Raw genomic sequence first — 144179 nt, forward strand, 5'->3', positions numbered from 1 at the left:
CATAACTTGCTCAAAGGTCCATTCCTTCCTCTTATGATTCATAGTCACTTTAAATGCATTCTAAGAGGAAGGTAATTTTTCAATCAAGGAACTGGTAACAAAAGCATCGGGCAAAAGTATGTTCTCTTTGATCAATCTTCCAACAAGTACTTGAAATCTGTCAACCTGTGGAGTTATTTCTTCTCCCCATCATTCATCTCAAAGTTAAGAAAATTTGCTATCACATATTTGCTGCTTCCCACACCTTCAAGAGTATACTTCTTGGTGAGCGCTTCCCAAATCATATGCGTAAACTCAAGAGAACTGCAAACATGGTACAATTCAATTGAGAGTGCATTCAAAATATGATTTTTGCACTGGAAGTCTGCCTCTATCCATGCGAGCCTTTTTGTATCAAGTGCAGGATCATCACTTTGGTTCGACTGGGGTTCCGTTAAAGCAAATTCTACCCCAATTTGAGCCAAAGCGAACACATCATTTGTTTCCAACGTTTGAAATTTTGAATTGGTCAATTTTGTCAAACTCTGAAACTATCCTCATTTTCTCCATCGACAATTGAAGAGTGCTCATCGAGGGCACAACATTATTCAGATGAGAAAACAGCATAGGCAATGCAGGATTGGCAACAACAGTTGGGTCTGGCCCATTGTTAGGATTAGCATTAAGTGCATCTGAATCAGAATCAATAGCCATGTCTTATACCTATTTCAACACCTTAAGATTGTTAGAATTAGGATTGTATATAAATATGTGTGTGTGTGTACAAAGTAAGACCGAATGAAATATCAAATAAACAAAAGAAACAACAAATTTACAGTATCACGATGATTGTCTTCTTGTTTCTTCCAAAGCAGCAAACAACAACATAAGTGGAGTCGTACAAATAGTACTTTCCTTAAGGTGTTGAATGCCCCCTATTTATGCAGATCCAGGTTGACCTTAGCATTCTACGTCCAAGATAAAACCACTTCAATCACTATTGGCAGCATCCAAAAGTGATTACGATATGGAGTATCTGAAGGTATTTACTCAGTAGCCCAAAGGAAGGAAAAGAAAGCAAAAATAGAATATGGAAAACACTATTTTCAAGAGAGAGCAGAGAGAAGAAACACTAGCACGATTTTGTGTTATGGAAGCCTTTATAGGCCCACAAGTGCCTGTACATATAGATGTGTCTCTACATACTACTATACAAGTACAGATATGTATGACCCCTCATACAGGACCCCTACGAATAGGTATATGTATATAGCATGTCCCTACGTATGGGTACAAATATATACATGTGCCTATACATACAATAATTCATATCCATGATGCCTATACGGATAAGGGTGCATGTATGTGGGTGAATGTATTTTAACAAAAAGAATACATAAACCCACACCCACACCCATACCCGACCTGACCTCGACCACGGCCCGGCCCAGCCCAACCCAGCTCAGCGCACGCGTGTGAAAAGCACCCCAGACCCCAACATCACACATGGGACAAGGGAGACTTCCCTTGGAACCCTATGCCCCTTGTAAGTTACTTGAGCTCATATTAGCCCACCGTTCCACATGTCCCTAACCAATGTGGGACTAAACTTGAAGAGATTCTTACGCCTTTCCAAGTTTCCTTATAAGTTTACATAAGAGGTCCATGGTTCAAATCACCATACACACACACACACACACAAGTGTTTCCGACAAAAACAAAACATAGTGGAGGGAAGGGATTTTTCATATTTTGAAACTCAACTTTTCAAAAAGGAACTTTTTGAAAACATAAAATCCAACAAACCAAGTGCAGATCAGTGATGAGGTAGTTCACAGGCTACAGGGATGGTTGTGCATGTGTTCGGAGGTGTTCAATAGTTCTGGCAGTGTTCAGGGGCATTTGGTTCATCTATAGTGCTCAGGGGCAGTCTAGTAATTTGGCACAGGTGATAGTCCAGTGGCAGTATTGGTTGAGCTGGCAGTGGTTCAATGGCAAGGTCATTTAAGCATTCCATAATTATTGGAGAGAGATTGAAGAGAAAGAAAATGGGTGGTGGGCCCCACAATGCCACCTGGCATGGCTGAGGGTGCAGCCAAGTGGCATGGCAGCAAGCGTTTTGGCCTGATGTGGCTTGGTTGTGGGGTGGGTTGCCCATGGGTTGGGGCCACACCCGCACATGATGTGGCCATGGCTGTAGGCCATGTGGGCACGATTGCAACAGGGGCCAGCCCGTACATGTGCATGTCACTAGGCAGCATGGCCTAGGCGATGCCCCATGGCACTTCTTTTTGGGACAATTTGCAACCCATAGTAAATATGTACTCCGAACTTAGCCGATTTTTGGAGGTCTTTTCCATCGTGAGCTTTAAATGCAATTATGAGGAGTTCTTGATTTGATGAACCAAATAAAATGAGTTGTTCTTTTTCCCTCTATTTTTTTTTAATGATTTTTTTACTAAAATAGTAATTCAACAAGGGAAGATCACCAGAAGAAGAGCCATCACATCCTCTTAATAAAGTCTAAGCAGCCGACGTAGAGAAGAAGATCTAAACTAGCTGGCAGAAGCCTTCTTGGTTCATGAATCATGATCGTGAACCAAATCGAGAATAAAAATACATTTTTAAAATCAAACTTGAACAAATTTGATTTGGTTTAGTTTCAGTTTTTATTTTTTTTCTTATTTGGTTTAGGTTCCTTATAACCCACAACAACATTTTTACCAGTAAATATTATAGAATTGAGTCTCCAATTACTAATATAGATTGAATTGAATACAATATAATGCACCATCTATAGAAAAAATATAGAAGGTTCTAATATTAGGGAAGTAGTTTTCTGACCGGGAGTGTGGCCTACACCAGCACTCCAACATGTCTATCTCTCTCCTCCTCAAAACAACGGGCATGAGGTGTCTTTTCATATGGGGAGGAGAGAAACTCAGAGGACTGTTGGCATAGGGCACACTCCTAGACAGATTTCTTTTTCCCTTTTTTGTTATAGGAAGAATAAAAAACGTTTTAGTTTAAATTAACAGTGCATATTTAATCATTTAGATTCATAAGAAAAAATATTTTTAACAAATGTCCCAAATTTGCTTGCCTCTTAATGATACTTTATGTCATTATCTTTGAAAACTAATCTCATTATCAGATTCGAGCAAGTTATAAATAGGGGTATAAGTTTGGCCCTATCAGCCCGCCCTGGACCGCCTTCAGCCCGAACAAGGCTTAAGCTGGATTTTTCAACCCTGAGAGTGGGTTAGGGTTGGAATTTTCAGGCCCGGGGTTAGGGTTGGGCTGGGCCAGGGTTGAGGCCTCGGGCTGAGCCCGTTCCGTCCCATCCCTGTGTTTGGTTATGCTTTACAATTTAGAGTTTACATATTACAATTTTTGTTTAGTATCAATTACCTATTCGTTTACCAAAAAAGTCTAATTATCTATTGAATGAAAGTATTTAAAATTTTAAGATTGGAATAAGTTTTTTAACCCACAGAAAAATCTAATAGTCCATTGAGTATAAAATAAACCAATACCCGATAACATGTTTCTCATTTTTTTAATGCATAGGACGACACAAATGGAAAAAAAGAAAGGTCAGTTAGGGTTACAAAAGTAGGGTCAATCAAGGCCAACTCGGCATAGCCCGACCCAATCAGGGTCAATCAGGACAGGGCTGGGTCGGGCTGTTATGCCCGTGACCCAATTGTACTTATGATACTTGTGTACTTGTGGTAGTGTAGCTTGGTCAGTCCTTCGGAGTTATGGAGAAAGATTTTGACTAGGTAAGCCTTAGACTTAGACCATGTAACTAAATCTTGCATGACTGGTTCTTGACCATTGTCTTAGTTTCTATGTGCATTAATTACACTCTTGAATGCCCCCTCCTTTCATGTACAAACTACCCCTATTAAAACCCCTCTCAAAACCACTCTCAACCTACCTAAATATCCTTGAAGTAGGTGAGATCATCCGAATCAATTCAATTCTTGTTTGCTGTCAATGCACTACAACCACCTTTGAGCTCAATTTCGAAGACCTTCCCTTCTAATTTGGTCAAAGGTTTCTTCATGAAAAATGTATCCCTTTAAGTTTAGTTTATAACGTATTTTGAATGGTGTCATTTTGTTATTCAACCGAGTTATAGCCAAAATAGTGTACAGAAGTCTGCTATATTTTGACCCGGAGGCGCATGCCTAGGAAACCAGTGGACGATGCACATAGTCCGCCATTGCATCATCCGTCCAGTGTAAAAAAGATGTCATTTCGGTTTGGTTTCATCTTGTCTTGACCCAACGCTTAATCCTTGGTTATTTTAGACTATTTGTGGTCCATATGCCCTAACTAAACCTTAAGCCCATGAGGTAAAGTGCTACTGCAACATCCCTTAGGTTGTATCCCCATGAGTCAATATGGTGACAATCCAGCAATACAACCCAAGTTGCATTTGGAAACCTGTGAGACCCGACCCCCTCACCAGGTTGTCCGCAAGCACCCAAGATAACCCCATCTCTCACCCAAATACGGTGGTTTGTTGAGAATGGCACCCTAGTCCATCGAAAGTCACCACCGATTACCCAACACCTTTCCCCTTGTTGGTAAGGGGTGTAGCACCGGAGAAAATGTAATCCTAACCATGCATCTAAAAAGAAGGGTGCACACTCACGTATAAGCCAGAGGTCGATTCCATAGTTCCAAAATAACGGTCGGCTCAGCTATTCTCTCACCTCCTCTAGCTTACACATGCACATGCGGGAATACGGCGGATGTGATACCAAATAACGGTCGGCCCCGGTCACATACCTGTACAACTCATCACATAAACATCGCATATCCAACACATAACTATTATTCACATCTGCATCTCATCGCATAATCATCATAAAACCATATCACATATTCATGTCTCAACACAAATCCATTATTCACATTTATGATAACAGTTCAAGCATAATTGTAAATCCCTAAGCATCTAGCATTCAACATGATAATCTTAAACCATTATTATCATAATCCATCATTAGTAACAGGCATTGAATTAGCATAGATCACCATATCATTTACCACATATATGCATGAATGGCATTCAATGCAGGTCATCATAAAAACATTTCATAAATTAAGTCCAAGTATCTAATCCACTTACAATTGTCGAATTGGAGGTAAACTCAGTTTTTGTGCAAGGAACGCTTCTCCCATATATGTACGCTAGCCTAACATGTCGTCATACAAGTGTACAAGAGGTAAGAGAGTGTTAGGGTTCACGGTCCAAAGTCAAACTCTAATTCAGTACCAAAATGGCCTTGGCGGACGATGTACTGGTGGATCATGTTGCATCATCCGCTAGTGAGGCAGACTGTGCAGGCAGTGGCCTCAAAGAAAATGGCGGACGATGGCATCATCCGCCAGAGCCTGTAAATGCAGGAAATGGTTTGGTTTGTCTCCAAACCTTAGCCAAAGGTCAAGGGGTCAGTAGGGGCCTATGGGGAATGTCAATGGCTTTAATGGAAGCTATTAGACATATAGGTTTGGTCCAATTAGGTTCCACAAGACAAGGATTTGGTTTTCAAAGCCAAAATCTCCAAGAATGGAAGTCCACCAAGGGGGTTTCATGGCATCTAAGCCAAAGGTTGGGGAGTAGAGTATTCCAGTGCTTCAATTGATGCTCTAAGCACTCAATTAGGTAAACCAATCAATTAGAATAAAAAGCCCTGAGGCTAGGTTAAGTATTGGATAGGATTTCAATCAAATCAAGTAGAGGTAATGGCTTGCAATGGGGTTTCATGGTGGTTTGGCCATAGGGTTGGGAATTAACCAATTGGGGCCACTAATTAACATCATTAATACTAAATAGAAGGTTTAAATGCATTAGAACAAGAAGCTCTATGATCTAAACTAATATTGATCATCAACTCACCTAAACCTAAGAGAAAGCAATAGAAATAGAGAGGGAAAGGGTTGCTTACAATGGGGAGTCAATGGAACAGCAGAAGAGAGGTGTTCTTGAGTTTGGAGTAGCTCAATCTTCTTCTCCTCCATGAGCTCCTAGGTTGGAATGGGTTTCAATGGTGTTGGAAAGAAGGTGGAGCTCACAAATGGTGCAAAGATGGATTTGGGACAGCAAGGAAGTGATCTTCTTCCTTCTTCTTTCTCTTTCTTCTTCTTCCTTCTCTCTTTCCTTCTTGCTTCCCAGATTCTCTCTCTCTTCTCTCAGGTGTTGGAGATGCGAAAAATGAGAGGGGCTAAGGTTTCCACCTATTTTGATAAGGATTCAAAAGTGTGTTTGGTTGGGGGTTAACTTGGGGCTTGAAATGGGTTTTAAGACACAATAGAATCCAAATAGGTCTTAGGGTTTAGTTAGGCCATATGGACCACAAATAGTCTAAAATAACCAAGAGTTAAGCCTTAGGCCAAGGCAAGATGAAACCAAACTGAAATGACATCCTTTTTACATTGGACGGATGATGCAGTGGCAGACTATGTGCATCATTCGCCGGTTTCCCAGGCATGAGCCGCCAGGTCAAAATACAGCAGACCTCTGCCACTATTTTGGCCATAACTCGATCGATACATGGGGAAATTACGCGATTCAAAATGCATTATAAACTATATTTAAAGGGATAAATTTTTCATGAAGACATCTTTGATCAAATCAGAAGGGAAGGTCTTCAAAATTGATCTCAAAGGTGGTTGTAGTGCATTGACAGCAAACAAGAATTGATCCGATGATCTCGCCTACTTCAAGCATATTTAGGTAGGGATTGAGAGGGGTTTTAATAGGGGTTCTTTGTACATGAAAGGAGGGCATGCAAGAGTATAATTAATGCACATAGAAACTAAGATAATGGTCAAGAACCAATCGTGCAAGATTTAGTTACAAGGTCTAAGTCTAAGGTTTACCTAGTCAAAATCTTCCTCTAGAACTCCGAAGGGCTGACCAAGCTACACTACCACACGTACACAAGTATCATAAGTACAATTGGGTCACGGGTATAACATTCCCCACATCTTATAAGAATTTCTTCCTCGAAATTGACATATCAGTTGGATTGAAGAATTGTGGAAACGTCGCCCTGCAATTCAACCTCAAACTCCCGAGATGCCTCCTTATCGGAAAGACTGTGCTAATGCACCTTCACCTAGGTAAAGGGGTGGTTGTGAAGGTGGAGTTTCCTTTGGTTAAAGATCTCGGCTGGTTGTTTCTCATGAGTTCAATTGGCAGCAAGTTCGGGCTGCTCCTGAGTCAAGACACGAGTCGGGTTTGGGAGATACTTCCACAACATCGATACGTGGAAGACATCGCGGACACCTGCCAATGTTGGGGCAGTGCCAAACTACATGCTACCTACTCGTTGCGTGCCAAAACCTTATATGGTCCAAAGAATCTTGTGCTCAACTTTCCTTTCTTCCCAAACCCCATTACCCGTTTGGTGGGTGATACACGAAGAAAAAATACAAGGTCTCCAAAAACAAACTCTAGGTTCTTCCATCTAACATTGGCGTAGCTCTTTTGCCTCAACTGAGCCGCCTTGAAATGACCCCTTATCAAATCTACCTTTATCACATGTAGCCTGAATCATCTCAGGCTCCAATATACATCGCTAGCCAGTCTCATTCCAATTTATTTCTTTAGGAGGATGGGAGACAGGTTGACCCATCCATGACACACCTGAGGAGGGTCCTCAAGTATTAAAGTTATGATACTCAAGCACTCACTTCAACTCCAAATGACCCGAGATTTTCACCAATACACTTCACATGCAACTCACGTGCAGCTACATACCATAACACACACCCGAAAGGGCTTTGGGTATTTCCTACGATCTTCTTCACACCTCGGCACTTACATGAGTTGTCATTATTTCCAATTGTCCTCATGACTGTAACATCTCATGAATCACTGCTGTCAACAATCATCGGGCAAACACCCACTATGAAAGTTCAAATTAGCCTGGAGTTTTGGGTACGGGTGTAACATTCCCTACACCTTATAAGAAATTTTGCCCCCAAAATTTGATGTATGCAAGGTTTCGAACAGATGGGGATTCTTACACCAAAACCAACTTAGCTACCTTGTTTGGGTTGGACAGTCCTGATCCCTTTATGCATGTGGCCTGTACAAAATTCAAGCTCAATTGGTTTGGATTTCAATGTGATAGAAAAGTTCATTAACATCGAACCCCTAACTTGTACTTCTAAAATTTAAAGGTCCAAACCCAGTATACTTCCTCTAGTACAACAAACCTTCAGTATTGGGCCATACAACACGAATTCACATCACCTTTAATCTACATGGCATTTCTATAATAACTTCCACATTCGATTTTGCATTACTCGACTCAACTTTAGAATGAATTAGAATATTGATGGAATCCATGTAGTTTACTCCCAAATACAAAGGGAACATTCGGTGACCCACTACTCCACTCATGCTTATTGTTGAGCAAAGTTTTGTCAAATCCTTCAGTTCAGTTACCGTAATCCCGACTAAACTTGACCACAACAACACCCGATAAAGCTTTACTTAAATGAAACCTATTACTCATCTCCAAATAACCAATGAGAAGCGGGTGTATGGCCACACCGAGATTCAAAACCAAGCCTAAAGTCTTTCACTAACTCCTCGGAATTCAGGTACAAAAAATAATTGGGGATACAACCTAAGGGATGTTGCGGTCTCACAGGTTTCCAATTGTAACTTGGGTTGTATTGCCAAATTATCACTATATTGACTCATGGGGAATATAATCTAAGGGATGTTGCAGTTGCACTTTATCTTATGGACTTAGGCATTCTGATTGTTAGATGGATGCATACTAAAAACTGAAATTCATTCATGTGCATGACTATAAACTTTACAAATTTTCCTAATGGTATGAGACGTTGTGGGATTCGTTTATCAGCTTTGGTTTGCGTCCGGTGGATTATGCATTCATGATTGTTTGTGTATGCTTGTATGATCTAATTGCTCACTGGGCTTAGTTGGAAGCTCATTTCTCAAAGGACCTCTCCTTTTAGATATGGTTGTAGGTATGATGGGACCGGCTAATGGTGATTTGGCATATTTATGCGTTGTTGGCTACGACGCTTGGGATGTTCCTGACGAGGAGGAGTATGGACCGAAATGCGCTTGTGAGACCTGTACTCATGGTGTGGCTTAGTGCAGGCCTGAGGCCCATATGAGTTATAGAACGTTTATGGAAGGTTGATGTATTTAGATATGATTTAACTTTTGGAACTTATTTACTTATATTTGAATATATGGCTAGTCAATGTTACAAACTTTGAAATGTTAGAATAAAATGCCACTTACTATATGATATCATCTATGTAGCTTCCGCACTCTGATAATTATAAATATTATACAGCTTTCGCACACACTATGATTTAATTTGTTTTGTGGGATCAGTGCTCTTGGTACTGCAAAGTGTAGATCCTTGGGGTTAGTTTGGAATATCGGGGGTATTCTAGTCACACATCCCTAGGTGTAAGGAGCGAGGTGTGACATGGACTAAGCTCGACAGTGTTGGGCCTGGGTTGAGATATCTCAATCTCAACCCGACCTAGGGCCAGATTGGGCTTGGACTGAACTAAGAGGACTTAGAGTTGGACTGGGGTTTTAAAAAACCCAGCCCAACCCGGCCCTGTTTCACCCCTAGTTATAAATAAGATTGTTTGTTCGACATAGAGTTTTCCTTTGTGTATCATTAGCTTTTGGAGTGCTTTTAGTAGTAACCCACAAATCCTAACTCTAAATTACTAATACAATTTAAAGTAAATTTGGTCTAGTCCTAACTGAATGGTTTTACTGTTGAAATAAAAAAGGCTGAACCAAGAAAATAGTTCTTTGTTTTAAAACAAAAACTGACACCAATTCTTTTCGATTCGACTTGACCTGATTTCAAATAATAGATCTTGATTTTGATAATTGATTTTTATTCCAAATTGACATCATTAAATTTATAATTCCTCCCTCATTTGCTTTCATTTGATGATGGCTTTTATCACTAATCCAAACCAATGTGCCCTCCCATTTCTCTCAATCCAACTCTCTTTTGATTAAATCATGAAAAGAGTGGTGTTCCTAATTTTCAGGGTTGATGAAGCCAGCCAATTTTTTATTTTCCAAACAAAATCCTATCTATTAGTTATAATATCATAATAGATTAAAAATTGATGTTCCTCGCTTACTTCCACATGGTTCCCCTAATCAATAAACCATGGTCATGGTCTCCTCTCGATACATCGTAAACCGCACCCAATAGGGTTCTGACACGTGTAGCCCCATGTGGGCGACGATGATACGTGCCCGTGATCAGGTCGTCCCATTGAGGATGACGCGAGGAAGAATCGACCTAAAGTAAGTGAGTAACCCAATCCTGAGAGGAGACCGACCATGCCCCAACGCCAAATCTGAATAAGGTGGTGGAATCATGCCCTGGAAATAACGCAAAATGGCCCTAGCGGCCCTAAAAAGGCTCCCAATCGCCTAAATTCACACCGGGGGGGATTCCCTTTCCTATTAAGTCACGTCATTGCTTGCAGGACTCTCTCAATCACCTATAAATAACTGGGTAACCTCCTTCTATGATCATCTGATTTCAATTACTATTATCCATTGCTAGAGAGTTCTGACTTAGGCATCAGAGCGACCAAACCAGATTGGCTCAGTCCTCTATTACTGTTTTCTTCTTTGTAAGAATAGCACGCATGGCACACTCCCCCCTAGTTCTTGACGTAATAGATTAGCGCTGTCTGTGGGAACGACACTTGCAAACCTACGAAAGCTGTCATGGCAGGAAATCGAGAAGTCGTCATCACTAATCCTGATGTACCCTAATAGGAGGGGAACCAAGCAAACTGGCAAGCGGCGAAAAATGCTCGTGGTGGAGCACATGGAGTACAGTTGACTACGTGGCAGGCAACAACCACTGTAATGGGAGTGCAACCAACCGCCGCGGCTACCACGGTAGGACCCAGCACAACCCAAGGAGAGGCACAAGTTAATGAGGGATCACTTCCCCCGCCACCGCCTCTTCGAGAGGGAATCTCGGTGGACTTGGATCCAAATGCGCCTGCAACCATCGGTCAAATCAACGACCTACAACAGTAGGTGCTCCAACAGAATGCCCTTTTTAGGGACATGCTTAGAGAAGTGTAGGTGGGAAGAGCACTCAACTTCGCGTCGGCCGCCACGCTTGCTCCTGCCCTTTCACCACCTCCCTCGGGTCTGCCGACTCAGGTCTAGGAAATAGCAAGAACCCCCAGGGTTGAAGGTACCCAGAGAAGTCAAAGCCAGGCCGGGTCGTCCTAGCCCACTCGAAGAAGCGTCCCCTCTGGGAGTAGTTTGGACCGGAGACCTGCCAACTAGGACCCATGAGAACTTGGTGCAGACCATAGAGCCATCAATCGTGATGTGTCGAGAAGTACAGAGCCATACCCAGTAATCTCACCAATGCACATCACGGGAAGGAAACTCCGAACTAGTGGACCAAAGAAATGGGCATAGAGAAGATGGCCGTGACAAAAGAATGGCTGAATTGCAAATACAGGAGTAAACCAGCTTACAGGGGATGAGCTTGACCGTAAGCTCAAAGAGATCAACAATAAATTGAAGGCCCTGGAGAAAGGGACCGACCCCGAGGAGTATTTTAGGCCGGACCAACACCTGTTCTCGACCTAAATAATGAAGGCAAAACTCCCTCGAGGGTTCAAGCCGCCCAGCTTCAAGGCCTACAATAGGAAGACCGACCCCAATGACCACATAAGCTACTTCAATGCGATGTTGACAGTCTATGGGGGAACCAACGTCATGTCGGGCCGGTCATTCCCAACATCCCTGAATGGACCAGCAGCCCTTTGGTTCTCCAAGTTGAAGCCGAACTCTATACAAAACTTCACGGAGCTGGCTCAAGCATTCATGAGCAGTTTTCAAAGCAGTGTGAAGCAAAAGAAGTCGGCAGCAAATCTGCTAGCAGTGAAACAATGACCCAATGAATCCATACGGGATTACATCACTCGCTTCAATGGAGAGTCCCTGAAGATAAAAGACCTAGATGATGGCATGGCTTTCAACGCCCTGCACAACGGGGTCACCAACCACGACCTGGTTCAATCCCTAGTCCTGGAGCCGGTCTGTAATATGACCAAGCTACTCGATCGGTGTTATTAGTATGCCAACATATTTGACATCATGAAGGCCTAGAAGATGGCTGACGCTAAGGGACTAGAGAAGAGAGACGAATGAGAAAGAAGAGAAGAAGGATGATAATAGGCAGAGGCCAGATTGGTACCAGGACCAAGATCGAAGCCCAAATTACACCCCGTCGACCACCTCTAGGACGAACATACTTATGGAAGTCAATGACCAGGGTCTCTTGCAATGGCCAAGGTCGATGTTCTCAAAACCAGAGGATCGAAACCAAAAGAAGTACTATAAGTTCCACAAAGATGTCGGGCACGATACTGAGGACTGCCGACAGTTGAAGAAAGAAATAGAAGATGTAATCCAAAGAGGCCCCCTCCGATGTTACGTAAAAGGAGAAGAATGAAGGGAGGGCTCTCGCGTGGTCGAAGGGGCACGAGCACGGAGCCGAGGACAGATGATCAAGCTCGGGAAAAAAATGAATGAGACCGACGTGATGATCAGTAAGGAGAATGGCCAAATGATCGTAGGCCTGGGGTCGAGGCCATCACATCAACGGCACCAGCCATCCTCACAATCATTGGAGGGCCCGAACCAAAATCCATTAGGAAAGCCAAGGCAAAGGCACGATTCGTCAGACTGGCAGAGAAAACAGAGAAAAAAGCAAAAATTACTCTGGCTATGTCTTTCTCAGACAACGATCTAGAAGGGCTAAGCTGGACACATGACGATGCAGTCGTGGTTCAGGTATTTATAGAAAATAGGTCCGTGCACCGTATCCTTTTAGATACCTGGGCCTCAGTGGACCTGCTGTCTTACGATGCGTACTTACAGTTTTGGTCCTAGCCAGGAACCCGGAAACAAGAAAGTTCGCGCCCTAATTGAGGGGTCAATAGAATTGTTGATGACAGCAGGCACGACACCACACTAAAAAACTGTGAAAGTCAATTTTATGGTGGTCCGGGTCACGACGGCTTACAACGTCATCTTGGGGAGGCCCAGTCTGAATGAGATAGGGGCAATAGTCTCCACTAAACACCTCAAGATGAAATTCATCACAGAGAATGGTGTGGGAGAATGCCATGCCGCATTCTTAAAGCAGACCAAGGGCAACTGCAGAGGGACGACCTATGCACTTGAAGTCAGCGACAACTGGGATGAATGAAAGCACCCATGGGGAGAACCAATGGAAGAGCTGATAGAGGTTTCAATCGATGATAACGATCCGACCAAGAAGGTCAAGATCGGGGTGGTGCTAAAAGAAGAGGAGGCGAAGAAACTGGAGGCCTTCCTTAAAAGTCACACCGACGTGTTTGCTTGGTCGGTTGTTGACATGCCAGGCATCCCACGGCACATCGTCGAGCACGCCCTACACTTGGACCCTACAAGAAATTGGTCTAGCAGAAGAGGAGAAGCTTCACCCCAGAGAGGCAAACAGCAATGAAGGAGGAGGCAGAGAAGTTGAAAATGCCGGGCTTTATCTGGGAAGAACAATTCCTAACTTAGCTAGCTAACATAGTCATGGTACCAAAGGCCAATGGAAAGTGGAGGATGTGTGTTGACTACACCGACCTGAATAAGGCATGCCCAAAGGATGAGTACATGCTCCCTCGGATAGATCTACTGATTCATGCTACTGCTTGGTATGAGGGGTTGAGCTTCTTAAATGCATACTCGGGTTACAACCAAATTTTGATGAAAGAAGAAGATGAGAAATATACGGCATTCTGAACATATCAAGAAAACTTCTGCTATCGTGTCATGTCGTTCGGCCTGAAGAATGCAGGGACCACGTACCAAAGGATGGTGAACTCGATGTTCAAAAAATAGATCGGCCATAACATCGAAGTATGCATGGACAACATGCTCATGAAGAGTATTCAAGCCCAGGACCATATAGCTAACCTGAGAAAAGTGTTCCAAATACTTAAAGAAAATCAAATGAAGTTAAACCCTATAAAACGCACCTTTGGGGTCAACTCGGGAAAATTCCTCGGGTACATGGTATCTTAGAGAGGCATCGACGCCAACCTGAGCAAAATAAAAGCAATTCAATAAATGACCCCACCAAGGATGGTCCGAGAAGTTCAAAGGTTGAATGGAAGGGTAGCAGCCTTGGCCAGATTCATGTCTTAAGGACAAATGCTTACCATTCTTCAAGACTCTAAAAAATCTCAGAGAAGCGAAGGACTTCGCCTAGACCAATGCCTTCTAGAAAGCGTTCAAAGGCCTAAAGGAGTATCTGATGAGACCGCGCCTATTGGCTCGACCCGAGCCTAAAGGGGAGCTGTTGGTCTATCTGGCAACTTCACCCGTGGCAGTAAGCGCGGTACTCATAAAGAAAGAGACCGGGCTACAAAAGCTGGTCTATTACATGAGCATGTCCTCCTGGATGCAGAGAGTAGGTACCCTAAGATCGAGAAGCTCGCATTTGCATTGGTGATGGCAGTAAGAAAGCTCAAACCCTACTTCCAGGCCTATCCCATAATTGTGATGACTGATCAACCCTTGAAGAAGGTAATATGCAAACCTGATGTATTGGGCCGCCTGATCGCATAGGTAGTAGAGCTAAACGAGTATCAAATCGATTTCAGACCCAGGATGACCATAAAGGGTCAGGCCCTCGTAGATTTTATGGTCGAAAGCACACTTGCAGAGGACGAGCAAGAGAAAAAAGAAGAAGTTGAAAAGGAAAATAAACCAAACGCACCTTGGCCGATGTTCGTGGACGGCTCGAGTAATTCCGGGGGGAGTGGAGCTGGTTTCATACTAACCAGTCCAGAAGGCTTCAAAATACAGTACGTGCTACGCTTTGACTTTCTGACATCAAACAATAAGGCTGAGTATGAGGCCTTGCTTGCAGGTTTAAAGGTGGCCCGAACCGTCTAGATCGAAGGGCTAAACGTGAATAGCGACTCCCAGTTATTAGTTAATCAGGTGAATGGGGAATATGAGGCCAAGGACGAACAGATGACCTCTTACTTGGGAAAAGCCTGAGATCTGATCGCGGCATTTGGAATGTTTACTATACAGAGAGTGCCCGACTAGAAAATGCAGCAGCGGACGCATTGTTAAGGTTATCTAACGACAACTTATCCCAGATGAGCAGAGCTGTCTACTTGGAAAGCCTGAACAGGCCGACCTATGAAGAGAAAGAGAATGAGGTCACCTAAATTGATACTGAGCCAAGTTGGATGGACCCGATAGCGAGCTACCTCTAAGACGATGTACTTCCTGACGATCATGAGGAAGCTAGAAAAATCAAGGGGAGAGCAGCCAGGTACACAATGATATAAAGGACAACAATACATAAGGTCGGTTATCGTGCCCCTAATAAATTTCCTGGCACCAAGTCAAGCTCAATACACACTGGCTGAGGTGCACGAAGGAATATGTGGAAGTCATATAGGAGAACATGCCCTAGCATACAAGGTACTTCGGCTAGGCTTCTATTGGCCAAAGATGCAACATGATGCGATCCAGTATGCAAACGATAACCGTGCAACCTGCGGGTCCTCGAAGGCCGAGTCGCCCTTGTAAATCTCCCACCTAGGGACCCGGCAGGGCCTCTTCCAGGGAGGGGCCTTCCCTTCACCCCTGATCTTGCCACCCAAGGGGATCACCTCCCCACTCATGCCGACAGTGTAGGCGCCCTTCTTGGGAAGTTGCTGGTCTGGAGGGGTGACCCCCTTCCTCTTACGGCTCTCCTCTGCCAAAGCCAGAGGAGCGTAGGGAGGGGCACGCCCTTGGTCTTTGGCGGGGCCTACGGGGGCACGTCCATGGTGGTCACACCCGCGGCGGCCTTCTCGCGGTTGGCCCACTCCTTTGCCATCTTCTTCTTTCGAGCAGCGACATCAGATCTGACGCCTTCCAGTCCAATTGAATGTCCACTGAAAATCAAATAAATAAAGGTTAGAAACTAAACAAAACACAACAAGGAAGGAGCGTCAACCCGGACCGGGAACACTCACCCTGGGCCGAGCTCAAGCCATAGTGGGTTAACAGGTCTTCCCTTTTCAACTGACGAACGTTGAAAGGTTCATCGCCCAGGCACACACTAAGGGATGCCTAGTTATAAGGGTTTAGCTCGGGCAGGAGGTTCACGACCCTGAGGCAGATCACCCTCCACTCTATCCGAAAGGGATCCCCTGGGATCCTAGCGAAGAAGAAGAGATCCTTCAACTTCTTAGCCGATCAGGGCATATGGCTGATTAGCTGGACCAACTTCAGTGACCCCTTCAGGGGCGAAGAGAAAGGTAGTACCACCCCCCAGCCATCGTCTTCAGCATGAAAAAGTGAGCAAAGAGTGTGGCAGTCGCCTCCCGACCGAGCTGGGAGAAACACAGAAAGAACCCAAAGATCTGCCTCCATGAGTTCGCGACCAACTGTCTCGGGAAGAGCGTGAAGTAGTTAAGGAGGTCCACCACGAAGTTCTGGGCTGGGAGGCAAAGGCCGCAGGTGAACACGACCACGTAGAGGCACACTTCTCCCATGTGGAAGTAGCACGCCTTATTGTCTGAGGTCGGGAAGCGCATCCGGATCTCAATGGGGATGCAATACCGGCTCCATAGCGCCGCCAGAGCCCTATCGTTTAGGACGCTTTCATAAGAATTTTATCCCCTAACAGGCTCGCCATTGTCACCGATGCCATAATTGGACTCATCGGCGTCATCCACCTTGACGTCGGCCCCTTCTATCCCTTAGGCCTCATCCTCCTCCTCATCATGAGCGGGGCCGCCCTCAGCGGTCCATTCTTCAAGGGCCTGGGTAGATCTACGGTTGCTTCTCCTTGGCGGCTTGCCAGAGGAACTGGCCAGATGGCGGTATTGAGCCACGAATTTCTTAGACCCAAACAAGACAAACTGGTCATCATGTGTCCTCTCGAAACTCACTTTAGGGTTAGAATCCCCACTCATCCCAGCAATATTAGGAGAGTTGGGGATGGGCTCATGAGAAGAAGAACTAGAATACATTGGAGAGGGTAAAAGAAAAAACTTACTGGCTCGAGAGGGAGACTGGAGACCCGTAAAGAGAATACGACTAGGCACGCAAAGAATGAGCAGAATGAGCGAAGGAATGAGCCGAGAACGAGAAGGCAAAGAAGCAGGAAACAACAAGAAAATCAGAGAAATAGGAGAAGAAATGGAAAGAAGGGATTGTGAATTTATAGGAGCTAGGAGAAGGAGGATCGTCAGGATCCAACGGCCAAGCACGAAAGGCATCAACGATGGAGAGCGAGCGATGATAGCCCTGCCCGATGCGCCATGATGACTCAAAGAGAAGGGTAGTTTTAGAAAAAAGAAGGGTGCACGCTCACGTAAAAACAACAAGAGTCACGCGTCGCTCGAGATACAAACCATCACATAACGATCAACCGTCATGTCTTAGTGACAACCTCGAAGTAAGGGACCTGACAGAGGGGTAGCCCGTGCGAGGGTGATTCAACTTCCTTCGAGTGGGGGGCTCGTGATACATCGTAAAACTGACACCCAATAGGGTTCTGACACGTGTAGCCCCATGTGGGTGAGGACGGTACGTGCCTGCGATCAGGTCATCTCATTGAGGATGAGGCGAGGAAGAACCAACCTAAAGTAAGTGAGCGACCCGATCCTGAGAGGAGACCGACCACGCCCCAATGCCAAATCTGGATAAGGCGATGGAATCACACCCCAAAAATAACACAAAATGGCCCTAACGGCCTTAAATTAGCGCACTAATCTAGCCTGACGTGGCGTAATGGGCTGGATAGCTTATCCCTAGCCGTAAAAAGGCTCCCAATCGCCTAAACTCACACCGGGGAGATTCCCTTTCCTATTATGTCACGTCATTGCCTGCAGGACTCTCTTAATCACCTATAAATAACTGGGTAACCTCCTTCTGATTTCAATCACTATTATCTGTTGCTAGAGAGTTCTAACTTAGGCATTGGAGAGACCAAACCGGATAGGCCCGGTCCTCTATTACTGTTTTCTTCTTTGCAGGAATGGCACCCTCCCCCCCCCCCAAGTTCTTGACGCAACACCTTCATTATTTTTTAATAGGTATGGTCTCCCTTACTATTTTCTTTAAGGGGAAAAAAATCTCTATCCAGGAGTGTGGCCTACGACAGCACCCCTATGAGTCTATCTCTCTCCTCCCCATATGAAAAGGCATCTCTACCCCTTATTTTGAGGAGGAAAGAGACAGGCACATGGGAGTGCTAGCTTAGGCCACACTTCAGGACAAAAAACTACTTCCCTTTCTTTATAGGTATGGTCTCCCTTATTACTATTATATTATCATCATTGTCAAGGGGTGGAAATATATGGTTACGGTCAACTCAGTTACAACTTGCCAGATTCAGCCATACCACTTACAAATACTAGTAAATTTAATTAGATTACCTAATTTGAAAATATTATAATTAAGCATTTATATTTTTTTAGACAAGCTGCAAGATTAGATGGTTTGAAAGAATAATTTAAGCTGCTACCATCCCAAAAAAAAAAAATAAAAATCTAACTGACTAAGAAATGTTATCTATGGTCATTTTATTTTGGTAAAATATCTATGGCCATGATTAAACAGTTTTGGCAAAGTCAGCCACGGCACCTAAGAATGTGAATATTTATAGATTAATTAGGTTATCTATAATCTTGATAAGGAAAATTTTACAATAAAACTTAATTAACTCAATCTAATCCCAACTAAATATGGTCAGTTAGATGGACTTTTTTCTTCTAATCAACTCTGCGTAATGCCATACTTGATTTTAGTCCTAAACTATGCATGTTTTCTTCACTACTTCTTCTAGAATCATTTAGGACAATCCTTGGGGTTTTTAAATCATTAAATCTGAATCAAATCACCCTCCATACCAAAGCATTCAAATGTCATACGTCCATGTCACTCAACCATTCTCTCGTAATTTATCATGTATTATAGCTATTAAATTAACTATAATTTGGTTTCTTCTTTATTTTATCTTTTCTAGTTTTTACCATATATCTATTTCAATATGCTCATTTTAACTACACTAAGTTTATCTATATGTTGTTACTTCACTATATAACATTCAGGTATGTAGAGGTAGTCTTCTTCCTTCTCTATTGAACATGGATCTAAGAAATGTGAAGGTTGCCGATTTTATGCTAAATTCTAGATGGAATACCGATTTTATAAATGCTGCTATTCCTATGCATGTGTCTTCTCATGTTTACAGGATCTCCCTAACTGCTGATGAGGACAAATGGTGGTGCACGCTTGCCAGGAATGGATTATTTAGCACGAAACTAGCTGCTAAATCATTAAATTCAACTGATTTTGCTAATAATCCTGTTAGATCCACTTGGTGGAAATTTCTTTGGGAATTAAAAATCCATCCTAAATTCCAAATATTTTTCTGCCGACTTTTAAATGCAGGTCTCCCAATCAAGGTGGTCATCTCGAAATGGACTCAAATTGATACAACTTGTGCTTTCTGTGGCCGTGGTGCTAAATCATACTGGCACCTTTTCCTATCATGTGATTGGACCAAACGAATCTGGGCGGCGGGGCCATTGGGGCTGAGATTGAATTGAATGTCTAACGAATTCTTCATTGGAAAATTACTGCATTTCCACTTTGTTTAATCGATCTCTAGATAAGAAATCATTACACTGGTTTTTCAAGGTGTTCATTATAATGTGCTATTTCATTTGGGACATGCGGAATAAGGTGGTAATAGGAAGGGAAAAACCTAATCCAAATTGGATTATAGAGCAAACGAACCTTTGGTTGCAGTTTCTGAAAATCCCCCCCCCCCACCCCCAAAACCTCAACCCCTAATGTAAAGACTGATAGATTAGATCTTTTAGTGTTGCAATCTTTTTCCATTCCTTATATTAGTTACCCCTATCTTAATCTGTGCAGGATACCAGAAACCTGAAGTAAACTATGCAGGTTGGTCGTGCATTATTATGCTTAACGGGAATCTCAACTTTTTTGTAGCCGGTTTCACTAAGTATAATTGTGAATATGCATATGAAGTTATTACTATTAAAAATGGGCTTGAGATGGGAAGGAGCTTGGGTTTGCAGATTAAAGAAGTTTGGTGCTCTTCTCAAGAGATAGCTGATCTCCTTCCATTTCCACCAACCAAGCCTTGGCCATGACGTTACTTAAGGAGCTGTTGTGTATATATAGATTAGGCCTAGATATCAAATATAGGACTTCTCCACACCCTTTTTGTCAATTATTAGCTAGTAATCTGGCCAAATCAGCTGGACTATCCAAATCAGTGTATACGTTATCTCGGTAATCTCTCTAATATATTTTTATTTTCATCAAAAAAAAAAAAAACATTCAGGTATGTACATCATTGTAGGGTGTACAATAAAATCCAAATATTTGACAACTATTTGGAGGGAGAGGATCACTCCCCAACTGTTTGGCCACTATGCCAGAATAGAGGCCAATGGGAGTGCACGAATGGGCATCCAAATAGGGGCAGGGTGGTCATTCACAACATCCTATGTCCTTGGATAGGGGGCATATCATTGGCGGGTAATGTTCTTTTTTGGGGCAATTACTATCACTATCCTACACTTACCCTATATTTACTAAAACTGCCCTTCCTTAAATTTCTTTTCTGATACTACCCTGCTTTTAAACTTTTACATCTCCTTCTACCCTCATGTTTTTAAATACCCAGATTGCCCTTCCTTTTCACCTAGTAACCTGCTAATCTATTTAACCTACCATTTTTCTTCTATTTTTTACTATTTTTGTTATTAAAATAGTAAAAAATCAAAGCACCCACCCGCTTCTTTTCTCTCCCGTTTATTACTCCATTCATTTTTTTTTTGTTTTTTTTTCAATTTTTTTCTTCATTAATTTTTTATTCAACATTTCATCCTCATCGTTTTTCTTCAAACAGATCGACCTGCTTCAGTTCTTCTCCTTCTTTTGTAGGATGCAACCCAACGATGGACGTTGTGATCCGATTCTTCTCCTTCGTCTCCGTTACAGGTGTGTTCCCTTCTCTTAAACCGATCCATCTGTTATGGATTCTCAATTGAAATTGCCCAAAGGCAGAGAAAATTCAAAGCAGGTCGATCAGTTCGTCGGTAACCTCTTCACGACGTCCATCATTGGGTTGCATCCTACAAAAGAAGGAGAAGAACTGAAGCAGGTTGATCTGTTCGAAGAAAAACAGTGAGGATGAAATGTTGAATAAAAAATTAATTAAATAGAAAAATTGAAGAAAAAAAAATCGAATGGAATAAAAAATGGGAGAGAGAAGAAGTGGGTGCTTTGATTTTTTACTATTTTAATGACAAAAATAGTAAAAAAATAGAAAAAGAATGGTAGGTTAAATAGATTAGCAGGTTACTAGTGAAAAAGAAGGGCAATCTGGGTATTTAAAAATATGAGGATAGAAGGAGATGTAAAAGTTTAAAAATAGGGTAGTATCAGAAAAGAAGTTTAAGGAAGGGTAGTTTTAGTAAATATAGGTTAAGTGTAGGGTAGTGATGAGTAATTTTAGTAAATATAGGTTAAGTGTAGGGTAGTGATAGTAATTGCCCCTTCTTTTTTCCTTATTTAGATTGCCTTTCTGTAATCATGATTTCAAATATCTATATTGGATTGAGGCTGACACTAATACTTTAACTGATACCTTATTGGCATAATGGTCTATGGTTTGATCAAATAAGTGAGGTAAGTTTAAGCAAAAGATAACTGGTTCACAGAACTCATTAGATTTCTAGAGCCTAGGGCTGAATCTCACAGTAACACTAACGTGTTTATTAAGCGTCGAGCTCCTCTCCAATGAGGCATCCGCCCAATGAGTTTCTAATGAGGCATTCGACGGTTGGGCTGGTTGGATGCACGCCGGGCTTGTGTAGGCACACATCCTGATGTGTGCCCAGTCAACTCAGCCATTGGATGCTCATTGGTAAGGGTGTCAATCTGTATGGTATTCGGTATTTGGTACGGTATCGGTATGATACCGAAGCCAAACACCCCATATCGATACCGTAATGTACCACATATGGTACCATTTTCCAATATCGGTACCGCATCGTACGGTATCAATATGATATACGGTTTTATTCGATACGTATATAATATGGTATATGGTATTTGTTATATGGTTTCTTATATTATATATATATATATATATATATATAAAACTTAGTATATATGGTATGAAATATATTATATTTAGTATGTTATATTCTTATATATATATAAAATATTCTATACATTTAATATTGTTGCACAAAGAAAGGTGTTCTTGAATTTGTGAGGTTTCCCTCTTTGCAACAAGAAATTGTAACGGACACAAAGAACACTACTAAATCTCTATTGATTGATTAAGTAATTGATCTCCCCCTTTCTTATGGCGCTAAAGTCAAAGACCTCTTTTTATACATGTTTCTCCTAAGATTTCCTTTCCAAAGACGTGTGAGATTGCCTTCCTTTTTCTCCAGATGATTGAGTCATTCTAGGCTTTGGATACTCCCTGGAGGAGTGATCCCCTCCTAACTTCCTGCCTTAGGAGTCTTCTCATACATGGAGTGTGGTTACCATTCTTAACGCCATCGGGATTCTTTCCAACTAACTTTGCTAACGTGTCTATCCACGTTTTATCTTACCACATATGATATATGAATCTTCAACGGAATATGCTTCTAGGGCCCCACTCTTCAACGTGTCACCTAGTAACTGGTTGGATATAATTTGGTATATCATTTGCCCCCTACTCCCTTTGTCTGTAGCAAGGCATAGGGAGGACTTCACACTTCTTCTGGGTATCACTGTACCGACCATCATGCTTGGTTATCTGGTATTCATGACCCTGGTGAACCATAGGATTTATGTTGATGATCGGTTAATTGGGATGGTCGGTATCACCGAACAACTCTTGGATAGAGAAGTTGTTTCATTTCTGAAATATGTTGTTGCCGTTAGCAGTTATAGCTCTGGATACGAAGCATTGGTTCTCAAAAGTGTGCCGCCATTTGTAGTTTCTAGCACGTGAGCCCAAAATATCTTCTGGATTTTACGCCTCTCGAGGGGACTTGAAAAGACATTATACAGTTGAATTTGAAACACCTAGTATCCCGATTTTACCTTGTCGAAGAAGCTTCCTTTGATGGTACGACACATGTCCTCCCATGTTCAGATTTTGAATTTTTGGTTAAATCTTGACCATCCATTGGAACATGTTGGACTGATCTGAAGCGTCCAAACTTTTCTTCAAGGTATTTAAGGCTCTAACTCCTTAAACCTTTCTTCTTCTTTACCATTTCCAAGTTCTGAAGCTCTGGAGTTCTGATTTTCTGCCTCTGTAACCTTCCTTGAAGTTTTTGCTCTGTGCTTTCTCTTCAACTACATTCTTCTCATTCCAGTAAGTTTTCCTCTCCTTACCTCTGCATTTTATTTCTTTTCTTTTTATCAAAGAAATGTCAAGTTCTAAAAATACCTCGGTTCCTAAAACCATGATGGACATTGAGTCCCTATTTAAGGAGTCAGACAAGTTGTTCCATGCTCCAGCAACTGGGGATGCTGCCGTGATTCCCTTAGGGATTTCCCAGTGGTACATCGCAGTCGGTCCAGTGCTACCGCCAGTACCTCCTCCAGTAAGCCTTCAAAGAAAACTTTTGCCCCCTTCTGGCGGGAGGGTCATTCACACTCGCCAACCCTAGATCGATCCCACCATAGGAAAGAAGGTAGAGGACATTCCTTCCGTGTTAGATGTGTATGATGTCGTTGAGATTCGAGAAATCTACTCGATTCCTGAATCCATTGATCTTAGGGCTGCCACTCCCGAAAATAGGGCAAATACCGACCATCCCGGTGAGATTTGTCTTATTTTTTTATGCTTTCGAAGCTGGTTTTTGCCTTCTTATCCTTTGGTTCATCTCCCTCCTTGAACACTTCGGAGTAGCTCCTAGTCAGTTACTCCCAAATTCTTGGAGATGCGTTGGTGCCTTCATCCTCAGGTGTGCCTGGTTATATAGACGTGTCATGCTTCCCATGCATTGTTCATAAGATGCTTCCTGCTCACCTCACTTAGCTCCCATCCTGGTTGGTATTATCTCCACCAATGAGATTCCAACATTTCGATCATGGGCAAAATTTCATCCTCCATCCATGCTTGGAAGCAGAGGTTCTTTTGGGCTTCATGCATGAGATACAGGTTTCCCCGTGTATGGTGTTCGCCCAACACTTCTGTTCGGCATAGGATCCAACCCCTTGATGATGAGGATTTGAAAACCCTCTGACTAATAATAGATACCTAGAGTCCCGTGGAACTGGTCAACATTGATGCCCTAGATATGTCTTGCCTGGAGAGGAGTGAGGTTTCGAATATGTCTGTGTACTTGTTCTGTATTTCTTCAGTGTACAAACCTTGCTTCCTTGTTTGATGTAGTGGATATTGACTTAAGTTCAGCGATGGATTTCCACGATCAGGAGAATATCAGGATTATCGGGGACGAGTTAACCTCTCCCATGCGGTTGGATAGGAGGAAGAGGAAGCTGGCTCCCACAGAGCTAGAGGGGGTTCCTCCGAAGGAGACCAGAAAGAAGGGTGGCCTACATACTAAGATCCCCGAGAGCTAGAGCCACCGTGACGACAGGAAAGATAAGGCACTCTCGGTGAAGATTCTCAAAACCACCAAACATAGTGCTCAGGATCATGTCCCTCCAAAGTCCTAGAAAAGCAGCAAGGTTATAGTGCTACTAACCACCAGCTTGTCCGGTGACACATTGAATAAACCCTCCAAGGGTAAGGGAAAAATGTCTCCGGACACATTTATTTCCATGTGGTCAGTACGAGTCGACCAAAAAGTTTTGGGTGATGCCATTGCTTCAGAGCAAATGGCGTTGAACTGCATTCCTCCTGCTGATCGGGAGGCGTTCTTCGATATGGAAGATGATTCCTTGGAGAGCATAGCCTGTGCTCAGGCTTATGAGGTAACCTCTCTTCCTTTCTGTTCCTTTACTTTTAATGAGTCTTTTCATTCTCCTGACCCATTTAGCTTTTCAAGCGTTGGCTTATGCCTCCGGGGTTGTGCTACAGAAGAGGAAGTACACTTCCATGTACAGTAAGCTCGATAAGGAATATAAGGATCTGCAGCTGGTTTGTCAAGATCATGATCAACACATCCATATGTTCCAGCAGGAGGTTACTGAGCTGAAGCTGGCAAAGAGGACTGTAGAGACTGCCCGGGAGGCAACCGACCTGGCTCGGGAGGCCGCCGAGAAGTGCTCCAACGATTCTTTTCGGGCTCAAAAGAAGGTCAAGGAGGAATCGAAGAAGAGAAGCAGTCTGGTGGAGAATCATAAAGTAGAGATCTCCAACTTGAAGACCAGGATGAGGAATGCTAAGGATTCAACGAAGGAAATTGGGAGTCAGGCAGTGGCAACCTACATAGCCTCCAAGGAAAATAAGGTGGAACAGCTGAAGACCTCTGCGAAGACCTTGATGAAGTTCACTTACACCTTCTGGAGGCAAGTGATAGAGTCGGATCCCACCTTCAACTTCTCCGGTATGAAGGAGGTGGAGAGATGTTGTCCATGCCAGGGAATGGCACTTTTGCTCCCCTCCCATCAAAGGGGGAGGTGAGGATTCCTATGCTAAAGGTTTTCAAAAGCAGTGCAAAGTCTTTGGGAGCTAAGGTGGGGAGCTCGGGTGCCAGGGAGCAGATTCTTGTAATTGAAGCTAAACAGGTTGCCGCATAGGAAGCTGAGCATGCCAAGTTGGCCGCACAAGAAGCTGAGTGTGCCAAGTTTGTGGTAGCAAAAGCTGAGCAGCTTTCTGTTGAGTCGGAGCAATCCCCTTCCATCCCTACACATGACACTGAGAAGCCCTCTGCTTTCGATGCTGAGAATCTGAGCATAGATACTCTAGCCCTAGTTTAGTCTTGCCCCATGTCTTGTTCTTTTTTTGTTTGTTTTTTTTTTTACTTGTATCCATGACTTGTTGCCATGTCTTTTCTTCTTATATGCAAAGTCTACTTTTAATGAGAAAGTTTTCTCGCCTTTGACTAAAATCTATTTCTTGTGCTTATCTTTACACTTTCATATTCCAATGTAGGGGCATCCCATAATGTACAGTGTGCATTCTGATGGAACAAGTAGAGAGGAGGAACTGCATGCACGATTGAGGATGTATGAATCTTCAAACACTGCTTTGTGGAGGTTCAAGACTCGTCTTGAAAAGGACCTTGACTACTACAAGTCGCTTGAGAGCTGGGAGAATGATCTGATTATGAGGCTGGATTTTGCCATGGATATTGTTGACGATGTTGCCGACTATCTTTGGATTAAGAGGCATGTCGCTCGAACTTGGCCATTAATCATCTCTTAAATTCAATGCTTCCAACGTTTTTGCGAGGGCAAGGCCCTAGAGGGTGCTCAATGTTTATACAATAAAGTGAGGAAGGCTCCCCCTACTTTAAGTGGGGAAAGATTAATTTAGGTTTTAATCCCAAGCTCCCAGTATGGGACGTGAAGCTGGAGCCTTCTTCTATTTCTTTGCCTCTCTTTCCTCCTCCTCAGAATCTTCCTGGGCCACTGCCTCCTGATGCTCGGCGTCCCAACATGACATTTATGTATCTGTGACCTTCTTATGTATCATGTACATTGTAAATGTCATTTTTTGTACTTTTGCTAATGAAATCTTCAGTTTTTATTATTTGTATATTTTTTGTTCGCCTCTTGCATTTTGCTTTTAATGTTTCTACCTCCATTATGGACGGTAGAACTAACTTTATTATAGTGCAACTCACCACTATAGTGCAATTCACCATTATGGTCGATAGACCATTAGTTTCATTGTGGTGCAACTCACCACTATGGTCGGTAGACCATTAACTTGATTGTGGGGCAACTCATCATTATGGTCGATTAGACCATTAATTTTCATGTGCTGCAACTCACCACTATGGTCGGTAGACCATTATCTTTATTGTGGTGCAACTCACTATTATGGTTGGTAGACCATTAATTTTTATTGCGGTGCAACTCACCATTATGGTTGGTAGACCATTAATACAGACACTAATGATTTGCACATTAGAATGGTTTGATGAAAATGTCTTTATTAAATATAGACGATTTGGAATTTTTCCAAAAAATTTCAAGAAACTTGGAATAACTACACAAGTGAATAATTACTTCAGTAATTTTGGAATACATGAGGACTAACCTCTACTGATAGAATTTTCTCAAGTTTTCAAAGTTCCATGATCGCGATATGGGGCTCCAAACTCTCCAAATGATAAGCTCCTGAAGCTACTTGTTTGGAGATTCTGTATGGCCCTTCCCAGTTGGGTTCTAGTTTTCGCATGGTTCTTGGATAAGAAGGTTTTACCTTGCAGAGCACAAGGTCCCCTTGGTGAAAGGCTCTAGGCTTCACCTTGGCATTGTAGTGATGTGCTATCTGTTGTTGATGAGCGGTGTTCTTCATTCACGTTGTTTCTTTAATTTCCTCCAATAGGTCTAGATTTGTTCTTAATTCTTCACTGTTGGCTTCTAAGTTATAGAGTTGTACTCTCACTGAGGTTTCTCCGATCTCCACAGGGTTACCGCCTCTGTACCATATGTCAACATGAATGACGTTTCACCCGTTGCTAGTCTTGTGGTTGTTTGGTATACCCATAAGATGTTCGGTAGTTCCTCTGCTCATAACCCCTTGGTTTTCTCTAGTTTCTTTTTTATTCCATCCAGTAAGATTTTATTCATGGCTTTCGCTAGACCGTTGGACTGTGGATGTGCCACTAAAGTCTTATGCAACTGAATCTCATATCGATCACTGAATTCTTTAAATTTCTTCTTGAACTGCTTCCCGTTATCTGTGATGAGGGTCCTCGGAATTCCATATCTGTACATGACAGACTGGAGAAAAAACCTCCTTACGTTGGCTACTGTGACTGTTGCTAATGCTTCTGCTTCCACCCACGTAGTGAAGTAGTCAACTACTACCACCACGAATTGCCTTCCTCCGATTGCCTTTCGGAACGATTCCAGAATATCCATCCCCCATTGCCCAAAAGGTAATGGGCTTGAGATGGTGAAGAGCTCGATTGCCGGCTGGCGCGTAATTGGTACGAATATTTGACATTTAACGCATTTGCATACAAAATTCATTGCATCTTTTCACAAGTAAGGCAAAAATTACCCTTGTTTGATCACCTTGTGAACTAATGCTATGCCCCCCCAAATGTTGTTTGCAAATGCCAATGTGTACCTCTCTGAGGACATAATCAGCTTCTGACGGTCTGAGGCACTTTAAATATGGCATAGCATATGCTTTTTTGTAGAGTACTCCTCCAATCATGATGAACCGTGTTGCTCTCATCCTTATCTTCTTAGCCTCTTCTTTGTTGATCGAGAGTATGTCCCTTTGGAGATATACGATGCGTGGGTCCATCCAACAGGGTTCTTCTTCAATTAGCATCATATTCTCCGTTTCTTCAATGCTCGACGCTTAGAGAATGTCTATGTACACTGTCCAACTTAAATAGTGCATCTGCAGATGCATTCTGCGCACGGGGTACTTGTAATATTTGAAAGTAAGCAAATTCAGCCATTAGTTTGCGTGCCTTCTCAAGATATTGTGCAATGCACTGCTCCTTTGCTTCGTACTCTCCGTTCACTTGATTGACCACTAGCTGTGAATCACTATGTATGGCGATGCTTTTTACCATTAGGCTCCTTGCAAGGCCCAAACCAACTATCAGTGCCTCATACTCCACCCCATTATTTATAGTTTAGAAATCGAATCTCAGCACATATTGAACTATGAATCCTTCTAGGCTTGTCCAAAACAGCCCTACCCTGCATCTGGTGCTATTGGAGGAGCCATCCACATACAACGTCCAAGGTTCTGTCTGTTCTTCATGATCGGCGTTTGCTACTAAGTTGTCTTCTAGTATGGTGCATTTGATGACAAAATTTGCCAGTGCTTGCGCTTTTATAGTCGTACGTGGTTTGTACTGCACCTCGAATTCTCCAAGCTCAACTGACCATGCGACTTATCACCTTGAGCGGTCGGGTTTTGCCAATATCTTCTTCAAAGGTTGACTCGTCACCACCACTATCATGTGAGCCTAAAACTAGGGCCTTGACTTTCGTGCAACCACTAGTAGCGCATAGGCGTGCTTTTTTATGTTGCTATATCTTGTTTCTGCATCTAAGAGCACCTTGCTGACATAGTATACTGGCTTTTGCACTCACCCATCACCTTTTACCAATACTACGCTGACGGCTACCGTGGTAACAGCTAGGTAAAGCTAAAGCTCGTCTCCAGGGTCAGGTTTTGTTAGCAATGGTGGATTTTCCAAGCATTTCTTCAAATCTATGAACGCCTTTTGACACTCCTCTATCCATTCAAAAGTAAGCTTTACCCCCTTTGGTCTGCCTTTCAGCTGCTCGGTTTTTCAGTGCTTTGAAGAATGGAAGACACCGATCACCGAAAGAAGAAACAAACCTCCCCAGCACAACTACTCTTCCCATTAGCTCTTGCACTTCTTTGATTCTTCCAGGTGGCACCATATCTAAGATGGCCTTGATTTTGGCCGGATTCACTTCTATCCCCCTTCGCGACATGAAACCAAGCAATTTACCTGAAGTTACCCCGAACGCACACTTGACAGGATTGAGCTTCATTTTATTTTTCGTTAAAACTTGGAATGTTTCTTCGAGTTCGGTTATGTGGTCGGATGCCTTCAAACTTTTCACGAGCATGTCATCTACATAAACTTCCACGTTGCGCCCTATCTGCTTTTGAAAATTTTATTCACTAGTCGTTAAATCAATGTCGCCTGCATTCTTTAGCCCAAAAGGCGTGACTTTATAGCAGAATGTATCTCTGCCTACTATGAAGGAGGTCTTTAATATGTCAAGCTCATGCATTTTGATTTGATTATACTCGAAATAGGCATCCATGAAACTCAACAATTCATGGTCTACTGTGGCATCTATCGATAAATCAATATGAGGCAAAGGGTAGTAGTCTTTAGGGCATATTTTATTTAAATCAGTAAAATCAATATACATACGCCACTTGCCATTAGGCTTGGGCACCATAACTACATTAGAGAGCCACTTAGGACAAATGGCCTCCTCAATGAATCCTGCCTTCAGCAATTTGACTACTTCCTCCACCACTTTTCCCTGGCGCTCGAGTGCAAAGGTCCTCTTCTTCTGGAAGACTGACTGTGACGCTAGATAGATGTTCAACCTGTGCTCAGCTAACTCCCGGTCGATTCCGGGCATATCGGAAGCTGACCATGCAAAGACATCTACATTAGCCCTTAAGAACTCCACCATGCGTTTCTTCCACTCACCCGTTAGGCCTGCGCCGATTTACACAGTACGACGATCATCCCCTTTAACAATCTCTATAAAGACTAGGTCCTCGGCCATCGCAAGCATCTTTGAGTATAACTTGGAGCATCTGCGGCTCCTTCCCTTTTCCTCTTAGATATACCTTATAGCATTTTCTTGAGGTTATCTAGCTTCCATGGCACTCTCCTACGTCTCCTTCAGTGGGGAACTTCATTACGAGGTGGGGAGTGGAGACTATGGCATGCAGGGCATTGAGGCCTGGTCGGCCAAGTATTCCATTGAAGGTGGAATTGACCTTCACCACTAGAAAGTTCATCATCACTGTGGACAACAAAGGCTCAGTCCCCACAGTCACCAATAGCTCAATAGAGCCCTCCATGTGCACAAGTGCTCTAAAAAATCCATACAGTGGAGAATCCATTCTCCTCAGCATCTCAGGCTTCAATTGCATTTTCTCAAATGCTTTATAATAGAGCACGTCAACAGAGCTTCCGTTATCAACCAGTATCCTGGCCACTGAGCAATTGGTGATAGTCATCTTGATCATCAAGGCACCATCGTGAGGCGACTGGATATCCGAAAGATCTTCATCCGAGAAGGTTATCTACTGCTCGGTTCTTCTTCTCTTGTCTGGAATTTCGGCTTGCAACATACATTGAGCATGACGTTTTCTAGAATTTTAAGATTCTCCCCCCAATCCTGGGCTTTCAAAGATAGTGACTATCTCTCTGAGGGGTGCATTGTCGGTATGACGCCTACGCCTAGCCGGATCTATCTTGTCCTCATTATCCCCCAACCGAGCAGGGGATTTGGCTCTCTCCTCAGGTTCCCGTGGTCGGTTCTCCTGCCTTTGGTTGTCGCCACCCTATTTTACGAATCTGCTCAGGTGGCCTCTTTGGATTAGGGTTTCTATCTCTTCCTTTAGCAGCTTGCAATCCTCTATATCATGGCCATGATCTTGGTGGAATCTGCAGTACTTGTTCATGTTGCACAGGCTTAATCATCTTCCCTGGCCAGCGCAAGGTCACCTGATCCTTAATTTCATTAAGGATGTATGCTCGGTTGTGGGTGAGGCTGGTGTAGGTGGGCTCTGGCTTCGAATCGCCCCTCGAGACCCATGCCCGATCATCTCTCTTTCTCTTCCCATCATTTTGGTCTTTGCCATCTTTATGGCTATTTCCTCCAAGATGGGAATCTTTCTATTCCTGACTTTTTTTTTCTGGCTTTGTTTCCTTCTCTTGCTCGACCATAAGAACCTTTGCAAGATTGATGTGCTTTTCACAGTGCGAGAAAAGATCGTACATATCTGCAGGCTCCTCCATGTTCAAGGATTTCTTCAATTCTACATCCCTGATGCCACTGTGCAGGGCCTGGAATTTCACAATAGGGTCTAAATCCCATACCTCTGACGCCTCGTTGTTGACCCTTGTGAGAAAGGCTCTTAGCATCTCATTAGAATGTTGTCTGATGGCCAATAGATTGGTTGCTGTCTTCCTGTAGACTCTGCTGCTCATGAAGTTGGCTATGAAGGCCCGTCCAAGTTCCATGAAACTGGTGACTAATAGCGGCCTCAGGCACGCGAACCACTGCCTTACCGAGCCCTTCAAGGTAGAGGGGAATGCCCGGCACATGATGGCGTCTGATGCTCCCTGGAAGAGCATTACAGACTTGAAACTTTCCAGATGGTCCTCTGGATCTGTCATACCTCCATACTGCTCAATGGTGGGCATCTTGAAGCCTTTGGGCAAGCGTTCTGCCTTGATCTCCTCCGTGAAGGCAAAATTGGTGGTGAAGTTGAAGTCGTGGTTTGGAGCGCGACCCTTTCCCTTCAGAACTTCCTAGATCTGTTCTTATAATTCCATCACCTAGTTGTTCAAGGCCTGCTCAACCTTGGTCATCTGAGATCCCTGCCTTCTGTTGTCCCCTAGAGCCTCTGTATCGTTCCCCCGAACAATATTGGCATCGCTACGATTTTCATTGTGTTCGGGAGAATGTGTTCTTTCCTTCACCTAGGATGGGTGTAGAGGTGGTGGTGGAACTCCTTGTATAATGTTTTGCTGCATCTCCATCTTTTGTCCTATTTGATCCCGCAACTGAGTTTGCATCGCCTCGAACTGCTCCACTGTTACGTATTGTGGGGGATCGACAAGGAGCCTAGGTTGAGAATCTTCCTCCTGGGAATCATTCCCTTCTCTGATAACATCGCCTCGTCCGGCGTGAGGACCTGTGGATATTTTTGGTGCCTAATCTTGAGCAGTGGCCTGAGTGGCGGCAACAGCAGCAGCAACAACTTTTGAGACTTTCGATTGATTGCGGGTGTTGGTCATCATGGTATCTTCGCAGGTTTTTGCTCTTCGTTCCCACAGACGGTGCCAAAAATGTTGCACAAAAAAATGTGTTCTTGAATTTGCGAGGTTTCCCTCTCTGCAACAAGAAATTGTAATGGACACGAAGAACACTATTAAATCTCTATTGATTGATTAAACAATTGATCTCCCCCTTTCTTATGGCACTAAGGCCTCTTTTTATACATGTTTCTCCTATGATTTTCTTTCCAAAGATGTGTGAGATTGCCTTCCTTTTTCCTCGGATGATTGAGTCATTCTAGGCTTTGGATACTCCCTGGAGGAGTGATCCCCTCCTAACTTCCTGACTTTAGGAGTCTTCCCATATATGGAGTGCGATTACCATTCTTAACGCCATAGGGAGTCTTTCCAACTAACTTTGCTGACGTGTCTATCCACGTTTTATCTTGCCACATATGATATATGAATCTTCGACGGAATATGCTTCTAAGGCCCCACTCTTCCACGTGTCACCCAGTAACAGGTTGGATACAATTTGGTGTATCAAATACATATATACTTATATGTATTATTCATTATATATAAATTAGTATATATATAAGTATATATTATGATAATATAGTACGGTATCGGAATTCAGTAATTTGGTACGGTATCGATATGTACCGTTAGTATCGACCTCCATATCAATACCATACCGTACTGAGTACGGTATTATTTTCCCATACCGTTACTGTACCGAATATAATTCGGTATGGTACTCGGTACGGTTCCAATTCGGTAAACGGTTTCAGTATCGAATTGGCAACCTTAAATTATTGATCATCATGTTTTTTGGTTTAATGAGGACTCTAAAAATTCTATTTTTTTGCCTTAGTAATATATTTTTTTTTTCTAAAAAAAAAAAAAAAGGGTAAATTTCACGGACACCACTCTAAGTATTCAATATGTCACGGACTTACCAAACTTTGAAAAATCATCACAGACACCCCTTACTTTGTGATTTTATTTCAACTTAGTCCACTCCTTTTAGGTCTGGGCATTTAAGTTGCTGTTACCTCTTTTATAATGGCGAAATTACCCTTACCTCAGGGTGAATTTTCCATAATACCCTTAAGAATAAAACCCCAATCTAAATCATTCTCTTCATCTTCTTCAATCTGACGGTGGGGCTTCTTCTTCTTCTTTCCCTCCAACTCTAACTTTCTCTCTCTACTGCAACTCTCAGAGACGGCAAACGGCTGGCGACCCAACCCTCCTCTCCTCTTTCAATCACTCGATGCCGGAGAACCCATTGAAGAGGTTTAAGGATTCTTACCCAAAGTTAGAGTGAGTTCAGTCAGTCATTTCTTCTTCTGTAATTCAGTTATGTGATCGTCACTTTAACGACATTTCAAAGTCGTTGCCGTAGCAGTCCCCCCAACTCACTCTTTACTCCACTGTCTCCAACTTTAGTATTTTCTTGTATTATTATCACCGACAATCTCAAGTACTATGCCTCAGCAGCAGATTCAGTGGTGGAACAGTCTCTGATTCATTAGTTGAATCTTGATCTTTATCTCTCTTCATGTTTCCTGCTCTTCCGCTCTGTTTCTTGAGAAGAGAAGCTTTCTCCAAAGAACATGAATGATGGAACCATCGATTCAGAATCTCATAAAGGAGAGGAAATACCCCTTTCTTTTCGCTTTCTTTGTCCTTCTCCTTTGCGTCTCTCTTCTTCTTCTCTCCATCAACAACCGTTTCTCTTACCTATCCGTCATCTCCAGAAATCTAGTCCGATTTCTTCCTTCTCTGATGATGCCTCGAATGCATCTCCTCCACCTCGTCGTCTTCCTTCTCCTCCTCCTCGTCCTCTTACTCGCACCTCAAGCTCTGACAAGAAAGAGAAAGCACGAGACGGGCCAGCAGTTCCTTCTCCGCCTGATCGGACTTCCAACGGCGATAGAGGATTGGGTTTAATGACGTGGGAGCTATGTAAGATTAAGGGATCGAGTAAACAAGACATTCAATGTATCCAGAGATGGCTGCCACAAGAAGCCAAGAGAACATGCCAACAGTACCATCACCAAGTCCTTTCTTTTTCCGGGCAACCGCAAAGGCTTCGGCCTTGTTCTTGAAGATTTGATAGAAATAGTAATAGACGCCCTCCGAAGTCTTCAAAATTCTCATATTCTGTTTCCAACGATTTCTTGTGCGATTTTTCAGGTTTCTGCTTCTCTTCTGAATAAGGTAGGCTTTCGATCCCTTCCTTCCTTCTGGTCAGCGAAGGTTGTTGTTTTTCAGAATTTTTTAGAATTTCATTAATTGTTTCGATTTTGATTTTGATCTCCTGTCGAATCGACTTAAGGGTTTGAGACGAATGAGAATAGAGGATACCGGTATCGCTAGGGTTTATGTCGAGAATTGATCAAAATTTCTTTTAGACTTCTGTGATCTTCAGTTCCTGCAATATCATCGAATTCATTGTGTTGAGACGCAGCAGTGCCAAATAGAGAGGGTTTGAGACCACTGTACAATCCACCCAAACCTTCGGTTCTATAATTTTGACAATTTGCATTGGAGTGCCACCGCCATGAGAGGGAGGATGGGATGGGAACCCTTAACCTCTCCGATGGGTTCTCCGGCAGGCTCTCATCCCTTACGCAGGTTGCAGAGGAGAGAGAGTAGAGAGAACAAAGAGGAGCGAGAAGAAAAGTGATTTTTTTTTTAAATGGAATGACAAGAAATAACAGGCCTAAGATGACTATTGGTGAAATGGTAAGAAATAATATGCATGTGGTAAGGCTCGACCTTAGTATGATTGCGGATAGAGTTGTTTGGAGGACAAAGATCCGTATAGTCGATCCTTTGTAGGGGAATGTTCTTAGGATGCTGTTTTCACCATTGTTTCGACGCCTACTTTTACTTATTTTCTTTTTTTTACTTTTTATCTCTCTTGCATCCTTTATTGGCTTAGCATCTATTGGATCCATGTAGCCGATCCCATTTAGTTGGGATAAGGCTATGGTTGTTGTTGTTGTTGAACTAAGTGGGTAAATAGACATTTCAAGTTTGATTGCTAATGTTGCTTAACGTCAGGGGGAAGATTGCTATTTTGACCAAGTTTGGCAAGTCCATGATATATCTAACACTTAGAAGGGGTGTCCGTGAAATTTATCCAAAAAAATAAAAATAAATAACATGATTAATCACTTTTGGTTTCCTTTTACAAAATTAGCCACCTTTAGTTTCTTAACAAAAATAGATAAAATCAGGTTTGAATTTACCAAACTACACAAAATAGTATTTCTCCTTCCCTCATCTACATTTTTAGGCATTTTTACCCCTGAACTGACCTCTTTATTCCGCCCAACCCCACCTCTGCGGCCTTGGCCTTGCCGCCCCGCCATTTTATGCTGCCCCATCTTTGGAAGCTCTATCTTTCACTCTCGCTTGAATTTGCAAGTCCTTGTTGCAGATTTAATGGTGGCGAATCATAAGATGCACCAGCACTGCGATACTAATATTGCTACACTCTTTATAAACCCAACTACATTAATGTATCTCTGGATTACATACTTTCATTCTCATGTGTCAAGATCCGGGACTTTTATACGCAGTTGAAATCAGCAAGTCTGTATGTCCTGATTATCCAAAGATTGATAGAGAAATGATGTTAAATTATATTGGATTTCTTTGGTCGTTATCGAGTCATTCACCATAGCTTTAAATAGGGGAGTGATCCGCGTGTGGCGTATCACACTTCAAAATTTTAACCCCTCTTACTAACGATTCTATTTCTCGCAAGATCTATTTTCTGATTCATTATCCCTATTTCCATATGCGTTGGATCTCTCTCGCTGCCAGAATATCTGCAAATCTGAAAATAAACTACTTCTCCACATTTCAACCCGAGCCCAAAGAAATGACTGTCAGCCATGGCAATCCTTCCGACTCCAAATTGATGTTAGGTTAATGGAGAACGACATATCAAATTTCGTGCACAAGGAGAAAGTGGGATCAAGTAAGTGAAGGGCGACAGCTGAGAGGGTGATCGCACGGAAGGGAGGGGCGGGGGTAGTGTCGCAGGGAATGGCAGGCAGGGTGGGGTTGCAGACTTGTAGGGAACTTAGAACACCTGGGCGGGAAGGCAAGGGTAGGAGCAGGGTTTGAAATGTCAAAAAATGTAGGTGAGGGAGGCGAGATACTATTTTGTGTAGTTTTGTAAACTCAAATCTGATTTTATCTATTTTTGTTAACTAAAACGTTGGGTGGCTAATTTTGTAACAGGCAATCCAAAAATAGATAATCATGTAATTTTCTCAAAAAAAAATGAAAGCAAATGAACTTTTTCTTTTCTTCGTCAACACAAAAGAACTTATTGGGACATATTCACTACTTAAAGGGGGTGTCCGTGAAATTTATCTGAAAAAAAAAAAATCAGAGCAAATGAACTGGTAAGAGAGCTGCTATAAAGTCTATCGTTAATTTTTTTTTGGTAAATAAGTCTATCGTTAATTATATCTTCGTTTTTCTGTGTCTTTTTTTAATTTTTTAGGTAAAGTTTCGTTTTTTTTTTGTCAGTGGTTGGGTTATGTGGACAAAGAGTAAGCTTACAGTGTAGAAGATCATCAGTAACTTGTAAGATCACTTCTACTATAGGTCTTCTTCTCTTAGATCTACTAAACAAACTAAAACAATCTCTCTTCTGTGATATATTGCAGGGAGAGTGCAGCCATTCTGTTCAGTGTTCAATTCTTTGTGTCTCTGGCACTCTTTAGGGTTCTTTCCGTTCCTCTTCTCGTTCTTAGTTGATTCACCTTTTTCCTCGTTTTTTAATAGGTCCCAGGTTGTTTACAGGAGTTGAAAAGGTTTTTAAAATCTGTTTTGAATCAATGAAGAGTAGTAATTGCTCCAACAAAAAGGGTTGAGGGTAGACACTTGTTCGAAGAAGCCCAAGGTTGATGATACACGACAACTGTGTGAGAGAGAGAGGTGGTTTCTAAATCTGATTTAGGAGTTCTCAATGTGACTGTTTGGGTCATGCGAGAGATAGGCTCCAAATGCATATTTAGAATCCAATATGACTATCGGTGTTCTGTAAACAAAGAGAGAGATTTTACGTCTCATGCTTTAGGGAACTGAATTAATTTTAGCCATTTCAGTGTAACTTATGTGTCTATTTTTCCTCTCTGCTAATAATTTGCATTTCTATCATAACTTGCAATAGCCTCTGTTTTATTGCTAGTAGCAGAAGCTTTCATTGGTCTGATGTTGTCTTTTATAATATCAGATATCAGAAATCGGGTTTCAATTACAAAGTATTTATCAAACTATTGACCATTGCAGGATGGAAATGGCTCTGTGTTCAACTCAAGACATGTTGAGTAATCTTCCAGACAGTCTACTGGAAAACATCTTTTCAAGTTTGTCAATTAGAGACGTGGTGAGGACCAGTGTTCTATCAACTAAGTGGAGATACAAATGGATCTCAATTCCACATCTCATATTCAATGATGAATGTATACCAGGTTCAGATGGTTTACTTGGTCATGATAAACTTGTGGAAATTATCAATCATGTTCTCGTAATTCATAGAGGCCCAATCCTGACATTTAAGATCTATAGTTCCCATTTGCAAACCTGTTCAGGGATAAACAGCTGGATTTTTTTCCCTCTCATTAGATTCTTTGAAAGAATTTAAACTTCAGATTTCTAAATCCTGCCGTCATAGTGTTCTTCCATGTTTATTCTCCTTTAAACAATTGATTCATCTAACACTGGTTCGCTGCATAATCGTACCTCCTTTGATGTTCAAAGGCTTTAGCTGTCTCACAAATCTGTTTTTTCAAGAAGTTACAGTCTCCGATGCAACATTGAAATGTTGGGTTTCTTCTTGCCCTGAACTAGAAAGGTTGACATTGATTGATATTGATGGTCCTACTCATATTGAACTTAACAATCCAAAACTCAGGCCCTTGCATTTCTCTGGGAAATTCATTCTTATATGCCTCATTGATTTAAAGCTTTTAGTTTTTGCAAATTTTAATTCAACAACTGAGCCTCATCCTGACCAACGGAAAACCTGCAATTTTAGAAATATTCTTGGCTCTCTACTTGGTATTCAAAAGCTTTGCATTGGATGCTATTTTCTAAAGGTAATAGAACTTTGTGATTTTCATATTTACTCAGCAATTGCACAAAATCTGTTATGTTCACTTATGCTGCTTGCATTCTATTACAGTCCTTAGCTGCTAGTGATGTGGCAAGGAGGCTTCCTCATACTTATGATCATTTGAAGAGCATCACCATCACATTTAATGCAGAGAATATGAAAGAGATTTTAGTTGTTATATGTTTACTTAATAGCTCCCCTATTTTGCAAAAACTTATAATCATGGTAACTTACTTGTATCTCCATCATTTTCTCTTTCTGCCTTCCTATGGTTCTTTCCTCTCATTAACTTATTCAATCCTCCAGCTCTGGCATCATAGGGAATCTGCGATTTTTCCTGTCACGGATCTGCAAGAAGCAAAAAATCAGTTGGAGTCTACATTCAATAAACTCCAGGTCGTAGATTTTACTTCTGCCCGGGGCATGGAAATTGAATTGGTAATCATTAAATTTTTCCTTGCCAATTCTCCAGTGCTTGAGACAATAAAAATCAGTCATGCAATAATAGACGCCAACAAAGTCAATACTTTGTCGAAAGAGTTGCTTCGATTCAGAAGGGCTTCACCAGTAGCGGAAATTTTTTACTTGGGACCCTTTTGATAGAGGTGATCCAAGTTGATGACCACTTGAGTTCCTTTAAAGTCCCCCCCCCCCCCCCCCCCCCTCTCTTTTGTAAGTATCTTAGTATTTGGTGTCGGAGGTGGTCATCTATGTAGATGACCCCATTTAGGTAGGATTTTCCTGAGTTTCTGCCATGTTGTTATGCCCTTTTCTATACAATTTTTTTTTTTTTTTTTAAATTTATTATCTTTACAAGGATCCATGCGAGGTCATGCGAGGTCACATTTGCATTCATGTTGCCTGGAAACAAGTGACCAAGGCTTGATTTCATTGTTTTGTGGGATCCTAATGATTTGGCAGTGACAAACAAAGGGTGTCAATCGGTACGGTACCGAAGCCAAACACCTCATACCGATACCTTAATGTACCGCACACGGTACCATTTTCTCATACCGATATCGTACCATACTATGCGGTATTGATATGATATACGGTTTTATTCGGTATATATATGATACGATATACGGTATTTGTTATATGGTTTCTTATATTATATATATATATATATATATATGTAGAGTATAAAATACATTATACTTAGGATATTATATTCTTATATGGATAAACTATTATATATATTTAATACATATATACTTATATATATTATTTATTATATAAATTAGTATATAAGTATTTATTATTATAATATGTTATGGTACCAGTATTCGATAATTCGATATGTACCGACGGTATCAACCTCCATACTGATACTGTACCATACTGTACCGAGTATGGTACCATTTTTCCATTCTGGTACCAATAATATGGCACGGTTCCGGTTTTGGTATACGATATCGGTACAGAATTAACACCCTTACTCATTCGGCGTGCAACACTCACTGAAGAGGAGCCGGATCCGTTTATTCAGCTAGTTGTGGACAAGTTGTACAGGTTAGACAGGTCAAATCTCTCTCTCGCTCTCTCTCTCTCTCTCTCTCGCCCATTTCACCGTTCTATTTAAAGGAAGCAGTTTTCTGTTTGGGAGTGTGGTCTACGCCAACACTCCCATGAGTCTATCTCTCTCCTCTCCATATGAAAAGACACTTTTGTTCTTTTGTTTTGAGGAGGAGAGAGATAGACACATGCACCAGACTCCCAGACAAAAAACTGCTTCCCTATTTATGGGAAAAAGATCTCTATCCGAGAGTGTGGCCTATGCCAGCACTCCCATGAGTCTATCTCTCTCCTCCCCATGTGAAAAGACACCTCTGTCCCTTTTTTTTAAGGAGGAGAGAGATATACACATGGGAGTGTTGGCGTAGGCCACACTCCTGGATAGAAAACTGCTTCCCTTTATTTAATTACCAAGTTTTCCTTCACCTAGTATAGCAATTCCCTCTTTACTAATTATGTGACCATGTTGCCAAACCAATGGTGATTGGTGGAGGGATTCCTCATACACAATGTGTGAAGGAAAAATCAATACTTTTTCTAATGTCTATTTGTATCTTTTTTTTTTTTTTTTTTTGCATTCTTATTTCTCACATCTGAAATTGATTATTTTCTAACAAATAATTTTCTTCGAATGTCAAATTTGTCAAAAAAATCATAATCCCTAAAGAGAGTATTTTACAATACAACAAGAGATTGCTGCTTGGTCATGTAGTCAATGCACCAATGTGAGGATGTCTGCGAATGCTGTCAAAATTGCTCTGACTGCAAATATTTTTTTGGACATCAAAACAAATGAATATTTTACCGCACTTTTGATTTTTAGTAATGTTTTACCATATTAAGATTTATGAAATTTTTAGATTTGCGAAAAACTCCAGCATTGAAAAGTTGAAAATTGCATCTATCGTCGAAAATGTAATTTTTGTTCTTGAATTGGGGGGTTTGATTTTTTTTTCTTTTGGAAATTGATTTTTTAACTATTTTTATTGGATTCAAATAGAGGGATATTTGTTTATTTATGAATAATATCTTAAGTGAATGAAATACAAATGATATTAGACATAATTAAGTGTCTATCCTGGTTTATGGTAGTTACTGACATCAATACCTTTTTGTCTTAGTTTTGAGCCAAGTTTCCCCTAGTTTCGATGGACATATGTATCGAAAACATCGAAATATGGTCGAAACCAGTCGAAACCATCTGGTCGAATCCAAGGTTTTTATGAAATCCCCTTTCAAATCCATATAGAATTTGCTAAGTGGCAAAATAAAGCTTTAAAAATCTAAAGATTACAAGTGAGTGCAGGATCAGACAAACAACTAAAAAATAGAAAGATGCATGTCAATACAAAGGTAGGTGTATGATTAAATTCGATCTAGAAATTTGATATGTGACTAATCTAATCCTAAACCAATCTATCCAATGGTCACAATTATAATTACCATAGAATATCCAACATGACAAACAATTACCACAGAATATCCAACATTCCAACATGACAAATTGATGGTCATCCTTATAAGCTTATCAATCACGTCTAATGTAAGTTTTTTTTTGGGTGAATTCGTCTAACGTAAGTTAGTTCCATGGTTTTAGGTCTTGATATCAGATTCATTGTATTGGCTGATTCGTATCGGTATCGATCATATCGGTTGATACTGTAATCCAAATGATTCAATAGCGATATATAAAATTGGATTACTAAAAAACAATAGTGTTTTTGGAAATTTTCATCCCATTTGGACTGTTACGATACCGATACCGATACCATGAACCAAAAATCCTGAATACTTTAGACCTGACTTGATAAGCATAGGTTCAGCCTCCTTCTTCTTCTCTCCCCCCCTCCCTCCCCACCCACCAAAAACTAAATATGACATCTATGTTCATACATTTGTGTGTTGTCTGGTTGGCTCATTTGCTTGCCCTTATTATTATTAGGGAAAGAGAACGTCACCGGGTGTGCGTCTGTCGCAACCGGTGACGTTCCTTCTCCCTTATTATTATTTGTGTAAACATCCCACAAGGAACCATACAAAGAACCCATCGAGAAGTTAGGAAGGGACCCATACAGGGGTCAGAAAAGGGGCACGAAAGGTGGTTACATTTCACCTCTCATTGCTAAAAGTGCTATCAACAGATGGGATAGGAGAGTCAAAAAGTTGATCTTCCAGACAATCAATCAGATATCATGCGAAACCCAATGGTTTTCAGCTCCAACACGCCTTCATAGTTACTAGAAGGAGAATCTGTAAGAACATCGGAAAGTACGTGTTCCATTATAAATAAGCAAATTCATAAATAAATACTACCGGTACCATAGTTGTGAAAGCTCAACAAACTGAACAAAGACATCAAATGGGGAAAAGGAGCCCAATTCTGGATTTCACCAGTTGTATATAAAGAAGAACTTGGCAAACTCGTTTCCCTCTTCTACATGCTTATCTAGCTTTCCAAACTTGGAATTTAAATTTATTTTTCCAGAACTACACCCTTCTAGATGTTTGAATTCCTAGGAGATTCTTATTAATAACAAAATTGTTTGAAAGTGATTTTTAGATTTTGGACAAGTTAAAAGAACCAGAATTCTGTTAACAATGAACACCTGGGAACTTTCCATTGACTTATTGTTAAGCAAGATTACCAGGGACTGGATCTCTTTTTTGGTTTTTTATTCAGAAATCTGCCTTTTAAGTTCTACATATATAGGGAATTCCAGCGATACCTGTCCTGCATTTGAGTTCATAGAGCAAACCCATTTCAGTCTTGCTCTGTTTCTGGTGGGTTTTAGTGGGTTTTGCAGTATTGGGTCTTTCAATGGATCCTTCTGCTGAACTTTACAGAATTGATAGTGTACGTAGTAGTCTCCATGGTGGTGGAAGTTTCAGGAGTGGTAGTTTTCATGGCAGTTTTCATGCTAACAGTTCTTCAGTATGGAGGAACAGTGGAATGGATGCCTTCTCGAGATCTTCTATATCTATAGGCGAAAATGTAGACGATGAAGAAGCTTTGAAATGGGCTGCTATAGAGAGATTACCCACTTACAATCGTATAAGAAAAGGTATATTATCTTTAGCAGAAGGAGACACAAAGGAAATTGAAATTGATAATCTTGGGTTCACAGAGAAGAAGATTTTGTTAGACAGATTGGTTAAAGTTGCAGAGGACGACAATGATAAGTTCTTATTGAAGTTCAGAGAACGACTCGATCTGTGAGAAATTCTCTTCTTCTCCCTTTCTTCTTTTGAATATATGAACAACAACATGCTCTGTTTTTATGCTGTAATCTAGATTTGTCTCCTTACATACTCTCTCTGTTTCTTAGAGTTGGAATTGAACTTCCCACAATTGATGTCCGCTTCGAGCATGTAAATGTAGAAGCAGAAGCTTATGTGGGAAGTAGAGCTTTACCTACTATGATTAACTTCTCTACTAATATAATAGAGGTATTCAACTTTGAAATCATTCTGTGCAGAGTTTCATTTTGGAAAATATTGTTTATTTCTTAAAACAATTGTCACTTACCAATTAAATTGTTGTCTGGTTTAAAGGGTCTCTTGGTTAATCTTGGTATTCTTCGAAGTAAAAAGAGAGAACTAAAAATCCTTCATGATGTTAGTGGAATCATCAAGCCAGGCAGGTGAGAACACTCAGAAACAAACTCTGTTATTCATAAATTGAACCAATAACTGAAAGTTTAGATTAAATCAATTTGATTTTTGCGCAGAATGACATTGCTTCTAGGCCCTCCAGGCTCTGGAAAGACCACATTGCTGTTGGCTTTATCAGGAAAGCTTGATAAAGATTTAAAAGTAAGGAAATCAAACATCTTTTAGTATTCTTTCGAAACTCTAATCGTTCTTCCTTAGCTATTTTCGTAAATCATCTTTTGTTCTAAAAACTAAAACCTGTTCTCTTGAATTTTCGACAGTTATCTGGAAGAATAACTTACAATGGCCATGGAATGAATGAGTTTGTCCCACAAAGAACTGCGGCATATATCAGTCAACGTGATCTCCATATAGGGGAGATGACAGTAAGAGAAACCTTAGCCTTTTCAGCTAGATGTCAAGGGGTGGGAACTCGTTATGGTATGTTTGAACATGATAACTTTAAAGTTTAAGTTGGCAAGCTTGAGCCAGATGAATGATATCGAGTTTGAATCAATTATTTTCAAATATGGAAATTCTGCAGATATGTTGCAAGAGCTGGTAAGAAGAGAAAAGGAGGCAAAAATTAAGCCCGATCCCGACATGGATCTTTTCCTGAAGGTAAGGTCTCCTTTGCATTCAGATAACATGGGGTCTGATCAAGTTTATCTTCTTGTATTTCAAGATGAAGTAGGTTTGTCCTCTAGAATAAAAAGTTATGTAATTCATGGCCCAAATGGGTTTTTATTGATCTTGAGATTCATAAGTTTAAGTTCATAATTAAATTAGTATTTCGCCAATAGTAATAGAAAATAGGATACATCAATTTAAAATAAACATAATTTGCTTATTTTCAATCTAATTCTAAATTTAAAGTACTAGTATTTTGCACTCCTACATGAAAAAAATAAAATCAAATTCAAACTTATTTTTAAATATTTAACTAAGTAAATTTTTTTTTTTATTCTCAAGTTCATAAAATATGTTATAAGAAAAGAAATGAAGAACTAACAAATTCATGTTAATTATGATTATATATGTTGGTGTCAAGAGATGAAAATTATGGTTTCCACATTTGCAGGCCGCATCAATAGAAGGACAGGAGGTCAGTGTAGTGACTGATTATATTCTAAAGGTATTAGCACTAAAACCCCACCTATGGATATGGAGATTTGAAAACTGCTAGCCTACTAGATAGAACACTGATCATTTTTCATGGTGCTCCACATTGAACTGAAATGTAGATATTGGGACTTGACATTTGTGCCGATACCATGGTGGGAGATGAAATGCTTAGAGGTATCTCCGGCGGACAAAGAAAGAGAGTCACAACAGGGGAGATGCTGGTTGGAGCAGCAAGGGCACTTTTCATGGATGAGATATCAACTGGTTTGGACAGTTCAACAACATTTCAGATTGTGAATTCACTTAGGCAATCCATCCACATTCTAAATGGAACTGCTCTCATCTCTCTCCTCCAACCAGCACCAGAGACTTATGAACTGTTTGATGACATTCTTCTCCTATCAGATGGACAGATTGTGTACCAGGGGCCACGTGAACATGTGCTTGAATTTTTCGAATTTGTGGGTTTCAAATGTGCTGAAAGGAAGGGAGTAGCCGACTTCTTGCAAGAGGTTAGTCTGCCAGCCACCCTTCAAGGCCTTTTCTTTATTTATTTTTATTGTTTAGAGAAGCAGCTGGGAGGCTAGGACTCTATTAATTTAATGGATTTGAATGATAGGTGACATCAAGGAAAGATCAACAACAGTACTGGACACGTAAAGACGAACCTTATAGATTTATTACCGTAGACGCTTTTGTGGAGGCATTCCGGTCATTCCATGTTGGTCACAGGCTAGGAGATGAACTTGCCACCCCATTTGATAAGAACAAGAGTCACCCTGCTGCCCTAAGTACTAAAAAATATGGTATTAGCAAGAAGGAACTGTTGAAAGCCTGCACAGCAAGAGAGCTATTGCTGATGAAGAGAAACTCATTTGTCTATATTTTCAAGATGGTGCAGGTTGGTAATGGTGGTTTTCATTAGAATTTTTTTTTTCTAGTGATGTCAGTAATTCTGAGGGTTCTTTTTATTTTTTGGCAGCTAGTTCTTGTGGCATTCATATCCATGACAGTCTTCCTGCGTACTGAGATGGACAAAACTTCAGTAACTGGAGGGGGAATTTATATGGGTGCTTTATTCTATTCTCTCTCCATCATTATGTTTAATGCAATGTCAGAGCTTGCCATGACAGTCATGAAGCTTCCTGTATTCTATAAGCAAAGAGACCTCCTTTTCTATCCTCCATGGGCATACTCACTGCCCACATGGATCCTAAAGATCCCTGTCACATTTCTTGAAGTTGCTACTTGGGTGTTCATAACTTACTATGTCATTGGCTTTGAATCAAACGCCGGAAGGTAAAAGCTAAGTTATATAGAATCTCTAGTACTAGAAACCAATTCTAGTTGTAATTTTCTTTTGGCAATTATTGATTCTATAGATAGCTAGTAACCAACAGAATGTTTTCATTGCAGGCTTTTCAAACAGTACCTTGTATTTGTATGTATTAACCAAATGGCATCTGGATTATTCCGATTGATCGCTTCATTGGGGAGGAGCATGGTTGTCTCACAAGTATTCGGGGCCTTTGGATTACTTATACTCATGGTTCTGAGTGGATTTATCTTGTCACGAGGTATGCCTTTGGAATTATAAACAGAGATTTCATTTGTTGTTTTCAGTCACATACTGTATTTTAGGTAAATTTTGTAAGAGCTTCTTTCTTTTCTGTCACAGAAAATATAAAAAAGTGGTGGATATGGGGCTATTGGATCTCTCCCATAATGTATGGGCAAACTGCATTAGTAGTGAACGAATTCCTTGGGAAAAGCTGGGGAAAAGTAATGCTCCTTACCTTTTCTCATCTAATGAAGACCTAAAGAAGATTAAAAAGAAATTGAAAGAAATGTCTTTGTTAAAGGTCAAATAAGGTTTGAATTTTCTTTCCTTGTTACAGATAGCCAATGGAACGACTGTTGGAGTGGCCGTCCTGAAATCTCATGGGGTCTTCACTGAAGCTTATTGGTATTGGATTGGAGTAGGGGCATTGATTGGTTATGTTTTCCTTTTCAATGGTTTATTCACATTGGCTCTCGCTTATCTCAATCGTAAGTTTAATTTAGTATGTTATAAGATTTCATAAGTGAATCATGATGTCTAATAATTGGATAAACTTATTGCAGCATTAGGGAAGCCTCAGGCAGTTCTATCTGAAGAGAATCCGAATGATAAAAGTGCATGCGAAAATGGGGAAATGATTGAGCTATCATCCAGAGGAAAGAGATCCATGGGTAGGATTCATCCAGATGTGGTTAAGCTGAGAGCATTTCCTCTGTTTCCTTACTATTTTTACCTTATCGGGCATTGTTGTAATAAAAATGATGCATAAACAGGAGATGAAATTAAAAGGAGTACATCTGGAACTTCATCTTCTAGAATGGCTGCAGTCAATGCCAATCAGAACAAGAAGCGGGGAATGGTTCTTCCGTTTGAGCCTCTTTCCATCACCTTTGATGAAATCAGATACTCCGTGGACATGCCACAGGTATGTTTAGGTTTCAATTTGGAAACTATGAGTACCACAGTAGGACTTCTTTCTTCAGAGTCCCATTGGTGATGTAATGATTGCTGATTAAATTAAACGTGTAGGAAATGAAAGCACGAGGTGTTACAGAGGATCGGCTGTTGCTTCTTAGGGTAGTGAGTGGAGCTTTCAGGCCAGGAGTTCTTACAGCTCTAATGGGTGTTAGTGGTGCTGGCAAGACCACTTTGATGGATGTGTTGGCTGGAAGAAAATCTGGAGGATACATTGAGGGAAGCATCAAGATATCTGGCTACCCAAAGAAACAGGAAACATTTGCTCGTATATCAGGATATTGTGAACAGAATGATATCCACTCTCCTCATGTTACGGTCTATGAATCCTTGCTTTACTCTGCTTGGCTGCGGTTGGCTCCTGAAATCAAATCTTCCACTAGAAAGGTATATGAGACTGATACTTTGGTCCTTTGGTTGTGCTATTTTTGGAACTTTTGGGTGTTTTCTAATGGTATACCAATTAATGATTGCAGATGTTCATTGAAGAGGTCATGGATCTTGTAGAGCTGGACTCATTGAGGGATGCACTGGTTGGGCTTCCAGGTGTAAATGGTCTCTCAACAGAGCAACGCAAGAGGCTAACCATCGCAGTTGAACTCGTTGCCAACCCTTCAATTATATTCATGGATGAGCCAACCTCTGGCCTGGATGCAAGGGCAGCTGCAATAGTGATGAGAACAGTGAGAAACATCGTGGACACTGGACGAACTGTGGTGTGTACCATCCACCAGCCCAGCATTGACATATTCGATGCTTTTGATGAGGTTAGAAATTCTTGAGATTGATGTACTAGCATTCTGTTATGGCTTTGATAATACTAACCAAATAATTTAAACTTCTAAACACTGTGGAACAGCTATTCTTGCTGAAGCAAGGAGGAGAAGAAATATATGTAGGCCCCTTGGGGAAACACGGTTGTCGATTGATCGAGTACTTTGAGGTGAGGCAAACAATGTAAACTACAAATAAGTTAATATAAACCTTGTAGACTTTCCAACTTTAGTACAGTGATTGATGAAAATACGGTTTGTGCTCCATCAAGGCAATCAAAGGAGTCAGTAAGATAAAAGACGGTTATAATCCAGCAACATGGATGTTGGAGGTGACAAGCTCAGCCCAAGAAGCAGCTTTAGGGGCCAACTTTGCTTATATATATAAGAACTCAGAACTATATAGGTAGATTCGCTTGTAAATTTCCTCTTCAATGTGCCATAAATAACAATTAGTTTGTTTGTAGCTATTAATACTCTCTATAAATGAATCATTCAGGAGGAACAGAGCAATGATCGAGGAACTAAGTAAACCTGCCCCTGATTCCAAAGAGCTCTATTTCCCTACTCAGTATTCTCAGTCTTTCTTCAACCAATTTGAAGCTTGTCTATGGAAACAGCATTGGTCATACTGGCGAAACCCACCATATACTTTTGTTAGGCTTTTCTTCACTACTGTCATTGCTTTGATGCTCGGGTCAATGTTTTGGAATCTCGGATCTAAAATGTAAGTCATCTTATGATGGTGTCCAAACATTTTTTACTTTCTCCTCCAATTTAAATGTTCAATTTTAATTTGATTTGAAAATGTTGGAAAATGCAGTGAGAAGCAACAAGATCTCTTTAATGCAATGGGTTCTATGTATGGTGCTGTTCTCTTTCTTGGGGTACAAAATGCCGGTGGAGTACAACCAGTTATAGATATCGAACGGACGGTATTTTACAGAGAGAGGGCTGCTGGAATGTATTCAGCTATGGCATATGCCTTTGCTCAGGTAATCACTTTTTTTCTTAATAAGCTCAACACTATGGAGCTTAATTGTCTACATGTTTCTTATCAGAGTCTTCCTTCTGGCACAGGTTATGATTGAGATTCCACATATCTTTCTCCAGTCTATAATATATGGAGTCATTGTGTATTCAATGATTGGATTCCAATGGACAGTTGCAAAATTCTTTTGGTATCTATTTTTCACCTACTTCACATTGTTATACTTCACCTTTTATGGTATGATGGCAGTGGGTATGACACCCAACCAACAGATCTCTAATATTGTTTCTGGGGCATTCTATTCACTATGGAACCTTTTCTCAGGATTCATTATTCCAAGAACCGTAAGTTCCGATGACTTCCCCCCCCCCCCCCTCCCATTTTAGAGGGTAGAAGTAATGTACTTTATGTTTTAGTTATTTACTTATTTTATATTATTGTTCATTGTAGAAAATTCCTGTGTGGTGGAGGTGGTACTACTGGATTTGCCCTGTTGCTTGGACATTGTATGGATTGGTTGTGTCACAGTTTGGAGATATGAAGGATGATTACCTTGATTCAGGCGTGACAGTTGAAGCTTTTGTGAAGGATTATTTTGGATTCAGACATGATTTTTTAGGAGTCGTGGCAGTTGTGATTGTTGGGTTTGCTGTGCTTTTTGCATTCATCTTTGCTTTTTCAATCAGGGTATTTAACTTCCAGAAAAGATAAAGAGATTCTGCAATATGCAGAGGGTTAATCAAGTGATCAGCAGCCTATGAAGCTATGTATACGAAATTACTGAGGTTCTGACTTAGCATGAGGAGACAAAGTTAAAAATAATAATTCAGTTCAATGTGTGATGCTTATTTCATTTTATCATGTTGCAAGTTTGAAGATTAGATTTTTCCTTCAATTCTGTACTTTATAGAACTTTATAATTACAAGAATATTTGAATTTTTTTTTAGAGGAATCACAACTAGTAAGAGGATAGATAGATCTTTTTGAGGGAGATATTTCTTATATTTTGTTGTTGAAGTTGATTGTTGGGCCTGTTGTTAGTATTGATTGCTATGTTAGATTTCGACTGTTGTCTTCTATCATTTCATCGAATTTGTGTCTTACAAAAAAATGCAATGTTATGTATATACAATGCAATGCAGAGACCCAAGTGTTGCATATAGGTTGTCATTGTTGGCAACCAAGTGCAGATCAGTGATGAGGTGGCCAGTTCTAAGGTGATGAAACAGTTCACAGGCTATAGGGATGGGTGTGCATGTGTGCAGAGGTGTTCAGCAGTTCTGGCACTGTTCAGAGGCATTTTGGTCCATCTACAATGCTCAGGGGCAGTTTAGTAATTTGGCACAGGTGATAGTCCAGTGGTAGTATTGGTTGAGGTGGCAGTGGTTCAGTGGCAAGGTCATTTGAGCATTCCATAATTATTAGAGGAGAGAGAATGAAGAGAGAAAATGGGTGGTGGGCCCCAAAATGCCACCTGGCATGGCTGAGGGTACAACCAAGTGGCACGAAAGCAAGTGTTTTTGCCTGATGTGGCCTGGTTGCAGGGTGCGCTGCCCATGTGTTGGGGCCACGCCCGCACATAGTGTGGCCATGGCTACAAGCCATGCGGGCACGGCCGCAACAAGGGCCAGCCTGCATGTGCATGGTGTTGGTCCGCATGGCCTAGGCGATGTCCCATGGCACTTCTTTTTACCACAATTTACAATCCATTGTAAATGAGTCCTTCATACTTCTTTTCCATCATGAGCTTTAAATGCAATTATGAGAAGTTCTTGATTTGACGGACCAGATAAAATGAGCTTTTCTGTTTTGCACAAAATTCCATTTTCTGGAATGTGATTGGCCGAAAAATCCGTCACTCCATATGTGGCTCTCTCCCATTGTTCCTTGGTTGTTGAAGTCTGACACAGTGAGATTGTTCCTTTGACGCTGATTCTACTATATTAAAGTTGCCATGTTCTTCAATACTAATCCAACAATTCTGAATTGAATTGAAGTGCCAATGCTACGCCAGAGTTGTCACAAAAAATGTCAAAGGAATTTAAGAATCCCTATCAGACGTGATAGTCTTTGATACACCATGTAACTTGACAACTTCTTTACAGAACGAGTAAGCTATACATGGAAGCATCCATGGTTTTCCTACAAGGAATCAAATGAGATATCTTGGAAAATCGATCAATGACGACAAAGACAAAGTCGATCCATGCCTCTTTGGATATGTGGCAGTCAAAGAACAAAGTCCAGGGAAATATCTTCCCAAGGAACTTTTGGAATATGCAAAGGCAAATATAAACCAGCATCAATATTGATAACTTGTCCCTTGGATGTTTGGCACACTCTATATCGCATCACAACGTGTTCAACATTTCTTTTCATATGGAACAAAAATAATGAGCCGTCACTAACTGAAGAGTCTTGTCACGATGAAAGTATCCCTTATAATGAGTGAGCCCTTAAAGAGAAATCCATCACAAAGGTGAATTCAACATTGGTCTTGTAATGCACTTCCTATAAGATATGTGAAAAATATGGATCCTTCTTCAGAGAGTTCTTGAAAGGACTCAAAACCAAGTACTGTGGCTAATAGCATCTATTACATGGTTTTGAATACCAGCTTTCTGTTTAATATTGGTGAAATCTTGAAGAAATTCAGTCTACTTCGCATGTCGAAAATTACCCCTTAAAGCTTCATGGTCAATGTACAAAATAAATTTCCTAAGAATAAAATATTACCTCCAATGTTCATGACTACAAAAAAGAGTATAACATTTCAAGTCATAGGTGCTATAACGAAGCTTTGCACCACAAAGCTTCTCACTAAGAGAGAGTGTATCGATAGTGAAGAAAATGAATTTCAACAATGGACGGATTGAATGATTAAGATATAGAAAGGAAATCCAATGATCAATAAAATGCCAGATATAATAGATTTCATTTCACAATGCTAGCGTATAGATCCCTCTCTATTTTATTCTCGTGGGTTTTTAGAGCTTTATTTTACCCAATAGGTTTAAACTGAATTAGGCTAGATTCTGGAAACATGTTAGATTGGAACATACTCTTTTTCTGCTCAGTCTAGAGTCTCTAAACACGGAATTGCCTACAACAGAAACTAGAATCAGACTGTCTTACTTGTAAGACAATGATTAGTTTAGTTCAATGATTTCTCTAGGTAAAATAAAAATTTTAAACTACACTTAAGGAGATTCAAAGCAACAACCTTCCATTTTTTATTTTTTATTTTTGGGTAAAAAATATGGCTTTATTCTTTTTCTTTTTTTTTTTTTTTCTTTTTTGTCAGGGAAACAAAACATGCTTTATTCATGATAAACATGAATCACACATGGACAGAAGATAAACACATCTCCCTAATCCGTGGATCAGAATTTGACCAAAGGGAGTCAGCAAGCTGTTAATCTCCTTGGAATAAAAGTAAAATTACAAGTGACAAAATAGGAAGATAAAAATTGGATATCCTATGTAGATAGGAGATCAAACTCTGATTATCCAACTCTAACATAACTTTCTCATAGCTTTCAGAAATCATCTTGCGTACGTAGTGCCATAGGGATAATCAAAGCCTCACCTTCAATGAGATCCATGAAAGTGGCTGGAAATAATTTGGAATTCCATGAATGCAATACTGGACATACATATAACCTCCTTAGACTTCCAGATGTGACATCCAAATATGTAATCATGTCATGCTAACCAAAGAGACCAACAAATTAACCGCCAACTAGTTTTCTTACCATGCACCGAGAAGGATTTTCATCCCAAAATCTATGAAGGAAGACATGATTCTTCTTGAGCAGGGAAAACATATCCCAATACACACTCCCAAACCAAAGGGCGAAGGGACACCCTAAGATAATGTGAAATATTGATTCTCGATCATCACAACAACCATAGTGAGGCTCAACGTTAATATTATGATGTCGAAGAGCCATTGAAGTTGCAACTCTCGAAGCACACACACGCCAAAGAACGTTGGATCTTTGGTAGTGTAGGGTTAGACCATATGAGCTTTCAAACAAAATCAGGAATTGTACTCCACAAATGTAATCTTAAAGTTGAAGCGGCAGACAATTCCTTCTTTGATATTTGGTTAGAAAGTAGTTGATAACCACTCTTAACCGAATAAATTAAATTTTTACTAGTATTCCATTCAACCTTATCCTTTTAAGGAAACAAGGATAATTTGATCTTAAGGATTTCTTCGGCATTATAAGGATTGAAGAGTCCTTCCAATACATCTTGGTTCCAAGTCCGACTTTCTTGATTGATAAGCCGTATGACTTGAGATATTTCCAAGAACTATGTGTTAGGGCCGTTTTTGGATGGGTCCCACACCATCGGTGTGGTCATGCGCCATTAAGGAGGCCGTTGGGTGATAAACCACGTCAGCAGTTTTGAAGGGAGAAGGGTGGACTCCGTCAAAGTTGGTTGAGAAGGTCACTCCCACAAAGGAGGCGTCTCCTGCTTCTAAGGAGGGAGAGAAGGGGGTCACTACCACCACAACGGTGGGCCCAGGAGAGCATAACGGAATCGGCCGCAGGAAGGGGCCACGTGGAGATAGGAAATAGGGTTTGAAGCCAAGAGATGCAACCGCCACCATCCAAATAGGGATTGCTATAAAAGGGGCAAGGGCTGTCACAGAAAAAGAAACTCACACACAATCCAGCTCTTGGCATTATCTTTATTGTTCTTTCATTTGTTTACTAGTTCCTTGCTTTAGTGTACTTCTTCTTGAGAGGGTGTACTTACAGGTTTGGTTTCGATTGTAATTGATTAGTGTACTTTTCTTAGCATTAATTTAGTCATTTCATTTCGCACAAGAGTCAATCACTTTCATTGGCCAGTTTTATAAACTTTTGGTAGATCCTATTGAGACCGTTGCCTATACAGTCTAACCCAAAGGTCCTTGGAGGTAACTCAGGCACGAGGGAACCCTACATTCCCTGGTTGGTACTCAGATAGACCACAATCCCAGTCTGTTTGAACCTACGTCAAAGGTTCAGGCACGCCCCGCATCCACCACAACCCGCGTCATCTTGTGAGTGTTGGATATTTTCCCCCGCACTGCACATTTTCTGGCTGTTCCTCTTTACTAACTAGGGGAACGATTTCAATGTCCATTACACCGGACGTTATATCTTCCAAGATGTCACCTTCCAATTGGTTATCCTGGCCTGGCTGGTATTCAAATATTCGTGAAAACTTGTACCTGCGTTTCCACCGACCCAAACATTATACTTACGAGGTCAGCAAAGTCAGCCTCCTCCTCCGCGTCTCAACCTGTGTGGCCGGTTGGTTAACTCTCCCCAGCTCTGCCCATTCGGCTATTACGGCCACCTGGCTGTCTTCTCGGTTCAGGGATGGTTTCAGCAAGACTTCGAAGTCGCTTTCCTCGATCTTGTAATCAGACACCTCAGATTCAAGGGTGTGCCCCTTATCCTCAAGACTTCCGCCTGGCTGTTGTCGCTGTAGTATCTTTGGCTGCTCCATGGTTAATTGTACGTCCTCTATCCTTACTGCCCTCCGGGAGCGGTTCATGGCGTCCTGCTTCCGTTGCCACCTCCGTCTCTGAGTTCTGGTCATCTCCATTCCCCTTGGTTCAGTAGGGAATTTGGGATGACGGGCTATGGTCCAATCGTCAGTCCTCAGAGGTTTGGGTATGACCATCCTCTGCCTGGTGGTAGCCCTCAGCCGATATTGGTCATTGGTCGTTGGCGTTGGTGGGGCTCACTGGGTCATACGCCAAGCATCGTTTGATCGGTGTCCTGCCTAGGCGGTCTCTGACGGATGGCCACAAGGTAGACCTTCCTTCATCAAAGCTGTGGTGAGTTCTGATCGATCCCGCCGTCTGTGGCCAACTGTTAGCTTTGCCCCAGGGAATTCCTGGCTGCTGATGGGACGTCTCCCGGTTGGATGATCATCTACCCCTAATAGGTGACCGGTCTTCAATTAGTCATCGGTAGTGGGTGCAGACCCCCCACTAGAAGGCGTGGGCCTCCTCTGGAGGTGGCCGAGCGGGGCTGCTGTTCCATTCTTTGAACAAACTGAATGGCTTTGGCTGTGGGGCCCCGTTGTCTCCACCTGTTGACAGAACTTCTTTTTCGTACTCGGTTGGCCATCGGCCTTGCTTGGTCCGCTTGTCAGCTATCCAGAGTACCCCCATCGTCGGCCTATGCCCCTTGGTTGCTTTTGCGGCCTCTTCTGGAACTATTGTGGCTGGGGTAGGAGGTGTGTTGAAAGGGAAAGGCATAGCTTGTGGGTTGAGGCTGCTTCCCTGGACTGCTCTTACTTGCGTCGTGGATCCTGACCCCTTCGGCCTAGTGGGGCTGGCCGTTACTTCGCTTTTGGACTTGGCCATTTTGGACAGATTGACGCTTAACATATTAACAGAAAAAGGGTTTTCTTCAACCAGCATCACCCCTTTTTTCTCTCGGGGAACTTGATTCGCCCTTTTGTAATAGCCTTCTGCAAAGCATTACGCAAAACAACACAATTAATCATCATATGCGTATGAGTATTATACCACTTACAATATCTTTGATCTTTCAAATCCACACTAGCGGGGATCTGGTATCCCGATGGCAGTTTGATTTGTTTATCCTTTAGAAGCTGATCAAAGATGAGCTCGGCCTTTGAAATGTCAAAAGAATACTTTACCCCAGCGTCGAAAGTCCCTTGGGGGGCGAATTTGGTCTGCTCGATCTAACGGTCGTTTCTGGCCTGCTTTGCCAAGGCCTTGCAGACATAGGGTTTCCCTTCGGCTATTTCTACCGCGTCAACCTCACAGTCCAAGAAGCTAACCGCTTTGGGCTCCCTTGCCCCTAGTAGCGGGTAGTTACCTGAGGCTGCTTCCTTATAGTAAGTTCCGATGGAGGACGATTTGCGTTGCTCCTCCTCCTTTAGTAGTGCCTCGTAAGGTGCTGCTTGGATTACTAACTGGCCAAGATCCATGAAGTTCTGGCCGGCAAACCATTTCCTGAGCTCAAGGTTTACCCCGCCAAGGGCCATTATTACGTATTCACCCTCATACAAGAGGGTCAGGTATTTATACTTGGCCAGTTTGAAACGGTTGATGAATTTGTCCACCGTCTCTCCTTGTTCCTGGCGCATTCGGGCCAAGTCCCCAATAGTGGTCTCAGGCTCGGTCTTATAGAATTGCGTATGGAATAGCTCCTCCATTTCCTGCCAATTCTGCACCGAATTGGCTGGTAAGTGAAAATACCAAGTAAAGGCTGAGCCAGTCAATGAGTTGGGGAAGAGCCTAAGTTTCACGGCATCATTCACCCCTAAGTTCCCACACTGTACGGTGAACCGGGCAATATGCTCGATGGTGGACATGTTATCCTCCCCCGAGAACTTGGTAAACTCAGGTATCTTCCAAATTCTCCCTAGGTTGTTATTGTCCACGTAGTTCAGGTATGGTTTCCGATAAACCGGCCGGATGGCTGACCTGTAAGCAGGGTCTATGTTGTTTTGTATCAGGTGTGCCAACTCCTCATAATCGAGTATTGGCCTATTCCCCATGATCAATTCTGGGTTCAAGGCCGGTCCGGGTCTTGCAGCCCATGGGCCTGTCGTAGGCCATGCCGCGACGTATCCTGCCCCTCTCCTATTCGGGGCTCCTATCGAGGCTTGGCCTCGGTATCCTCCGACAGGGATGGCATTGGCCCCTGTCCCCACAGGGGATGGTCACGTGCTTGCCCCTGACTGGTCGGCCTTGGTTCTGAGGCCTTGTTGTGCCGCCGTCATCCCTAATGAAGCTACGGCTGCCTCTGGCAGGGCCATATAGGCTGATTCGGCCTGAGTCCCGTTTGTCCCTGCGTCGTTAGCGAACGACAGGGCGGGTTTGCCCGCCTTTGTTCTCAAAAAAATAGCATGGGAGGGGGACAGACTGCCGCAAGCCGAATTGGCGAGAGCAACACTGGGGGTTGTATACTTCGACCCCGCACAGCCGCCGCTCTTCTTCTGCCAACTCTTGCATAAAGTAAAGACCGATGGTGTGGTACTCAAGAATGGGAGACGGAGTGTAGAAGGAAGGAAAGTAGGCGCGCAACCAAATTTGGAGCATCCAGAAGGGGCCACCACTAGAATCAAAGTTCGAACTGACTATGGTACTGTAGCCCCTATAAAGGGAAGCCAGGATGAAAGAAGCAAGGCCGATAGGATGCCCTTGGGATAGGGCATTGGCCAAACATAGGTAGGTCTTGGCAATTTTGTTGGATTTAACACAGGCCAAGTAGCGACAAATCCAAAAGAGGAGAAAGGCCACGAATTCGGCCTCGGAGACAGGACCCTTAGTCCGACGGACAGAAGACAAGTACATACTGTAATTGGCTTTTTTGGTGAAGTCTAGGCCATGCTACTCCTCAATGTTTTGGGGGCCAGGGTTCCAAGGGATGCCCCATGAAACTCAGGGCCTATGGCCTTGAGGCTGGTCAAGGCCCCAACATCGAGAAGGGTAGGGCTCATGGGACCACAGGGGAAGAGGAAGACATTACTGGAGCTAGACCAAAAGTGCAGGGCAGCTTGTAGGAGGGGAACATCAGGAGGGACGGCGGTGCTGGACACTTCTAGGGCATCCAGGATTCCTAGAGTCAAAAGGCGCTCGCGATATGCCTCCACGACGTGGTCTACCCACACCTTCCAATCTGGGAGAAAAGATGGCCAGAGACGGCTAAAAGGCTTGGGCTTGATGCTAAACGGGGTAGAAGAACAGATGAGAATAGCCTCCTCCTTGTGTTTAGGAAAGTTGGGGATTGGAGCCGGTATGTAGGGCTGAGTAGGACCTAACGAGAACAAGGGGGGTAAGGGGAAGAAATGAGTACCTCAAAGCGGGAGGAAGGTGGAAGCTGAGCTTGTTACGCCTTCAGGGTCTTCTCCAGCTCTCGTTCCCTTTAAGAAATTAGAGGGTAAGGAGGAAGGTTGTCCATGGCGCAGGCTGAAGAGGTAGGTGATTGAAAAACGAAGAGTGGAAGACCAGAGAGGTTGGTGCTTTTAAAAGGGCAAAAACGGAGGGAGTTTGTGGCACCAGCCTATAGAAATTCAAATTTAAAATAGGCGTAAGTATTTCGGTCGCTGATACAAAGGCTGACGGCGCTGATGCACTGGTTGAAGGAACGTTTACCCAGGACGAGGGGAAACGGCGTCATGATTGAAGCATTGGAAATCTGGAAGGGCGGCACAAAGAGCGCACAACCTCCTAAGGCTAGGTGGGCCACGTGGCACCGCCTCAAGAAGTTGTGAGGGGCAATTGTTAGGGTCATTTTTGGATGGGTCCCACACCATCGGTGGGGTCATGTGCCATTAAGGAGGCCGTTGGGTGATAAGCCATGTCAGCAGTTTTGAAGGGAGAAGGGTGGACCCCGTCAAAGTTGGTTGAGAAGGTCACTCCCACAAAGGAGGCGCCTCCTGCTTCTAAGGAGGGAGAGAAGGGGGTCACTACCACCACAACGGTGGGCCCAGGAGAGCATAATGGAATCGGCTGTAGGAAGGGGCCACGTGGAGATAGGAAATAGGGTTTGAAGCCAAGAGATGCAGCCGCCACCATCCAGATAGGGATTGCTATAAAAGGGGCAGGGGCTGTCACAGAAAAAGAAACACACACACAATCTAGCTCTTGGCATTATCTTTATTGTTCTTTCATTTGTTTACTAGTTCCTTGCTTTAGTGTACTTCTTCTTGAGAGGGTGTACTTACAATCCCAACGGGCCAATCATTGGGAGGGAGAATCAGGAAGAGCGTTCATCCCTACAGGTTTGGTTTCGATTGTAATTGGTTAGTGTACTTTTCTCAGCAATAATTTAGTCATTTCATTTCACACAAGAGTCAATCTCTTTCCCTGGCCAGTTTTATAAACTTTTAGTAGATCCCATTGAGACCGTTGCCTTTACAGTCTAACCCAAAGGTCCTTGGAGGTAACTCAGGCACGAGGGAACCCTACATTCCCTGGTTGGCAGTCAGATAGGCCGCAATCCCAGTCTATTTGAACCTGCGTCAAAGGTTCTGGCACGGCTTGCATCCACCACAACCCGCGTCATCTTGTGAGTGTTGGATATTTTTCCACCAACACTATGGCCATGGGATTGTGATTTTAAACCCCTTAATACTAGGAACCCATTGATCACGTCTATTGACACCTACTTTAGTCACCCTGGAGTGGCCCAAATGATGGGGAGTTCAAAATTCTCCTGAAAATGTGAAGTGATCCTTTAGTTATTTTTGAGAGTGTTTCCCCTTGCCTTGGGTAGTGTTCTTAGTTCTCGTGATGGTATAAGTGGTTAAAATTTGACAAATTAATTTTTCAAAATTATGGTAAAGGTTTTAACATGTTTAGATTAGACCAAAACCATAGTTGGCTTAGGCTTAGGCCCTAGCCAGAACCTTCCCTTTATGTTATTTTGAGCCAAATTTGTACCGGCCAGAAATGACACCAGCAGCTCAAAGAATGATGCCACGTTTGAATGTTGACGATATCATTTGCCTACAAGTTGCACTGTTTTTCCTCACTCTATATCGTTCAAAGCTCATCCCATGTTGTTTTAGCGACATCGTAGGGATTAACAAATTTACAACACAAGATTCGATTGGGCTTTGTATTTTACGACCTTAGCTCTCCCATAGACATGTTTTATTAACCAAGAAACATTCAAGAAGACCCTAAAAACTTTCCTTTGGCGTGCAGAAGCGATCTCCTTTCATCAATGGCCAAGATTGACCCCTCATTTTAAAGAAAGAAGATCCTTGAAGAATGGAAATTGAGAACACCTGCCTTGCACAACTTTGGGACACTAAGGCTATAAATAGGGACCTCTTGCACGTTTTGGAGGATACGTACAACATGAAAGAGAGACATATTATTGCGCTTTGAAGCACTTTTAGAGCTTGAGTTACTGGTCTATTGCGCTAAGTCCAATTTGAGCTCACCATAAATTGAGTCCAGGCCACTCCAACCATTTCATCTTCTTTACAAAAGTTGTAGACATGCAAGTCTACTTCTATTTAGTTTTTATTTTGTTGCTTCTGTGATTTTTAATCGATTTTCTACTAAGCATACGTCAGTGGTGTCGTGCACAATCATATGAATCTGTAGTAGGGTTTAATGAGAGGCCCTTCACACCATATTTTCCTTTGTGTCATATTTTTTATCTTAATTTTTCCAGGATTTTAGCCGTCATTTTTTTTCCCTCTTTGATTAGGATAGATTTTATTTCTTTTTTTTTTTTTGGTAGAAAGAAATTTTATTGATGAGAAGAGTCATTACACGCAGTAGCATCTGCATTACAGAGTTGCAAAAGCCACTGAGAGGTACTTGGCCACAGAATCGGAGACTCAACCGATAGGGCCGCCCTGGCCAAGGAATCTGCCACAGTATTGGAGGATCTTGGAACAAAAGAAAAACTACAAGAAACAAAAGTCTTTTGCAAACAAAATATATCATGACAGATGTTATAAATTTCAGTCTCCAATTGTGATCCTGCGCATAACTGATTAATCAGTTTTTGACAATCCGATTCAACCATCATGCGGGTAAAGCCAAGTGTAGCCGCATGTAGAAGTCCAGATCGGATAGCATATGCTTCTCCAATAAGTGCTGAATCACATTGAATACCGCAAGAGTAGGCTGAAATAGGAAAGCCAGACTCATCTCTAAGAATAATACCTATGCCTCCATGTTTTGTCTTACTATTCCATGCAGCATCACAATTGATTTTAGTAACATCAGGTGGAGGAGGAGTCCAACGAGAGCTTGATGAAATCTGCTGAGTTGAATAGCAATCCTTAGATTGATGATGAGTCTGACTAACTGAAGAAGTAGCTTCCCAAAATTCTTTATATGTCTTCTCTGCAATGGTAATAACTTCAGCAGGAGACCAATGATGCTTTTTGAAAATAAGATAATTTCGAGCTTTCCAAATATACCAAAAAATGAAAGATGCAAGAGAAAATTTATTTTAAGCTAGCTTTTTGTCTTCCTGATAAATTATGTCCCAACATTTAAGCCAATCTTTTAAACAAGGATTTTCAACTTATGGAGTTAAATGGGCCAACAAAGAGCCAACCACACAACCCTAGAGAAAGGGCATGAAAGAAAAATATGATCCACCGATTCTGTATGACCACAACGTAAACAAGACGGATCTATAGAGATTTTTCTCTTGAGAAGGCCTTCACCTGTTGCAATGCCATTAGCACAACTCTTCCAAAGGAACATTTTTATCTTGGGAAGAGTCTGAGCATTCCAAATTCTTTTCCAATAGTAGTCTTCCATCAATTGATTATTTTTTGTAGCTGTGGAAGAGGATGGCTTATTTTGATATGTTGTATCCTTGTGATTTGTAAGTATATGATTCATCGATCGCACAGAAAAAATACCTGATTTGGTGCCTCCCCAGACCAATTTATCTTCTTGTGGGTAAAGACTTGGATGGATTTTAAGAATCTCTTTTGTATCTGCAGGTATAAAGAAGGCATTCAAAAGATCAATTTTTCAAGTCCTTGTACGATGGTCAATAAGCTCAGAAACCTTCTCCAAAGGACAATCAACTAGTCTGCTAGAAAGAATTTTAAAATTCTTTGAAGTAGGAATCCAGTTATCTGTCCATATAGAAATATTCTGAGATTTTAATTCTTTTTATTTTCGCTGCTTTGAACCATTGTTTTCATTTTTCTAATCGCTTGTTTTAAGTCCGATTTGAGTTTTTTCAGTTTTCTTGGGATTATTTAGATGTCTTCTATTGACTTCTTTGGAGTTATCATCATTTGATTTGGATTTAGGATATTCCCCACCCAAAATTTTCATGTTTTCCTTTTCTTTAGCTAGATTAGGTCATAGGGGTATTTTGGTAATTTACTATACACGAATTTTCTGATATTTATTTCGTGTGTTTTTTATGTTTATATCTATCCATATTATAACTTTTATGCCCATCATGTATGATTGATTTTGGATCTATATTCACATTCCATGAGATGTTCCCATGTATCATTATATGCTTACACGCCATGCCTAGGGGTATTTCTGTAATTTCATATGTGCATGTCTTTTTCTGTATATTTATCTTTATTTGATGTCATATTGCTGAATGTCATTATATTTAAATCCTCAATGCATGGATGCTTCAATTCCCGTATTTCCATGCTTTGAGTGCCCCCTCAATGCCATATATCATGGATATGCATGTGAGTGGCAATTTTGTAATTTTTTCAACATGTGAGTGGCAATTTTGTAATTTTCCAGCATGTGTGTAGAATATTCCTAACATGCTTAGCTTAATATTTTCATATTTTTTTTATCAGGAATTCTTTAAATTCTAGTATACTAACTATGCAGTCAAAATTGGATGAAGGTATGTCATTATACACTCTTTCTTTTATTTCTATGTATGTAATGTATTGCATGATTTTTCTTCATAATTTGGCCCTTACATATAACAACCTAGGGTGGAAATCCAGTTTTCACCGGGTGGATCGAGGTGCCTAACACCTTCTCTGGACTGCAACCTGACACAGACTCTAACCTTGTTAGATTAGTTCCGATTGGAATCATTTTGTGTATGTGTGTTTTTTTTTCGAAAGTTTGGATCTTAAACCCTAATCTAGCTGGTGACTCCTTGTCAATTAGAGACCCTATCGTTCCTTTTCAATCAAGAGGAGGGAGGCCTTCTCACCAAAATGGAAAGACCTTAGTCTCCACAGTGCCAAATGTCAACTCTGAGCCACTGCAAACCCGCCAACACAATGGAAACTGGACTACTTTTTCCCCCTTTAAGATACTTCTCCATCCCTAACTTGGTTGATGTTCAAATGTAGCCAATAGAAATGAAGTATTTGAATCATAAACCATCTTCAGGAAACAAGCTAGTAAGCTGTTCGATTCTAATCTGAGTCGCAAAGCAACCTTAGAAAGTAATGCGTTATTATGAATTGATGGATCTCGATAACTCAATCCTCCTTGATGAGTCATGGATCTCCCAACCTATCAGAGGTCGCCACGTGGATGTGCTGAGACCAAATCCCAGGACCGAGCCGAGCCGTCCCAGGCCGGACCGAGCCATTCATTCGGAGAGGGACAGCACTTCATTCCTTGCTTGGCCAAGCACCGAGGCCGAGCACTTTGCATGCCGAGAACTAGGTCGAGCACCCAGTGCGCGGCGCTACACCGGGCGCAGAGCGAGGAGGAAACGATCACCCCAACACGGTCAAGTTCCATGGCCGAGGCTCAGGCCTGCCGAGCCCTGAGCCGAGCCCACACAGGTTGGCTCTAAACAGAACGCCATGACTCAGCTGAGCTCCCGCATGACCGGGAGAGACCCCCATGCCGCCAGAGGCCAGCATTGAGGCCACGACAGCCCGTGGCTGAGCTATAAGGCCGACCCCTCCACAGATACTACCATAACGCCCCACCGGGGATCACAATACCACGACGGCACAGCCCGAGAATCACGGGATAAGGATCGAGCCGCGATCCCATGAGATTCTGAATTGCTCTCCAATAAGGATTTTTACCTTAACAAGAGTCCGACTCCGAAAATACCTCTCCACTCCGCTCCACATGGAGGAGCCTTACCAATGGAGGACTCTTCCCATACAAGGACTCCTCCAACCGCCTCATCTCATCCTATAAATACCCAGGTATGGAGCTCAAACACTCATCTTACTTTTTACTAGCTGTTACGCTATTGCACTGGAGACCTGACTTGAGCGACGGAGAGTCCTAGGTCGGAGCCACACCGGCTCTCTTGCACTCACTCGGTTTTTTGCAAGCTCATCAGTGGGTGAATCGGACGACAGAGGTTTTCACACGCAACAGATTTGGCACCCCCTGTGGGAACGACATCAACGAGTCATCGTCGTTTCTACCAATTGAGAGTGCAAAGACAATGGTGGTGCAAACAAGATCAGGACAGCACGGCTCCGCCTCCCGAGGGGGGATGAGCCACAACCGGATTTATAGGCGAGACGCTCACTACCCCCTGAAACATCACGGCAAGGCACAACCGGAAGACCCCCACGAGGGGAAGGAACGGGGGCCAGCGCGGGCGCCGCGGCCAACCCGATTCCCCCGGTGGATGGTGGAAATGGCAGAAGTGTGTTGGACACGACGGGAAGGACGGCCGAGGGCCGATCCGAACCATCCAGGGCTAAATTTGCCGCTGCCACCACCCGTGCCGGGAAGTTTGGATCCGGAAGCCCCGACGAACAACCGACACGTCATGGATGTTCAGCTTCAACTGTTGCATACCAATGAGATGCTGTGAACTCTCATGGGACAGATGGCCCAGGGCGGGTTGCTAGGCCAGCCATCAGTCGCACCCCCCTTGGCACCAGTGCTCATAGAGGGAAACATGCAGCAGAATGGTGGTCGATGTTGGGCCGAGCCAAGCCGAGCCACGTCGTCTCATCCACCCCGTCATAAAACCCCTCCTTCGCGGCCCAACAGGAGTGTTTGACGGGATGAGCAGGAGCATCGTCGGAGCCTGAGGGCTGAGTGAGAGATCGAACCAGTGGCATCAGTAGCGAGAAGATCGGTATTTTTGGGTCATCTTGGAGAGGACGGACAGCTAAGGGCACACCGAGAACAACAAGAGGTAGCCCCCGTGCCGAAGCCCGCCTCTCAGAGAAGAGCAGCTGAGAAGCCCCCGCGGGTCCAATTTCCAGGTGGAAAGAAGATTGAGGGGGGGTGATGCTGACTGAGCAGACCAGAATGGCTGACCTAAATGGGACGATCGAGTGAGCCGATCCTGAGCTGAGGGGCAGAATGGCCGACCTCGGCCGAATGAAGAGGACAACTTGTACCGAGCTGACGAGCCGAACGGCCGAGCGCCCGAAACTGAACTGGAAAGGAAGCTACGAGAGTTGGCCTTGCAGGTTGAGGGATTGAAGAAACAGGCGACCCCAGATGCCTACTCACTGGTCGAGCGGCACCCTTATCCTCCAGAGATCATAACCGCGCCATTGCTGGCCAGGTTCAAGCCGCCCCCCTTTGATCGGTACGACGGAACCACGGACTCGACGGATCACATCAATTACTTCAACGCGATGATGACTATGTACGGGGGAACATAAATTGTCTCTTGTTGGGCTTTCCTCTCATCTCTCAAGGGCGCGGTGACCTTATGGTTCTCATGGCTGCCGTTGAACTCCATAACAAGCTTTGCCCAGCTCTGTCGAGCCTTTGTGACGCGCTTCCAGAGTAGCATGAAGCACAAGAAGACGATGGTCAACCTCTTTAGCGTGAAGCAGCGGTCTGATGAGTCGATCCGAGCGTTCGTCTCGCATTTCAACAAAGAGTCCTTAGACATCAAGGATTTAGATGAGGCCATGACCCATACTGCGATGAGCAACGGGCTCTCCGACATGGACCTCATCAAGGACTTGGCCCGAAGCCGACAATGAACATGGCCGAGCTCCTGGAGAGGTGCAATGAATTCGTAAACATGGCGAAACTACTCCAGGCACAAAAGGGGAACGAAGGGAAGGTCGAGAAGAAAAGGCTAATGACTAATGACCGCAAAGATGAAAAGCGGCCCAAGACTGACCGCCAAGCTAAGAGAACTGACCGAGCTCAGAACCCCGATTACACTCCTTTGAATACATCGCAGAAGAAGATTTTGATGCAAATACAGGACGATGGATACATCCGCCAACCCCGACCGACGTAAGCCAGGTCATCCCGGAATCCCAACAAATATTATCAATTCCACACGGACACCGGTCATGACACCGAAGATTATTATTAGCTGAAAAGAGTAATTGAACGTGGGGGTCGACAACCTAAAGACCGCAACCAAAAGAGATCCTAGCTGAGGTCCGAAAATAGGCGGGCCGAGCATGACGAAGATAAAGCCCAAGCTGAGAAGAAAGATGATGGGTCCGGGCCGAGCAATGATAAAGGAACTCCCATATACACTATCCTTGGAGGGCCCAGGCAAGAATCCATACGGAAGGCCAAGGCGAGTGCGCAGTTCGTAGGGGTCGCAAAGATGCCGAGCAAAAAGCTAAAGTCCGAGGCAACAATCTCCTTCACCGAAGTCGACCTTGAAGGTATAAGTTTTCCTCACGATGATGCTTTAGTAGTATAGGTAGAAATTGTGAAGAGACCCGTTCACCGGGTATTAGTCGACACGGGTGCATTCGTGGACCTTATGTCACTCGACGCGTACCGACAATTTGGCTTCTACGATGATGCACTCAAGCCGGAAGGAACTTCCCTTCATGGGTTCTCGGGGGCCGCCGCCACAATGAAGGGCTCAATCAACTTACTAGTCACGTTCGGACAAGCACTATGTCAAGTGAAGATCTAAGTCAAATTCATGGTGGTACGGTCGGTGGTGGCTTTCAACGCCATATTCGATCGCCCATCACTAACGGCCCTTCAAGCCATTATCTCGCTGACACACTTGAAGATGAAGTTCCCCATGGAGAACGGCATCGGAGAAATCCGAGGTGACCAAAAGAAGGCCCGAGAATGTTACGCCACATTCATCAAGCAAAACAAGGGCAACACCCGAGGAATGGCTATGTGCGTTGAGCACCTCCCTGAAGACCAGCGGGATGAACTCACTGAAAGGCACGAAAGACCCGTAGAAGACCTCATCCCATTCTCCCTCAGCGATGAAGATCCAATAAAAATAGTACAGCTCGAATCATTGTTGAGCGAAGAACAAAGGAATCGGCTCGAAAACTTCTTAAAGGCGAATGCCAACGTCTTTGACTAGTCAGCCACCGACATGCTAGGCATACCGAGGCACATAGCTGAGCACCAACTCCATATGGATCCAACCCGAAAGCCAATCCAACAGAAGAGAAGGAACTACGTCCTCGATCGACAAGCTGCGATCAAGGAGGAAGTAGAGAAGCTCCAACGATCAGGGTTCATCCGAGAAGAGAAGTTCCTGACGTGGCTGGCGAACGTTGTTATGGTTCCAAAGCCGAATGGGAAGTGGAGAATGTGCGTCAATTATACCAACCTTAACAAGGTGTGCCCGAAAGATGAATACCCTCTACCAGGGATCGACCTCTTAATCGACGCCACTGCCTAGCATGAGATGCTGAGCTTTATAGATGCGGACGCCGACTATAATCAAATTCTGATGCACGAAGAGGATGAGTCCTACATTGCTTTTCGAACCGACCAAGAAAATTTTTGTTACAAGGTCATGCCGTTCGGGTTGAAGAATGTCGGAGCAACGTACCAGCTGCTGGTGAACTGTATATTTCATGCGCAAATCGGCAGGAACATGGAAGTCTATGTAGAAGACATGTTAGTGAAGAGCTTGAAGGTTGAGCATCATTTGGCCGACCTGGAAGAGGCCTTCGGCGTGCTGAGAAAGAACCAAATGAAGCTGAACCCCACCAAATGCGCTTTTGGAGTAACTTCGGGAAAATTCCTCGGCTTCATGGTCTCCATACGAGGTATCGAGGCCAACCCGACAAAGATCAAAGTCATCCAAGAGATGAGCCCTCCAAGGACGATCCAAGAAGTACAAAGGCTAAACAGAAGAGTTGCAGCGCTAGCACGGTTCATGTCGAGATCGGGCAACAAGTGTTTACCGTTCTTCAAGGCTTTGAAAAACATCTGAAGCCCGAAAGACTTTGCATGGACGGATGAATGCCAACAAGCATTTGAAGACTTGAAGAAATACTTGGAGAACCCGCCGCTCCTCTATCGACTCGAGCCCAAAGAAGAGCTCCAAATCTACCTCACGGTGACCCCGATGGCGGTCAGCCCGGTACTGGTCAGGGAGGAGGGCCGAGCACAAAAGCCCATATACTACATCAGCCACGTCCTCATCTACGCCAAGATAAGGTACTCCAAGTTTAAGAAGGTAGCCTTTGCCCTAGTAATGGCCGCAAGAAAGCTAAGACCCTATTTTTAAGCTCACTCGATAGCTGTGTTGATCGATCAACCTATCAAGAAGATACTACACAAGTCTGACGTATCGGGTCGGTTAATCACCTGGGTGGTAGAGCTGAGCGAGTATGATATAGGCTATCACCTGAGGACCGCGATAAAAGGACAAGCATTGGCTAACTTCATCGCGGAATGGACTATACCCGACCTCGAGATGCAGGGTGTTGAATCATCAAGAGATACTGAAGCTGTGCTCGAGGCTGAACATTCATGGGTTATGAACGTTGATGGCTCGAGCAATTCCGACGGGTGTGGGGCTGGGCTGATCTTGGTCAGCCCCGAGGGCTTTCGCTTACAATACGCCCTGAGGTTCAAGTTTCCAGCCTCCAACAATGAGGCCCAGTACGAAGCCCTCCTAGCCGGACTCCGAGTCAGCAAAGCCATAGGGGCAAACCGACTGAAAGTACAGAGTAACTCGCAACTGGTCGTCAACCAAGTAAATGGCGAGTACGAGGCCAAGGATGAAAGAATGGTAGCATACCTGAGCCGAGCCCAAGCACTGATCTCCGAGCTCAAACACTTTGAGATGATCCGAGTGCCGAGGCAGGAGAATGTCGTGGCTGACTCTTTGTCAAGGTTGGCCGAGGCTAACCTCCCAAATCTGTGCCTGTCGGTCTACAGTGAAATTTTAGAGAAGCCCTCTTTATAGGAAGAAAGTGTCAAGTACATTGAATAAGATGGGCCGACCTGGATGGACCCAATCGTCAACTACTTGGAGGACGACCAACTCCCGGAGAATCGAGATGAGGCAAGGAAAGTTAAGATCCGAGCCGTGAAGTACACAATAGTCGATGGCGTATTATATAAGAGAGCTATCTATGCTCCTCTCCTCCGGTGCCTCGGGCCAAAAGGGGCCGAGTACGCCTTGGCCAAAGTGCACGAAGGAATATACGGGAACCACATGGGGGGCCGAGCATTAGCATACAAGATACTTCGGTAAGGGTTCTACTGGCCGAGAATGCAAGAAGAAGCCATGAAGTATGTGAAGACATGCGAGAAGTGTCAGCTCTTTGTACCAGTGCCGAGCCGACCTGTGATGAAGCTGACCTCTATGCTGAGTCTGATTCCTTTCGCTATGTGGGGGTTGGATATTCTCGGAGACTTTAACCCGGCTTCTAGAAATCAAAAATATGTGGTCGTGGCGATTGACTACTTCACCAAGTGGGTTGAGGCGAGCCCCTGGCCACCATCACCAAGAAGAACATGGAGAAATTCTTTCGAGACAAGGTTATATATCGATTCGGGCTACCCAAAATACTCATCACTGATAATGGTGCGTAATTCAACAATCTGAGCTTTCGGGAGTTCTGTAAGCATTTCTACATCAATTTTTGCCCTATCTCAATAGCTCATCCACAAGCCAATGGGCAAGTGGAAGTGTCGAACCGAACACTACTTGCGGGGATCAAAAGAAGATTGGATGAAGCCAAAGGAAGGTGGGTGGAAGAGCTCCCGAGCGTCCTTTGGGCCTATCGGATGACAGTGAGAACACCCACGGGAGAAAGCCCATTTCGGCTAGCATATGGCACTGAAGCCCTCACCCCTGTAGAGGTCAAGGCCTCATCATATCGAGTGGTCAACTTTGACGAGAAAACATATGAAGATAGACTCAGGGCCAATCTTGATTTCCTCGACGAAGTTTGAGAGAGCGCCTTGCTTCGGAACACAACTTACCAATAGAAGACGGCAAGGTATTACTACTCGAGAGTGAGGGAGCGACATTTTCGCCAAGGAGACCTCGTCCTCAGAAAGCTCAGCGCGTCCCAACCAAGATTGCAAGGAAAGTTAGCACCAAATTGGGAGGGACCGTACATAGTCTCCAAGTAAATTCGCCCAGGGACGTATCGCTTGCAGACTCCGAGGGGCAAGAAGGTACCGAGACCTTGGAACTCAGAAAATTTGAAGAAATTTTTTCAATGAAGTATTCTGTTCAGCTCGGCTTTGAACAAGCACTTATGTACTCGGCTACGGCCTTACTTTTATGATTCAATTCAGCTCAGATGTTTATTTGGAGTTTGAAATCCAATAAAATGAGATTTTCCCCACTTCTGAGTCTATCTCAAATCCACAACATGCCGAGTCGTAAGACCAGTCCTCATAGACTGGCCGACGTTAAAGACCGATCCTCATAGGTTGGCAGCCGAGTCGTAAAACCAATCCTCATAGACTTGGCCGACGTTAAAGACCGACCCTCATAGGTCGGCAGCCGAGTCATAAGACCAGTCCTTGTAGACTTGGCCGACGTTAAAGACCGACCCTCATAGGTCGGTAGCCGAGTCGTAAGACTAGTCCTCATAGACTTGGCCGACGTTAAAGACCGACCCTCATAGGTCGGCAACCGAGTCATAAGACCAGCCCTCATAGACTGGTCGACGTCTTAGACCGACCCTCCTAGGCGGCAACAAGGTCATAAGACCAGCCCTCATAGGCTGGTGGACCAACAAACACAAACTCACACCACGGCTGAGCCGTACAAAGGCTAAAAATTAAACAAAAATCTACAAGGCGTTAAGCTCAGCCGCATAGCCATGAGGGTCACTGACCCTAGCTAATCGCTCAAAATAGAAAGCTAGCCAAGGATACGATGTCGGGCGAAAAGCTCGACCTCGGTCCATCGGGCATAACACAGCCGAGCACCCAGTACGACGTGGTTAGAAGAAGCGAAGTTCCTGACCTCGGCTGGGGGAATTGCCCAGCCTCGGCACTTGGACGAGTAGAATTTCATCGGCAAAAAAGAGAGACAATCGCTGAGCTCAAACACCTAGACAAATTTGGAGAAAAAAGATTTTGCATTCATTAAAAGCCGAAAGCTCAGCACGGTACAAAAGGAGCCTTATGGCTCGGAAAGAAAGGAAAATTTTAGAGCTCGGCGGTGTCAAGGGGGTCCTTGGCAGTAGGGTCCTTGGCGGCTGCGTCCTCAGCGTCGTCCTTGGCTAGTGTGGAGGGCTCACCCTGTTGGGTGGCCTCAATCAAGCCTGTCTGGTCAACCTCCACCCCACCATCCTCTTCACCCAACTCCTAGACCACGGTGGCCGCATCCTCGGCGAACTGAGAGAGGTCGAGGTTGGGGTAGGCAACTGTAGCTCTTTAAGGAGGTCGGCTCATCCTTCGTCGTAGCCCTCAGTATACGAAGGCTTCCTTAGGCTGTGACACACCTCTGCATACTCCTCGGACATGCGGTACTCGCTCACCGCCTCGACCCGAGCGCTCTTCTTGTCAGCCTTGGCCTTCTTTTGGGCTCTATCAAGCTGGCCCCTTAAGGCCTCGAACTCCTCCTTGTGCTTCGCCACCACTTCGTTGAGGCTCTGGACCTTGGCCTCGGCAATCTCCAATGCAACGAGCTAAAACCGCCTAGTGAGCTTCCTGGTTGGCCTTATCATATTGGACTACAAGCGAGGCGTTCTCAATCAAGAGCCGCTCAAACCGGAGAAGGGTCTCCACCGCTTTGGAAAAACCTTGCAAAAGTCACCCAAGCATTAATAAGGCCGAGCCTAAATGTTCAGATCTTGCAGTAGGAGCCGAGCAGAGACTCACCATGTTGAAGTCCTAAAACAATGTGGAGAGGAGCTCGGGGTTGGACAGCCCCTCCAACATCTCCCTATCCTTGGGAAGCCGAGCTGCGTCGAGCCACTCCTTGGAGTACGCGACAGAGGTTAAGGCTGAGTCCCCAGGGAAAAGGCGCCAGCCCCGCTGAACAGGAATGTTGCTGGCCGAGACCCTCCCCAAGGCCAGCCGAGCAATCTTAGGGGGCGAGGCGACCCCAGGAAGGTTGCCGTCCGTTAAGTTGATGGAGATCTTGGGCTGCTTCAGGTCCTTCGGGGGGCTCTTCTCGCCCCTCCGACCTTTCCCTTTCCTCGGCGAGCCCGCCGGGTCTTTGCTCTTCTCGGCCTCAAGGCCAACCATGGTGTCCTTCGGGCTCGGTAGCACCGCCTTAACCTTCTCCGCCTTAGAGGGATCACCATAGGACTTCTTCTCAGCGGCCTTCCTCCTCCTCTCCTTCAGATGCTCAGCTCGGAGCCGAGCCTGGTCCATCGGAGGTACATTGTCGACCACTGCAAAATAAAGGAAAAAGAGAAGTCAGGACATGCTAAAAGGGAAAAAAGTAAGTAGAGGGCAGGGCTCGGCTTTGAGTCCCTACCCGGGGTCAGATTCCACCTCTGTAAGAACTCCTCATTTATGAGCTGCTGAACATCGAAGGGCGGATGCTGGAGAATCAGATTGAGCGAGGTCAGCTCATTCTCATTCAAGGGCAATACCCTATTGACATAGTTCAGGTGTATCTCCTTCCACTCAGTTCGGAAGGGGTAGTCAGGGATGGAAGCAAAGAAGAACCGAGGCTTCCAGTGCTTTTTGGAGGTCGACACCCCGACCAGGAATTTGTGACTGCTCAGAGCCGAACCCTTATTGGTTTGGAGGGTGAAATAATACCACCCCTTCTCCAAAGACTTCTTCAAGTAGTAGAGCCAAGAGAAGAGGGCCACGCTCACGGCTCGGCCCATCTTGCAGAAGAAGACGTGGAAGCCGTACAGCAGCAGCCACGCGTTCGGCGTTAGCTGACCTGGAGAGAGGTGGAAATGGTCCAAGATCTGGTCCACCAATTCGAGCACTGGGAACCTAAAAGCGTACTTGAACGCTATCTCGTACAGGGCCACCTCGCCGGGTTGAATGAAGCAGGCCATCTCCCTGGGGCTGGGGACTCGGAGGTGGACGTCCTCGGTTATGGCATATGTAGCCCTTAGGCGTTGGAGGTTGGCCTCGGTGACCGTACTCTCCACGGTGTCGATGCTTCCCTCTTCCGACTTGGGAACGTCAGTGGTGGAGTCGACCGAGCTAACCCCATCTCCGGAAGATCGCTCTTCGCCTGACTCTTCATCGTCTGTTGAAGACGAACCCGAGCTCTCAGCTCGGTCTTCAGGAATTGGCTGGGCCTCATGGTCGGACTCCAGGGCTAGGGGGAGCTCGGTAGCATCGGCCTAGTGGGACTCCAACGAGGTGGGCTCGTCCGAGGTCGAGCCCAACAAGTCTATGGTGGGAGAGCGGTCGGCTCAGACCCACATCCTCACCCACTCTGGCGAGTACTTCGCCCTCGTGACCACTACCAACTGACATAATGGGTAGAGAAGACTTATTGGTTGAGGAAGCTTCAAAGACGAGCTGAACACGAACTAGAAAGCTGAGGACGCCGAGCACTTGATAAGCCGAGAACTCTGAGCTAGCCGAGCACTCCAAGATTTGAAACAATGAAGAATAAGAGAAGAAGGGTCGCCTATTTATAGCCTCCGAGTCATCGAGATCCAATGGCCGAGGAGAACTCAGCAAAATTCAACGGTTCAGATGAATAGACGATTCGAATTCCCGAGTGCCATAATGGCACAGAGTGATGTGGCACTGACGCCCCAACTGTCAGTCCGTACGACGTCAAATTGATGAAGGAAAAGAGCTCAGACTCGGCCTCAAAGGAGGATAGTCAACAAACGGAGAGATTCTACTCATCAAGGCCGAGCCGACCCTTGATGAGTGGGGGGCCTGTGATGAGTCATGGATCTCCCAACCTACCAGAGGTCGCCATGTGGATGTGCTGAGACCAAATCCCAAGACCGAGCCGAGCCGTCCCAGGTCGGACCGAGCCATTCATCCGGAGAGGGACAGCACTTCATTCCTTGCTTGGCTAAGCATCGAGGCCGAGCACTTTGGGCACCGAGAACTGGGCTGAGCACCAGGTGCGCGGCGCTATGCCATGACTCGGCTGAGCTCCCGCATGATCGGGGGAGACCCCCATGCCGCATATGCCGAGGCCAAGGGTTGAGCGCTGAGGCCGTGGCCGCCAGAGGCCGAGCACTGAGGCCACTGCAGCCAGAGGCCGAGCACTGAGGCCACGGCCTCCCGTGGCCGAGCTATGAGGCCAACCCCTCCACAGAAGCTACCATAACGCCCTACCGGGGATCGCGGTGCCACGACGGCACAGCCCGAGAATGACGGGATAAGGATCGAGCCACAATCCAATGAGATTCTGAATTGCTCTCCAATAAGGACTCTTACCCTAACAAGAGTCCGACTCTAAAAATACCTCTCCACTCCGCTCCGCGTGGAGGAGCCTTACCAATGGAGGACTCTTCCCATACAAGGACTCCTCCAATTGCCTCATCTCATCCTATAAATACCCATGTATGGAGCTCAAATGTTCATCTTACTATTTACTAGCTGTTACGTTGTTGCACTGGAGACCTGACTTGAGTGTCGGAGAGTCCTAGGCCGGAGCCACACCGGCTCTCTTGTACTCACTCGATTTTTTGCAGACTCATCCGTGGGTGAACCGGGTGACAGAGGTTTTCACACGCAACACTCCTTTATCCTTGGATTGGCATGATCTATGCTAAGATATCCAATGTATCTTAGGATGTCCATTATTGTCTCACTAAGAAATTAACCCCGCCACTTGGCACAAGTGATTATATTGCGAAGTAAGTAACTTAAAATGCAAACAAACATAATTATACATGGAGAAAATAACTTTCTTTTTGGGTAAAGACATGGAGACAATAACTAACTTCATACTACTTCCTTACCAAGATGTAATAAAACCTTGGACTTTAACCTTGCTCTTTATTATTCAACTTTGTAGATAAATCCTTGAATAGAGAGGTCTTGGAAGCACCAAAATCAGGAACTCCAAATATTATTTGGGCCTTGAACCATAGGGAACCTTAAAGATTCTCAAAAACTCTCTCTTTAGCTTCGAATGTGTATTTGTTTTACCAAAAAATAAAATAAAATGTGTATTTGGGGAAATATTGTTGTTTAACACTTTTTCTTATTTCTATTATATTTTTTTTCATTTTCAAACCACTTTTAAATGGAAATTTATCTCCTGTAATTTTCAGACCGATCTAATTCCCTAGTGCCTATAATAAGAGGACAGAGTGTTCGGACAGGAATGGAATGGTCATTGCGCCCACTTGTTAGGGACAACAGGCGAAATGTACCGGACAGAAAATTGGAGGGGATAAAGGTCCAAAATGTTCCTGACCATCCATAAGACCATACTTCAATAAACCAGGACAAAAAAAAAGAAAAGGCAAATAAAGAACCAAAAGGTTTTAGAATTGAGAAAGAAATTAGGTCGGGTCAGGTTGGTAATGATTCCCATTTTCCGACAAACAGTGCCTTTCTTTATATTTCTGATTTTTCGCTCGCTCTACGTAAATCGCATTGTTGCCACGGCTTATGTTTAGTTTAGTTTAGATTTTAGATATATTTGACTCTCTCTCTCTCTCTCTCTCTGTAAGTTCAGTTCAGTTGCGGGTTCTGCTGCTCCGAGCTTTCATTGTGACACATTTCACTCAATCATGCGCGAATTCAGTAAACACGTTTTCCGGTTCTGCTTTCTCCTCCTCTTCCCATTGCTTGTGCTAGCCCAACTAGACCAAGGTAGATTAACTCTTAGTTCGTCTGTGGTTTTTATTGGATGGATTGGGATTTTCCCCTCACTTTGATCGAACAATCAAACCCATTGAAACTCAGTTGGGTGTTCTGTTTTTTCTTGGAAGAATTGGATCATTTCTTAATGTTTAGTTCTTGTTCTTGCAGGACCACCGTACGTTAATTTCGTTTTGAACGCCACAGAATTGCCGATGAGAGAAGATTACGATTACATAATCGTCGGAGGAGGCACCGCTGGTTGTCCATTAGCAGCCACATTGTCTGCGAAATACAGAGTCTTGTTGTTAGAGAGAGGTGGGCCCAGCTATGACAACACAAACCTCATGACCCAAGAAGGGTTCTTGCCTGTACTATCTCATACAGACACCTTCGACTCGCCTGCTCAGGCCTTCATTTCTGAGGATGGTGTTCCTAATGCTAGAGGCAGAGTTCTCGGCGGAAGCAGCGCCATTAATGCTGGGTTTTACAGCAGAGGAGATATGGAGTTCTTTGAGAGATCTGGAGTTTACTGGGACATGAATCTCGTGAATCAGTCTTACGAGTGGGTCGAGAGCGCTGTGGTTTTTAGGCCCAATCTCATGGACTGGCAAACGACGATTCTTGATGGGCTTCTTGAAGCTAATGTCACTCCTTATAATGGTTTCAGTCTTGATCACGTAACCGGAACCAAGATCGGTGGTTCCACCTTCGATAGCTTTGGTCGGAGACACTCGGCTGCAGATCTTCTGAACTACGCAAACCCTTTTAACATCAGGATCGCTCTCTATGCGAACGTCGTCAGGGTTCTCGTGGGCTCACGCTCTACTTCTTCCGGTTCTCTCTCTCTCTCTCAAATTTCTGATTTCAGTTCTTGTTCTGGTTGAGTGGTAGTTATTCAGATGTTCTCTGTAAAGTCGAACCAAGAAATCCTGATTAGCTCTGTTTAAAACGTCCAAACTAGCCTATTCGGGTCAACTGACCAATAACTAAGTGTTGGGTGAAATGACGGAATTGACCCTGGTCTGTGTTGTTTCAGGCTCCTCTGCTCCGGCGAAAAAGGCAGCAAGCGGTGTCGTTTACCGGGATGAATTGGGGCGGCACCACCGTGCCATGATAGGTGGGGATGGGGAAGTGATACTTTGTACAGGGGCCATTGGCAGCCCTCAGCTTCTGCTTCTAAGTGGCATTGGCTCGCGTGCTTACCTGGCCTCATTGGGTATACCAGTAGTTCACCACCTCCCCTATGTGGGTCAGTTCATGTATGACAATCCCCGCAATGGCATCTCAATTGCTCCACCACTCCCACTTGATCATTCTCTCATACAGGTGGTGGGCATTACCAATTCAGGCAGCTACATTGAGGCTGCATCGAACATCGTCCCTTTTGTGTCGCCGGTTCGCCCCATCTTCCTCCGTGACCCTTTTTCTCCAGTCTACCTCACTGTTGCCACCATTATGGAGAAGATTTCTGGGCCACTCTCGGCTGGATCGCTCCGTCTTGCATCCACTGATGTTAGAGTGAATCCGGTGGTGCGGTTTAACTACTTCGAGAACCCGGTGGATTTGGCACGGTGCGTGATGGGGATGCGCAAGATAGGGGAGATACTGAGGGGCCGATCCATTGATGGTTTTAGGATCAGGGGCTTGCTTGGTGGGAGGGATTTTAGATATGTTGGGCCTACATTGCCCTTCAATTTGTCAGATGATGAGTTGATGGGTGATTTTTGCCGCCGAACAGTGGCAACCATATGGCACTACCATGGTGGGTGCCTAATAGGGAAGGTTGTTGATCGTCAGTACAGGGTGATTGGCTTGGATGGGCTTCGGGTTGTTGATGGATCCACCTTCACGGTGTCTCCGGGAACAAATCCACAGGCCACAATGATGATGATGGGCCGGTAAATTATGCTTTTAACTAGTGTGGTTGATCTGATAAATATATGATGAATAAATGCAGATGTCATTGATGGTGGTTCTCTACTCCGTTTTTTGCAGGTACGTAGGCCTACAGTTGATCAGAGACAGAACAACATAGATATAATGGCTGTTTTTGTATGGACAAAGCTGTTCATTTCCAGCCATGGCATTTTCTAATTGGCTGCTTCTTGATTTTTTTAGCTCCCTTACATTGTCTTTGTCTTGTAAATTTCTGTGATACATTTGAATGATTTTTCAACAGAGGATAAGATGAACAGCAGTGGTTTAGAAGAACACAGGAGTAGTAGTATTTCTTTCTGTCTTGATTGTTAAGTTCTTTCATATTTCAGCTGAAAGAAATGAATAGTCAAATGTGTTCACATTACTCTCTCTCTCTCTCTCTCTCTCTCTCTCCCTCCTCTTCCACTCCCCCAGGTCGCAGATAATGTCCCTGTTTTATAGTAGTACTCGTGAATAGATGATTTCATCTCATATTAGAGACAATTTTGCTTGTTTATTGGTCTGTCAGGTGGGAACATTGTAGAGTAATACTAATTGTCAAGAATTAATGACCCCAAGGGGTATCTGAGTCGGCAAGAACCAACGCCAACTCAATTACCCATAAAAAAATCTGTGGATGATTAATTCTCCCTGAATGACTCCATTGATTTCTTTTCTAATGAGGTCATTTGCAAACTGAATTATTCTATAGTTCAATCTGACAATTATGAACTAAACTTAAAGGTGTTGCTATATAAAAAAATAATTTATATTTACCCCCTCCCCCTCCCCCTCCAAAAAAAAAAAGAAAAATCTCTCAAAAGAAAGAGCTTTGAGCCATCCTCAAAGAGATTTTTGTTCTCCCTCTCACTCTTCCTTGGAAAAAACCAAAAATAAAAAGAAGCCAGAGCAAAAGCTCTTGTGGGGTTGCAGAGTGGGAGATCTGGTTAATCATTTCATCTTATTGAAGTTACACTCCACAGATTTAGCACTTTGGACTAACCTTAAAAAGAGCCTTTGGAGAAAGTCTGTGAAGACCAGATATGAAGATCTTGATCTGTCAGCTCCTGAAGATCCTATTCAATGCTCTGCCTATACTTTGAAGGTGAGGATGTTGCTTTTCTCGTTGTTTTGATTCATTTCTTTTTACCTTTAGCTCACAGTTGTGAGGATATTGATTTGATTTCTTGTTGTTTGTACCATGATATTATTGTTGTCTTATGGTAGGAGAAATAATGTTATCTTGAAGTGCTTTAATCCCTCAAATTTATGACCTTTATGATACACTAGATGGATTATTCATCTATGATTTAGGTAGCATCTGTCTGATTCTGTTCATTTATGGAATGCCTTTCAGAAACTTTTATTTTTTATTTTTTTTGTAAAATTTTTATATCGCTACCAATAAATTTGGGTCCCCATTTAAGTTCCTTGTATTTCATAGTTTTGTAAAAGTGTCTGGATCTATAAATTTCCTGAAATTAGATGGATATTTGCTGCAAAATTTGTTGAATTTGGTAACTATTTTACTCTTTCATAAATTTTTCCTTTTCTGGGTTCAAGCTAGAGATGTATGTTTGGACATTAGGTGTTTTATGATTAATACAAATTACTAGTTCTGCTGATTTTTTTTTCTTAAATTGGTACAGTAGTGGTGGTTTTTTAATTTCAAATTTGGGCTAGATGGCTAAAGGGGTCTAATCAAGATCATAATTAAACTTGTAATGCAGTTCTTATCACTAACAAACTAGATTGCACTATAAAACGATGGCAGATTCCCATTGATTCAATCCTTTTCGCAGAGGATAAGGAAGAATTCTGTGAATGATGAGTAATGTTTATGTGCAAACTGTAAATACAGAGATACAAGTTTCACTGATTTTTCTAGGGTTGGAAAGTTAGCTGGTTTTGTGACCTAAATGTTCAATCTGAACCATTCTTTCTTTTTGTCCTTATCTTACATTTAACTTCGGACAACCTGAAACTGACCTGGTTTCTTTTAAGCAGAATATCAAAAACCTTCATTTGCCACTTAATATTAGGATTTTTAGATTATTTAAGGAAGAAACTTCATACTTGTGGTTCAAATTTTTTTTTTTTTTTGGCTAAAAGATCATTGTATTAAGGAAACAAAAAATCAGTTACAGACAAAGCCCAGACACTAGCACGCAAGCGCAAAACTCCACTGCAGGTGGAGACAAAAACAGGGAGCAGACCCACCAGTACAGAAATCTAAATCTAGGCAAGCCCGTGGCATCATGTGCCAGCTGATCTTCAATGTGTCTAGGGAGGACACTGTGGTTCAATTAAAATGCCTAAAATATTATTATCTACGTTGGAAACCTACAATCTATTGTGTAAGATATTAAGTCAGGTTAGACCAATTAAGTTCAGATGAAGAATAGTTCTGACCTGGATCTTGATCGAAAGGTTATTGATCAAGACAGTGTATCCCTAAAACTGGATGGGCATACAGAACATTGAACCCTCCTTTTTCTCCAAATTTATGTGCATCCTAAATTTGAAATTGAATGTACATCATGGCACCTTATCAAGACAGTGTAAAAGCCAGTAGCTTAACAACTCTATTTAACAAAGGAGTTGCAGGATTATTAATTGTTTTAGGTGAATTGACTGTGATGTTAGTGCAAATCCTACTTTATTTCGATAGCATGATTTAGGTCATCTTGACACTTACATGGAACAACCATGCTTTGCATGTGTACTCGAATGACATATTTGTAATTTTATAAGAACTCATATGCTATCCACACGAAGTTATAGAAGTGGATATGTTAGGTATTATGTGTTAGAAATAAGGGTATTTTAATATTATCTTAATGTAACATAAGAAATATATAAAAGTAGGTTTAAACCATGTGATTGTTAGGATCCCACATAAGCATGTCATTCTAATGGGTTGAGAGGGGTAGGTAAGAAATTCATAAAATGAAGGAATGTAAAATCAGGCAATGGATTCACTCACTCACTCACCATTAGGGGTACAATTTGGGCCTGAAAAGCCCGAGCCCACAAAGCCCAATTGAAAATTTCTGGGCTTTGGCTGGGGTTTTCACTTGTGGGCCTGGATCGGGTCCTAAAAATAGGCCGAAGGTTGGGCTGGGGTGGGCCGGCTTCAGGTTAAGGCTTCAGGACATACCCAATGCCTGAAACAGTGAAACATGCATGTATAGGGTCGGGGGTGTATACATACTATATATCTGCTGTTGATTAACCATACTGTGATGCAGATTAACCCTATTTGTGATTTATTTGAAGATCTATTATAAATATAAGGTCCATTGATTAAGCATATGTATATCACAACAACAAAACAACAAATTCAGCCTTATCCCAACTGAATGGGGTCGGCTAAGCATGTGTATATCACAATACACAATAATACTTGACTTTTTTCCTACTGTTTGCGAAATTAGAAGCCTGGCCTGGACTTAACTGAGCCCGAATGGACTGAGCTCGGTCCTCATATGTGAGCCCAAGGTAGGGTGGACTGGGGTTTGGGCTGGGCCTGGGCTCTGTAAAAACCTAGCCTAATCAATCCCAGTTGCACCCTTACTCACCAGCCAAAGTTCAGTGTAACTATAGAAAAGTGGTCAAGAGATTGGCTTGGAGGGCTGTTCCATCGAAGTCATTTTCTTTCTTTCATTTTCATGGTAGAATGATTTTAAGGCTCTGTTTGTTTCCATAAAAATCATGTAAAAAGAAAATTATCAGTTTAAATCAGTATCAAAAAGTAGGGTTTTACTTGAAATTTTCCTTTAGATTCTTTTTTATCTGGAAAATACGGAGCCTATAAAAAATACTTTGGGTTTGAAAGAATGAAGAAAGGGTGGTGGTGTATAAAGTAAGAGGTTCCTCCTTATTGTTTCTTACATTCCTATTTTTATGTCGTACAATATAGAAGGATACATGTATCTGCTGAATCCTGTGAACCTAGCATAGCTAAAACAAGTTCTACCTTGCCCCCCCCCTCTCAAGGAGCACTATGATAGGTGATTCCAAAACTCTCTATCTCTGCATAGCATTTTCACTTACCTTCTGGAAAACTACAAATTGATTACTGAATCAATTCTCAAGTCTTAAAAAATGGTGCAAATCAAGCACATTGAGTCTCTAATCCACTTACATACGTATCTCAACGAACCAGTATATGACTGAAATTACCATATTAAATATATAGGCTCCAATTATGTAGCAAAGTATCCTTCTAAACCTAAAAAAATCTTCTGAACCTAATAATTAACACCATGAACTGAAAAAATTAGTTCAAATCAAATCTAGCTAAATGCGTAGATACAGTAATGAACCTGTGAGCCCTGAATGATAAGTTGAGTTTGAATTGATTTCAAATATGAATGTAATAATGCTTTCACCTTTTTCGGTTTTTATGGAGAACAATGCTTTCACCTAGACTATGATTTTGGAACACTGAGAGCTTTTATTTGGATAAAAAAAAAATAAAGAAGAAAAAGAAACGGAAAATGAGAGCCTTGTTAGCCTGTTTATGTAGGTCCAGCCTATCATCAGCCCTAATGAATGACATGAGCAATCTTTCTTCCAACAACCTTAATCCCTGGTTGCTGCTACATGTTGTTCGCCAACAAATATTTATAAATCTTTTAGTCTGCCTACTGTTACACCACCTATTAGATGACAATGTTCTGTCATTTTGAATTAAGCATTAAATTTTTTTTTTATACTAGTGTTTCTCTTGAAATAGTGGCATCTCTATTTTAGATATTAATTAAGATTCGGACTAAACTAAATGCAGTTTCTACCAACCCAGAAGTTTTTCTGCCATATTAGATGTTGGAACAGGATAGGAAACAAATATGGAAGATTGGAGATATTGCATAGCTGATCCATTACACAAAAGATGTTCCACAATTTTTTGGATGGTGGAGGGGTGGAGGGGGGCACTGGGAATCAGTTAGCTGAATTTACAAGTAGAGAGTTGCAGGACGGTCCTTGTTTTCACTTATCAGGGACAAAGCAGTCGTCAGAATTTGTTTGGGAGTTAGGCTGCCTCTTCCATCTGGTCTACCTGTGATCCATGCTAAATTTATCCGTCTGGGAGCATTATTGCTCTCAGCTACACGACCAACCAAATTCCCCTTTTTAGTTAATCTTCTACCATGATATGTATTGCTTTTATTTCTAGCTAGCTTAATATTAACAAATACAGCTATCTCTCTTGTTGCTTATGTGCTCCATCAAAAGCTTGAACCTTTATGAACAGTGTTTTCAAATATCTAGACTGGTTTAATGGTCCAAAATGGCACCAGTAAATATATGGTTTGTATGCAGTTCTTGCCTGTTATCATTGGCATTGTCTATTATTATAGACTTACACCTTAACACATGTTGTACATCCAATGTGTGGGAAATTCAACCTATGAATGGAGCTTAACAATATAATATTGTTGCTGTCCTCTTGTTTTAGGTGAGAAGAAGGAATTAATTACCTTGAGATTTCCATCAAGGAATCTATTCAATGCCACGAAATGAAAACTGTGGGAACTGAAACCCCCATTCAATCTCTCTTCAACAGTGATGAGAACTTCATGATCCTGGGAAAGCCTTTTGATCAGATCCCATCAAGAGGCTTGCAGAACCGGTCAGTTCTGCACGATTGTTCCATAACCTAAAATGACCACCATACTACCTTACTTCAACATCCTTCCCTTACCAGTCTGGTGTCAAGTTATGATTTGTGTTAGCTACAGCGACATTAATGATACGGTAAGGGGACAGCAAAGGTTTGGCCAAGTTCAATAAGTATGCCATTGATAGACTTAGTGCTTTATAATCTGCCAAAAAGGCTGTGGAGAAAGAAGACTGTTTGTTTGTTGAAGTACCTCTATAGGAGGTGCCCTTCTTGTATGGCGGAAGGATGGATCCAATGCCATTTCCTCTGGGGTACCTGATAAGTTTGGATTTTGTTTGTAATAGTACATCTAATTGCCTGTTCATAACCTCTTTGCAGGAAAGTAGATTAGATACAATGCACAAAAAGGCTTGAGACCCTCGGCACCTAATCCTGCAGCAAATGTTAAGGCATGTTGCTCAGCTATTCCAACATCAAAATAACAGTCCAGGAAGCACTTCTGAAACAGATTAAACCCTGTTCCCCCTCCCATTGCGCAGCATGGATCACTACAATTTTGTCATCAATCTCTGCTTCAGCGATTACAGATTCTGCGAAGTACTGGGTGTATGAAATTGTTGTACTTTTGGGCTTGTATTGCTTCCCCGAATTTGGGTCAAATTTCACCACTCCTGAACATGAAGATGGATTTAAACTGACAATTGTAATAAGCAGAGATAAAAGTTAAATTTTATTAAAAAAAAAAGAAGTCTGAGAGTCTTGAGTGTATCAGACCATGCATCTTGTAGACTGCAGTCTCAGCTGGGGCATAACCTTTCCCTTTTCTGTCTTCTCTTTGTGTGAGGTCTATGCACTTCCCACACACTCTTGAAGCTTAAACCTTTACAATTAAGGCTTCTAAGATATTACCAAGAAAATACAAATATAAATTATGGTTTCATTTAATTATGGGGAAAAAGGAAGAAAAAAAAGAGAGTAAAACAGGATGTTTCCAATTTTGGGCTATAGGATCTGTACATTGTATGGGGACCTAGTAACTCACAATGTGTCTCTAGCTTTGTAGAACAGGGTCCCCATCTTTCAATAATATTTGAGGCTTAAGCCTCTACAATTGTCTACTAAAAGAAAATTTTAAATAAAAATGAATTTTGTTGGTTCTATTTGGTGAAAAATCTGGATGGTCAAGATTATGTTTGATCGTAAAACTGAAACATTATGTCGAGTATAGAAAAACGATGTAGAAAAGATTGAAAATCGCAAACAAACAATCACACCATGCATATAAGAATTAACATGATTCGACAAGATTGTCTACGTCCATGGTGAGATGAGATCTGCTTCACCATCAATGGAGAATAGGGTTATACCCATTCGTCCTCATTCCTCTTAATAATGGCCCTTCGGAATCAGCCCACTTATGCAAATAACGGAATACAAGACATCATACCTCAACCTCAAGAAATAAAAAATAAAAAAAAAATGATTTGATGGTCATGGTTTGAAATGGCATACAAGACATCATACCCCAACATCATACCCTGGTTTAAGTTGTATCTTATGATTGTTTGGTTTGGAACCATAACCCCGATTTATCTTTAATCCAATAAAAGAAGGAAAAAAGAGGTAGAAGATGGTTCACGATGATGCCAACCCCCCCCCCCCCCCCTTTTTTTTTCTTTTTGGAGAGGGTCATAATAAACAACTTTAGAATTCAGCAATTATTTTTCTCCAATCATTTTGTATGACTTTCTAAAAATAATACTAAATAGATTATTTGTCAAAAACATGAATTTTTTTGGTGTATTTTATATTTTGACTGTAGTTTGCAAATTATCGTCATATTATTTCAAAGTATTATCCATATTTACTTTTCTAAATTTTAAGATAAAAAAATTACATGTATTCAAAATATTAATTTCAATAATAGCATATAAAAATACCAAAATTTGTCAGCATATTCTTCAAGGATCATATTAAGTTGTAGCCAATGTACCTCATAATAACCAAGGTAGAATGGACTCCCATAAGCATGTCAAACGGTCTCATTGGTCCGATTTTGACCGGTTTTTAATATATATCCGGTCAGACCAAAAACAGATTGATAATTGGGCAATCTGTAAAATCCAAACTGAAGCTATCGATCAGCTTCAGTTCGGTATCTTTTCGGATACTTTTTAACAGTCTTTTATCTGTTCCTAATCGATCTATTAATAGTTTGGTGCTCTGGTCTCAGTTTTTCATATATATAAGGGATAATTACTATAAAAATATCAAATTTATTTGCTACGACTTGATGCTCTACATTTCTCCAATTTTCACCTCTTTCCAAATATGACATTTTCAATTCCAAAAATGCCCTTAAACATACTGTCCATGCTTGAACCTATGTTTCCACAAATGAAGCTGTTCGAAGCCTTCACTTGCTGCTTTCACCTCATGCCAAAACTTGTTTGATCTAGAGATAACGTGTCCCAAGATAGCGCACAAGCCCGAATACTCCTGTATCACTGCCAGCTTGCCACATCACTGTCAAATCACTGTTTAGCCAATCTGACTCCTCCGTACATGCTGTTTAACCATACTAGTCATTGTCTGACACATGTAGACTCTTCAACATAATTCCCTAATACATTTGGCATTGTCACATCACTCATAAACACGGTGCCACCTCACTAGTACCCTCCAATCACTGTCCCATCACCTATGAACATTGTGCTATATATAAACATGTCGAATTGCGAGCCTAGTAATGTGTGAGCACATCCATCATGCCAAACTGCCAAGGATGCTGCGATATGTACTGCCAACGCACCATGTGCTTGCCAGATCATTTTGTACACTAATAAACCATCTGTCATGCTGCCATTGCATTGTCTGCACTACCAAGTAGTTCTCTAATTCTACCAGCTCTGCTAGATCGAACACCTGTGATTCTGTCATACCACTGTAGATGCCTTGCCACACTAGTACACTATTTGTACTCACAGTTGCCATCTATTTTACTGCTCTGTTGACTCAAGCTGATTGCACTGTGATGCACTATGTTGACAACAAAGACAACATTGTGTTGACAACGACAACACCACACATGCACCATCTGTACTGTAAGAACCAATATAGACATCGAAAAATAAAAGCGACCGGAAGGATGCATTGTAGCAAATAAATTTGCAAGTTGATAAACTGATGGAACAAAGGGAAGAGTTACACTTCCATGAAGCAAATGATGAACATAATAAGAATTGATCTTTATACTTAATGCATTCTTAAAACACATTATTGTGAGAAATTTGAGAAGCACTCTTGTTTAGGATTGGAGTTGAGAAGGTGGCAACCATATTCTGAAGAAGTCAACGAAACTAGATAAGTTCAGAAGTTGCATCATTAAAAGCACAATACTTGACTTTAGTACTAGAGCGAGCAATAATAGATTATTTCTTATTACACCAAGAGACATGAGAATCATTGAGAAAGATGCAGTAGCTCATTTTGAAACTCCAATCAGTAGATCACCAGCCCAGTCTGTAATACCTGTTGGGAAATTCCACTCTCCTAGGTTAGTTTCAACCAAGTTTTGATGATAACAAACAATTGATGATGTTTAACAACCTTTATTCAAGTATGATATTTTGTACTAATTCAAATGAGGAAGAAATGCAATGGTGATATACAAGACCAAAGAAGATCATGAGTTGATAACAAGACTAAGAAAAGACAAAGCATATTAGCAAATATGAAGATAAAGAAGGATACAAGCATGAAGAATAACATTGGAGACAAAGAAAAGTCTCAAGTGCACATAATCATAAATTAGGACACTTGCACACATTACATTGCATACTCATTTATGTCTAAGCCTAGATGGACCCTTGGAGATGCCCAAGGAGACATAAAGTGGTCAAAACTATATGGAAGGACCAATGGTGGAAATACCCCAAAAGACCGGAGCAAAAACAACCCAAATTGGGCATTTGTGCACCAACCGGCCTGACAAAGTTAGATCGGTATCAGACCGGTTAGTGGCAGAAACAGCGTATTTCAACCGGCTTGACCCAGTTACCAACTAGTCAGGCTGGTTATGCCAACCGACCAGAAAAGTGCTAGAAGTATTAGACCAGTTCCCCGGCTTTCATATTTCTTGTAACGGCTAGTCTACCGGTTAGACTGGTTCATCAAACAGGTCAACCGATTGTCAAAAAATAGAGCCGTTTTGTATCCATTGAAGCTCAATTCAACTCCAACTTGTTGGTTATGAAAAGGTAAATAAAGACAAAGTGTAAAAAGATTTTTACCTATCAACTATCATACAAAAAGAAGCAACCTTTGGGTCTTACAAGATCATCCTTCAAAGTACATTCTTGTTATTGAGTTCAAGTTACAACATAAAGCTTTCTCAAGAGAAAACTCAAGCATTCAAATACCAAGAGGAGTGATCAAGAAGGCTTATATTGTGCATCCAACTCACATCACTTGCATGCACACAACAAGGAGTAGTGTCATGCTCCTTGTTAGGTAACTTTATCATTTTTCTTGTTATAATTGTATTAGCTCTTGAGTTTTTGAACTCTAGTATAGAGCAAGTATTGCATTAGTCTAGACCATACTTAAATTATTGCAAAAAAATAGATCCTCTTATCCTCAAAAGATTGTAAGGATCCTTGTATCCCTGAAAATGACTTGTAAATGTGTTATTTCCCCACTTATTATATTGAAAGGAAAATATTAATGGAATTCTCTCAAGTATTAAGAGGAGTGGACGTAGGTTGTTGGAGTCGAATCACTATAAACATTGTGTCTCATTTACTTATGCTTTTTATTCGTAAATTAATTAATTCATAATTCACCTAATTGTGTGACTAATTGAAAAAGAGGCAAAACAAACAATACCCCATCCCCAAAAAAGTATTTTAATATTGAGTTTTATTGGCGATTAGTCATAGACGGGTTCATTTTGATGGAATCCGATTCAAGTCATCCCAACATAGAAGTTTTGAATAGCAAAGATAAATATGATTCTTCTTCATTTACATGTATTTAGTAAGTTAGAACGACTCTACGTCGAGTGTGGACCCTACATGTGTTCCATAGGAAAGAGAAAAGAATGGAAATTGTATCGTTCTAGGTGAAGTGTTGACTTCACGGGAACTTTAGAGGCCCTTCAAGTCAGAATTTTGGAAACCCCAAAGCACAAAAAAGTAGGTATTTGAGTTGTCTACTTTATCAAAAAGGAATCGGGTCAGATTGAGACAAAAAAGTTATGGCCAATTTACTAGCGCTAGGTCACAAAAAGCCTGCATAGAGCATAAGTTCCACTAGCCTGACGACAGCAACCGTCAAGGTTGATGGTCGACTGGATTGTGATGGATGCTCATTGGTTGACCAGATAGGATCCATCAGAGTGACTTAAAGAGGGTCGGTGGCCTAACGTTCGATCGACAGACTGAGACGGTTGGTTTGTCGATCGACCGTCAAAGCGCGAGACAACCCTTTTAAGTCCATTTTTAGTTCATTTTAGGTCATTCCAAAGCCAGTAAAGAGAGAGAAGAGAGAGGAAAGAAAGAGGAAAAGGAGAAGGAAGGAGAAGTTAGTTTTAGAGCCTTGAGATCATTGCATGATCGAGGGAATACGTGCCTTGGGTTGAGGAAATGTTCAAGGCAATTTCAGAAGGGATTTTCAAATTGAAAAGGTATGCCCTAAGTTTCTTTTTTTATTCTTTTGGATGTCTAGTCATGTTTTGATCCTTTAGATAGATTCATGTTAGCATTGTGATGCTATTGAAATGAATTCCATGGAAAAAATGAGATCCCATAAAGTTATGTAAGAAAAGGTAGTAAAACCCTAGTTTTGGGATTAGGTTTCCAAGTTTGGACTACTGATTTGAACTATGGGCCGACCAATGGTACCTAGATGCCCAAGTAGGGCTATAGAGATAAGTTTAGTTAAGTTTGAATGGTGGGAAACCTTTTCCACTATTTCAAAAGTATAAAAGAGAAGTTAATGTTGTTGATATCTCGTGTAGGGGTCCAACTTGATTTGGAGAACGACAGAGAGATAATAGAAGTACTGTTGAAGACCGTAAATAGAGTGTATTAAAGAAAGATACAGACATGTGAGGGGAATTCTATCACATCTTGCATGTTTTCCCATTATTGTGTATACTATAATTTCTCTGATATTTATATATTTTTAAAATAGAAAAGAGATAGTGTTTTTTATAATTGATTACCACTAAAGTGAGGCATGATAAGTTACAAGCGCAGTAAAGAATAGTACAATATAGTAAAGACCAGTAACTAATAGAACAAAGCCGAAGCTAAAAGTTCAATTAGTACTTGTGTCAACAAGAGGAATTGAGAAGGATAATGAGATTTCTCAATGCTTATCGCATTGGTTGGGGGACATTAGGGATTCCATCAATGTCCAACTCACCTGGAGTTGAGACAAGCAGTGTGGGCTAGAAGTGGAGGTAAGTAGAGAAATGCAAACTAAAGAAAGCAAAGGAGCACTTGTGGCTCAAGAATAGTAAAGTACAGTTAAACATAACACAGAACTGTGAATGCCAACCCTTTCTAATAGGGGTTTAGGTAGGCCTGTAAACGGATTGGATTCGGCTCGGTTACGAATCGGATTCGGATATTTCTTGGTCGAACTTGGATACCTCCAAACGGATTCGGATGGATTCAGATACAGATCGAATTCGAATTTTTGACCATCCGTTAACACCTCTGCCTTGTGTAACCCGAACCTTCCTCCCCCTAGTGGATACAATTCACTCTCAATCCATAGTTTTAGATCATGATTCTCTTTTCCTCATATTCTAGAACCTATTGAATCTTCAAAAACCCTCAAGACCATTATTTACTTAATTTTTTATAATTAAGTATTCGGATTCGAATTTTTATCAGAGTATTCGGATTTTTTTCGGATATCTCTAAACAAATTCGGTTGCTCCGAAGCGGATACGGATGCAGATCGAATTCAGATTTTCGGTTATCCATTTACAGCCCTAGGTTTAGGTACTAGATGAGGTACACAGAGATAGCTGAATCTTAAATGATTCATATAGTTGAGTCTTCATTGGTTCCCAAAGTAGACAACTGAATCTTCAATGATTCACATAGATGTATGCCATGAGTTCGGTAGCAATATTGACTTTTACACATACACAGAGTTCGGATCCTCCTTGATCCTCACATATCCCCACAATACAGAGCAATGTATCTTCACCCCTATAGAGCTCAATGGAAGTTCACCCAAATAAAAAACAAAGTAAGACAAAGAACAGACAGTAACAGACAAGTAAGTCACAGAGAGAAGAATAGGCAAATAGTTTTCATTGTACTTAGTTATGTATTCCAACTATTGTATGATTAGGCATAGTATTGCAGATTTATAGTTATCATATTGGCAGTTTGAGGTGTACATACTAACCCTTCCATTTGATTCCTCATTAATATTTCCATCAAAACATTCCAAAAAATGTCAGGTCTCATACAATCTAGGGTCTAAGTTCCATCCAACGATAGAGAGTCCAAACTCCAATGAATCTCTACAGCCATAGTCTAGAGAAACTTCGATCCTTTATTAATTTAAGATGGGAAAAGAATGTTACCTAGTCGTGTGGCTCCTGCGCCTAGATACAGGGGCGTGCGAAAATAGTGCTTCGCCTCCAACAAAATGAAAAAACCTCCTTGGTCGGTGTCCCTGCATTTGCTCTCATTGGCCCCCGTGTTGGTGTTGATGCAGGTGCTACATGACCAGACATCAATCTCTTACCCATTAAAGATTTAAATTCTTTTTTGGGTACAAATATCTCCTCGAGAGGGGACAAGAACGTACAAGAATGGGTTCTAGCCACCCAGATGGAATCCAATATGTGTGGGTCCCACATGGAGCTCACAGCATGCTCAACCCTTGCCCATAAACATTATATCAAAATCAACAATCCACATTTTTTTTTTTGGGTAAAACAATCCACACATCCGCATGATTGAAAACTAGTGGATAGTGCGTCGACTGTGTCAAGATAGCGAAAGGGAAGGAGCAACCCCTTCCAAGTAGATGGACAAAGACTAGAGGCAGACCTTTTTGGTGTTAGATGTATTTTGAGACACACTTGTGAGATGTGTATATGAAGAATAGTCTTTTGATGTATATGATAGTAGATCTAGATATGTAAATAGATGCATGGTACAATATGATGGATTTTTCCAGATATACACAAAGTATTTTATGAAATGTTTATGGAGTCTCCGCTGTGATAGTTTTAATGTCTCTGATACATATGAAATTTTGTTGTATGTTTTATATTTCCGTACATAGTAATTAACAGATTTCAACTGTTACTTACCAAGGCTTTGTGTCTTCTCGCTAAAGGAAGAAAGCTTCCCAAAAAAGGAGAAGGAAAGTCATTTATTTTTCAGAAGAAGGAAAGTCTTGTTCAGCTTGGAGTTCTTGACCCATAAAAATGGGAGGTCATAACTGGTAGTTGTCATACAGGTAATCATTAAAACAAGAGAAAAAGTTCTCTGTCCGGGAGTGTGGCCTACGCTAGCACTCCCATGAGTCTATCTCTCTCCTCCCCATGTGAAAAGACACTTCTGCCCCCTTGTTTTAAGGAAGAGAGAGATAGACACATGGGAGTGCTGGCGTAGGCCACACTCCCATACAGAAAATTGCTTCCCTTAAAACAAACATTTATCGCCACACTTCCGTACAGAAAACTATTTCCCTTAAAACAAACATTTATCGTCACACTCTAATACAAAAAACTGCTTCCCTTAAAACAAACATTATAAATGTCTTAACAGATAAGACACATGGGTCCTAGGTTTGGTTTGAGGTTTTTAGAAGGTTTGCCACCAAAGGACTTCTTAAGTGACTGGCAGTAGCGCTATCGCTGAAAACGTTAAACACACCCTTCAACACAACGAGTCATTGGAACGTTCTTGGAACTTTCACTCCAAATAAAATTAAAAGTGTAAAAATCAGTCTTGTTATAAACGTGAAAAGTAGATTACCCAAAAACTTAAAAATAAACGTGAAAAGCAACATTAAAAATGTTGGACGTAAGACAAGACAAGACGTGTGATGCAGAAAGAGTAAGGGAAAACGTTAGAAAGTCTACGTAAGTGGTGGGGGTGCGTTCACTCGATCCCCACTGCTGCTAACATATTCCTATAAGAAGAGAAGTAAGAACCTCCAAAGTATCACTGCAATCCGGCCTGCTTCTATCCAACACTTTTATTTTCTTCATCTGCAGACTCTTTAATTAGCTCATTCATTAGATCAGCTATACCCATGGCTTCTTGTGGTGGTCCTCTACTCATGAAGAGTGTGCTCCCGGCCCTTGATTTTCCGGCTGATTCGTCTTCGATGCAGTTCTCTGTGGTTACTAATTTTCGTCGGCAACACAAGCACATGGTACGTTTTCCCTCTTAACTCTCATTTTCCCTTCTTTCCTTCCTCTTATTTCTATTTTAATTTGGGGAAGCCAAGCTTCTAAAACTGGTCTGGGTCAATCGGTTCAACCAGTGTGCCATTTGGCATAGGCTCATTCATGCAAGCTTAACCACTGCTTTAGTTCAAAAAATCAGTCTTGTCTCTGAGCTGACTGTGTATGTATTATTTCTGTATGGGGTCCAGTTTTGCAGGGTGATGGGTAGCAGCATGGACAATAATAATAATAATTCACAAAGTACTCAGGCTGTGAGGGCACTGACTTACACAGGACAGAAGCCTTCCACTCCAATCTTGGACACAACCAACTACCCAATTCACATGAAAAATCTATCTATCAAGGAACTTGAGATGTTAGCCGATGAGCTCCGGGAAGAGATTGTGTACACCGTGTCGAAAACCGGTGGGCATCTAAGCTCAAATCTTGGAGTGGTGGAACTCTCTGTTTCACTTCACCATGTATTCAATACCCCTGAAGATAAGATCATATGGGATGTTGGGCATCAGGTAATTTTCTTTGCTTTTTGGGATTTTTTGAATTACAATTAAGTTTTTGCTTTTTCTTGGAGTACTGAAATAATGAAATTAAATTTTGTTAATGGGGGGATGAACTGGGTTCTTGCAGGCATATCCACATAAAATATTGACTGGTCGGAGATCCAAAATGCATACGATCCGGCAGACTTGTGGACTTGCAGGCTTCCCTAAGAGGGATGAGAGTGTGTATGATGCTTTTGGAACTGGCCATAGTTCTACCAGTATCTCAGCTGCCTTAGGTAGGGAGCCCATAAACTGTTTGTTCTTAATTTTATATGAAAGGGCTATATATAGTTCTAAAATGTACATTTTGTTGTTCACTCTATGAAAGGAATGGCTGTTGCTAGAGACTTACAAGGCAAGAATAATCATGTAATTTCTGTAATCGGGGATGGAGCCATGACGGCAGGGCAAGCATTTGAAGCAATGAATAATGCTGGTTATCTTGATTCAAATCTCATCATCATCTTGAATGACAATAAGCAAGTTTCTCTTCCGACTGCCACTGTTGATGGCCCTGCTAATCCCGTTGGAGCCCTGAGCAAAGCCTTAGCAAAGCTCCACTCTAGCAGAAAGTTCCGGCAGCTTCGTGAAGTAGGAAAAGTGAGTCACTAATTCAAAATTTGTATTCCTTTCAAAGTTTAGGCCAATCTAAATTCTGACTAGAAGATGTTTCCATCAATCCCTGACAGAGTTTAACAAGACAAGTTGGAGGAGAACTGCCATTTGAAATTGCTGCGAAGATTGACTCATATTCCAGAGATATATTCGGCGGCTCTTGGGCTTCCTTGTTTGAAGATCTGGGACTGTATTATATTGGTCCTGTGGATGGCCACAATGTGAAAGACCTTGTTTCTATCTTAAAGAAGGTGAAAGCCATGCCAGCACCAGGTCCTGTGCTCATCCATATCATAACAGAGAAAGGGAAAGGCTATGCTCCAGCCGAGGTTGCAGCTGATAAGATGCATGGTATATGATATTTCATGGCTAGCTTTGTGTATACATCTCTATATTTAATTTCAATTAATGTTTCTTTTCTCTAAAACCCTCTGGTTTCACAGGTGTAGTGAAATTTGATCCAAAATCTGGGAAGCAATTGAAGCCCAAAGAAACATCTCTTTCATATACACAGTACTTCGCACAATCTCTAATTGCCGAAGCAGAGAAACATGACAAAATTGTAGCGATACATGCTGCAATGGGAGGTGGAACAGGGCTTAATCTATTTCAGAAGCGCTTCCCTGATCGTTGTTTCGATGTTGGAATAGCTGAGCAACATGCAGTAACATATGCTGCTGGTTTGGCTGCTGAGGGTCTCAAACCTTTTTGCGCAATTTACTCTTCTTTCCTACAAAGAGGTTATGACCAAGTAGTTCATGATGTCGATCTTCAGAAGCTTCCGGTTCGATTTGCAATAGACAGGGCTGGCCTTGTGGGTGCAGATGGTCCGACTCATTGTGGAGCCTTTGATACCACTTTCATGGCATGCTTACCCAACATGGTTGTAATGGCTCCTTCTGATGAAACAGAGCTAATGAACATGGTTGCCACGGCTTCAGCCATTGATGATAGGCCTAGTTGCTTCAGATACCCAAGAGGAAATGGCATCGGTACCATTCTTCCACCAAATAACAAAGGCACCCCTATAGAGGTACTTTAATATTTAATTAAATTTATTTGATTAGATATAAATCATTAGTCTCTCAAGCCTGGACTAACTCATGTATGAAACCAGGTTGGTAAGGGAAAGGTGTTGAAGGAAGGGAATAAGGTGGCAATTTTCGGTTATGGAACAATAGTGCAAAATTGTATGGCAGCAGCAGAACTTCTTCAAGTGTTTGGCATCTCAGTAACTGTTGCAGATGCAAGGTTCTGCAAACCTCTTGATGGAAATCTGATAAGAAGGCTTGCTCAGGAGCATGAAGTTCTAATTCTTGCCGAAGAAGGATCCGTAGGGGGTTTCTGTTCTCATGTCACTCATTTCATGATCATGAATGGACTTCTAGACGGAAATCTAAAGGTATTGGACATTCAAAAGCTACATCTAATTTCTTTCTTCACTACTTGACAAGTATAGGTGTTAATTTAAACACACTAGCTACTATTTCTCTGTATAAACATATTAATGATTCTTTATAATTAATCACTAAAGTTACTAAATTCTAGAACTTGTTTATTTCTTGTTGTGTAGATGAGGGTAATGACACTTCCAGATAGATATATCGAGCATGGATCTCAGGCAGACCAGATGGAACAGGCAGGTCTTACTTCGAAACATATTGCAGCCACTGTCTTGTCCTCTATAGGTGAAAATAAGGGCACCCTACAAATGCTCAACCTGTAATTCATTCAATTCATTAAGCCAAAGGGAGGGGGAAAATTGTATAGAGCTACAAACTTTGATTATTTGTATTTTTGTTATCCGATGCTTAATATGAATGGAAAACCGTTCATGTCAGTGAGCGATGTTAATTACACTGTTCTCTATTCTCATGATAGTGGATGGTTTTTTTTTCTTCCTAAAAGGTCTCATATATTAAAGGAAAAGAGAAAAGGATATACAAGCTTGGGAAACCCAGAAACAAAAACAAAACCAATTAGGCCAAACCTCTGCCTACGACAATGCCATCAGCAAAAGAGCACTCAATAGACAAACAAGAAACACAAGGGAACAAAAAAATTTAAAATAAACGAAATATTGGTCGCCCTTGCGCATCAACCCTGAGATTTTCTTCAACCGAAGTAGGCCAAATGAGATAGGAGTTGAGATTTCAAACTTTGTTGCCGACTTTGCAAGGAAATCAGCCACCGGATTTGCCTCTCTATAGCAATGCGTAATCTTCCACTCAATGCCGACAAGAAAACTTTGAAGAGCAGAGTACTGTTTCCAAATAAACCACTGTACCATCTTCTTGGACACCATGGCCACCACTGCAGCTGAGTCACGTTCGATCCAAACCTTTGTAAGATTTAATTCTTTAGCGTGCTCTAGACCTTGGATCAACGCTCTAAATTTGGCCACAAAATTAGTAGTGACACCAAGAAAAAGACTAAAAGAGGAGAGGATCATAGCATTGCTGTCTCTAAAGATCCTCCCAGCTCCCGCTTTCCTAGGATTGCCAAGAGAACAACCATCAATGTTAATTTTGACCCAACCCGGCTGGGGCGAACACCAATATACCTTCATCAGTGATTTTGGCCTATGCTGCTGCACAAGAATATTTAATTTTTTAGAACACATCAGATCAGCCACCGACGAAACACGTGTGAAGGCTGAGAGTTTTTCATTAATGAATTAATGTAAGAGGTTACACATATATAGGGCCAGATACAGGACACCTGTCACAACTAACTAAGAACTAACTCATACAAGCGGATTACATATGATAGGGACATGTAACAGAAATATATTCCCTAAGTAATCCTATGTGGAGCCTTCTCCTTTAGATGCCCCCACAAGCGCAGCGGGTCATACACAGCAAGCTTGTCACGGAGAATGGTGAAGCACGAGTGTGATAAACCCTTGGTCAGGGCATCGGCAACCTGGTCCACTGTCGAGAGATAACGTACAAGAAGGCGCTTGGAAGCTACCAACTCACGGACAAAATGGAAGTCAATCTCAAGATGCTTCGTACGTGAGTGGAACACTGGATTGGCCATAAGGTATGTGGCCCCTACATTATCACACCATAGAGTAGGAGCTGAAGGGAGAAACACTCCAAGCTCTCCAAGAAGAGAGCGTACCCAAACGAGTTCTGAGGCAGTGGCCGCTATAGCATGATACTCTGACTCAATAGAGGAGCGTGAAACTGTATGCTACTTACGGGAACACCAAGAAATCAAATGGGAGCCCAAGAAATACAGAACCCTGTAGTAGAGCGGCAGTCGTCCGGACAACAGGCCCAATCAGCATCAGAATAAGTAGATAGAGCCACTGTGGATGAGGCCGCAAAAAACAACCTGTGGGTAGGAGTACCACAAAGGTAGCGGAGGTTCTGCTTGACAACATACCAGTGGATATCCATAGGTGTGTGCATAAACTGAGCAACATGATTCACAGCAAACCCAATGTCAGGGCGTGTAACTGACAAGTACTGAAGAGCACCCACAGTGCGACGATATAAAGTACCATCAGATAACTGGGTCCCATCATGAAGTGAAAGGGGGGACCCAGAGGCTAAGAGCGTGCTAATGGGTTTAGCCGAAGACATGTTGGTGTGCTGTAGAAGGTCCTTGATATACTTGCGTTGTGTAAGGAGCAAACCGGTGGAATCGCGAGAAACCTCAACACCCAAAAAATAGTAAAGTGGGCCAAGATCCTTTAGTGCAAAGGCCCCTGACAGAGCCTTTATGAAGGCAGTAATAGCTGCAACATTGTTGCCTGTGACCAAAAGATCGTCGACGTATATCAAAAAATAGAGCACAACCCCATCGCGATGATAGATAAACAACGATGTGTCTGTACAAGACGCAACAAGCCCATGAGAGAGCACAAAGGTGCTCAGCTTGGTATACCAGGCCCGTGGAGCTTGTCGAAGGCCGTATAAAGATTTCTGCAGATGACATACATGATCAGGAAAGTTACTATCATCGAAGCCAGGGGGCTGTGTCATATAGACAAACTCAATGAGATCCCAATAAAGAAAGGCGTTGGAAACGTCCAACTGTCTAATAGGCTAACCACTCATTACAACAAGAGATAACACAACTTGAATGGTAGCCGGTTTGACCACCAGACTGTAAGTCTCTCCAAAGTCAAAGCCAGGCCGCTGATGAAACCCCTTTGCAACCAAGCGAGCCTTGTAATGCTCAATAGAACCATTTGGGTTCTTCTTGACCCTGAATACCCATTTGCAACCAATGATGTTTTGAGATGAAGAACGAGGAAAGAGGACCTAAGTGCCATTCTGGATTAAGGCATTGAATTCCTCTTGCATGGCCTTGCGCCAATGTGGGCAGCATGCTGCTTGGGTGTAACATGTGGGTAGCACCGGATCAAAATCAGATGCAGAGGAAACAACCAAAGTAAGCTTAGATCGTGGCTTAAGCGAGCCAGTCTTGGATCGTGTAATCATGGGATGGAGGGGAGCAACAGTAGCAAGGCCACTAGAGGTGCTGGGCCCCAACAGAGGCGCAGGCACCATATCACTAGGGCTAATGACCGAGTCAAGGCTTTGGGCTAGTGTAGGATCAGGCCCAACCGAAACCGCATCAAGACCAGCAGAGGGTCCAACACTAGGGTTGATAGAGGGCCCATGAGGACTAGGAAGCAGGCCGTGTTGGTGGCCAATGGGACAAGGAAACACTATGTGTGGTGGTAGATGGGAACCATAACGAAGTAGGGATGGTGGGCTGAGAACAGGTAAGAGACGCAAAAGGAAAAATGGTCTCAAAGAATTGCACATGGCGAGAGATAAAAACCCATTTAGAGGACGGGTCATAACAGCGATAACCCCTGTGAGCAGGAGAATAGCCAAGGAAAATACACGGGCGGGACTGAGGCTGAAGCTTAACGGCAGCGTATGGGCACAACCAAGGGTAGCACAAGCAGCCAAAGACCCTGAGGCTAGTATAGTCTGGAGCTATACCAAAGAGTCGTTTGTAAGGAGTCATATTGTTCAGAAGAAGGAGGGGATGCTTGTTGATAAGTGAAACTACCATTTGGAAAGCTATTGTCCAGAATAACTCAGGCATTCCAGCCTAAAAAAGTAAGGCACGTCCAGATTCAACTATATGTCTGTGTTTCCTCTCTGCTACCCCATTTTGCTCTTGGGTGTGGGGGCAGGAAAGCCTATGAGATATGCCATGAGTGGTGAGGAAGGGGGTCAACTTTTGAAACTCCCCCCCACCATCAGATTGCAGGGCCTTTATCTTGGTTTGGAAATAGGACTCTACAAGAGCCTTAAACTTGACAAACACAGCATATACATCAGATTTATTGCACAGTGGGTAAAGCCAGCAATACTTGCCATAGTCATCGATGAAGATGATGTAATACCGAAATGAGTCATAAGATGATAATGGTGCAAGTCCCCAGAGATCACTGTGGATGAGCTCCAAGGGACCAGCACTAATTGAATCAGAGCGCACAAATGGAAGCTTATGTGATTTAGAACAGTTGCAGGCATTATAAGTAGAAAAGGAATCAGTAAAAGAAATTCCAGAAGATAATAAAATGTGACGAACACGTCGCTCAGAGAGGTGACCGAGGCGTCTATGCTAGTCATCAAGAGTGAGAGATGAAACGGCATTAAACGAAGATGGAGCAGAAACACGGCCCAATGAAGAATCTGCAACGGAAGGACGCACCGGGGAGAGACGAAGGTATTAGAGGCCGTTGTCACTCAGGTCGTGGCAAAGGATCCTGTCCATCTAGCAGTCCTTAACAGTGACAAAGGAGTTAGTAAAAACAAAATACACAGAATTGTCAGTACAGAACCGAGAGATGGATAGAAGGTTGTAGTGAATCTGTGGAACACAAAGAACACCACTCAAACAAAAAATGTGAGAAGTTGAAGCAATAGACAAGGAACCAAAGTGAGAGATGAACAAACCTTACCAATTACCAACGATAACATTGTCAGAACCAGTGTATGAATCACATATTGCTAAATTTGAAAGCTCTGCAGTTATGTGATTGTTAGAACCACTGTCAAGGAGCCATAAGGAAGGAGACTGCAAGGAAGACAAAGCTGAGGAACAATATTTACCAAGGAATGCATGATTGAAGCGTTATGGGCATTGCGAAGCGAGATGACCCTCCAGGCGGCAGATTTGGCAAAGGCTCCAAGTCATATTCATGAAGGATGGAGAAGAATTGGCACTCTGGAAGGAGGCAGAGGAATCTGTGGTTTGAGGATAATAGCGCTATTGAGAACCCCGTCGAGATCGATTATTGGAATAGCCACTGCGATAGCCATTGGGCGCTTGATTGGACTTCTGCTGATCAGAACCAGGCGAGCGACTATCAGAGTATTATCGATGACTAGAAGAATAGTTCTAACCATCGCGACGAGCACTGTGATAGCGAGAGTTGCGCCAATCAGAATGAGAATGATCGGATTTGGAACGATCAGATCCCCTGACCACAGTATTGGCCGTGAGAATTGAGGCAGTTGCAGCAGCAGCAGTAGTGGAGAGATAGGATTCCTGACTTAAGAGAAGTCCCGAAAGATTTGAAAAGGAGATTGGATCAGTGCGAACACGGACAGAAGTGGCAAAATCTTTGTAATCATTGCTGAGTCCCCAGAGAACCGCAAGAACCAAATCCTCGTCAGATACAGGAATATTGGCCATCGCAAGAGCATCCGCAAGGGAGCGAGCCTCAAGGAGAAACTTAGAGATAGTGGAGGTGCCCCTCGTCATTTGAAATAAGCGATCTTTGAGATCCGTAATGCAAGAACAAGAAGAAGGGGCAAATACACTGGCCAAAGACTGCCAAGCATCGGTTAAGGTTCTGGAACTGATAACATGAGGGAGAGTTTCCTCCGAAAGTGAAGAAATGAGCCAACTGAGAATCAGTTGATCCTGCTGATCCCATAGATTAGTCGCTAGACCTACAACTTTAGACCCAGAAGACGATTCTGGAGAAGACGATGGTCTAGGAAATGATCCACCAACATATCCGAGGAGATTATGACCACGAAGCAGAGGAAGAAACTATGCCTTCCATAGCAGGTAATTAGTCGCCGTGAGTTTCAATGGCAGAGACGGAGAGACATTCAACACCACAGGTTGAGACATCACAAGATCTGCAGTAAGAAGTGCCAAGAATTGTAACAAAAAACTGGCGAAATCAAACCAGGAACTGCCAAGAAATGGCGAGATCAAACCAGGAGCTGTCAAGAAACGGCGAAATCAAATTAGGAACTGCCAAGAACTGAGAAAAAAAGAAGAACAAAAGGAGAACAAGAAGGCAAGAAAGCAAGAAAATGAAGCTCGTTAAAGGTTTTGGAAATGACAGATTGTCAGAACAAAAAGGAAACCAGGAATGAAAAAGTGACAAATGACTTTGATACCATGTGAAGGCTGAGAGTTTTTCATTAATGAATTAATGTAAGAGGTTACATATATATAGGGCCAGATACAGGGCACCTGTCACAACTAACTAAGAACTAACTCATACAAGTGGATTACATATGATAGGGATATGTAACAGAAATATATTCCCTAAGTAATCCTATGTGGAGCCTTCTCCCTTACAACACGCCCTTTAAAGTTGGTTATTTGTGTTTTTTTTTTTTAATTAAATTAATTAAAAAAAATCTATATGGAGCTACAAATTTTGGTTATTTGTCTTTTTGTTATCCGATGCTTAATATTAATGGCAAGCAGGTAATTCATGTCTATGAGCGATGTTACTCGCACTGTTCTTAATTCTCATGATAGTGGATGGTTTACCGCCATGTTAACGCACAATAGGAGAATGTTTGTGATCTTATATATATTGCTAAAAGATCAAATACATGAGAGGAGTCCTAGTCAACAGAATTTACATAGAATCATGGTAAGGGAATGAGACGTTGAGTTACATAAAATCATGATAATAGAAGGAGACTCAAGAGGTTGATGTTCATATCACATGTGACTTGATAAGGAGGAGAGACGACATTGAGTATCCCACTTTGAGTGGGTTACTTAATAGCATCTAATACATCCCCTCAAGTAGAAGGACGGTGGCAGCAGACCTTCAATTTGCCCCTCATGAACTGAAACCGTGCAGTAGGTAAGGCTTTTGTCAGCACATCGGCAAGCTGATCATTGGTAGAAATAAATTATGCTCATAGTTGCTTCTTGGACACCCTGTCACGGACAAAATGAAATCTATCTCTACGTGCTTGGTACGAGCATTGAACACTGGATTAGTGGAGAGATAGGTGGCCCCAATGTTATCACACAATAATATAGGAGGCATACGTAATGGGAAACCAAGCTCTTGAAAGATAGATGCAAGCCAAATAATTTTCGTTACAGCATTAGCTAAGGCCTTGTATTTAGACTTGATAGATGATCATGCCACTGTCTTTGCTTATTGTATGTCCAAGAAGATTGCACAAGCCCTAATTGACTTGCCATCAACGCTATCTCTAGCCCAATCGACACCAAAAAAAGCTTGGAGCATAAGATTGGTAGGACATTGAATAAGTAAACCAAATGAAGAAATTTGCTTGAGATACCGGAGAATATGCTTTGTCACACCCCGCTCCTTATAACCTAAGAGATGTGACTAGGATGCTTACCATCATCCTTCTCAGCATGCCAGGATCTCTGAAACAGCATCTTAACGTCACAATACATACTCAAACAATAATAATTAGAGCAACGAAATATAATATTTAAACAATTCAGGTAATAAAGAATCTAAAATGATAGTTATTACATAATTGTGTTTTGTTCTTTTTCTCCAATACATACCAAAACATATCAAATATATCTGTAACGCCCCCATAACCACCCTAGCGGTTTAGGGACATTGACGGTCCACAAGATCATTTATGTCAAGGAGATATGAACCGGAGTAGAACCAAAACACAAACATAAGTCTAAAATGTACAGATTAAGACTTCAACTAAAGTAGGGTAGTCAAACTAAGCTATTACAACTTTTAAATTAAACTTAAAATTCTTAAATAAAGGTTACAATCTCCAAAATTAAATTAAACTCAAATAAACTATGAGTTCTAAAATTTAAAGGAAGTGTAAAGTTTCTAATAGTAGTTGTCCTTTTCTAATCCAATCGATTCGTCCCCTTGGACCTCCTCCTCTAGTACATCCTTACATCTAGGTTCGCATTCATAAAGTTGTTCATCTGAAAAATGGTGAGGGTAAGCTTTGGAAAAAGCTTAGCAAATAAATCCACAACAACTATACAGGTGTGAAAACATGCACAAGTAATACAAAATATAAAGACATACAATAATATGTATATATAGATCCGAAAAAAAATACAAAACAAAATGATCATAACCATATTTGCTTATCACCACTACTGTAATGAAAAGTATATATGAAAACAATCAACAAAAGATATATCAAAAGAACGTAAAATAACAAACACATCACTCCCTAATGGACTAGTGTGAACTAGTTACCATACAATGGTCAAGGCCCTCATGATAACGGCGTATGCACTCCAGCTATGATCAACTACAACACCACTGTCCCCTCTCAACATCAAGAAACTAATGGAGCAACTAGTGACCAAACTTGCCCCAGACTAAGTCAAAGCCCCCGAAGGTTTTACCAGCAATGCCCTCCTGGAGAGTTTTTGATCATCTCCCTCTTTCTAGTAGTCTATATAGCTCCAACAAGGGTAACCCCGTAGCTCAAAAATTCGCTAACTTATCCTTACCCCAACATATTCACCAATGTCGGTAAGGTAAACAACAAAATAACAATCAATGGTTTGCTTATAATTTAAAGCTATACATCTAAGTTCGGAACTTAAGGTCATGACTCCCCAATTCCACCCTAATACATACTATTGAAAAAAATAAAAATAAAGTTTGAAAACAGTAATTTTCATCAATATATCAATGTATAAAGTGAAGAAAAATAATAGGGAAGATTGGGCAAAATCTTCACAATCACTTATCCAACAATAACATCAATAAAAATTAAAAGGTAAACCCTAAACAAAATCAGATTTTTATGCATCATCCAAAAACATCATGCATTAGGTTATAATCATGAAGAATCATTCATAGACCTTCATCATACTATCAACAAATAAACATTGGATTCATTAGTCTATAAACATGACATTATTAAAAATTTTGCATATACATATGTGAATTAAATCATAAGAAAATCACCATTCCTTGTAAGCAATCATGTGTGAATAATTTAATTGAGTAAATGCATGAATGAAATATGTTTTTGGCATGATAAATCTCAATCTAAAGCTAAATTCCAGATTTAAAACAATGTTTTGAAACAAATTTTATTTGTAAGGAAAATATCAAGTATAATGATTGAAGATCTACTCACCTTGTGTGAAGCAACTAGGGTTTCTATAGGTGACCTCAAATCAATGCTTCAATGATGCTAATCTACTTCTTCCTAGTTTAGAATCACTTTAATGGAGTCCCATGAGTAAGGTAATGATGAAATCAACTTCAAGGTATTGCTTAAACTTGGATTTGGGAAACACAGATTTTTGATAAAATGACCTACCTTTAGTTTATCAGCGATATCTCTCTACTCAGATCTCCGTTTGGGCTGATTGAAGTTGGGTTGCGAAGATAAGAGATGAGGATACATTTTATTGTGAAATAAGATTTTCTCAATTCGACTCTAAAAAGGGTCTAAATTGGACATCAAGTGACTGATTGTGCACAGTCCGAATCTCCTTCTCCTCTGTCCTCCTTCTTCTTCTTCTTCTCTTCCTCTCTATAGTCCACGAATTTTCCTCTCTCTCCTCTCTCTCTCTCTCTCTCAAATTTATGATAAAGGGAATGGGGTTTGGGATTTGGTTATTGGAATTTAATCCTAACAAAAGATAAGGAGATGAGAAGAATTCTATTTAGTCTCTAACTAGATCTCTTTATTTTTCCTCCAATGAAAATATTTTAAGAGGAATCTTGACTTAAAATTGTTAAATTAAAATTTTAGATTAGGTAGTTTAATTTTAGCTAAATTCCTTTCTTGTTGGGATTTTATTTTAGGGTTAATTTAACGGACACCCCCTCTAAGTATGCAAAATGTCACAGACACCCCAAACTTGAACAAAATGTCACAGACATTCCCTATTTTTTTATTTTATATCGACTTACCTAGTCCACTCTGTCAGGTCTAAACAGTTAAGTCCCTGATAACTTTTTTATAATGGCAAAATTAACCTTCCAACAGGGTGAACTCCCCATAATACCCTTAAGGGTAAAACCCCAAATACAAACACCTTTCTCTCTCTCTTCATCGTTTTCACTGGCTGAAGCCTGAAGGGGTAAGAAACAAGAACAGGGAACTTCTCCGCCTGCAATCGAAATTTCTTTCTTGCTGCAAAAGCTGAGTTCTGAATGTAACCCATGAAGATTCCTTTCTCCCATTAATAAGCTAATTTCTTCGAAATCAAAATTTAGTTATGAAATTCTGAGTAGAGATGACTTGAGTCATCCATTGCTTACACAAAGCAACCAGCACTCTATCCTCATTCCTCCTAATCTCCACAGTTGACAATGAAAGCTTTCCTCTGTGTGCTACCACCGTACCTTCAATCTCCACCTCTTCCTACAATTTACATGAACAATCCTTAAAACAAAACTGTAGCTGACAACATTTTCAAGCTGAGTTCTAATGAACCTCAGTTTGATTCCCACACAAATTAACCTGGATCTTAACCGTAGAGAAGTAGGAAATATCGAAATCGAGGGACAATTTGATGTCTCCTTTATAAGTTGATATAACTACACCTCCAACAACATCGATAACAGTTGCTATTGCACCCACATGATAGTTCCCACTTCGATCCTGTAAAGTATGAAAAAAACCCTTTTAACAATATGGTACTGTTTTGAATCTTGGGAAAATAAGATAAGGAGATTACAGAAGGGTGAATGGAAAATAACAAAAAGAGCTCTACAGATGGTAGAAGGGAAGAAATGAAGGAGAGGATAGGAGAGAAAATAGGAAATTACAGATAAGTGAGGATGAAGTTTGAGGTTGTAGAGGATCCAACCCCTCCGGGAGTGTAGGACTTTGATGTTACAAAGAGAAAGGTATTCAATCTCATGACTAGTGCTGCCCTTTTGTCCAAGCTCGTCTAGCCATTTCTTTGCTTTCTCTAGGAGAATCTCTTCCTCATTTACCTTCTTCTTCTTCACGACTTCATAGGCATGTGTTTTCAGTTGAATTGTTTGTAAAGAACTCAGCTTTTGCAATTTCTTCTTTAGATCTCCAATAACACCCATCAACATCGCCCTCCACTGCCTCCTCTGTTCCACAAGTTGCAACCTATTGCCGCCTTTGTTTTCTTTGCAGGCATAACCCAACCTTGCAAAACTTGTTCTGTCCATACCTTCTACTAGTCGGAGCTTGTAAACCTCATGAACATGAAAGATTGAACAAACCAAGAAAGCCATGGGTTTCGACGGTGGAAGAGGATCGGCGGCGGCAGTGGTGGCGATGATGGTGGTGCTGGCGGAAGAAGAAGAAGAAATGGAGAGAGGAAGAAGAGGAAAGGGGGTTTTGGGGATGAAGATATCTAAAGGGGTAAAATAGACATTTTAACTTTGGGTGCTAACTGTGCTTAACATCAGGGGGAAGGTTGATATTTTGACAAGGTTTGATGTCCATGATATATTGCATACTTACAGGGGGTGTCCGTGCAATTAACCCTTTATTTTATGAATACTTCCCTAACTAAATTCTTACAAAATTTAAAGACCTCCCATGCTAGAACGGTGGAAGACCCTTTTTAAGCCCTATAAAGTTATAAAAAAATAAAATATTTAATTGCACCTCTAAAGAGTAAAACCTTAGACCTCTAACAAATTGAATTAAATGTCTAAGCACTAGGCTAGGTTACTAATTATGAATTATTTTCCAAATCAAATTATATATATTATAAATAAAATCCTAATTCTACACTTAGGCAAGGAAAAATTCAAATTAAGGGTGTTACATTAGGGCACACTACTTACCATCATGTGTACACCCCCAGTAAGTCCAAAATCATACACTTCAACTTGCGCCAATCCTGTATTAGGTAAAAAGACCAAATTATCCCTAGTCCAAAATCTAGGTATTACAATATCATTTGTACAATATCCAATATCATCAAAATAATCAGAAGAGAATGGGGACGCCAAGTCCTCAATCATTGCACATTGTAGGCACAGTTGTCGCAGGCACAACCCAAATCATGCTCTATAGCATTTGGGTTCCACTAGTCCATCTCACCAACATCACCATAGGATGAGGCATCTGGACTTGTCAACACAACATCGTCTGCATCAACAATTAAAAGGAGCACGCATGTGGTGTGAGCTTTAGTAAACTTAATGAGGGATGTGGGCATGCAATCATGCACAAACAATATATGATGTGGTGCATGAGTTCATTTTATTATAATAACTTAACAACATAAGTACGTCTCAGGTAAGATTCTACTGCAACACCATTAGAATATATCTCTGGTCCCCGAATGCGTCATGGGTCACCCAACGATACAGCCCTATTTGCGAAAGGGAGCCTGTCGATCCCCGAATGTGTCCTGGTTATCCTAATAAACCCTGATTAGACCCTGTCAGTCCCTGAATTACCATTGGTCACCCGACTCGGTCCACCTCCAGCAAAATCACATCGTACCACGAAAGTGGTGTTTGGGAAAATTATCATCAGACATACCATGAAAGGCCATCCAACACGAAACCCCCTGTTGGCTAGGGGTTGTAGCAACCGAGTTAGTTATCCTAACCATGTATCATTCTACATCCATAGTATGAGTTACATGTATAAATATATGCTTGAGGTCAGTTATCACAATACTAGAATCCACCTCGGCCACACCGTCCTCCCGTTTCCTCCAGCATAAACATACACAAACAAAAAGTATGGCGAATACGGTACCGGAATCATACCTCGGCCACATCGCAACCCATTTCCAAGCCTAATGCAGCACATGTTTCTATTACAATAGCTATACTTGTAAATACAGTTAGTATAATAGATACAATACCAAAAACATACATCGGCCACACCACAACCCATTTCCAAGTCTATGTCTAATTTATAGGATGCAAAATGATCACATAATTAGTAGGCGATCACAGGTTCCAGAATCCACCTCGGCCACACCGGATCCCATTTCCCAAACACAGTTCACATCCAATATTCAAAGCAGTTAAAGCATACATAATGAAGTTATGAAATTAAAACATAAGCATAATGAATTGAATAACATAATGCATGTAATGTTTGCATCATACAAGTTTTATAATGTATAAACACTCTTAAAATAAGTGAAACTACACCTACTCACCTTGTCTCAAAGACTTGGGGAATTCAAATCCCAAGTTGATTGCCCAAGTAAATCCTCGATATGCCTCACCAATACTCTTATCTCTAACCAAATTATGGTTAAAAGATATTAAATTAAACATTGAGCAAATGTCCGAAAGATTCCCAGAAGGGCAGAGCATAAATCAACTCTAAGAACCCATCGGTAGAAGTCACCGATTGATTAGTTGATTAATTGGTGGATCAGTAATGATCAGCCGGTGCCTTAGTCAGTAGCTTCATTTCCAAATTTGTTCACTGATAGAACCCCACCGATTGATCATGATTGGCTGGTGGATCCTTAATTGATCAGCCGGTGACCAAGTCATAAGCTTCATTTCCCAGAAGTGTTCACTGAAAAAACCCCACAGGTTGATCCAAAGCTGCCGGTGGTGATCGATCGATGGATGGTTTGAGAACTGGGTTTCAGCTTAGGTTCCATCCGATACCATATCGGGGTCATTTCTGTTCTATAGAGATTGTAGGGGATCACTCCACCTACTCTTTGAGCTTGACGGCATCGGGTTTCACCCAGTGAAACCAAAGATACGATCGAATCTCTGATCGAAACCCTAAAGTTAGGGTTTGGGATATTTTCACCCAAACCTCATAGAAACTGATTTAGAATGGGATTGGGAGTGTGCAAGAGGGTACAATACCTCACACAACCACACTCCAGCTAGCCTCAATGCAAAACACTTGAAACCCAGTGAAAAATCCTAAATCTAGGCTTAGAACACAGAAATGGAGAGGAGAAGGTGAAGGGCCAAAGGACTACATGGTTTGGGTGTTGACAACAGCTTGTTGCAGGTCCAAGCTCCCACTTCTTCTTCTTCTTCCTTTTCCCTTTCTTTCTTTTCTTTCTCTCCTTCCCACGGTTTTAGTTGAGATGGTTATGAGCTTTTAAATCTCATAGCCCTATTTATACCTTTAGGCCACTAAGGCCTATTTGCCAGCGCACCTAAATCAGCCAAATAGATTAATTTTTCATTTGGACCTCACGGGCCCACCAACTTGCCTTCATATTGGATATGAAGGTAAAGGCGGGTTTCACAATGAGTTTAGACACATGGGAGAGAGTTTAATACGAAACACCGGGGTCTCACAAGCAGCAGTACAATTTTTGGATAATAAGACCCACAAGTTGATCCAATCGGCAGATAAAGATCTGCTTGTGATGACTGGCCGGTTGATCAATTCTAGTCCTGTTCAGGCTAGGATTTCAATAGTGTTTTCCCCCCACTCTAAAGGGTATTTAGGGGAGTTTGTGCATAGTATATTGTCAATACTCTACCATGCCTTCAAAGGTTTAAATGGTGATAATGGTTACCTATGACTAGACATCCAGAAGTGGATTCTGATATCTCTTTCTACTTCCTTCGCACTATTCACACAGACTTGGAGGATAGTCCACCCATCTACCACAGTCCAAATACCTTCCATGTATATAAACATCTGGATACTCGGCTGTCGTAGCCCATAAGTAGTTGCTAGAGTAGTACCTACGCATTAAGTTTAAATTAGGATTGATTTGGGCATGGGTGTAATGCGCTTTGTGAGCGCCCAATGCTCCTAAGTTGGAGCATGCGTGAACTGACAAACCCAATTAACAATGAACGACACATTGGGGCAAGTGGACCAGAAACTGAGTGAGCATGTGAAACCATGCCCGAGGTGCTTGTTTAAGCCCATATAAAGACCTGTGTAACCAACACTCATGATGAGGCCGATTGGAGTCAATAAACCATGGAGTCTGAGTTATATAATCCTCCTCATTGAGAATACCATGGAGGAAGATGTTGTTGACATCCAGTTACCGAATTTGCCACCCTTGAGTAAGCGCCAAAGAGAACCGTGCAGATAGTGGTTGGTTTAACAACAGGGCTGAATGTGTCAGTATAGTCCACCCCATATTGCTAATGGAAGCCCTTGGTGACCAAATACGCTTTATATCGCTCCAGTGAACCATTTGCTTTCTGCTTAATGCGATACACCCACTTGCACCCAACCAGATTTTATCCAGGATAAGGTAGAATCAGCGACCAAGTGCCATTACGAACCAGGATGCTAAATTCCTCAGTTATGGCGGTACATCATTCAGGAGCCTTATTTGCCTAGTAGAAGTAGGTGTATTCAAGGGGAAGGATAGGAACGATCGTGGAAACTAGGACAGAACTAGTTTAGAGCAAGGGTGATATTGCATTGGATGTGTGCGATTAGGTTTGGGAGGGGATATGGGAGCTGGTATATGGGAGGAGGTGGGGGCCATGGTTAGGGGTTAGTTGGTAATAGTATATAAGTAAGAGAGAGGGCATGTGTGCAAGGGAGGCAAAGAGGAAGAAGATACAGGGGGAGAAGGTAGTGTTTGGTGATCAGATGGAGAGGAAGATGGAGAAGTAGTGATGGGGTCTTGACTTGGAGGAGATAATGGAAAAAGTGAGGGGGAGGTGGGGACTGGCAATGGTAAGGGAGCAATATCTTGTGTCCGTGGGAGGGGTAGGATTTGGATAGGGGCAGTAGCCAATGAAGATGAGGACGAGGAAGGAAATGATGGTGGTAGACCGTGTATGGAAGTGGATTTAAAGGGAAACATAGTTTTGTCGAACCGGACATAATGAGCGATGTAGTAGCGATTAGAGGGGAGACAAAGGCACCTGTAGCCATGATGTGAGAGGCTACAACCCAAGAAGAACCATGGTGTGGACTTGTAGTCCATTTTATGATGGTTGTATGGGCGAAGAAAAGGAAAGTAGAGGCAGCCAAAAATACAAAGGAATGCATAGTCAGGTGCCTTGTTGAAAAATTAATTGAAAGGGGGAAGGTCATGAGAGACTTAGAAAGGCATGCGATTGATAAGGTACACAACATTCGAAAGCAAAGTGCTAGTATTGCTGGGTGATATGAGAGAGACCGGTTGCAACAATGTGGTGACGTTGCCGTTCAATGGAGCCTTGCTGCTCATGTGTATGGGGACATGATAAACGATGAGCGATACCCAATTGAGCAAAAAATAAGTGAAGGGAATGGTATTTTTCATCCTAATATGTTTGAATTGTCTTTTAAGAGCGGGAAATATGGCATTCAACGAAGGTCTTAAATTGAAGAAAAATAGAGAAGACATATGATTTATGCACAATAGGATAGTGTAGGTACTGTGACCTCCGAATGCGGGTTGGCTCTGCCTTGCGGGCGGGGATCCGAGACTTTCCTATGGCCCCTCTGGCGATGAGGTCTTATGTCTTGGTTGATTTAGATAATATATATAATCATGGGGATTGGGATCATGCATAATAAATAAATGGAGTCCCACCTAGGATTAGGGCCTAGGACCCAATGGGTGTAGCCCTATTTGAATGAATAGAAAGGGCAACATGATTCCATCTGGTCTAGAGAGAGAACCAGTAGCTGAAATAGGAAAACCTAAACCCCCTACACTATAGTATTTACCGCTTTTTCTTTCATAACTTTGTGGGACATCTTCCCTTTCCTATGAAATTCATTTTAATAGAATGACAACACTAACATGGAACTTCCTAAGAATTTAAAGCATCTTAAAACACTTAAAATGATAAAAAAAAAAAAAAAAAAAAAAAAAAAAGGCTTAGGGTTTACCTTTTGAAGCTTCAAAATCCTAACTGGAAAGATTTGCTTTTGTTCTTGTTACTCTTCGATCCAAAAGCCTTACTGACGATTTGGTAGCCAAATATTCAAGTTCTTTGACTAAATCCTCTCTCTCTCTCTCTCTCTCTCTTTCAAGTGTTAAAACACTTAGAAATGAGCTGAATAAGCTCTTCTAAAGACCTATTTTTGTGCAACTGGTTAGACCGATTGAATAACCGACTCTCTATAGTGCGAACCGGTCGCATCCTGGATGGAGAATCTCCAGCTGGATGTTAGAGCTGGCTGGACCAGTTAGTCACAGTGGCTGGTTACTTGGAATTCCTTTGGTCAACCTTCGCTCGTTGTTTATGTTGTATCTCAGTCGATACATATCCAAATGACCTATTCATTTTGCTCTTCAAAACTTACTCGATTACCTACATTTTTTTTTTATTTTTTATTTTTTTTACTTTTCCAAATTCTAACTTGATGGTCCTCTAAAATCCATGTGAAGTCAGAACTTCACCTTAAATTGTACAACTAATGTTCTTTTGTCTTTACTGTGGAATACTCGTAGGGTCCACACCATTTTTAAGGCTATTTAACACATTTAATGCTATAAATCATGTAAATCATATTTACCTATAATGTAAATAATTGTCTATTGGGCTAGCTTGAACCGGATTCCGTCAAAACAGACCTGCATTGTACCTATCTGTCATAAACCTCAATAATTAATACTTTTAAATAAATTCTTTTTTCTGGGATGGGGTATTACATCCTCCCCCCCCCTCCTTAAATAAATTTCATCCCTGAAACTAAAATCTCTAATCACTTACAAAATCCTCAATCCTATCTCAAATCTTTACCGTCTCTGATACTCATATCAAACTCTTGCTTAATTCTAAGCCTTATGTTGGAAAAACTACTCTCGTACCTCAAATCTCTTACTTACCTTAGCTTTGAACCTTATCTTTAAATTTGCTTTGTCTTTATCCAATCCTCAATCTTGAAATAATCGTTCATTTTCTCATGAACCTCTTTTATACCTTATCTCAAAACATCTCTGATTTCTCAGATTTCTTTCTTATCCTAACTTTAAACTTCTCGTCTCAAAATTTGCTTTAATCACTTTCTATCTCTGTTCTAATAGTCAAGTGACCTAGGTTTAATTCTCTACTTCTGCTGAAATATCTCATATTAACTCTCAAGTCCTTTTAAGGTACTTTCTCTATTTTTGCTGATACTACAAAAACCCTTTTTCTTATAATTTCTCTAACCCTCAATCTTGAGGTTTCTATGTCCTCTAGCATTTTGGCTGGGTTTTGGCTTTTTCTATTTCTATTTTGTTTCATTCCATACCTATCTCTGTTGTTTATGTTTTGTCTTAAACCTAGACTGATTTAGTTCTAGATTTTCCATATCTTCTGTGTTATACTCGTGCCCAAAACTCGACTTAAAAGCACTTAATGCATAGGTACTATACTGGCAATTGTTCTAGCTATCAATAGGTACAAACAATGATAGGTGAACCTCTTAAAAATTTATCTTAAAAGTGTGATAGCAAGTAATCCAACCCCCTTTGTTATAAGACTTTACGTGTACTATGTGGCACCTCTATTCCTATGTGCGAATGCTTGTTGTTAAATCTTCGCATATAAATGGGAGCTTCGACCAAACCTGACCTATTGGCCAATCAACTGGGTAGGACCCACATTAGCCAGTGGGCCTTGTTGTCCTGTTTTGGACTGCCCATGGATCGATTTTGGCCTAGGGTTCCACTTGGAACCTAAGGTATGAGCTTAGCTATATAATAAGCTTCACTAATGGGTTCTATCTCCTACCTACAACCCTTGAAAGGCCTCATTTGCAACCTTGTTGCTGTCCTATAACTCCCTCAACCTTAAACCCTAGATTGGGATCATAGGAGTTAGATTCCTTGTGAACCCTTGAACCAATGAATGGTTGGGGGAATTATTACCCTAATGAACTTTAAGAACCATCCCTACAAGCCCTTGAAGCAATTAACGGCCTTAGGAATCAATTTGGAGGAGTTTTGGGCTAAAAACTCGTGTTCTGCTGCAAACGGACTCACCATCGTGCCTCTGTTCGTAGATCCTTTCCTTACTTTTAGAGCATTATAACCCAATGAATACATGGAAGGATTAAACATGTTGCCTCCGTCTGTTAATCTGTTCCCTTCGGGATATTTGGTTACTGAGACCGGACTCACAAACGGACTCACTCAAACTGAATCCGTTTGTAAATCCATTCGTACTGACTGCTTAACCTCTGCTCAGTATTTTGACCTTAACTTTGTCTATACATATCGTATTTACACGATTAAAGTTGCGTTATAAACTACACTTAAAGGGATATAGGCATACCAGATTAGAATTTAGCATACCGGATTATATATAGCTTGTGGAATCCATTTTTAATCTAGGATCTTAATTAATTCCATCCATCTAGCCTATAAATACCCACTTGTTTAAGGCTCTAAACACCATTACTAATCACAATCAAGAGCCTCCAAGAATAAGTCACTCTCAAGTGAGAATTTAAGCACTCATTCAAGGCATTCATTCTCACTTAGCTTCCTTCATTCATTTTGCATAAAGCTTCATAGTTTGAAAGGTAGTAAAGCTTTACTAAGGTTGAGGTAACTTTAATCTTAGTATTTATTTACATTTTATATGTTGTTTTGAGTCCTCTTGCTAGGAATCAAGAGAAGGTTAAGTCCTCTTGCTCGATAATCAAGATTAGTTATTGTTGAGTCCTCTTGCTCATTTCTCAAGAGTTGTTCGAGTCCTCTTCGTCTTACTCAAGATTTGACATAGTGGAATTATCTCTACGGTGAGAGGAGTGGATGTAGGCAAGCTTGGCCGAACCACTATAAATCTTGTGTGTTATCTTTTTGCTTGTTTGTTTTACTTGTCTTAGACAATTTTTTATTCCACATTATTTTAGCATATTCCGCTATCTTCACCTATTCACCCCCCTCTAGGTGAATTTATATTTGGTATCAGAGCAGGAGCTCAAGACCATGATTATTTTTAATCTAACAAAGAGTTTTAAGACCATGGGATCCTTTGTCAATCACAAGGTTGAAGGATATAACATTATCCGACCTCCATTCTTTGAAGGTGAAGGATTCACCTATTGGAAGAATCGCTTCAAGAACTTCATGTGCGCTAATAATATTGATGCATGGAAAGTCATTGAGAATGGACCAAACTCTATAGACAAGCCCAAGGAAGAGTGGACCCCAGCTAAAAAAGTAAAGGTTCAACTCAACTATGTAGCTATAAGCTATATTCAATGTGCCTTAGGAGAAAAAGAATATAACAGGACATGTATGTGTGACTCCGCTAAGGAGATATTTGATAAACTTGTTGTTACTTATGAAGGTACTTATGAAGTGAAACAATCTAAAATTGATATGTTAGTAAATGAATATGAGCTATTTAAGATGAAAAATAATGAAGACATATATGTCATGTTCACTCGCTTTATTAACATTGTGAACAAGTTGAAAGGTTTAGGAAAGGTTTACTCCAATGGTGAGAACGTTCGAAAGATTTTGAGATCTCTCTCAAAGGAATGGAGACCCAAGACTACAGTAACAAAGAAATCAAAGGACATCAACAAACTAAGCCTAGATGAGCTATTGGGATCCCTCCAAACTCATGAGATGGAGCTCATACAAAACACCAAGGAGGATGAGCGTAAGGAACCAAAGAAGAAAGTTATTGCATTCAAAACCTATGACATCAGCGATGATGATGAAGAACTCTCAGATGATGAGATTACCTATCTATCTAAGAAGTTTTCAAGATTCTTGAAGAACAAGGGTAAAACTTCATTTAACAAGAGAAGATTTTCCAAGGACCAAAAAGGTAAGAGTGTTTCTAAGGATAACACTGACACTTCTTCAAAAGATATTGTATGTTATGAATGTAGGAAATCAGGACATTTTAGAGGAGATTGCCCTAAAATGAAGAAATACAAGAAGGCCTACAAAGCTGAACATACCTTTGATTCAAGTGATGAAGAAGAAGATGATGAAGAATCACAAGAAGAAAAAAAACAAACAAACCTAGCATTAATGGCTACTGAAGAAGAAGAAACCGAAAATGAGGTGCACTTGAGCAACATGGAATGGTATATTGATAGTGGCTGCTCGAAGCACATGACATCCAACCTAAAGCTATTTTCAGAACTCATGAAACAAAAAGGAGGATGGGTATCCTTCGGAGACAACAGCAAAGGAAGAATCATTGAAAATGGATCGATAAAATTTGGAGGTACAGTAATCTCTAATGTCAGCCTAGTTGATAACTTTAAGTACAACTTGCTTAGTGTAAGTCAACTATTCAATAATGGCTATTTTGTTAACTTTAATGCCTCCAAGTGTGAGATAAAAGATTCTAATGATAACATGATTCTTGAGGGTTGTATGAAGAATAATTTTTATACTTGTACAGTTAGTGTAAACTCTCATAATGCTTGTCTCATATCTAAGTTTGATGATGCAACCTTATGGCATAGAAAATTGGGACATATTAATCCTAAGATAATTAGATCCCTATCCTCTAAGAACTTGGTGAGAAACTTACCTAAGTTGAATTTTGATAGGCAACACACTTATGGGGCATGTCAAAGAAGTAAACTTACTAAAGCTTCTCATAAGGCCATTAATTCTGTTGCTACCTCAAGACCTCTATAATTACTTCACTTAGACTTGTTTGGACCTATATAAACCACAAGCTTAGGAGGTAAGAAGTACACATTTGTTATTGTAGATGATTACTCCCGATTCCCTTGGACCCTCTTTCTCAAGCATAAAAATGATGCATTTGAGGAGTTTGTATCTTTTTGTAAGAAAGTACAAAATAAAAAAGGTTACTTGATCACTTTCATAAAAAGTGACCACAGAGGTGAATTTGATAACATAGAAGAATTTGAGGAGTTTTGTCGAAACCAAGGTATAACACATAATTTCTCGACTCCTAGAACACCATAATCTAATGGTGTGGTTGAAAAGAAAAATAGAACTATCCAAGAAACGGCTAGGACAATGCTCAATGAGTATTCCTTGCCTAAATATCTTTGGGTCGAAGCTGTTCACACTGGTTGTTATGTGTTGAACCGTGTTTTGATAAGACCTATTTTAGTGAAAACTCCTTATGAAATGTTTCATAACAAATTGCCTAAAGTTGGTTATTTCAAAGTATTTGGTTGTGTTTGTTTCATTCTTAATACTAAGGATAACTTAAAAAAATTTGAAGAAAAAACTGATGATGGTATATTCCTAGGCTACTCCACAAATAGTAGAGCATATAGAGTGTTTAATAAAAGAACACTAGTTGTGGAAGAATCTATGAATGTTAGATTTGATGAATCTATGGCAAAAGAAATGTATAAAGATCTAGAAGACGATGATGAAGATGAAGCATTTGAAATTAGGAAAAGAGTTGAAAAAGTTACTTTAGATGAACCTAATGATCAAGTACATCATCTTCCTAAAGAAATTAGAACTGTTAAAGACTACCCCCTTGACCTTGTCATTGGAAACCTAGATAAAGGTATACAAACTAGGAGTAAAATCCAAAATGTTTGTTCCAATTTGGCTTTCATTTCTACCATTGAACCCAAGAACATTAAAGAAACACTTTTGGATAGTAATTGGATAATTGCTATGTAAGAAGAGCTTAGCCAATTTGAAAGGAATCAAGTTTGGGACTTAGTGCCAAGACCTTTGAACTCTAAGATTATTGGAACTAGATGGGTATTTAGAAATAAACTTGATGAAGATGATAACATAACCAGAAACAAGGCTAGACTGGTTTCCCAAGGCTATAACCAACAGGAAGGCATTGACTTCGAAGAGACCTATGCACCTGTAGCGAGATTTGAATCTATTAGAATGTTGCTTGCATTTGCTTGTCATAAGAATTTCAGGTTACATCAAATGGACGTGAAGAGTGCTTTTTTAAATGGCTTCATCAATGAAGTACACGTCATCCAACCACCGGGATTCGAAGACCCAAAGTTTTCGGACCATGTATACAAGCTGAAGAAAGCCTTGAATGGCTTGAAACAAGCTCCAAGAGCATGGTACGACAGGCTAAGTAAATTTCTGATCGATGATGGTTTTACAATGGGTAAGATAGATACAACTCTCTTTGTGAAACATAAGAATAAAGACTTAATTCTTGTTCAAATATATGTAGATGACATTATATTTGGATCTACAAATGAATCTCTCTGTCATGATTTTAGTAAGAGTATAAGTAGTGAATTTGAGATGAGTCTTATGGGTGAAATGAATTTTTTTTTAGGACTTCAAATAAAATAGATCCCTAATGGGATTTTCATCAATCAAACTAAGTATCTTAAAGAATTATTAAAGAAGTTTGACATCAATGGACAGAAGTCATCTAGTACTCTAATGAGTACATCTGTAACTCTGTCTAAGGATGAAGATGGAACCCCAGTTGACCCGACCAAATATAGAGGTATGACAAGTAGTTTACTTTACCTAACGGCTAGTAGACCAGACATAATGTTTAGTGTCTGTGCTTGTGCTAGGTTCCAAGCCAAACCTATGCAATCCCATTTGAGTATTGTAAAGAGGATCTTTAAGTACTTGAAAGGAACTCCAAGCATAGGCCTATGGTACCCTATGGACAATGACTTTGACCTTATTAGCTTCTCTGACGCCGACTTTGCCGGTTGTCATGTTGATCAAAAAAATACAAGTGGTACTTGTCACTTTTTTGGATCATGTTTGGTTTTGTGATTTAGTAAGAAGCAAAACTTAGTTGCTCTATCTACCACCGAAGCTAAATACATCACCGCCGGACGATGTTGTGAACAAGTGCTATGGATGAGGCAAACCCTACAAGAATATGGAGTTAAGTTTGACACTTCCTCTATCCAATGTGATAACACAAGTGTAATTAACCTTAGCAAGAATCCGACTTTACACTCTCGAGTTAAGCATATTGATATTCATCATCACTTTCTACGTGATATAGCTCAAAGAGGTGAAATCCGACTTGACTATATTGAGACCGAGAAGTAACTTGTGGACATCTTCACAAAACCCTTAAGTGAAGAAAGATTCTACTCTCTTAGAAGAGACCTTGGCTTGTGTGACCCCTTTGAATAATTGAAAATGATTTTCACAATTGTTGTTTTCACTGTTTTTGCTTGAAACGATATACCGGATCTCAAAACGGTATACCGGATTAGCATATCTGGTAGTTTTTGAACGTTATTGCTTGAAACAGTATATCGGATCATCAATCGATATACCGGATCTTTTTTTTCTAACCGTTTTATAGCTGTTACATTTGATTTCAAGCCTATATAAATCTCTCATTTTATCATTTTCTGGATCACTGTTCACTTTATCTTCACTCTATAGTCTCATTATATCTTGATACTTAAAATTTTTGTTCTCTCTCTCTCTCCTTCAAATCTCTCTTTCAAATATGAGTAGAAGAGGCAAGGATGTTGTGCCCGAAAGACAACAACCTTCCAAAAGGGGAAGCACCGGAAGCTCCTCAAGACAACCTTATGCTCTAGGAGAAGATTGTCTTTTTTGCTCTCCTGATTGCCGTGCTAGTTGGCCCTTCTATCTCGCCAGAAAAATCAAGGAAGGCCGTGAAGTTGATATCTTTTCTTTCAATAGTATTAGACTTGAGGAAAGGTTTAAAGATATTGGTTGGGAACCCCTTCTCAACATGGCGGAACCTTGCTACCCTCAATTAGTCAAATACTTTTATGCCAATCTCTATTTCAGCGGGGCGGATGATTCCTTGAAACTCTACTCTTTATGTGAAGAGTGTTCACATAGAGCTTTCCATTGCCCATTTTGCTCGCCATCTTGGACTCTCTTGCGATGGATCATGCATTTTTTGGACTCCAAAGAGCACTATCTTTAGTGACTTCATAAACCATGAAGAAGTTTACTCCTCCATCTTGAAGCAATATGATCCTCTGGCGGCAACCGTTGTCACTGGTAGACTTCGCCTCATTCCTCATGTCATTTCCTATGTTATTCAACACAACTATATTCCTTGGGGAGGGGATCGAAATAAGTGTCTCACCCCACAAGCCTACCTTACTTACTATGTCTATATGAGTACACCCACTTGTCTTCCATACTTTATTATGAGGTATATGGAATCGTGTGCTCACCCACAAAGGCATACTAATCTTCCATATGGGCGGTTTCTTACTCGTCTCTTTCGAGCCCTTGATATTGATCTTTCATGAGAGGAGGCTTCTACCGTCACTTTTCAACACCTCACTCGCAATAGCTTCCACACCATTGATATTCCTCTTCCTACCAATGTTTTCATTAAAGCAGATGAGATTTTGGATGACGATGCTCCACTGGCTCGTCAAGCGCATGAAGAAATCCCTCCTTCTCTTCTTGAATGGGTCTCTAGCATCGATGATTACATGGACGAAGCAAATACTTGGATCATGGAACTTGAATTTGGTTAACAAAGAATTCAAGATGATGTAACTTCTCTTCGCAACGATGTGCGGACCGGATTTGATTCTCTCATTGTTCGCCAAGACAAAATTTTCAATGCAGTTCAACAACTCTCTCTTAATTTTGGTTTTCTATCTCTTGACCCACCGAGAGCTACTCCTCAAGGGATCACCCCTCAAGGAGTTAGACCATCATTTTCCGGTGCCTCAAGCTCTATTCTACCTCTTCCACCCTTTGATCCTAATGCATGATGTAATGCCCCTCTTTTTGACAATGACAAAGGGGGAGAAATATTTGGCTTTGAATAAATTGTAATGGAACTATTATGCTTATTTTATGTAATCAACATGTTTTGATATTAATGATGAAATTGTTCTTGCTTTTATGCATTGGTATTTGCTCCATTATTTTATTCACTTGGATTATTTGTCATTATCATAAAGGGGGAGATTGTTAGGAAAATGCAAATGACCCTATACACTCCAAGTCATCTCCATAATGACATAGATGTTTTGATGATAACAAATAAGACCATCCTTGGACTAATGCTTGTATTTAAGTTACTTAGATTTGAAGCGTAGCACCAAGTGAGGGGGAGCATATACAAATGCATATACACAAGAGCATACACAAGATTGTATACATTGCTCAAAGATGATCTCAAAGACATGGAAGTCAAACCTTGAAGACTAAAGGCTATAAGCATTTTGAAGATTGAAGATTTGAAGACTTTGTAAATAAACATGTATAATATTTTAGTCACAATTAATGTAATGCACACACGCATGCATACATCCATTTAGAATGTTCTTAGGGGGTAAATTGACCCCTTGGACATTTGACTTTTTGGGTTTGAAACCCCCAAACCAAACCCTTATTAGAATTGGACTAATTTCCACTGAAATTATCCAATCTGACATACCGGTTCCTGATCCGGCATACCGGATTAATGGGAATCTCAGGAAAATGGTCACAGTGGCTCTCCGGAGTACGCTGGATAAGGATCCAGCATACTGGATCCTGTTTGCCTACATTTTACCCTGATCCGGCATACCAGATGGCTATCCAGCATACCGGATCAATGTATTACTGAGTATAATTTGACTGTTATTCCTTTGTTTTAAAAGTAATTAGGTGATCCGACATACCGGATTAGAATCCAACATACCGGATTATATATGGCTTGTGGAATCCATTTTTAATCTAGATTCCTAATTAATTCAAGCCATCTAGCCTATAAATACTCACTTGTTTAAGGCCCTAAACACCAGTACTAATCACAATCAAGAGCCTCCAAGAACAAGTCACTCTCAAGTGAGAATTCAAGCACTCATTCAAGGCATTCATTCTCACTTAGCTTCCTTCATTCATTTTGCATAAATCTTCATAATTTGAAAGGTAGCAAAGCTTCACTAAGGTTGAGGTAACTTTAATCTTAGTATTTATTTACATTTTATATGTTGTTTCGAGTCCTCTTGCTCGAAATCAAGAGAAGGTGGAGTCCTCTTGCTCGATAATCAAGATTAGTTGTTGTTGAGTCCTCTTGCTCATTTCTCAAGAGTTGTTCGAGTCCTCTAGCTCTTACTCAAGATTTGACATAGTGAAATTCTCTCTACGGTGAGAGGAGTGGACGTAGGCAAGCTTAGCCGAACCACTATAAATCTTGTGTGCTATCTTTGTTGCTTGTTTGCTTTACTTGCCTTACTTAGATAATTTTTTATTCCACATTATTTTAGCATATTCTGCTATCTTCACCTATTCACCCCCCTCTAGGTGAATTCACATCTTGGAGATGGTGCATGTCTATAGTGATGGTTGGATCGTAGGCTAGGTGTCGCGACGTCCGTGTAGACCATATCTGTGACGTAGAACCTGATGAGGCCGCTTCTGGAGAGGCTGCGCCCAGCGAGGAGGCTGCGCCCAAGGGAGGCCGCACCTGTGGGAGGCCGCGCCCAAGAGGAGGTAGCGCCCGTGACGAGGTCACACCCAAGAGGAGGTCGCGCCCGTGAGTGTTCTTGTGGTTCGTATATAAGCTGGTTCTCTGCCGGGCCTGTGACGGCCCACCTCCTTGGGCTAGGACATGTGGCGGCTCACGATTGGCCGGTGTGATTTTGGGTTTATCAGAAGGTTATGAGAAGCTCTTGGTGGCATCAGATAATAAAGATGTAATCTCCTATGTTCAAAAAGGGTCTCCTCCACTGTAAAATCAAGTATCTGCTACAGAATTTCAGTTTCGCTAATAAAGGAAGGACAATTTGGTCAAAAAGTGTGGTTACCATTTCCTTTTCACTAACTTTAGTTACAACAAGACTTTTTCTTTAAATGTAATAGTTCTCCATCTAACTTTACAAGTTGGGATAAATTGTAGCACCACTCTCTCTATCTCTGTGTCTGTTTCTTTGTAAAGATGATCAGTTTTGTTTTTTGCTTTCACTGGTTGAGCTTTTACTAGAACACTATTTTTAGCTTTTTGTTTGTTTCCACTTGGAAAGATGAACTGTCCAAATTCCAACGCATTTACAAGTGAGGGTTCTAAACCTTTGAAGCTTATGTTTCTTCAGCACTTTAAGAAGGAATCTTCCACAAGTACTTGCTCCCGGATGTCACCTCCAGCCATGGATTGAAAACTTGACCGAAATCTGTCGAAACCGTCGAGTTGTCTCGGTTTCGACAGGTTCTGAGACGAGTTACTGTGTAACTTAAAAAAATCCAAAACTCGACATGGTTTCGATCTTTTCAATCGAAACTTGGTTGAACCGGTAGAAACCATAGCCTGTTGAATACCTTTTTCCTTGGCAGAACCTTATCTCCCTTTCCTATCTTCTTTTCCCATTCAAAGCAACGACAGAAGTTCTTCTTTTCCTATCTTCTTTGGAATTCTTTAGGTGGATTTGCTCGGTTTTGGCTGGAATTTCTTCATAACCTTGCCATATCAAGGTTATTTTTGCATCTTCTTCTCCATTCAACTCATCTCTTCATAGCCTTGCCATACACTACCTTTTTTTTTTTTTGGGGGGGGTGGTAAAAATACACTAGTAAAAGGGGTGAAAAAGAAATACAATATCCAAAGGACAAAGTGATTTTTCTAAAAGGTTTGGAAGATGCAACCTGTAATTCATGCCATTTCGTGACAGTTTAAATTATGAGATCCACCCTCTATGCTGCTTAAATAAAGGATAACCTAAACAAGATTTATTTAATTCATCTAGAATGACCATAGTTTAAGTTCATGGTATTGGTTCCAGGTTCGGTCACCCTGGAAATCGCTATTGGATTAGATAAAGATCAATGTATCGGTCGGCATCGGAAGTTTTTTATGGAAGGTTTTGAGTAAAGATTTGAGTACTAAAATGAGAGTTCCAGAATAAGATCCGCCACATCACCAGTCATGATCATGATGAATGCCTCCCCCCCTCTCTCTCTCTCTCTCAATTTATTAATCATTCTTGGTAGGGCTGTAAACGGATCGGATTCGGATCGGATAGTGCTATATCCGTATCTGCATTTGATTAGCTATCGGACAGATTCGGATAGTGCTAAACAGATACGGACACGGATATGGATCGGATATTTTATCCATTTACATGTAAATATAGCTTTTCGGATAGCTATAGCCTATCCGTATCCTCATCCGTTTAGCTTTCGAATGGATTTGGATAGTGCTAAATGGATACGGACACAGATACGGAAACGGATTTCGGCTATTCAACCCTAATTCTTGGTAGGTCATTTACCATGTTTAAATTTTAGGGTAGATAGGATTGTGATGGAGATGAAAAGCCATGGTCGAGCCTTCGATCAATTTAACATGTTTTTATTTTGGGTAAATATCTCCAAAACGGATTGTTATTATAAACCATTAGAAAAACGAATCATTTTCTGCCACTTGGCAGATTTGTTGGGGCCAAATTTTGTGTGGGTGGAATTCCACGTCCTCTACCTAAATGTTACATTTCGAGCAGTAATGTAAGTTTGTTAATTAGTAATGCTTGGACAAAATATATGGATGCATGGATTTAGACATATGACAAAATTCAATTAGGGTGAAAGGTTCACTAAAATAATTAAATAGGGAATAACTTAACTAACCCTTTCACATAGTCTGTTTTGTTGCTGAGAGAAGCATCTCAACACCTACGGCTCATCTTCACTCTGCCACATTAATAGATGATGGTTATTCCCACCATTGGATTGAGAGGAGGACATATATAGTCAAGATTCGCCATGTGTCATATTTAAACTCAAATTCAATCAAATACTCCCATATATATGTGTCAAATTTCAATCAAATATGTCCATGTATGTAAAAACACACCTATGTGTTTCCCTCAAATTTCTTCGGTCTGGAGATCGTTGTTGGATGTAGAAACTATTCCATAAAGTAATTGAATTAAAGAGTGTGTCCTACCAGTGCCTTGGTAATCCAAGGATTTTTCAAAAAGAAATGCAAAGATTGCAATGCCAAGAACAAGAAAAAGAAACAATCAAATTAATTTTCTCTCCAGATACATCTTTGGTAAAATAAAGGACTACAGAGATCTTCAATTTGACTTGGAAGGATGCATCATTGCATCTAATAGTACGGTCGGAGAGTAACCCTAACAGGTTCTTTTAAGGAAAAGAGCAAAAACCATTTACAACTAAGAAAAAAGAAGAATAAAAGATAAAAGTAAAGACTTATTTGATTTGATTTGCAGATCCCTTCCTTTGTTTTGAATTTTTTCCTTTTATAGGTATCCTTAGGTGGTTTCTGTAGTTACCAGGTAGTTTCATAACTACCCACTTCTTTGAGAGGTAGTTTCACAACTACCCACTTCTTTGAAAGCTTGTAGAAACCACCTTGCTGACCGTTCGCCGGTCACTGACCGTTCGTCAGCCATTGACTGTTTATCGGTCATTGACCGTTTTTCGATCATTTTTTGTCATTGACCATTTCTGACCGAACTGACCATTTTCGATCATTGACCATTTTTTCTGATCGTTTTCAGTCATTGACCATTTTCGGTCTGACTGCTTCTAACTGTTTTCAGTCACTGACCGTTTTTTCGATCACTTACTAACAAGTCAGTCTTGACATAAATAGGTTTCGGTCTATTTGTCTATTGACCGAAATTAGGGTGGAAACACTATGATACTTTGATCACTCTTCATGATCTTAGATTTTTCAAAGCTCTATTTTTCCACTTGGAAAACTCCATTAGAAATAAAATGTGACTGAATCGAGCTAACTGTCTACAAAATTTGGATTCCATTATTTGAACCACGTGGGAGATATTCAGATAAGGGATTGATTGTATTTAAACTTAACACAGGGGCCAATGTGAGTGTGTGAAGAAGCATCAACAAGGGTGGCATTTCCACCTTTCAGAGGGATGGGGCGGTCATTTCCCCCCCCCCTCCCCCCTCCTCTATGTTTAGGCACAATACTTACACTCTCGGGCGGAGTTCTTTTTTCTTAAACTTAATTACTATATTTAGTCCGACAAGAAAATGTCATTTTCATAAAAAGGCATAGATTTCCTGATTGTTTTTTTTTTTTTTTCTTATGGGAAGCAATTTTCTGTCCGGAACTGTGGCCTACGCCATCACTCTCATGTGTCTTTCTCTCTCCTCCATAAAACAAGGGGGTAGAGGTGTCTTTTCACATGAGGAGGAGAGAAATAGCTAGACTGATGGGAGTGCAGACAACAACCCCAGACTGTTTTCTTATTTAAATAAAAGTTATATTGTTTTTTTAACTAGAAATTAAGATAATTTTTGTAAGGCATGCAATTGCCCCTTATGGTTTACTCAATTATTTCCACGTGCATCTTAAGGGAAATTACAATCAACACGCATCAGCATTCCAACATAAAATAATTCTACTATTCTTAAAGTAGAAATGATACACATGTCCTAACAAAAAAAATAACTCCAATGAAGCTTTAGATAACATAAACATACTTGAAATTTATTTTCAAGTTCTTGAAATTTCTAAAACATGAAGATGCATGATTGTGATTGTTTATTGAACAACGTTAGTTTAGACCTTAGGTCTGTGTGTATTTCGGTTCAATCTTTCTCCTTTACTCATAGATAGATGGTGTAGAGGTGATGTTTTAACGACCAATGTCTGTTGGTGCTGTAAATAGTTTCTTATCATTTGTCTAATGATATTTTATTGGGTATGTTGTAGCCATGCAATGGTTACATGGAAATGTCATCTACTAAGCATCATGATGGATTTGTCATTTGGAAAATTTTTACGTTTTAATCAATAGAAGGTATTTTAAGTAATCAAAATGTCATGCTTATGTCAACATCAAGATGGTGTTCTGTCTTTTCTATTATGGTATTTTATTTTTTCGATACGGTGACAACTTGTCACTAGTCATGATCACTACAAGAAATGGGCTTATTGGCGACATTAGGCAAAAGCTTTATCGACGATATTTTTTTGAATCTAACTCCTCTCAAGTTCCCTGCCCAATCAGGTTCGTAGGTTCTTCTCATAGGGGGCTGGAAATGACGATCTCACCCCCTGCCCGAACACACTACCCGGGTGGGGTGAGGTCATCATTCTACCCTTCCTATGAGAGGAACCTACGAACCTGACCGGGCAATGAACCTAAGAGGAGAAAATTTCTATTTTTTTTTATCATTTTTATATAAGCTTTTTTGCAATGGTAAATATACCCATAGCGTGAGTAGTCATCGGTAAAAATGATGAAGTGTTGATATTTGTGCCATGCATGGATATTCATGGGTCCAAAACATCTGAATGTATAAGATCCAATGTGCCATTGGCTCTATCTCCTTTCTTAGGGAAGAGCCTTTAGTAATTTTTCCTTGCAGACAGGATTCATATAGGGGTGTAAACTTCAGGCCCGCCCGATTAAATCCCAAACTGGCCCGGCCATTTGTAATTGGTCGTTCACGGTACACAACTTAGCACCATCGGGTACCCGACTGAAGCCCGACCCCTTTGCCCCATCTAAGCCTGATCCTTTAGGGAATAGGAATTTCCTAATCTACCTCCAATTTGGGAAACTTGAAAGGACTCCCAAATCCCAAGGCCTAGGTTCCTAACAATGCTTCTCATTTTCTCACTCAGTCACTCCCCGTACACTTGTGATTCACCGCTGCAACCCACCATGGCACAATGACACCACCATTCCACCATTGCTTTGCCGCTGCAATCCACTACGGCACTCTAAGGCATTGTTTGGTATGTATTATTGGAATGCATTCTAGGTCGATTTCGCGTTCTCTGGCAATAAAAATTCATTTTAATGTCTACCACTATTAAAATTCATTGGGTTAAAGGGTATAAAGGGAGTTATGCTACATCCAACCCTGACTGGCCCTTAAATCAATCATGTTATCTCCTCATTGCCGTGAATAACCACCGATGTTAAACATGCCGGAAATTGGAAAGTTGCAGTAATAGTTTATAAAGATGGTGAATCGCATGAAAGTAGGATACTCCAAATTTGGGGGTCAAAGAGTTTCATAAATGTTCTTGGTGGAAAAAAATGTGAGTGAATTGAATCAAAATTGGTTCATGAATTTAAGAAATAGTGAGAATTCCTGATCTCTCTCAATATCTCTCTCAATTCAAAGGTCCAGGATTTGAATTGATGTCCTTTCATTGATTCCTGTTTCATTGATTTCTCCTAAGGATTTCATTTTTGATGTATTGTTTCATCGAGATCCAATCCAAATCACGATGTAATTTTCTTGTTCCTGAATGGGCCTCTTCAAGTCTTTTAGGTTTATGCTCTACTCTGGGTAAAGGTCAGCCCGATTTTTATTTGCACATATAGGACAAATGATCCCAATACCACTTCTTTTTGCTACAATTTCCGTTTTTCTTTTTCAATTCATTTCATGTCTTCCACCAAAAATCATAATAGCCCATTCATATTCAACCATCGAGATTTAAGGAGTCAATTCAATTGACAGTTTTTAGGAAAGATTTAAATCGATGAAAAAAGACTCATTTAAATTGTTATTTAAATGTTCAAAAAATCTTAGCTTAGTATCTAGTATCTTGGGATGGTGTTAGTTTTAACAATGGACTTTCGCGCAATTTAAGTTACCCCGAAATGGAAGAGTTGGAACTATTTAGTTCTGTCCTAAATTTAGGCATAGAACTACTAAAATTTTCTAATTTTGTTTTTCGCTCACTCTGTTCACTGGTTGAGCTTTGATTCGAACATTATCCGAGCTTTTTGTTTGTTTCCAGTTGGAAAGATGAACTGTGCAAATTTCAGCGCATTACAAGTGAGGGTTTTGAAACTTTGAAGCTTGTGTTTCTTCAGTTCTTTAAGAAGGAATCTTCCACAAGTACTTGCTCGCCAATGTCACTTCTAGTTACTTCTGGCCAATTACAAAAATTTCCGCAATCTTTTGACCACTAAACCCACTTCTAAGAACTTCTCACCTTGTTCCATCGAATTCAAATGGCCACATTTTGTTTTATTTTTTTTTAGGGGGGAGGGAATAGGGATGGGGAAAGGTACCAGCTAGGAGACTCGAACTCGAGACCTCCTGGTAAGCATGGGCATGAAGCGCACCACAACTCACCAACTGCACTATGCAGCTATTGGTAAATGGCCACATTTTGTTATCTATTAATGTAGAATTACGTTAATGCCACTATATCATGACTAAGGTTGTCATTTCTCACTTTTTCTTCTCCCATACACTCCATGTGAAATGACATTTTAATCCTAATAGTGGTAAAAGCAATAGGTGTTTGGGGTTGGACATAAAAGAGAGGTTACAAATTATGTTGTAACCACCTCGGTTACAAACAACTTTTATGCCCTGTCTATTTATAAGTATACAAATTAAAATTTCACTTTTATGTGATTTTCACTTGTTCTGACCATGCTCCTATTTGGCTTGAATGTTCTCTGTCTACAGTCCCTAGAATCTCTACCTTCAAGTTCCAAAAAATGTGGATTTATCACTAGGCTTCAAAGATTTTGTTAAGGAGAAGTGGGATGTGCCTTGTTTTGGGATGCCACTTCAGGTGCTATCTTTGATGCTTAAAAGTCAGATAAGTTATCTTCAGGTTTGGAATAGGAGGTCTTTGGAAATATTTTTCAGAATGAGGGCTGAAGATGAGGTTTGCAGAGCAGAGGTGGATTATGAGCATTGTCATTCGGACAGCTCTAAGGCTGCCCTGTCCGAGGCTAGGAATCAACTCCAGAACACTCTCCTACAAGAAAAGATTCTTTGACGTAAAAAATCTAGAATTACATGGCTGCAAGAAGGCGATCGGAACATGAACTTTTTCACTCCGTGGTCAACATCAAGCGGAAAATGCGAGAGTGGAAAATTCAAAATCACGTGGGAGAGTGGATTGTGGATGCAGCGGAAATTCAATGGAAAGCAGTGAAATTTTTTTCTAATTTATTTGCCTCATAGGGTTCTATTATTACAGATGACTTGCTGGAAGTCATTCCATCTGTGATCTCTGAAGAAGAAAATAAGTTTTTAATTGATCCTCCCACCATGGAGGAAGTGTAAAAAATGGTTTTTGCACTCTCGAAGGATAGCGCACCGGGGCCTGATGGATTTTTAGGTTATTTTTTTCACATCCTTTTGGGAAGTGGTGAGCAACGTTGTTTGGGTTGCTGTTAGAGACTTTTTTTCAGGAGGATTTTTACCTTACAGTTATATGTCCTCCAACCTTATCTTCATCCTTAAGAAGGACTCCCCGGAGGTAATGGCTGACTTTAGGCCTATTAGTTTATGCAATTTTTCTTATATAATAATTGCAAAAATTATATCCTCAAAATTGGTGAGTATCCACGATAATATTTCTCTGGTACAAGAGATTATTGTGGATTTCAAAGGAGTAGAGGGCTTTCGTTAAAGATAGGAGTATCCATGATAATATTTCTCTGGTACAAGAGATTGCCCAAGATATTAACAAAAGATAAGGGGGCAATGTAATCTTGAACCTAGATATGGCCGAGGCCTATGACCGCCTGGAGTGGAATTTTTTATTTTTGTCCTTGCAAAAATTTGGATTTTCCAACAGATGGATAAAGCTCATCAAAAAAACGGTGATTAATTGTTGGTTCTCAATTATTTGGGACGGGGGACCGATAGGTTTCTTCAAGTCTACGTGAGGGGTGAGGCAAGGAGATCCGCTTTCGTCGAGTTTCTTTATTTTGGCTGAAGAAGTGCTTAGTAGGGGTCTAAGGGTGCTTTTTGCAGAGGGGAAAGCAGCTTACTTTCAACTCCCACGAGGATGCCCAGGTATCTCACATAGCTTATCTGCTGACGACACTCTTATTTTCTCTAAAGGTATGAAGTCCTCCTTAAAACATATTATGGAGTTCATTGCGAAATATGAGGGATTCTCTGGTCAGCTTGTTAATAGGCAAAAAAACTGTTTCATATTAAGCACCAAGGCTTCTGATGCAAGATCTCAGATGGTTAGCAAGGTGACAGGGTCTGTGAGGAAGTCACTCCCCATTATGTATTTGGGAGCACCACTTTACTCGGGTAGGCTGAAAATTTCTTATCTTAAGGAAGTGTTGGCAAAGCTCAGTCTCAAAATAGTAGGTGCAAGGGTAAGTTACGCTCAACTGGTGGCTGACTGACGTTACCTAGACATATTCTATCCTCTTTACCCATTCACATTCTTTCTGTCTTGGATGTCCCTAAAATGGTTTTACTTAAATTCCATATCATCTATGCTGATTTTTTATGGGGATGTTCAGACTATGGAAAACGCCACCATTGGGTAGACTGGAAAAAAATCTATTGGCCTTTGAAGGAGGGAGGATTGGGCATCAGATGTCTTGAGGATATTAAACTATCTATGAGATTAAAGAGATTATGGCGTATTATATCTGAAACCTCTATATAGGGTAATTTTTTTAAAGCCAAGTTCCTGAAAGGGAACCACTTAATGTTGGCTACTCCTCCTTTGGCTGGGTCAAAATCTTGGAGGAAAGCGTTAGGCCTTCAGGAGACACTTTTGTCTAACTCCAAATGGCTGATTGGCACGGGCCATGTCTTATTCTTGTTGGATAATTGGACGAGCAAGGGTCCCCTGATTGATTTTGTTGATGGAGCGTTGCAGGTTAACTTGAATACCCATGTCAAGGAGGTGATTAATTTGGAGGGAGAGTGGGACTTTCAAACATTGCAGCTTACTGACTCAATGGAAATCCATGAAACAATTATTAACAATAGCAACAAGCTTACGGGGAGGCCAGATAAGCTCATCTGGATGCCTGATCCGGATGGATTATTCTCTTTTAAATCAGTTTGGAATGAAGTAAGATCTCAGGGAGACGTGGTTATGTACTCTCAATGGATTTGGAATCACAGACTCCCACCCAAAATTGGTTTTTTCAGCTAGCAAATCCTTAATGGTCAAATCCCAATAGATGATGCATTGATGAGGATTGGAATTCCTTTGGTTTCCAAATGTTGTTGTTGTGAGAATTCCTGGAGGGAAACAACTTATCACTGTTTGTTGGCAAGAGGAACGGCTTTTAAGGTATAGGCTTTTTTTGGTCGATTAATGGATGTGACCATTATTAATTCTCAGGACGTTAGAAGTAGAATTTTATTCTGGACTAAGAATGCAAGCAACAAGGGGGTGTGCGGATTTATCAAGGGTCTGCGGCCTTCATTTATTCTATGGGAATTATGGAGGGAGAGAAATTTGAGTAGGATCCTGTATGGCTACCACCATCATTAAACATATTTTCGGTTGGATCCGAGATTTGTAGTATCCACCTAATGTTTGCAAAAGGTCTGGCTTTAAGGAAGATCTGACTTTGTAGATTTTAAAGGTAAATATTCTTTACCCCCCTTTAAGGTGTCCCGTCCTATTTATTGTGTCACACCCCAAACCACCCCTAGGAGGATTAAGTAGGTGACCCGAATTGCACTACAGCAATCCGCCAAACCCCAAGGATCTAGAAGCTGTTAATCCATTTACAAACACACACATCCACAATAATACAAAATGTAAAACACAGAGTGCTATGGAAAGCTATATTTACATTAAACTTAAAAAGGAAATTAAAGGGAGGAAAATATATACAACAGTGTTTTTAGTTCATTCACTCTCTCACTCTCAGAACATCAGCAGCTCCTAACTCTATCTGACACAACTTTATACAAGAGAATATAAACAGGGCAAGGTAATCCGAGCCCCAAAAACAAAGCTGCACAAAAGATGGAAACTCCAACAAAAACAAAAAGGAGTACCACAGTCAAACAGAGTCAGCAGCACCCCTCATGGGTCTTCTTAAGGTACCACCGAAAATACTCGTAACAACGGTATGTCCTCCATCTGGGTCCATACCAATATTGTCATAACAACCATAGTTCGCCTCCGAGAAATAAGCCTCCCCGCCACAGTAACAACCACCTGCAGGATCATCTAACAGAAACATATATAACAGAGTGTGAGCTCCACCGAGCCCGTGAATGAAATATCACCATGCACGCACATGCAATCATAACTATATAAGTCCTACATGAGGTGCAGTTCATTTTAATTATTAGCCCCCTAACATCACAACTAAGGCGGGTTAGTGCTATTACAATCCCCAATACATGTATCCCTGGTGCGGGCTTTTAATCCCTTCCCACAATTCACCCATTGAGTTGTCGGAGAAGACCAGTCGGCTCCAACATCCCTTCCCAAGGTCAGCCTGACCGGCCCTCTGGGATTAACCTGTGAGGTATCCATCCTCTTTTCATATATCATAATTCTTTTTCTAGCTTATAGCCCATAACCACCTTTCCGGTGCATAACAATTCTCTTTTCTTTTCGCTTTTCATGTCTTTTCTTTTCTTTTCTATTTCTCTTTCATGTGGTCACTCTCATAAGCATCCAACACCTTAACCCCTATTGACAAGGGCGCATAGCATAGGTGATGATACTCTAGCCCAATGCATCTATATGGCATCGTATGAGTCGAGTGGTGTCAACCGTATCCCATTCTACGGGCTATCTCAGGCCTCATTTTCAAGCTGGCTACGGCATCTAGTCTAGCAGTTCACATACAGCATTCAATGTCCAATCACAGTATTCACCTGCCAAGCATTCCTTACTTAACAGAATTCACAACAATTCAAATAAGTAAATAGTGTAACAGTATTATTATAATTTATCTTAACTTATTAGCCATGATGCATTTACACACACGGTGTAATTCCACTCACCTTGTTCTGGTCCTATTGGTTCAGCTGTCGGTTCTGTTCCGATTTGTGTCTGATTGTACTTCAAGCACGGGATCAAAACCAAATTTATCGGATCATAAAAGTGTATCAATTAATATTTAAAGTTACATTAATGTCCTAGGGTTGGTCTAGGCTTACTGGACTAACTTTGTATTTACATTGATGTTACTTGAGATTTCTCTAGGTCTTGCACTGGGCTTTCGGGTCTATCTCCCGGTGCATCATCCAGAGATGTGGAATTTATCTGACGTGGTACCTTAACAGCATAGTCAGCCAATACATGGGCCAAACAACCATCCAGACCAATGCCAAGGTCAGCAGCCCAGTTGAAACCAATCCTGGGCATGGTTACCTGGCCCTGTGGGGCCCACTTAAGTACCCAGGGTATGGATGACAGCAAGCACAAGTGGAGAGGGGTATTTTGGTCATTTATCACCCATCACACTGTCCATAGTCCACTGGTGAGGGTCCAAAAAGGCAGATCACAATTTGAGCCCAGTTTATATCTCTGGGCATTTCGCTCGGCGATTGGGCAATCGCCCAGTGCATCGCCCAGAGCCTATTTGGCACAAGATTTGGCTCATTTTCTTGGATTCTGCAGTAGGGGCTGCCATGATTTCGATCTAGGAAGCAAAGGGTATGGTCATGGACCATAATTGAAGTAAAATCCATTGGTCCAATCAGTTTTGGGTTTGGTTTCCTCATTTGGAAGCCAGGAGGTGCTCTAACAGCACAAAGAAAGTTGTCCAGGCTGAGCTCAAGCTCATGGATCCAGTTTGGGCTGATGCAAGGCTTGTTTTATGTATATTTTCATGGTATGACACTGACCCTATGCTAAGATATGCAAGGATCACCTTGCATGCAAAGATCCATGCCCAAACTACCTATTCTGGGTGCAACTGTGCAGTGCAGTCAAGCACAGAGACTGACTTCAATCTCAGCTGCAAAAACAGCATCATAACTTGATATTTTATGATCAGATCTTACATGCAATGGCTTTGCATGTTAGATCTGATGCTTCCCAAGACATCCCAGTGATGTTCTGGGCATTACTGGTCAGAGATACTACTATCAGAGTAGAGATCAGAGATCAAATATAGAAAATAGCAGCATACAGGGATTATGATCATTACCTAGAGGTTGTATACAGCTAGATCAGTGCTCAGTATATAGCACAGGTCCCCTCTCCTTCTTCTTTCTTCCCTTTCCTTCTCTTCTTCTTCCTTCTCCATCTCTTTCTCTCGTTCTATTTCAGCTACAGCAGCAAGGATGAAATAGAGGCTGGTCCCCTCTATTTATAGTGTTGGGCTAACTAAGGAGTGTTTGGTCATAGGGTCCATTTCCCAAGAATGCATTTTTGAGTGCATTCTAGGCCATTTAGGCTGCACAGGTGGGGTCCACATGGCTCCTGGGGTGGGTAATGGTTCCTAAAATTCCCATCTACCCCTGGAGGGTGTTCATGGTCTGTATGGGTGGTCCCCACACGTTTGTAGTCCAAATGAACAGTTTCAGCCACTCTGGGTGATTCTCTGGGCCTTTGGGCCAATCGCCTAGTGCATCGCCTAGTGCATCGCCTAGAGAATGCAGCATTGCTATATAGGCCTTGGGCTTGCACAGGTGCTTGGCCTATGGCTTGGGCATTGCACCAGCACCTCATCTAGGGTCTGACACACATCTGAACAGGTGTGGGCCCCACATGTATGAATAGGAGAGAGAAAGTACCTGGGGTTGATGCAGTACATCATGCTGTAAGCAGTGTAGTTGCATGGGTCTGCAACCCATCTTCTAATAGGTATGTAGGAGGACATCCTCGGGGGTTCTCCACTGAATTCAACCACTGGAGTGATGCTCCACAGTGTGTTTGGGTGACTAGACACAGGATCCTGTCCTTCATCCAAAATCCCAGTCAGTCAGGGGTAGGTTTGACATTTCTCCCCACCTTACAAAAATTTCATCCTCGAAATTAGCTTACCTTGTAGTTCGAAGAGTTGGGGATATTTCTCTCGCATTTCCTCTTCGCGTTCCCACGATGCTTCCTCCATGGGACAGTTTTCCCATCAAACTTTGACGAATGCGACCATGCGGTTAGGGAGATTATGTTCCTTTCTGTCTAATATCTCCGTTGGCTGCTCCTTGTAGGTCATATCCGCATCCAGTTGTTCAGGTTCAACTGAGAGTACATGTGCCGGGTTGATGATGTACTTCCTTAGCATTGACACATGGAAGACATCATGGATGCCTTGCAAGGATGGCAGTAGTGTCAGTCGATATGCTACAGATCCCACTTTGTTGAGGGCTTCGTAAGGGCCAATATATCTTGGGCTCAGTTTGGCCTTCTTGTTGAAACATAGCAACCCCTTCGTCGGAGATACTTGGAGAAATACCTTCTCTCTGACCCCAAATTCAATATTCTTCCTCTGATTGTCGGTACAACTTTTCTGTCTGGATTGGGCCGCTTTAATCTTTTCTCTGATCACATCTACTTTCTCGCAGGTTGCCTATATCATTTCGGGCCTAAGATACTTTCGTTCTCTGACTTCGTCCCAATACAACAGTGTACGCCACTTTCGACCATATAAAGCTTCATACGGTGGCATGCCAATGGTGGAGTGGTAGCTGTTGTTGTATGCAAATTCCACCAAGGGTATGTGGGCATCCCAACTATCTTTCATTTCTAGTATATAGGCTCTGAGCATGTCCTCCAGAGTCTGAATGGTTCTTTTGGACTGTCCGTCTATCTGAGGATGGAAAGCCATGCTGAGATATAGTTGGGATCCCAGTGCCTATTGTAGGCTCTTCTAGAATCTTGAAGTGAATTGGGGGTTGCTGTCGAATACGATGCTGACGGGCACACCATGCAGGCGGACTACATTTTCAATGTATAGCTGGGCGAACTTTTCCATCGAGTAGTTTATCTTGATGGGGATAAAGTGAGCTGCTTTCGTCAGTCCATCAACAATCACCCAAATTGTATTCATCCCTTTCCTGGTGTTGGGTAGATGGGTCACGAAATCCATGGTAATCCTTTCCCATTTCCACTCTGGAATAGGGAGTAGTTGCAATAACCCACATGGTTTGTGTCTTTTCACCTTTATTTTCTGACAGGTGAGGCATTCAGACACATAGATCTACAGTCTACTTCATTCCAATCCACCAATAGTACTTCTTCAAGTCCTTGTACATTTTTTTGCTCCCAGGGTGGATTGAGTAGGGTGAATTATATGCTTCTCTAAGAATTCAGTCCTACACATCATAGTCATCAGGCACGTACAATCTATCTTTGAATTTTAATGCCCTGTCGTGGGCCAACGAGAAGTATGGGTCCCTGTGGACTCCATGCTTCACTTCCCAGATTATCTTGGCTAGATTGGGGTCCTTGGGCTGCTTCTCAATTATCTCTTCCTAGATTGACGGCTGTATATCCATAGCTGCAAGTTGCATAGCCGTTCCTTCGATCATGAGTTCTACATCGAACTTCTGAGCTTCTTCTATTAGTTGTTCGCTAACAACCAAAGAAGTGAGGGATGTGGTTTAGGATTTCTTGCTTAATGCATCTGCCACTACATTGGCCTTGCCAGGGTGGTATTGAATCTCACAGTCATAATCTTTCACCAATTCTAACCACCATCTCTGTCTCATATTTAACTCCTTCTGGGTGAAGAAATACTTCAGACTCTTGTGATCGCTGAAGATCTCACTCTTCTCACCATAGAGATAATGTCGCCAAATTTTTAATGCGAAAACCACCGCAACCAACTCTAGGTCATGAGTGGGGTAGTTCTTTTCGTGTTCTTTCAGCTGTCTCAAAGCATAGGCGACCACCTTACCTTTCTGCATCAACACACCGCCCAATCCCGTTCGGGATGTATCGGTGTATACCACCATACCTCCGGTGTCATCTGGAATAGTCAACATTGGCGCCATCACCAATCGATTCCTTAACTCCTGGAAGCTTTTCTCGCAAGCCTTGGTCCACTCAAACTTTGCACCCTTCTTTGTTAGCTTTGTCATGGGTGCCAAGATGCGCAAGAAATTCTCAATAAATGGGCGGTAGTACCCGGCTAAACCCAAGAAGCTTTGGATCTCAATGGCATTCTTCGGAGTCTCCCACTCGAGAACCGCCTTCACCTTGTCTGGGTCTACCTTGATACCGTCTTTGGTGACGATATGTCCTAAGAATCCAATCTAGTGGAGCCAAAATTTGCATTTGCTGAACTTGGCGAACAGCTGGTGCTCCCGCAATCGTTGCAATACAAACGTAAGGTGTCGAGCATGCTCCTCTTCATTTTTAGAATATACCAGAATGTCGTCGATGAATATAATGACGGACTTGTCCAGCACATTATGGAACACCTTATTCATCATGTCCATTAATGCTGCTGGGGCGTTGGTTAACCCGAATGATAGTACTAAAAATTCATAATGTCCGTATCGAGTTCTAAATGCCGTTTTGTGAATGTCACTACTCTTGATCTTCAATTGGTGGTATCTGGACCTAAGATCAATCTTAGAGAAAACACTCACTCCCTGCAGTTGATCAAATAGGTCATTGATGCGTGGCAATGGGTATCGATTCTTAATCGTAAGTTTATTCAACTCTCGATAGTTGATGAGCATTTGCATAGTACCATCCTTCTTCACGAACAGCATAGGTGCTCCCCAGGGAGACACGCTAGGTCGAATGAGTCCTTTCTTCAACAAATCTTGTAATTGGACCTACAATTCTTTTAATTCTATAGGTGCCATTTGGTATGGTGCCTTGGATACCGGTGCCGCACCAGGAATCAAATCGATTACGAATTTTTTTCACAATCTGGTAGTAGCTGGTTCAGATCTTCTGGGAAGACGTCAGAAAATTCTCTAACGACGTCAAGCTCTTCCAAAGGTTTTGTCTTTGCCTCGGTATCCATTACCGTGGCCAAATAGTCCTGACAATCTTCATTCAACAACTTTCGTGCCTGGAGAGCGGATAAAGTTATTCTTTTGGACTTTTTCAACGGTTCACTTTGGTAGGTGAAAATAGAGCCGTCATTCAACTTGAATGTGATCTTCTTCTCTGCACAGATAACGTTTGCTACATAGGCGGATAGCCAATCTATGCCTAGTATCACTTCCAAGTCCTTCATATTAAACTTAATCAGACGGGCAGTTAAGTTCTTCCCGTAAATTTCCACTAGACAGGGGTTGTAAACTTCCTTCAGGCTCATGACACTACCAATTGGTGTGCTAACTACTAAATCGTGCCCAATGTCTCTTGGTTGAGCGGTCATCCTACTCGCAAAAGTGTTGAAAATAAAAGAGTGGGATGCACCCGAATCGAATAACACTTCCGCGGAAGCGGACAAGACAGTCAGGGTACCTAGGGTTTGTATACAATAAGGATGCAATTAAGTTTTCTTGCATCCATAGGTTATTTCCTACAATTTAATAGTGTTAGGTGGACTTACCTGTCATCACCTTGGGATTCGCCTCCGCTTCTTCATTAGTCAATGCGAACACTTTTCCTCGAGTTTGATTGTCCCGTGGCTGAAAGGGTTGAGCGTGGGACTGGATTGGCGAGTATGTGTTGTATTCGTGGTGCATTCCCTGGCCATATGTCCTACTTTGTGGCACACATAGCATCTGTTGGACAACACGGCCGGTGATGAGGCCTGGCTTGCTTGGCTCGTTGCAGGTCGGGCTGGCGGAGCTGCAGTTGTCGCTTGGCTTGCAGTTGGTTGCGTAGGCCAGTTGTAAGTGGAGCGAAAAGGGGTTGGCCCACATCTGGCCGACGGTACTAAGTTGGGCTGGGGCTCAAACTAGTTCCTCGGAAAACCTTGTTCGGCCATTAAAAATTTTGATAGTTGTTTGGCCTCTTGCCCAAGCCGGGTGATGCTGTAGCCTTTTCTTTCTCCTTCAATCTGTCTTCCATAGTCTTTACCTTGTCGACCATTTGAGCGTAGTCCTGAATATCTAGGACCGACATAATAGACCTGATCTCTGGTTTGAGTCCTTTTTCAAACTTCTTTGTTTTACTAGCTTCCCCCTTCATGTGCGCTGGGGCAAAATGGAACAAATCTTTGAACTTCTGCTAGTAGTCCATCACGGTCTTGGATCCTTACATGAGAGCAGAGAACTCGGCTTCCTTTTTGTCTCTAAACCTCTCAGGGAAATAATTCTTAAAGAAGGCTTCTTTGAATTGCTCCCAGGTGGGATTAGGATGAGCTGCTTCTAAATTAGGCTTGGTTGCCTTCCACCATGCTTCCACCTCATTTTGCAACTGATATCCAGCACATATCAGTTTATGCGCATCCGTACATTCAAGTGCATCGAATGCCTTTTCTACGGCACTAATCCACCACTCCGGCTGCATTGCCTCAGAATTTAACTTAGAAAACGCGGTCGGCTGGAGCTTCATGAATCTCTCCATCACCTTAGTTGTAAAGCCTTCTGCCGCATGTTGGAGCACAGGTGGTGGAAATTATATCGGCCGATTGGGTGGTGGTGGTGGCACTGCTCGCTCTTGCATCATAGTTGCGAATTGTGTAAACATTTGGCCCAACAGCTCCTATTGCTGCTGCATGGTTCACATCATGGTGGTCACGATGGTGTTCACCTCTCCAACTGCCATACTTGGCTGAGGTGCAGCGGCAGTAGCTTGGGCAGCTATTGGTACTCTCGATGAAGTAATTGATACTTCAAAATTCTGAGCTTCAGCTCCGTCCGGTAGCTTAACTTCTGGGACAAAATGAGGGCGTCTTCCACGACGACCACCTCGGTTGGATCTAGTATTGACCATGATTGATTCCCCGAAAGAAGCCTTATGTTCAATATTCCCACACCCTTAACGGGAACAATTTATAATTTCTAACTATCACATGTATGTTGTCATTTCCACAATTCTAGTGTAATAATGTTAGCATTCCAGTAAGAAGTGATGTTTGCCAAGGATATTTCTAGCTACATTACCGTTGCTAAGAGTTTTATGTTTGTGACATGTTTTATGCCGTGATATGTTATATAGGATGACAAGTTAAAAATTTATGTTAAATCAGTGGCTATTTAGTCTTATACCTGTACCTAACACGCAAGTCTCTCCAACCTCTTCCCAGTCATAAAAGCCTGTATGTATAGGTATCCTATATCACTCCTAACCTCCTCTACTAGGGCAAGGTACATGGCACGTTCCACTGCTCCACTAGTGTCTACGAGTGCCAAGTAAACAATCAGTTGCTTCTCTGCTCGGGACTGTATCTCTCGAATCCAAGCTATTCTCTTCCTCAGTCGCCTAATATAGAGTATGTTGCTGGGGTCTCTAAGCCCAAACAACACAGTCAGATCCTGCCATGGATAATTTCTAGGTATTAGGTTTCTATGGTCACTTAACTCAAAATTATGCTCAACACTATAGGTAATTAAAGCAATATAGACGGGAAGTTAAATGTATCAACTCGAGATTACACACAATGTCACAGTGTCCTATTGGGTTTAACACACCACTCAGGTAGGGATATATACAGTGAATAAATTTCTTATTTTGCTCTATAACCTATTGTGTTTAACCTTGGTTTGGTTAGGCTAGGGTAAGGTATGACCTACATGCAGGCATAGTGTTATAAGTAATGCCTAAATTCCCATAACTCCGTAACCACACATTACCATTCATGCCTATATATCTATGTTTGAGTTTTCACACACATCACCCACACAGAGGTTCATACAACCAAGGTTATATACATTACTTCATACATAATATTTATGCCCAAACAGGTTGTAAAAATAAAGTTTCCCTTTTGCCTTGCAGCTGCCTATTTGCTTATCTTACATTATATGCATATTTGTGTATCATTTATCATTATCATTTATATTTATTTATTATTATATTATTATTTATTATTTTTTTTGAATATATTCACATTATCCAATAAATGTTTCAAAGAACTTAATTGTACTGTTACAATGTAGGAAGCATAAGCCCAAGTGTTAAAAATTGCATTTCTGCTGAAATTCCATTCTCTGGGCGTTTTACTGGGCATTTGGCTCAATCACCTAGTGCATCGCCTAGAGAATCGGGTCTCAGGTATAAACAGTTTGAGAGCTTTCTATTTCACTCAAACTTCATTTTAAGAGCTCTAAACCACAAGGGCTATGCTCCAAAGGGTTCCTAGGCTATTTTTCCACCAATTCCAAGCATTTAATTGAGTCTCCTGCGCATCTACACGAGCCCTAGGTAAGTTTCTTCACACTTTTACTGTTATTAGTACTGTTGTCCCCATTTTCTTCTTCTTTTTGTTTTATTTTTTTTTGTTTTATGCCCTAATTTCTCTTCTCCTTCATCTTACCTTGCTGCAACCATGTCTACCAGTGGCAAACACAGCACGACAAGGAAAGCAGTGACCTGCAAGAGCTTGCGATCAGACCCACTACCATCCTCACCACAGTACCCTCTCCATCAACCGAAGAGAATTCCATATTCGAGGAATCGGAGTTTGACTGATTTTGGTTCTCCCGGTACGAGCACATGCAAGACTGGGTGAAGTTCTCTTCCAAAGACATTGTGAATGGTAGGGTGGTGCAAGTAGATGACTTCTACCAATACGGGCTCTATGCCAAGTTTAATGCCCTAGGTTGGGTATTTCTACTATAACCTTGTACCAGCCTCTAGGGTGCAAGGGTTTGGATTAGAGAGCAGGGTGAAAGGGATAGACATAAAGTTCACTACAGTCATAGTAGAAAAGATTTTGGGAGTGCCCGATACAGGTGACAGGTGTTATTATAAGCCTAGGGTGGATATTTCTAACATGTTTTCTTTGGAGACTAGGAGGACGGTCTTCAAGGCTTTGACGGGGGCTGAAGGAATTCCAAAGTCTGAGGGGGATTACAAGCCCACTGCCAGGATGATTAGCAGGTGCATCTCCTATAACATCTATCCCAAGGGTGGGAGCCGGGGTAGCATTTTCATGCTCCAGGCATACATTACATATTGCTTGTTGAGGGCCGGCAAGGAGGGTCTAGTGATCAACCTCCCTTACTTACTAATGCAGGCCATGCTCTATCATGCCTAGAACCCATCAGATGGGAACCTGCCCTATGGGAGATTTCTAACCCAGGTGTTCCTATATTTTGGGGTTCCTCTTGCTAGCGAGTATGAGGGAGGTGATAGGTCGAAGCCTATCAGCAAAACCTCCATCCAGAAGATAAAGATACAAGGGAGCCAGAGAGCGACTCAGGGTTTGAGGAGGAGGAGATGGAGGAGGGGCATGAGGTAGCAGAGGGAGCTAGGTTGGATGAGCAGGAGGGTGACCCAGTGGATCCTGGTGCACAGCTTGGAGATCTGCCGTCCTATAAGCCGACAGGAGCTTCTAGTTCTCAGGTGCCACCTCAGGTGCCTGAGTCCTATGGTTGGTGAGACATGATGGCACAGTTCCGAGGTCTCCACATCAGCTTGCCCAGATGTCAACATGGATGGATCAGGGTTTCACTTCCCTGGAGGGGAGAGTAGGTTCCGTTGAGCAGCACCTCGATTTCTAGGATTCTTACTACCGGGTTGACTCGCGACAGGCTCAGCCTCCATAGAGCGACGATCCTCCACAGAAGTAGTCCTCCAGCTTTAGTATCACACTTAGGATTTGGTCTCTCATTTGCATTTTACTTCTATGTAGTTTTTTTTTTTTTTCATGATTTATGTACTTCTTTATTTGCAGTTTTTATCTTTTGTTTATTTCCCTACTGCTTGTATCTGGAAGTAGTACTTCTAATTGAACATCTATGTAATGGTTTCCGCCATGGTTTTAAATTTTTATTAAAGTTTATTAGTAGTGTTCTATATTTCTTTATTGTTTATTATTTATATTTACATCCCTATCACTTTATTAATTACATGTTTATTTTTTTGCAAGTTATTAATCCTATCCCGCTGTCCGTGAACATAAAAAGAGTTTCTCGCTCTGATACCAAGTGCTATCACACCCCAAACCACCCCCTGGGAGAATTAGGTAGGTGACCCGAATTGCCCTGCAGCAATCCGCCAAACCCCAAGGATCTAGAAGTTGTTAATCCATTCACAGACACACACATCCACAATAATAAAAAATATAAAACACAGAGTGCTGCGGAAAGCTATATTTACATTAAACTTAAAAAGGAAAACAAAGGGAGGAAAATATATACAACAACAGTATTTTAAGTTCATTCACTCTCTCACTTTCAGAACATCAGCAGCTCCTAACTCTATCTGACATAGCTTTATACAAAAGAATATAAACAGGGCAAGGCAACTCGAGCCGCAAAAATAAAGTTGTATAAAAGAGGGAAACTCTAACAAAAACAAAAAGGAGTCCCACAATCAAACAGAGTCAGTTGCACCCCTCACGGGTCTCTCTCAGCAACCACCAAAAATACTCGTACCAGTGGTATAACTTCCGTCCGGGACCATACCAATATCATCATAACAACCATAGCTCGCCTCTGGGAGATAAGCCT

The 144179-nt window shown here is 41.6% G+C and overlaps 5 protein-coding genes, 1 long non-coding RNA gene and 2 pseudogenes across 6 annotated transcripts; 5 read left to right on the forward strand and 3 right to left on the reverse strand.

Moving 5' to 3' along the window:
• Nucleotides 1-31647: 31647 nt before the first annotated feature.
• On the reverse strand, nt 31648-32178 carry LOC122659212. The gene has a single exon (XM_043854350.1). It carries the CDS (start codon nt 32176-32178, stop codon nt 31648-31650), a length of 531 nt encoding a protein of 176 aa, XP_043710285.1.
• A 5136-nt stretch (nt 32179-37314) lies between these two features.
• LOC122658333 lies at nt 37315-38343 on the forward strand. The gene is made up of 3 exons (XR_006332427.1): nt 37315-37374; nt 37458-37515; nt 38083-38343. It is a non-coding gene; the product is annotated as an uncharacterized LOC122658333 (long non-coding RNA).
• A 4833-nt stretch (nt 38344-43176) lies between these two features.
• LOC122658331 lies at nt 43177-50422 on the forward strand (annotated as a pseudogene).
• Nucleotides 50423-60758: 10336 nt separating this feature from the next.
• On the reverse strand, nt 60759-63302 carry LOC122659213. Its single transcript, XM_043854351.1, has 3 exons — nt 63248-63302; nt 61894-61971; nt 60759-61363 (listed from the first exon to the last, which is right to left on the reverse strand). Exons 1-3 carry the CDS (start codon nt 63300-63302, stop codon nt 60759-60761), a joined length of 738 nt encoding a protein of 245 aa, XP_043710286.1.
• Nucleotides 63303-68588: 5286 nt separating this feature from the next.
• LOC122659214 lies at nt 68589-69083 on the forward strand. Its single transcript, XM_043854352.1, has one exon. The coding sequence runs from the start codon at nt 68589-68591 to the stop codon at nt 69081-69083; it is 495 nt and encodes a 164-aa protein (XP_043710287.1).
• A 6543-nt stretch (nt 69084-75626) lies between these two features.
• LOC122657587 ((R)-mandelonitrile lyase-like) lies at nt 75627-78162 on the forward strand. The gene is made up of 4 exons (XM_043852334.1): nt 75627-75862; nt 76022-76698; nt 76892-77751; nt 77849-78162. The coding sequence occupies exons 1-4, from the start codon at nt 75781-75783 to the stop codon at nt 77886-77888; spliced, it is 1659 nt and encodes a 552-aa protein (XP_043708269.1). The 5' UTR covers nt 75627-75780; the 3' UTR covers nt 77889-78162.
• Nucleotides 78163-82853: 4691 nt separating this feature from the next.
• Nucleotides 82854-84119, reverse strand: LOC122659215 (annotated as a pseudogene).
• Nucleotides 84120-92669: 8550 nt separating this feature from the next.
• Nucleotides 92670-104653, forward strand: LOC122657738 (probable 1-deoxy-D-xylulose-5-phosphate synthase 2, chloroplastic). Its single transcript, XM_043852531.1, has 10 exons — nt 92670-92822; nt 93045-93365; nt 93484-93634; nt 93727-93998; nt 94088-94364; nt 94457-95046; nt 95131-95415; nt 95587-95744; nt 98573-98577; nt 104643-104653. The coding sequence occupies exons 1-8, from the start codon at nt 92700-92702 to the stop codon at nt 95737-95739; spliced, it is 2172 nt and encodes a 723-aa protein (XP_043708466.1). The 5' UTR covers nt 92670-92699; the 3' UTR covers nt 95740-95744; nt 98573-98577; nt 104643-104653.
• Nucleotides 104654-144179: the final 39526 nt, after the last annotated feature.

Source organism: Telopea speciosissima, chromosome 4 (assembly GCF_018873765.1).
Source record: "Telopea speciosissima isolate NSW1024214 ecotype Mountain lineage chromosome 4, Tspe_v1, whole genome shotgun sequence".
Taxonomy (NCBI): domain Eukaryota; kingdom Viridiplantae; phylum Streptophyta; class Magnoliopsida; order Proteales; family Proteaceae; genus Telopea; species Telopea speciosissima.

Bases quoted from the DNA above. Each gene is read 5' to 3' on its own strand.
- LOC122659212 (XM_043854350.1), bottom strand. From the start codon at position 32,178: ATGCCCACCATTGAGCAGTATGGAGGTATGACAGATCCAGAGGACCAT.
- LOC122659213 (XM_043854351.1), bottom strand. From the start codon at position 63,302: ATGGAGAAGTATCTTAAAGGGGGAAAAAGTAGTCCAGTTTCCATTGTG. The intron at 61,972-63,247 runs GTTTGCAGTGGC...TTATACCTGCAG, and splicing joins AGTTTCCATTGTGTTGGCGG to ATACAAAAGAGATTCTTAAA. The intron at 61,364-61,893 runs GTATTTTTTCTG...TTACCATTGCAG, and splicing joins CTGGGGAGGCACCAAATCAG to AGAAGACATATAAAGAATTT.
- LOC122659214 (XM_043854352.1), top strand. From the start codon at position 68,589: ATGCAGGGTGTTGAATCATCAAGAGATACTGAAGCTGTGCTCGAGGCT.
- LOC122657587 (XM_043852334.1), top strand. From the start codon at position 75,781: ATGCGCGAATTCAGTAAACACGTTTTCCGGTTCTGCTTTCTCCTCCTC. The intron at 75,863-76,021 runs GTAGATTAACTC...TTGTTCTTGCAG, and splicing joins GCTAGCCCAACTAGACCAAG to GACCACCGTACGTTAATTTC. The intron at 76,699-76,891 runs CTCTCTCAAATT...GTTGTTTCAGGC, and splicing joins CTTCTTCCGGTTCTCTCTCT to TCCTCTGCTCCGGCGAAAAA.
- LOC122657738 (XM_043852531.1), top strand. From the start codon at position 92,700: ATGGCTTCTTGTGGTGGTCCTCTACTCATGAAGAGTGTGCTCCCGGCC. The intron at 92,823-93,044 runs GTACGTTTTCCC...TATGGGGTCCAG, and splicing joins GTCGGCAACACAAGCACATG to TTTTGCAGGGTGATGGGTAG. The intron at 93,366-93,483 runs GTAATTTTCTTT...GGGTTCTTGCAG, and splicing joins TATGGGATGTTGGGCATCAG to GCATATCCACATAAAATATT.